The 121,371-nt window shown below is 38.7% G+C and overlaps 12 protein-coding genes, 1 non-coding gene and 1 pseudogene across 22 annotated transcripts; 9 read left to right on the top strand and 5 right to left on the bottom strand.

Moving 5' to 3' along the window:
- Positions 1-15,774: 15,774 nt before the first annotated feature.
- On the bottom strand, positions 15,775-18,012 carry LOC121765815 (cyclin-P3-1-like). The gene is made up of 4 exons (XM_042162063.1): positions 17,846-18,012; positions 17,668-17,734; positions 16,488-16,957; positions 15,775-16,393 (listed from the first exon to the last, which is right to left on the bottom strand). The coding sequence occupies exons 3-4, from the start codon at positions 16,913-16,915 to the stop codon at positions 16,141-16,143; spliced, it is 681 nt and encodes a 226-aa protein (XP_042017997.1). The 5' UTR covers positions 16,916-16,957; positions 17,668-17,734; positions 17,846-18,012; the 3' UTR covers positions 15,775-16,140.
- A 7,729-nt stretch (positions 18,013-25,741) lies between these two features.
- Positions 25,742-28,068, top strand: LOC121765944 (RAN GTPase-activating protein 1-like). Its single transcript, XM_042162242.1, has 2 exons — positions 25,742-25,866; positions 26,203-28,068. The coding sequence occupies exon 2, from the start codon at positions 26,214-26,216 to the stop codon at positions 27,816-27,818; it is 1,605 nt and encodes a 534-aa protein (XP_042018176.1). The 5' UTR covers positions 25,742-25,866; positions 26,203-26,213; the 3' UTR covers positions 27,819-28,068.
- A 493-nt stretch (positions 28,069-28,561) lies between these two features.
- On the bottom strand, positions 28,562-30,776 carry LOC121765945 (chloroplast stem-loop binding protein of 41 kDa a, chloroplastic-like). The gene is made up of 6 exons (XM_042162243.1): positions 30,326-30,776; positions 30,117-30,238; positions 29,885-29,987; positions 29,654-29,792; positions 29,224-29,501; positions 28,562-29,007 (listed from the first exon to the last, which is right to left on the bottom strand). The coding sequence occupies exons 1-6, from the start codon at positions 30,707-30,709 to the stop codon at positions 28,825-28,827; spliced, it is 1,209 nt and encodes a 402-aa protein (XP_042018177.1). The 5' UTR covers positions 30,710-30,776; the 3' UTR covers positions 28,562-28,824.
- Positions 30,777-31,595: 819 nt separating this feature from the next.
- LOC121765442 (mitochondrial Rho GTPase 1-like) lies at positions 31,596-39,899 on the bottom strand. The gene is made up of 15 exons (XM_042161609.1): positions 39,602-39,899; positions 39,403-39,535; positions 38,694-38,837; positions 38,416-38,592; positions 38,071-38,322; positions 36,752-36,820; positions 35,406-35,461; positions 34,919-35,000; positions 33,968-34,179; positions 33,804-33,873; positions 33,085-33,197; positions 32,748-32,898; positions 32,432-32,618; positions 32,181-32,269; positions 31,596-31,970 (listed from the first exon to the last, which is right to left on the bottom strand). Exons 1-14 carry the CDS (start codon positions 39,808-39,810, stop codon positions 32,196-32,198), a joined length of 1,929 nt encoding a protein of 642 aa, XP_042017543.1. The 5' UTR covers positions 39,811-39,899; the 3' UTR covers positions 31,596-31,970; positions 32,181-32,195.
- Positions 39,900-43,634: 3,735 nt separating this feature from the next.
- On the top strand, positions 43,635-46,064 carry LOC121765756 (pentatricopeptide repeat-containing protein At4g02820, mitochondrial-like). Its single transcript, XM_042161971.1, has 2 exons — positions 43,635-43,953; positions 44,659-46,064. Exons 1-2 carry the CDS (start codon positions 43,648-43,650, stop codon positions 45,910-45,912), a joined length of 1,560 nt encoding a protein of 519 aa, XP_042017905.1. The 5' UTR covers positions 43,635-43,647; the 3' UTR covers positions 45,913-46,064.
- A 3,791-nt stretch (positions 46,065-49,855) lies between these two features.
- LOC121765022 lies at positions 49,856-53,752 on the top strand. Its single transcript, XM_042161059.1, has 5 exons — positions 49,856-49,999; positions 50,088-50,159; positions 51,633-51,801; positions 53,314-53,403; positions 53,493-53,752. The coding sequence occupies exons 1-5, from the start codon at positions 49,922-49,924 to the stop codon at positions 53,597-53,599; spliced, it is 516 nt and encodes a 171-aa protein (XP_042016993.1). The 5' UTR covers positions 49,856-49,921; the 3' UTR covers positions 53,600-53,752.
- Positions 53,753-54,475: 723 nt separating this feature from the next.
- LOC121763402 (general transcription and DNA repair factor IIH helicase subunit XPD) lies at positions 54,476-59,494 on the top strand. Its single transcript, XM_042159413.1, has 12 exons — positions 54,476-55,147; positions 55,387-55,667; positions 56,318-56,400; positions 56,490-56,893; positions 57,184-57,377; positions 57,493-57,673; positions 57,789-57,913; positions 58,275-58,364; positions 58,599-58,677; positions 58,770-58,846; positions 58,961-59,069; positions 59,172-59,494. Exons 1-12 carry the CDS (start codon positions 54,614-54,616, stop codon positions 59,286-59,288), a joined length of 2,274 nt encoding a protein of 757 aa, XP_042015347.1. The 5' UTR covers positions 54,476-54,613; the 3' UTR covers positions 59,289-59,494.
- An 8,181-nt stretch (positions 59,495-67,675) lies between these two features.
- On the bottom strand, positions 67,676-69,374 carry LOC121763664 (small nuclear ribonucleoprotein SmD1a). The gene is made up of 4 exons (XM_042159727.1): positions 69,258-69,374; positions 69,082-69,158; positions 67,961-68,152; positions 67,676-67,869 (listed from the first exon to the last, which is right to left on the bottom strand). Exons 1-4 carry the CDS (start codon positions 69,269-69,271, stop codon positions 67,808-67,810), a joined length of 345 nt encoding a protein of 114 aa, XP_042015661.1. The 5' UTR covers positions 69,272-69,374; the 3' UTR covers positions 67,676-67,807.
- An 806-nt stretch (positions 69,375-70,180) lies between these two features.
- LOC121764625 (protein WHAT'S THIS FACTOR 1 homolog, chloroplastic-like) lies at positions 70,181-73,009 on the bottom strand. Of its 3 annotated transcripts, XM_042160641.1 has the most exons (4): positions 72,905-73,004; positions 72,616-72,693; positions 70,611-71,986; positions 70,181-70,528 (listed from the first exon to the last, which is right to left on the bottom strand). In XM_042160641.1, the coding sequence occupies exon 3, from the start codon at positions 71,969-71,971 to the stop codon at positions 70,697-70,699; it is 1,275 nt and encodes a 424-aa protein (XP_042016575.1). In that variant the 5' UTR covers positions 71,972-71,986; positions 72,616-72,693; positions 72,905-73,004; the 3' UTR covers positions 70,181-70,528; positions 70,611-70,696. The 3 variants fall into 3 exon arrangements, with proteins under 3 accessions (XP_042016575.1, XP_042016577.1, XP_042016576.1); XM_042160643.1 differs by lacking the exon at positions 72,616-72,693 and having other exon boundaries at positions 72,905-73,009; XM_042160642.1 differs by lacking the exon at positions 72,905-73,004 and having other exon boundaries at positions 72,616-72,882.
- A 5,727-nt stretch (positions 73,010-78,736) lies between these two features.
- Positions 78,737-78,843, top strand: LOC121766220. Its single transcript, XR_006042949.1, has one exon. It is a non-coding gene; the product is annotated as a small nucleolar RNA R71 (small nucleolar RNA).
- Positions 78,844-101,357: 22,514 nt separating this feature from the next.
- On the top strand, positions 101,358-106,377 carry LOC121764085 (annotated as a pseudogene).
- Positions 106,378-110,386: 4,009 nt separating this feature from the next.
- On the top strand, positions 110,387-112,073 carry LOC121764038 (adenylate isopentenyltransferase 3, chloroplastic-like). Its single transcript, XM_042160132.1, has one exon. The coding sequence runs from the start codon at positions 110,872-110,874 to the stop codon at positions 111,826-111,828; it is 957 nt and encodes a 318-aa protein (XP_042016066.1). The 5' UTR covers positions 110,387-110,871; the 3' UTR covers positions 111,829-112,073.
- A 1,419-nt stretch (positions 112,074-113,492) lies between these two features.
- LOC121763871 (DUF21 domain-containing protein At4g14240-like) lies at positions 113,493-115,961 on the top strand. Of its 8 annotated transcripts, XM_042159964.1 has the most exons (9): positions 113,495-114,077; positions 114,251-114,327; positions 114,403-114,524; positions 114,666-114,753; positions 114,844-114,917; positions 115,003-115,336; positions 115,418-115,464; positions 115,556-115,634; positions 115,721-115,961. In XM_042159964.1, the coding sequence occupies exons 3-9, from the start codon at positions 114,457-114,459 to the stop codon at positions 115,739-115,741; spliced, it is 711 nt and encodes a 236-aa protein (XP_042015898.1). In that variant the 5' UTR covers positions 113,495-114,077; positions 114,251-114,327; positions 114,403-114,456; the 3' UTR covers positions 115,742-115,961. The 8 variants fall into 8 exon arrangements, with proteins under 8 accessions (XP_042015900.1, XP_042015898.1, XP_042015899.1 ...); XM_042159966.1 differs by having other exon boundaries at positions 113,493-114,077; positions 114,251-114,524; positions 115,060-115,336; XM_042159965.1 differs by lacking the exon at positions 114,251-114,327 and having other exon boundaries at positions 113,496-114,077; positions 114,377-114,524.
- A 1,897-nt stretch (positions 115,962-117,858) lies between these two features.
- Positions 117,859-120,332, top strand: LOC121764037 (kinesin-related protein 4-like). The gene is made up of 7 exons (XM_042160131.1): positions 117,859-117,920; positions 118,144-118,590; positions 118,706-118,879; positions 118,963-119,079; positions 119,180-119,359; positions 119,526-119,572; positions 119,847-120,332. The coding sequence occupies exons 1-7, from the start codon at positions 117,873-117,875 to the stop codon at positions 120,169-120,171; spliced, it is 1,338 nt and encodes a 445-aa protein (XP_042016065.1). The 5' UTR covers positions 117,859-117,872; the 3' UTR covers positions 120,172-120,332.
- Positions 120,333-121,371: the final 1,039 nt, after the last annotated feature.

Raw genomic sequence — 121,371 nt, 5'->3', positions numbered from 1 at the left:
GGCTGAAGCAGGACGAAGTGATTACGTTCTCGGATGCTGATCCCGTCCCGGCCATCTCTCCTCACCAAGACGCCATTGTCATCCAAGCCGGAGTGGCAAACAAACTGATCCACAGGGTGTTTGTGGATACAGGAGCGTCAGTCAGCATTCTTTTTAAAGAGTGCTTCGACAAACTAGAAGTGGACCCAGCTCGGCTCAGTCCGGCTCCGCTTCCCCTGAAGAGCTTCGCCCAGGAGGACACCCGCCCTGAAGGTATTATCAGCCTTCCGATCACGGTGGGGAAAGCGCCTACTAGCTCCAGTACGATGATTGAGTTTTTCGTGGTGAAAGCTCGGTCCCCGTACAACGTCATCCTGGGAAGAGACTGGCTCAACACAGTTCGGGCCATTTGCTCCACTTATCACCTCACCATCAAGATCCCTACTAAAGGAGGGATAGCGGTCATCCGAGGTGACCAAAAGAGAGCAAAGGAATGTCTGCAAATTGCGCTTAGAAGTGCCGAGCAGTCAGATCGGCACCACCAAGCATAGCAATCACAGCAGCCGGAGTCAGAGGCAATGACCGAAGTCATACCGGAGCCGAATTCGATGACAGTTCAGCTGTACGAAGACGATCCATCCAGAACGGTTAAGATCGGCTTCGCGGGAACGCCTCTACTTCGGGAAAAAAACCATCCAGCTCCTCAAGGAGTATAAAGACGTCTTTGCATGGTCTCCGTTGGACATGACCGGAGTGCCCCCCGAGGTAATCACTCATCGGTTAAATATTGATCCTTCGGTCCGGCCGATAAAACAGAAGCAAAGACTCTTTGCGGCAGAACGAAGTCAAGTCATCCATGACGAAGTCCGTCAATTATTGAAGGCGGATGTGTTATTCGAAGTGAAGTATCCTTCATGGGTGGCCAATCCTGTCATGATCAAGAAAAAGGAAGGAGGATGGCGGATGTGCATAGATTTCACCGATCTAAATAAGCACTGTCCCAAAGATTGCTATCCCCTTCCGAACATAGATAAAAAAGTAGAAGCTTTGATAGGCTTTGAAATTTTTTGTTTTCTTGATCTGTACAAAGGATACCATCAAGTTTTAATGGATGAGATTGACGCTTCAAAAACGGCCTTCATTACTGATTTCGGCATTTTCGCTTATAAAAAGATGCCATTCGGTTTAAAGAATGCCGGAGCCACTTATCAAAGGATGGTAGACAAGCTTTTTCGGCACCTGATTGGAAAGGAGGTCGAAGTGTATGTTGACGATATAGTCGTCAAAAGCAAAAGCACTTCGGAGTACGAGCACAACCTCAAGTCCACTCTCAACGTGCTCAAGAAAGCCAACTTCAAACTTAATCCCCAAAAGTGTACCTTTTTGGTAGATTCGGGAAAGTTTCTGGGTTGTTGGGTTTCAAAGGACGGACTCAAGGCAAACCCCTCAAAAGTTCAAGTCGTTCAGAACATGGCAATGCCGAAGTCCATACATGACGTGCAAAGGCTAACCGGATGTCTAGCCGCACTGAATCGATTCCTTTCCCAAGCAGCCGAAAAGCAACTGCCGTTCTTCAAGGTGTTGAAAAAGGCACCAAAGTTCGAGTGGGGAGCCGAGCAGAAAAAGGCCTTTGACGAGCTCAAAAGTTATCTAGCCGAGCTTCCTATTCTCTCTGCTCCAACCGAAGCCGAAGTAATATTCTTATACTTAGCGGCATCGGATCAAACCATCAGCGCGGTGCTTGTACGAGAAGAAGGCCTAAAGCAGCTTCCCATCTATTTTACAAGCCGAGCATTAAGAGGTCCAGAAACCAGGTATCAACCTCTGGAAAAGATTGCTCTAGCATTAGTAAATGCAGCAAGGAGACTGCGGCCATACTTCTATGCTCACAAGGTATGCGTCTTAACTGATCTGCCACTTCGGCAAGTGTTGACCAAACCAGAAGCATCAGGCAGAATCGCCAAGTGGGCTATAGAGTTGGGAGAGCACACAATTGAATATCTACCTCGGAAAGCCATCAAGGGACAAGCCTTGGCAGATTTTCTTGCAGAAGCAAAGTTCGATCAAGCAATTCCTGTTATTGCCGAACAGAAGAATTCTGCCAATGCCGAACTAGCACAGCCCTTGGAATCCGAAGTAGAGCCGCCGGACTGCTGGAGCGGATTCGTAGATGGAGCTTCAAACAAGATGGGAAGTGGAGCTGGTATTCTACTTGTCGCTCCCGACGGACACGAGGTAACCTACTCACTTCGGTTCCTATTCCCCACTACTAATAATGAAGCCGAGTACGAAGCCCTCCTGGCCGGACTCCAGTTAGCGCAAAGTCTGCTCGTCAAATCTCTCAAAGTCCATTGTGATTCACAAGTCATAGTAAATCACATGTTGGGTACAAGTGAAGCTCGTGACGAGAGAATGAAGAAGTATTTGGACAAAGCGCAAAGCATCAGCCGAAATTTCTCCTATTTTCGGATAATCCGCATTCCCAGAGCGGAAAATAGCCGAGCAGATACCTTAAGTAAGTTGGCCTCAGATCCGAGCTCAAAGGCGGAAGAATTAATGCATCGAAGCATTGATGAAGCCGAGGTACATTCAGTATCCAGCTCGCCAAACTGGATGACGCCGATCTTGCAGTATCTGGATCAAGGACAATTGCCCGAGGATAAGAGAGAAGCTCGGAAGATCACGTGCCGAGCACTTCGGTACGAACTTCATGAAGGAGTCCTCTTTAGAAAGTCTTACCTCCAGCCGTTATTGCGGTGCGTAGGACCAGAAGAGACGGACTACATCCTCAGAGAAGTTCATGAAGGATCGTGCGGTAGCCACATCGGAGCCAGAGCTTTAGCTAAAAAAGTTCTGAGATGGGGATATTATTGGCCAACCATGGTACAAGAGGCAGTGCAGCTCGTCAAGAAGTGTACGAAGTGCCAAATTCATGCAAATGTCCCAAGGATGCCGCAGACCGATCTATACACTATGCAAAGCCCTTGGCCTTTCATGCAATGGGGCATAGACATAGTGGGACCACTTCCTCAAGCTCCTCGGCAAATGAAATTCCTTATCGTTGCCGTGGACTACTTCACGAAGTGGGTGGAGGCTGAACCATTAGCTACGATAACGAGCTCAAAGGCATTGGACTTCGTCTGGAAGAACATAGTGTGCCGATTTGGCATACCCCACATCCTCATCTCGGATAATGGGACTCAGTTCACCGACAAGACGTTCAAGAATTGGTGCCAAGAGCTGAACATTCAACAGCGGTTCACTTCGGTCTCCCATCCCCAAGCAAACGGACAAACGGAAGTAACGAACCGGATTCTGGTGAAAGGGTTAAAAGCTCGGTTAGAACAAGCCAAAGGACAATGGGTAGAAAATCTCCCTCAAGTCCTATGGTCCTACCGAACTACACCCAAAACCTCCAACGGTGAAACTCCGTATAGTCTGGTGTACGGCACTGAAGCCGTAATTCCGGTGGAGATCGGCGTACCCAGTCCCCGAACTCTAAATTTCTCCTCAGAAATGAATGACGACGGACTGAGAGCAGAACTAGATCTCGCCGAAGAAAGAAGAGAATTGGCGTGCATAAAAGCAGCCAAGTATAAGGAGCAAGTAGCCCGGTATTATAACCAAAGGGTGAAAAAGCTTCAATTTCAAGTGGGAGATCTCGTCTTGAGAAACAACGAAGTAAGCCGAGCAGAAAAGCTGGGCAAACTCGAACCCACATGGGAGGGTCCATATCGGGTGTCAGAAGTCCTCGGCAAAGGGTCTTATAAATTGACTCACATGTCAGGAGAACAAGTACCCCGAACATGGCACGTCTCCAACCTCAAGAAGTTCCACTTGTAAGAGACAAAAGTCCGGTCAGTCCGTCTCGTGTCTAGTTCGGTCATAGGGGTATATGTTTTTATTTGTTTGTTTCTTACTTGTACCTTTTACTTGTCGTTTTTTAAAAAAAAAGTTTAAAGTTTTTTTTCTTTCATCTTTTTCATTTTTTCTCTATGTGTTTTGTCTCTATGTGCTTGTCGTCTCTTACAAATGGTACCAAGGTATATCGTTCTTTAAAGACTGATCCCCTTTTTAGATCGATTATTAAAGACTATTGTGAGTCCAAGCTTCTAAGGAGGATACAAGACCACAATTCAGCTTAACAAGCAGTCCGTCTGAAACGAACTGCAACAAGCCAACGACTGTGAGTCCAAGCTTCCAAGGAGGATACAAGACCACAATTCAGCTTAACAAGCACTTCGTCTGAAACGAACTGCAATAAGCCAACGATTGTGAGTCCAAGCTTCTCAGGAAGATACAAGACCACAATTCGGCTTAAGAAATAAGCACTTCGTCTGAAACGAACTGCAATAAGGGAAAGTCCGATCCACGCGATAAACCTCGCCGAATTAGGACGACCAAGTTCGGTCAAAGAAGTTTACCTCATAAGACCGAGGACGACCATGTCTAGTCAAAGAGGTTTACTGCATAAGACCACTTCGGTTAACTGGGAAAGTCCGATCCACGCGATAAAACTCGCCGAATTAGGACAAGGGAAAGTTCGATCCCGGCGACAAAAATCGCCAAATTAGAACACAAACCAAGTCCGGTCAAAGAAGTTTCCTTCATAAGATCAAAGACGAGTCCGGTCAAAGAAGCTTACTTCAAAGTCCAAATACGAGTCCGATCAAAGAAGCTCACTTCATAAGACCGATGACGAGCACGATGAAATTGTTTCGCAGAGCTGTAAGTAAGCAGTGATAAAAGCGAAAGGAAAAAATTTCATTTATTAAATCTCGTTCGGCTGACAATTCAGCTCCCCTACGAGAAGGCATTACGCCATTACAAAGGACTATTCTACTGTCCTCGGTTGCTAAAGTTAAGCCACCTATCTGCAAAATCCTCTGGAAGCCGAGTTCGGTTGTTCCGAGCAGATGAAGAATAAGCAGGTCGACGAGATGCTATCCTCGACCCAACACCTCTTCCGCGAGCCCCAGAAGCTCTAACCCCTCGGCGATGAAGAGTCTCTGCAATAAGCATCTGCTGATCTTGCTCGCTCATAGTCACAACTCCTCGGCGAATTTCAGTCCGTCCCTGTCTTGACGATTCCGGTTGCTCCTGAGCCCGTTCTCGTCTTGACGTTTCCGGCTGTTCCGGAGTTCGTTGTTGACTGGGAGTAGGATTTTGAACAAGGGAACCAGAGGCTTGATCTGGAGTGCGAGCATCTGTTGGCGGGAAATGCCTAAGGAATCTCCCGATTGAGGGACGCCGGGAAAGAATGATGTCGTACCGAGAAGCCCAGCGCCGCAATGATTTCACAACTTGTTGGCAAGCCGAGCTCTCCAGCGCATTGTTCCTCCGGAGTACATGATATTCCTCCCACAGTTCGTCAACTCGACTCTGAACATCTGATATGGTCACTCCCCCGCGCACACGGATGTAATCCTCGTACGCAGTCCTCTCAGCAATGGTCGTATTCAGCTCGGCCTCCAGATCCTTCTTATCGGACTCTAAGTCCTTATTATCGGCCTCCAGCTTCACTAAACGAGCCAGAAGCTCGTCATTCTTCGTCTGATCGGCTATAGCTCTTTTCTCAGCTTCGTCTAAAGCCGAAGAGTACAGCCGTTTCCAGTGAAGTATCTCCATCTCCTTGAGTACAAAGCAGCTATATTAGTTCGGCAGCTGTACCGAGCAGATAGTAAAATACAACAGGAATAAAGGCGAGTACGAAAAGCTATACGAAGACAAGTGTAGAGAATTTTTCATTCACAAGGAAAATTTTTTACACTAGGAGGGCTTCAAGGCCATTTTACAAGGAAGAAACTAGACTAAGAGAAGGGAGACGAAATCATACTCCGCCAGCTTCGTCTCCGGCTCCTCGGTCTGGTTCAGCTTCTTTCTCCTGAGCTACCTCAGCCTCGGCCTCGCATCCTGCCGGCCTCGCCTCCGCCTCCTGATCGGCTTCCTTCTCCGGATGCCCGGCCCGCTCGACTTCGGCCTCCAGCTCCAGCGGCTCGGCCTCACCCTCTCCGTTGTAAGTCGAAGCGGGTGAAACGGGTCCCACGGAGGCAAAGATAGCCTCCAGGTTCTCGTCCCGATCAGCTCGACAACTCCGGACTCGGTCTGCAGAAAGCAGGACCGAGGATGAAGCGAGCTCCTCAAGGAGCGGCAGATTCTGAAGCCGAGCTGCTATCTCTCGGCTGTACAGAGGCAGCACGACGTCGGCCCCCTGCTCGCCCTTATCGGTAATTAGCCTTACCAGACTACCGACAAAGGCCGAGAACTGGCTGCTCAAAAAGAGTTTCTCCGTGTAAACACGGAGAGCCTCCCCCTGGGCAGCCACGGCGGCAGCCTCCTTCTGAGCCTCCCGGTGCTTCGTCTGCTCTTGCAGGATGATGAGCTGGTTTTTGGCTGACCGGGCTTCATCCTGAGCCGAGATCCTAGCAGCTCGGGCCCTCTCAAATTTGGCCTCAGCCTGTTCGGCCAGACTACGAGCAAGATGCAACTTCTTCTGCATCTCCTCGTAGTCGTGGGATGCTTTGGAGAGCTCCACGGAGACGAGCTTGGCTCTCTGAAGATGAACAAGGAAAAAACTCAACAGAATGGCCATCAAAAAATGTGGAAAAGAAGCCAAGTCAGAAAGCTTACCTCCACAAAATTCGTCGGCCATTGAAAAGGCTCAGGGACGTGTTCCGGGATGTCTGCAACCACCTCGGAGATGACCAGGTCTTTCCCCGGCACTCTTGGGGACTCATGAAATTTCCCCTTCCCTTTAGCCGAACACGACTCCGGCACTTTCGGATCCGAAGAAGAGGTTTTTTGCCTCTTCGGATTCTTCTCGGCTTCAGACGCCGAGCGAGGGGCTCTCTGCCTCTCCGGCTCCACAAGCTCGGAGGACTTTCGGATAGCCTTATTCAGCAAGTTCACTGTCAAAAAACAAAAAAAAAAAAAAAACAACAAAGTCAGATTTTCTTCGTTAAAGCAGTAGAGCATAAAGATAAAGAGAAATCCTCACCCTCGGCCTCTTCGTCCGAAGACGAGATGTCGAACACGACGTCGCCCTTGACGAGCTCAGACTCCGTGTATTGTTTCCTAACTATGGGAATCTTGTTGAGCTCGCCATCGAGCTCGTCCAACGGTTCAGGCCGAGGATGACGGATAACGGACTTCGGCCCTCTCCAGGGAAAACTAGGAGCCGCGGTCCTATCATAGTAGAAGAAGCGGTTTTGCCACTTCGGCCACTTCGTTTTACAAAAGGCCCTAAAGGGCTGTACAGGGATCAAGTAAAACCAAGACCCCTTCCTCTTAAATTGAAAGAATTTAAGGATCGCCTTCAAAGACAAATCCCTTCCTAAATTACGGAGTTCGGCAGCGAAGGCCGACAAGTGCCTCCAAGAGTTCGGAGTCACCTGGCCTAAAGGAAGCTGAAAAAAATCTAGTAAATCTATAAAGGCAGAAGGGAGGGGGAAACGAAGCCCGCATTCTAAGCAGGCCTCGTACACGGTGGCGTAACCCTCCGGCGGGGAGTCAGCCCTATGATCACCGTCAGGTACCACCGCCTTCCCCCCAGGAAAAAAGTATTTTTCGGGTAGGGATATCACAGTATCCATACTCAAAATACTATGGAAATACTCTACGGTCTTCTCCCCGGACTCTTTCCGGCCAGAAGACCCCTTACCGCCTCTCCTACCGCTACCCGACTCCGAAGAAGAAGAAGAAGACATTTTTCTTACTTTTTGAAGGTGAAGAAAGTCTGAAGAAATTCTTGAAAGCGGAGAGAGAATTTTCGCAAAAAAGAGAGAGTGCAGAAGAAGCAGTCGCAAAAGTGCTTCAATGATGAAGAAAGGAGGTATTTATCAGATTCGGCGAAAATTTCAAAATCGTCGCACCGTTTCGAATCCCACCTTTTCAGGATTCAACGGCCGGATTTTACTGTCGCATTTAATGCAAGGCACGTCCCCTGACATCAGCCTCCCCCTTGCCTTTATCCAGAATGCCGAAGTGACTCACTTTGCCGAAGTGATTCACTTCGCCCTTCGGGGGGGTAGTGATGGGGTGCGTACTAAACAAGCCCAACAGCAATGACGGCCCATCAGCCCAAAGCCCAAGGAAGAGTATGAGTTCGGCATTACCAAAGAGTTCGGCCTCAGCCTACAGCTCGGTAAAAGCCAACCAATCAAGCTCTGCTCTCAGGTCGGCATCAAGCTCTACTCTCAGATCGGCAACCAAAGCAGTTCGGTCTCAGTATTCGACCGAACAAGGAGTTAGTGGACCCATACAGGATTTCCACAACTTCCAACACACCCACTACCACGTGGTGTCAACTCAGGCCACGATCGTAGGCCATGACCTACGCTACATCCACGATCTTAGGCCATGACCTCCACGACATCCACAACCATCATTAGTGGTGATGCAAGCCACGATCTTAGTTCAATGTATAAATAGAACTTAGATCAGATAGAAAAAGGTTAAGCTCTCTAGAGATAAAATATCATATAGCAAGTCTGTGTTGTAAGCTGTAATCCCAGATCAAGCAATACAATCTTGCCCTCCCTTCTTCCCGTGGACGTAGATTTACTTCAGTAAATCGAACCACGTAAATTCTTTGTGTCGTAGTCTTTATTCTCTACCAGCATTTACTAACATCAGAAATTCGCGGATCCATCATCTAGTTCTGGAGATTTCTGAGGGGATCCTGCAGAGACTGGCTAAGGTGGGTGAGGCAGCGCTCGTCGTTGGGATCGGCAGAGGCAGCGGAGAGGAGGAGGAGGGCGGCGGCAATCCAGCCCCAAATGATGCCCATCATTCTAATCTTAACACACAAAGAAGAGAAGATGCACGCCAACTGTTTGTTGAAATGCCAGTGGGGGATTAGAGATAATGGTGATAGTGTTTTGAGGAGTAATCAAATGTAATTAGTTGTTGTCATATATACTTCATAGTCATTAGTTATTAATTACATCACCATTTGTAAGATAACCCAACTTTTGATGTGCTTCATGGATATGAGAAAAATAGATTACTATAACCAAATATCACAGACACATCACTCTAACCGTGGAATACATCACTCTAAGCATGTTTCTACTTCACTGATGTTAACAAAATAGATCACTATAAGAAAATATCACAGAAACATCACTCTAACCGTGGAACACATCACTCTAATCATGTTTTTACTTCACTGGTGTTAACAAAATAGATCACTATAACAAAATATCACAGAAACATCACTCTAACATTGGAACACATCACTCTAAGCATGTTTTTACTTCACTGATATGAAGAAAATAGATCACTATACGCATATATCACAGAAACATCACTTAACCGTAGAACACATCGCTCTAAGCATGTTTTTACTTCACTGGTGTGAACAAAATAGATCACTATACGCATATATCACAGAAACATCACTTAACCGTAGAACACATCACTCTAAGCATGTTTTTACTTCACTGATCTTTGCTTATAGTGATCTATTTTTTCATATCAGTGAAGTAAAAACATGCTTATAGTGATGTATTCCATGGTTAGAGTGAAGTGTCTATAATCCTTGCTTATAGTGATCTATTTTCTTCATATCAGTAAAGTAAAAACATGCTTAGAGTGATGTTCCATGGCTACACTTGTCAATCCCACAATGTGAAGTGCATTATTACATTTGCTAAAAATCAAATTCTCAGATTTTCAAAGTAAAGGAAGAGTTTGAAGCAACCAGACAAGTAGCAGTGCTTAAAGATTGTTACGAAATCTACATTTGATGTTGTGTTAAAATTGATATCCTCCCATCCCATTAATGTCGTCCTAGTTGTATGAGCATTGAAGGAGCCAAAATGTGTAATACTACTATATTGTATTAATATACATTTATGTCTGATGGATAATAATGGCACAAAATACATGAATAACAAATACGATGAGACCAACCTTAAAATAGCTACTATTCTAAACCTATCTCTCATTCTCCGCTACTGATTTGCTAGTTGAAAAAGGTAATGGACTATTATCAACCAAAATTAGGCCATCAGAGATGGAGCCGAAATTAGAAAAGGGAAAATAGAGAAGCATGTGACTTCACTGATGTGAAAAACATGTAACTTCACATTAAGCATGTTTTTACTTCACTGATGTGAACAAAATAGATCACTATAACTAAATATCACAGACACGTCACTCTAACCGTGGAATACATCACTCTAAGCATGTTTTTACTTCACTAATGTGAACGAAATAGATCACTATAAGAAAATATCACAGAAACATCACTCTAACCGTGGAACACATCACTCTAAGCATGTTTTTATTTCACTGATGTGAACAAAATAGATCACTATAAGAAAATATCACAGAAACATCACTCTAACCTTGGAATACATCACTCCATTAATATCACGAATTATTGTATATATTGAGAAACAATCAAGAAATGGTAGTAGTAATAAGTTGAGCAACAATCAAGAAATGACGCAAGTAATAAGTTGTGCAAAAACTAAGAAAGAGCAGTAGTAATATGTTGAGCAACAAATAATGAACTCATTGTGACATTTCATCAAACACATACTGTGCCCATATTAATATACATCTATTCTTCTTTATCTTATAATGAATCTAACCAAAAGATTTACAGAAAACAAAAAAACAATAACAAAATTTATAGATAATCAAAAACAATTTCACGAAAAACATTTTAGAAATCCATCGAAATTTTCCAACAGCTGCAACGATCACCAGAAACTTCTCCTCCATCACCGGCGGTTCCGCCTTAGAAGCTCTATCTCCTCCTCCATCGGCCTCGAGGTCCCTCTCGGCGTCTTCGGAGAGCTTCCAGTAGGAGCAGGCGAGGATCAAAAGAGCGAAAGCGATGAGCCTCAGCATCGCCGCAAGTCCGCCGAACAGGTACGGCACCGGCGAGTGCCACGGCGACCGCGGAACTGGCGACGGCGCTGCTGCTGATGATGCATCAAAATCCACAACTCCTCATCCACCCTCTCCTCTCCCTCCAGGATGCTCCGGAGCTCCCTCTCTAGCTCCATGTTCCTCCGCCGAAGCGCCTCCGACGCATCACGGTGGCGGCCAGAGATCAGCACACAGGGTGAGAGAGAGAGAGAATGATAATAGAAATAGAGAGAGATAATGTGTGAATGGAATGTGTATGTGAGAATATGGGAATGAAGTTTATTTCCAAAAATACCCCTATACTATTTTTATTAACTAATAATGTGTACTTTTATTAACCATTGGATTAAGATAATATGTGGCTAAGATTTGTTCTCTAGTTATATACTTAAAATTAGTTAGACCTTGATCACTCCTATATATATATAGAGGGATGTATTCATTTCCTTTTTACATATTTTGTTCTAATGTCCTTCTTAATCTCGTCCATTCAATTTCAAGATCTGATGGCCCAAAATAATGCCACATGAATTTAATTTAATTGATTAAAAAAATCAAAAAGTTCAAAACTTGGATACACAAATGAGTTTGTTATGGTAAGTAGCTTGATTTTCTCCCTCAAAAGATTGCAGCGGTTTTCTTCTGCAGATGCACGATTCTGTATTTTCTCTCTCCAAATTTCATTCTCTCTGAAGATTGCAGCGTTGAAGATTGCAGCGTTGAACCACTTCCAGATTCATGACATCTACGTTGAGCAATACGAAGGTATACGTTCCATATACGTGTATGTGTGTATCATTATACGGTCGGTGCGATTTTAGTGACAATTTGCGCAGTTTACATTTCACTTGCCCCAGAAATTTGGATATCGTTTTCAGGAAAAAGACAATTGTGATTTGTGAACTTGAATGCCGTGACTGTCAATTCACTCTGTTTATTTTTGGAGTTTACCAAACGGTTATTTGTTTGGGGTCGGGGTGGGGGCAAGTTTAACTAAAAACTGAGATGGAACAATTATTAGGCTAACGAAATTAGCATATACTTCTGGAAAAGAGAGATTCTGTTTTTTGACTAAATCATATTGTTGAGAATTTAGTTGGAATTTTGATTTGACGCTAAAGCTTCTAGGTTTTCTGAATTTTATTTTGGTTGATTTTATGCTCTGCTTGAAACGATCTATGAAAAGAATATAACCATCATATCATGCAAGGATTAATGGCAATAATTTGTGACAGACTGATCAGTGTAGAACTAATGTTAATGTGATTTAGAAAGCTGGTTTGTAATGAACTTGAGTTTTGTTGTGGATCCTTGTATGTGTTCAAACTTTCATGGTTTAGTTTAAGATTTATAAAACCGTCGCAAAGTCCACAAGTTTCAATCATTCATCTAGGGTTTAGATATCATCTCGGCTAAGGAGTAATTTTTACTGATACACATAATGTACATATATTACACTGTAATGGTTTTTTTATTTTCAGTAATGGACGATTTATGATCTGTAATGTAAATGTTTGCTGAGCAGTTTAGTTTAAGATTGGCCGTGTTTGATTGTTCGCCGTACGTTTCATGTATTCCCCAAGGGTTTAGCAATACTTGGGACTAGGGTGTAGTATGTACTAAGTAACAAAACCGTCGCCAAAGTCCACAAGTTTCAGCCATTCACCTAGGGTTTAGATATCATCTCGGCTAGGGAGTAGTTTTTACTGATACACATAATGCACATATATTACTCTGTAATGGTTTTTTTATTTTCAGTAATGGACGATTTATGATCTGTAATGTAAATGTTTGTTGAGCCGTTTTTTTTGCGATTTTATACAGTGGTGGTAGTTATACTTGGTAATTCTCTTCACCCATTCACCTATGTACACAACCGTCAAATAATGCATAATATTTGATACATAATGTATACTACTAGTTTAATAATGTACATATTCAATCAAATAATGCACTAAGGAATATTATATTAGCAGATTCGAGAGTTCTCGTTTTCACCCATTCAGTCATGTACACAACAGTCACATAATGTCTTACACTTGATAAATAATGTATAATACTTGATAACTAGTGTACAGAAGCAATCAAATAATGCACAAAGGAATATGACTTTCACCATTCACCTATGTACACAAGCAGTCACATAATGCCTATTACTTTATAAATAATGTAAACTACTAGGTACATAATGTACAGATTCAATCAAAAAATGCATTGCATTCACCCAATCACCCACGTCCCTCACAAAGTAGTCAAGTAATGCCTAATAATTGATAAATAATGTATACTACTATATAAACAATGTACATATTCAATCAAATAATGCCCACATGTATACTACACTGACTAAATCTCCCGTGTACACAAGCAGTCAAATAATGGATACTACATGATAAATAATGCGCACATGTATACTCCGCTGTTGGTTTTGATACGCACAAACAAGGGATGAGGAAGACGGGCAATGTTACAACCTGGTATTATGTTGTATGCAATAGGGAAGGCAAGAAGAAGTCGAACGAGGATGACCAATTGAATGCACGAGTTTCACTCATTTATCTAGGGTTCAAATATTATCTCGGCTAGGGAGTAGTTTTTAACGATACACATAATGTACATATATTACTCTGTAATGGATTTTTTATTTTCAGTAATGGATGATTTATGATCTGTAATGTAAATGTTTACTGAACACGTTTCATGTATTCCCCAAGGGTTTAGCAATCCTTGGGGCTAGGGTGTAGTATGTATTAAGTTACAAAACTGCCGCCAAAGTCCACGTGTTTCAGTCATTCATCTAGGGTTTAGATATCATCTCGGGTAGGGAGTAGTTTTTACTGATACACATAATGTACATATATTACTCTATAATGGTTATTTTAGTTTCTGTAATGGACCATTTATGATGTGTAATGTAAATGTTGGCTGAGACGTTTTTTTGGTGATTTTATACGGTGGTGGTTGTACCCATGTACACAAGCAATCAATTAATGCATAATACTTGGGAAATAATGTATAATACTTGATAAATAGTGTACAGAAGCAATGAAATAATGCACAAAGAAATATGACTTTCACCCATTCACCTATGTACACAGCAGTCAAATAATGCATAATATTTGATACATAATGTATACTACTAGTTTAATAATGTACAGATTCGTCTTCATCCATCTGCTTTCACAGTATTTATCTGGCTTTTTTTTCACTTCATTGTTCCTGAATCTCAGCTGCTTCGCCGTTGTCCAACATACAACATCAGAACATTATTTAAATGGGAAGCTATCAATATCATTTTCATTAAATAATGCATCATTCACTCATGTACACAAGCAGTCAATTAATGCATAATACTTGGTAAATAATGTATAATACTTGATAAATAGTGTACAGAAGCAATTAAATAATGCACCAAGAAATATGACTTTCACCCATTCACCTATGTACACAGCAGTCAAATAATGCATAATATTTGATACATAATGTATACTACTAGTTTAATAATGTACAGATTCAATCAATGCACTAAGGAATATTATATTAGCAGATTCGGGAGTTCTCGTTTTCACCCATTCACTCATGTACACAACAGTCACATAATGCCTTATACTTGATAACTAGTATACAGAAGCAATCAAATAATGCACAAAGGAATATGACTTCCGATGAAATTTTGTTGCAAAAACAGCCCAGCTATTAGAAGCAGCAATTTGATCCACCTCAGCCAAAATGCTGGTCCATCTAATTTTTTTTCAACCGGTACATTCCGCTACAAGAGTTCAATTTTGACAGTGAATCCGACGAAAAACGATCAATTTCTGGAGATACCCGGTTGCTTCCAGTGGCGGCTAGGGATTGGAGAGTGGGTGTAATTTGGGGAGACGATTTGCAGAGACTTGAATTGAGGAATAGACGTTTGGAGTGAGAGAGAGTGAGTAGATGAAAGGTTGTATCAAAATCCCGCATAAATCTCGCTCCTTCCGTTTTGGGAGGTTTTCAATCTTGATGTTTTACTAGTTTACCCTTATAATGTACAGAATCACCCCTATAATGCAATATGGGATAAAAAAAGGGATTTCATCCAGTCCTCCATCAACCTAATCTAACCCTCCAAATTAAGAAGAAACTTAAATCTAAGGGAGTAATAGGAGATTAATGTTCCCCTACATATATTTATATAGAAATGTGTATATATATTATTTCTCCCTCCTATCTTCTCTCCTTTTCTCTCATTTTTTTTCCTCATTTATTTAATATCTCATCTCTCTCCATTCTTCATTTGTTTCTCAATTTCATATATTTTAAAAATAAATATCAATGCACACAAATTATAACAATAGTTTTAATTGATATATACTCCTTATTTTAAAAAATAAATTTACACTAAAAATTATAAATACTAAGTATAATAAATATGTTTAAGACTTTTTTAATCTAAGCTAGTATTATTCATAGTATAATTTTTGTTTGTATTAAAAAGAGGAGTGTACATCTTCATATAAATCAAAATCTTATAAAAAACACAATAAACTATATATAGTGGTGATTGAACAGAATAACATTTTTCTACGATACATAAAAGGTTTAATTTCTGGATGTTTTTGAAAATTTACAACCTTGTTACTTTATAGAAAAATTAAATGTAAATCCCAATAATGTACTGCATATATTTTGTTAATATTACATTATTGCCCTTAATAAAATATGTGAAGATGATAAAACAAGCAAAGCAAATCTTTTAAGAAATTGAAACTATAACATCATCTTTAGTTATTTAAACCTAAATAGAAGGTTACCAGCTGATTGCAACTTGTGACCAAATTCCACATTTTCTGGTTAGATGGAAACATCAGTAAACAACAATCATTATCAAACAAGTCCATTTAACAATATGTTAGTTCAAACACTAGGTTAGGCCAACATAATTTATTCTCTCAATCTATGATCATCAATTTCAACATATTCCAGTGCACAAAATACTCAAGAATTTAAACATACAGTAAAGAAAAGTATATCAACAAACACCACAAAAATATTACCCTCACTCCAAGCTTCATACTATCAAGGCCAATGTACTGGCTATCAAAGTGGGAGAAGTGAAATGTCAGAAAACAACTCTACACACTTTCACAAGACATGAAATGCAAGTTAAAAATTCTGCACACATATGACTTACCTACTTAACCACTAGATTCCGGCCATCCCAAGATACGAAAAATGTCGAAATTCTTCATGTTGCACGGGGTATATGGTCGGATAGCAGCGTTTTTTAGCAGATCATCTAGCAACTGGTCGAGCACAGGTGGACTCTTCCTTGCTCGTCCAGCTCTCTTCAACCCCGCATGACTGGATGGGGTGCTCAACGAGGGCGCCTTTTGCTTCTCTTTTAAGGATGGAACAATATTTACCAAACGTCTGCACATTGACGTGAAGCCGGAAATCTAGAGAAAACAAGAACTTCATCTCCAATTTGTTGATCTCCGTTGTGCTCACGCCTCCCACTCGAGCATAATATGCATTATTGTAAAAACTGGAAAGTTATCAAATCAAATTTCATTAGAAGGGAATCAATCAACAAAGCAAAGTAATTAAGTAGTCGAAAGAAGAAATAGTATCTAACGTACGCGTCATCCATGAATTTTGCAGCAAGCATTACACTGGTGATTGTGAGCCGGTGAATGTTCAGGGAAGTAAGCAATGATTTTGTTTGCTCGATGAATCTATCCATGTATATGTACGCCACAACAAAGCACGAAGAGCTGCAGCACGAATACTTAAAAATCCGATCTATGTATTGTTGAATGCTAAGAGAAGGCGCTCTTAAACCGTGGAATACTGTGATGAAGTCTTTGGTTTGTAAGGTTTCTAGTCTCCTTTCATTTTTCTGTACGGACCTCTCTAGCAATGTCGATAAAAGTGACAGAATCTGGGGCTTTTCTATGCTGTCTATTCTGAAGTCCTTCAGCCCCAACACTACATAGTCATTAGAGCACACATCACCATTGGTTTCGAGGGCCAAAGTTCCCATTTTTTTGCATACCCTTTGGAGCATATACGTCTCTATCTAGAGGCAAACTGTTTAATACGGGCGATGCTGCAAATAATGGATATGATTTAGTCTCAGAATCCAATTTTCTAAACCGGAGACTACCTAAGTACTTAACTCTGATGAACAATAAGATTTGGCAATCATATAAATAGCTAAACATGGATTAGATTTCTTATTTTAAGTTTTCGAACATATGAGTACAACATGAAGAACCATCCTTGCCAGTTGCCACCATAGAATTCAAGCATAATCCATCTTTGAATTAACAAAAGAGGGATCTAAAGAAGTGAATCCTAAAATTATTATCTCTACTTTTTTCTACCATATCAGCACATTCAAAACATTAGTTAAGTCGGATTTCAACATAACATCTTGCATATTTTGAACAGTTCTTGATAAATCAGACCAAAATTCTATCAAATAAAAATATGGATGTTGATTCTGAATCTTGCTAGCCTAATTTGATTTGTATCCAATTTATACCTCTTAACTTCAGTGCAAGAGCTAGCTTCAAATCTCAGAGCCATGTTCATGGACTAACAGACAATACCCACAAATCATTTCAAGAAAACCCAAACAAAAAAGCCCTAAAACAAAACGAACAATGAAAAAAAAGAGCAAAAAAATATACTAATAATTCACATCCTCTCTACCAAGATTCAACATCAAGAAACACTCAGAAATAACAATAAAGATAGAAACAGTGAAATCAAATAAACTCGGAAAGAAGAAAGAGAATAAAGAAATAAACTGACACAGAGATCTGATGGTCCAAGCTTCTACATTTGCGAGAGTTCAGCAGCTCTGTTTCTCAATATCTTTCTGAAAATGGGGCATTCACTAAAGTAGATTTAGTGAATGAATGGTGAAGCAAGAAAGAGATGCTTGTTCCTTACTACTACAAAATTAGGGTAATCGTTTAGGTTACTTCACCTGGAAAGCAAAATGCATTCTCGCTCAGACAGCATAATCCTGCTCCACACCAATTTCACTTTTTTTGGCACTAACCATTCATTGCACTTTCATTTTTAATTATACTACATTTTCAATACATACAAACTATTTATGCATCTTAATTTATGAATTTGAATTAATCTCAATGAAATTTAATTTTAATCAAATGGATTACAAAATTGAGATAACTTATACTACTAACTGAGAGAGATTCTAAGGTGAGACTAAATACGATCGCCGCCGATATTAGAGCATTATAGCATCCACAACTGTGCTTTTGCCAGCTGCACGGTTGTGGGCCCGACCCCACTTTTTCTGTCTGCTCTTTGGCAAGAGCACAACACCCACAGCTGTACTCTTCCGCAAGCACGAGCACACTTAATTTAAAATTCAATTAAACAATAACATTACCATAATAATAAAATTCATTAAAAAACCTAAATAAAATTACAAATGACAAATAAAATAAAAACGACATAATTAAAAGCCTAAAAATTAAAAATTACATAATTAAAATACTAAAAATTAAAAAAAATCACTACTCGTTGCCGAATTTCATCCACATGTGGTTGATCTAGTTCGTTGAGGAGGAGGAGCGGGGGTATTCGCCGCGACATATGCTTCGTAAGCGGCACGATATTGTTCGTAGTATTCTTGTTCTTCGCGCTCCGCTTCCGCCATAATATGGGTGAAATCCATTTGAGGTTTTGAGTGAGGGATGAATGTGTTGATAGTTTGTATGAGAATTATGAATGAGAGATGAATGAGAGATGATTTGATGTGATAAATGGATGATGAATGTGTGTATTTATAGATGATTTTGGGGGGAAAAAATAAAAAAAAAATCAGAAAAACGGGCAAAAAAATGGCCATATTTTTGGGATTTGGAAAATAATTTTTTTTTATTTTTTATCATTATTTAAAATTAATTAACGAATTTTAAAAAAAATATATTCAAAGGCAACGGCTATGCCGTTGCCCAATCGTGTGCCGCCACGTCGACTGCTCGCTGGCACGGCGCTGCTCGATGCATCGAGCAGCGCGAGCGCAGCGGCGGCGAGCCTCGTCCTCGCCGCTGGCACGGACGGCGGCCTTCTTCCCCACCACCGTTGCGGATGCTCTTAGCAATGGGGCGCTCTTAGGCGCGCCCTATGCACCGCCACGTCATCGTTTTCATCCTCCTACCCTCCAACATGCAATGGGGCGCCCTAAAGCGCGTCCTATGCATTTTCTTTTATTTGAATATTTAAAAAACTACAAAAATTGGGAAAAAAACTTCATTTCATTTATAAAAATTAATACATTACAATACGAATTAAAAAATACGCAAACTCAGCGACGGCGGTTATGGGCCAACACTTTTTCAATCATGTCGTTCATGAGCTGAGCATGGTCTTGTTGGTTGCGCATTGAGGCCTCTAGATAGAACCTCATTGAAGCTCGTCGGTAATCCTCTAGCGGTGGCGCGGTCGCCGTGCCAGACGAGCTAGATGCATCTTCATCCGGGCGAGATATTCGTATGAACAAGTGAATGAGAAACGAGGTTTAAATAGACAAGATTCGGAAAAAAAAATTCAAAAACGCGTGCCATCCTTCGTGTCTATCGTCCGCGGAGCCCACGATGGTGCCCAATGGCGCGGACGATGGCCTATCGTCCGGGCTGTTTCCGCGCCCGAAGCTTAGGGTGTGGGCGTAGGGCGTGCCATCGTCCGGGCACCCACAATGGAGCCATCGGGCGCTCCCGAGGACGATGGCACATATCGGGCGCCCCATTGTGGGTGCTCTTATATGCAATCTCTAATCTATACTAGATATGAGGATGACCATGATAGGTCTTGTCATTCCAGATAGAGCAAGCTTGTGCTCGTCTCCCGAGCGATCTCATTGAAGTTAGTCTTTTTAATTAGCATACTTTATCATAATTTTATGAATAGATTAATTATTAAAAATAAATAATTATCAGAGTAGAGGTATAAGTTGTAGTTTGACAAAAAAAATAATAGAACAAATTATAAATATGTCAGAATACGGGGCATAATAGAATTAGAATATACTTACTTTTGGTAAGATTGATAACTCGTTTTGTTAGGAGTTTTGTGATGATAACAAGCACCAAGCTCGGCAAGTTCGTCAAGTTCGGCAAGTTCATCAAGCTCGGCAAGTTCGTCAAGTTCGGCAAGTTCGGCAAGCTCGGCAGCTCGGCAGCTCGGCAGCTCGGCTGTTATGACAACTCGTTTCCGGCAGCCGTTAGATCTGTTTTGTTGGTCAAGTTTTAATCCTAGCCGTAGGATTGAGGGTGCATCGGAACCGAGCGTGGAGTGTGCGACACGTGATCAAGAAGTTTGAGTTCAAAATTCTGTTATGCAACGGCTATTAGAGAAGAGCAGTTTGAGTTCACTTGCACGGCAGTTTCAACTGCATAGTTGATTCCTATAAGAACAGTTGCAGCTCCATATCAGAGATTCGAGAAGAACCGAGAGAGAAAACTCAGCTGAGAGATCATAACAACAATCAATAGCTAGAGTGAGAGATACACACTATCTTTGTGAGGAACTAGCTTGTATAGTCTTCGGTGTGATATGAGTTCATATGCGAAGAGGGAGTAGCTTGTTCTTGAGTGTGTGATCTTGTTGTATGATTGTAGTTCTTGATCGTGATTGAAGTAAATCGATTCGTTATTCTCCCGTGGACGTAGGCTTACACCGAACCACGTATATCCTCGTGTTCTTGTTGTTCCATTTCGTTTTTGCTCCGATCTCGATTTCCAACAAGTGGCGCCGTCTGTGGGAACGAGGAGAATCGTTGGAAGAAGTCGGAGATCAGTTCGAAAAGGGATGCGCAGCGGTCTTGGAGAAGCCCGATCCCGAGAGCAAAGGGAAGGCACCTGTTCTGAATGAGAAGGCACAGGCGAAGCTGGCTGAGATGCAGCTCAAGGCCTATCGTGCGGTGATCTTGAACCTTGGTGATAAGGTTTTGAGACAAATTCAGGAACAGAAGACTGCTGCTGAGATTCTTGAAAGGATCATCGCGGTGGAGGCAAAGGCGGAGGATCCCGTGAACCTCGCTGCGATGGAGGCGGTGGTTACGGACGTTGTGAAAGCACTGATGGATGAGATGTCGGAGATTGTGAAGATGATGCGGCAGAGAGTGCCAATCCAGGATCGCATAAAGAAGATAAAATTCGTCAAGAATTGCTTCTCCGACGCGGAGCTCGTGGAGGAGCTCATCCACCGATTGGATTGCGGCCGGAAGTATCATTCTTGCTTTTACAAACTATCATTCTTGGTTCTACAAACTATCATTCTTGGAGCTACGTGCTGAGCTGGGTTCAAAGGTTGAAATGCATGTTCAACATGCAGAGGCGGAGAAAAAGCGTTTGAGTTTACTAGAAGCCGAGAAGGAAGAAGCAACACACCCATTTGGGAGGTGAGGATTTCTATCAGAGGTTTCGTGACGAAAGCCGTAGGAGCTATGTGTAACCAGGAGATATTTGAGGGATGCGAAGAAGCATGAGAGCAGTGTCGACGACGCGTGCTCGTTAGCGGTCCAGGCATCGATCCTAAGCGATGAAAATGGCATAATCTTGACAGAAATTCGGTTATCACTTATGAGAGATGTGTGATATCTCTAGGGATCAGCAACTCCAATTCTGAACAGGGAAGATTCAGATTAGGTGGAGGTTTTATCGTCCGGTGGAGGCGATCGTCCAGTGGGGGCGTTGTGGCTGATCAAGGAAGTGATAAAGGAGGATCTGGGGATGATTCTCGGAGTCAGGATACTGACAAGAAAAGTCAAGATTGGCGCTACTCGGACATGAGATTGACAAAGAACAAGGTGATCGAAAGAAGTGTTGTATCATCTCAAAAGGTGGAGGATTGTTAGGAGTTTTGTGATGATAACAAGCACCAAGCTCGGCAAGTTCGTCAAGTTCGGCAAGTTCATCAAGCTCGGCAAGTTCGTCAAGTTCGGCAAGTTCGGCAAGCTCGGCAGCTCGGCAGCTCGGCAGCTCGGCTGTTATGACAACTCGTTTCCGGCAGCCGTTAGATCTGTTTTGTTAGTCAAGTTTTAATCCTAGCCGTAGGATTGAGGGTGCATCGGAACCGAGCGTGGAGTGTGCGACACGTGATCAAGAAGTTTGAGTTCAAAATTCTGTTATGCAACGGCTATTAGAGAAGAGCAGTTTGAGTTCACTTGCACGGCAGTTTCAACTGCATAGTTGATTCCTATAAGAACAGTTGCAGCTCCATATCAGAGATTCGAGAAGAACCGAGAGAGAAAACTCAGCTGAGAGATCATAACAACAATCAATAGCTAGAGTGAGAGATACACACTATCTTTGTGAGGAACTAGCTTGTATAGTCTTCGGTGTGATATGAGTTCATATGCGAAGAGGGAGTAGCTTGTTCTTGAGTGTGTGATCTTGTTGTATGATTGTAGTTCTTGATCGTGATTGAAGTAAATCGATTCGTTATTCTCCCGTGGACGTAGGCTTACGCCGAACCACGTATATCCTCGTGTTCTTGTTGTTCCATTTCGTTTTTGCTCCGATCTCGATTTCCAACACGTTTATATTTAAAATTCTTGGCCTTTTGAAATAGAGTGAACTACGCAAATGGTCCCTGAACTATGCATTTTGCAGACCAATGGTCCCTGAACTTTAAAAATATCGTGGGTAGTCCCTGAACTAAGGTGTAATCACATTTATGGTACTTTTTCACTATTCATCACAATTTTACACCCAAAATGCCCGAAGCATTTTGGGACTTTCATATCTAGGTATTGAATTTGATATTTTCTTTATCTAGTACTAAATATGATATTTTCTTATAGTTTGAGTACCTAAAATGATATTATTCACTTCAAGTACCTAAAATGATATTATTCACTTCACTTTTTCAACATTTCTTCTTTCTCTCTTTCTCTAAAAATAAAAATAAAAAATAGTACTATGAAATTATTAAATATATTAATTATAAAAATCAAAATTATAAATTTAATTATAAAATAATTTTTACAAAATTTAATTTTGATTGTGATTTGATTATTTTTTTTAATTAAAACTAAGCATTAATTTTTGAAAAATTCTTAATTTTTTGCGAAAATTCTTAATTTTTGCGAAAATTCTTAATTTTTGATGATATATTCTCTTGATCTATTATTGTTCACTCACATGAAGATTGATTGTTGTCAGTTGGGTGTGGAGGGAAAACTCTTGTAATTCACAAAGTATTTGATGTTTTGAGAAATTATGGAAGTTTTATTTTTGGCCAAGAATCTATGATTGTAACTGTTTTTTTACCATGGGAATTGGGATATAGTCATAACTTAATAACCTTGCTGATTGATGAGCCTTGTATATGCATTCGTACTCAAGCGTCAAAATTTTCTTTTACCATGTATGTAGGGATGGCTACAACGACTTCAACACATTTTACATGCAAGTAAGCTTATTAATTTTTTACTTCCTAAAAATTAATTTTGCGAAAATTCTTAATTTTTTCGAAAATTAATGCTTAGTTTTAATTAAAAAATTTAATTAAGAGAATATATCATCAAAACTTATAATAGATCAAGAGAATATATCATCAAAAATTAAGAATTTTCACAAAAATTAAGAATTTTCGAAAATTAATGCTTAGTTTTAATTAAAAAAATTAATTTTTAATATTAAAAAATTAATCAAATCACAATCAAAATTAAATTTTGCGAAAATTATTTTATAATTAAATTTATAATTTTGATTTTTATAATTAATATATTTAATAATTTCATAGTACTAATTTTTTTTTAGAGAAAGAGAGAAAGAAGAAATGTTGAAAAAGTTAAGTGAATAATATCATTTTAGGTACTTGAAGTGAATAATATCATTTTAGGTACTCAAACTATAAGAAAATATCATATTTAGTACTAGATAAAGAAAATATCAAATTCAATACTTAGATATGAAAGTCTCAAAATGCCCTTCATGTGTTGGGGGCATTTTGGGTGTAAAATTGTGATGGATAGTGAAAAGTACCATAAATGTGATTACACCTTAGTTCAGGGACTACCCACGATATTTTTAAAGTTCAGGGACCATTGGTGTGCAAAAGGCATAGTTCATGAACCATTTGCGTAGTTCACTCCTTGAAATATACGGTCATGAATATTCTCCGATCACATCGGTCATCACATCTAATGCAGGTCATAACTCATACGTCGAACCTACCTCTCTAGCTATCAAATATGCAAGTTGTTTATATATTATCGTTTTATAAAAATAAAATAATATCATTTCTTAATTTTAAACACTATAAAATCGAAACATTGCATTACAAATTTCGATGACAGAAAAAAGAATCATCTCGTTGGATTAATGGGTAAACTATGTGTGGATATTATTTATAGTACCAGGCCCGGTCCTGAGTTTTTATTGGCCCGGGGCGGAACTAAAAGAGGGGCCCCATAATAATACTATAAACTAATAGTAACAATAACAACAGTAGTAATACATGTATATACTCATGTATGTATTTGGATTTTGGAGGCCCCAACGTTTTGGGGGCCCGGGGCGGGGGCACTGCTCGACCCCCCAGGGCCGGGCCTGTATAGTACCCACGTCAAAACAACATGATTTTGTAATTAATAATTATCAAGTTGATTATCATGCAGTCACCAAATTTAGCTGTGGGGTGTAGCTTGAACTTTTTTCAATGTTGGAGGATTTTTTAAAGTGAAAATGTGAATTGATATTTTCTCTAAAATTTTCAAAAAGTCGGAAGTAAAGTACAAAGCATGAATTTGATTAAGCCAAATAAAAATATAAAGCCTCATAAATTATTTGACAGTCCAACAACATATTGAATAAGCATCCAATGATAGTATTAGTAGCGATCGATAAAAATTTGTCTTAAATTCACCTATTGGTAAACCATCATAATTACAAAATAATGAATGGATAACAACGATGCGTCACTAGATATGTAGAAAATGAGAGAACGCATAATGGGGTGATTAGATTCACACAATTTTTGAGGTGATTGACCTCTAATACTAATAGTGGCATGTCCACTAAATTGTTTGCATAATATTAATATTTGGATGAAAAACTCTCTCATCACTTTTATTAATTCTACTATGTAATCAATTGGAACAGTCCACTCAGTTTTGTCAATTATCAAATTCGACCTCAAATTTTATTTGTTGAATACCATGAAACTCATGAACATATTCGGATTTAATTTTTTTTTAAAAATAAATCATTTTATTAACAGTAACATAATGATTTTATTACGTTAAGAGACTTATATATAACTAGAAATATAATTAATATTTAATTAATGGTTTTATATTAATAAATTTTAGACAAAAAATTTAATGCGTTTATTCCCACCATGCATGCATCTCAGTGAATGCCACCCTGTACCCCCCTTGAGCCTCCTCCACCGCCTCCTCATCCCTCCAATCCTTCCCCACCATCTTTGCCACCGCTTGCGATGTAATCTTTCTATCTCATAAAAAAAATGAAATGTTTTTTTTGGGATATCCCATTGAAAATAAAATATTTCATAAATTGAAAATAACACGGTCCCTACGTTTTCATCTTTCTTACTGCATCCTCTTTTTTCTGACTTGTAATACAATATAACACAACACCACATAAAACTCCGTGACAAAAACAAATGTTTTTATATTTAATGGGAGTCGGGGCGGAGGGAGTAATTGATTCTGTGTAAACTATAAGAGAGCTATATATATAATCTTAGTAAGCCCAAATGCACATAATTTTTATGGGCCTCAAAATGACCGTTGATTTGGGCCATGAGTAAATCTCAACTAGATCTTATGAATCTGTAAATATATGTCCATAGCGGGAGATTTTACAGCTCTCTTTCTCTCTCTAAATTCAAATTTACGCTCCTCTGTAGACAATAAATTTATTGCTCTCGCATTTTCAATTTCCACTACTTTGGATCTCTCGCTCCTCTTTGCTCGCCGCATTTCTCCCTTCTTGTCAATCGGTAATTTCCCCCTTTTCATGTTTTATTTTCATTTTAATTTTGATTCACAGATTGATTTTTTTGTTTTTCTAAACCCCTCCTGCATTTTTTGTATATCTGAATTCGTACGTTGCGCTACAAGAACACTAGTGCTTACTGTTAATTGAGTTTTATCTATGATTTTCGAAGTCCGATTTGTTTGCTTTTCTTTTGTTGCATTTATCATTTTGAGTTGAATTTACTTTTAGGGTTCAGGGATAGTTATAAGTTTTAACTGCGTGTTGGAGTTTGTGTGCAATTTCACCTTCTTAATTTTATGTATAGGTCAGAGTCTTAACATCATTGGATTTCATATAGGTTGTTTTGCTATGGAAGTTCCCACATTGTCTGTGAAAATGTGGCCCATAAGCCAAAGTACAAGACTGAAACTTGTCGAGCGAATGACAAAGAATCTTGTGACTCCCTCCATTTGGTCTAGAAAGTATGGTCTTCTGAGTCAAGAAGAGGCTGAAGAGGATGCCAAGCGTATTGAAACTGCAGCTTTTGCTACAGCAAACCAACATTTCACGCAGGAACCGGATGGAGATGGAAGTTCAGCAGTGCAGCTATATGCCAAGGAATCCAGTCGCCTCATGATTGACGTTATTAAACGTGGACCGGTTGCGAAAGCAGATGCAGAGCTTGGTATATTGGCCAAAATAAAAGAATGTGATGGGACTACTTTTGATATATCAGGAGATCCAAGAAAAGTAATTGATGGTGATGAAGCTGAGAAACTGTTGAAACTCTTGACGGAGCCTGGAAGAAGATATACTAAGATATGTTTTAGTAACACAAGTTTTGGGCGGGAGGCAGCACTAATTGCTCAACCAATATTATCATCCATGAAGGATCATTTGATTGAAGTAGACCTATCAGATATTGTTGCTGGAAGGCCTGAGGAGGAAGCTCTTGAAGTCATGGAAATGTTTTCATCAGCGCTTGAAGGTTCTAAACTTCGCTCTCTTAACTTGTCCTACAATGCGTTGGGTGAGAAGGGTATCAGGGCTTTTGGTGCACTTTTAAAGTCCCAGCATAATCTGGAGGAGCTTTATCTGATTAATGATGGCATCTCCGAGGAGGCTGCAATGGCAGTTCATGAGTTACTTCCTTCCACTGAAAAACTAAAGTTCCTTCATTTTCATAACAACATGACTGGAGATGAAGGGGCAATAGCTATAGCTAAGATAGCGAGTAAATCCCCCCTTCTGGAGGATTTTCGATGTTCATCTACTAGGGTTGAATCTGAGGGAGGTATTGCCCTATCTACAGCTCTTGGATCATGTACTCACTTAAAGAAGCTTGATCTGCGAGACAATATGTTTGGCGTTGATGCTGGGTTGGCTTTAAGCAAGGTGTTATCTGAATTTTCAAATCTATCTGAAATTTACCTCAGCTATCTGAATTTAGAGGATGAGGGTTCTATTGCTATTTGGAATGCTCTGAAGGAGTCTGCCCCATCTCTAGAAGTCTTGGATATGGCAGGAAATGAAATCACTGCTAGAGCTGCTCCAGTTATTGCTTCCCTTATAGCTTCCAAACAGTTTCTTACCAAACTAAACTTGGCTGAGAATGAATTGAAGGATGAGGGTGCTGTCTTGATTGCCAAAGCACTAGAGGAGGGTCATGGTCAATTATGTGAAGTAGATATGAATACCAATATGATAAGAAGGGCTGGTGCCAGGTGCTTGGCCCTGGCTGTTGTAAGTAAGCCCAGCCTTAAGTTGCTAAACATCAATGGCAATTACATATCTGATGAAGGGATTGATGAGGTGAAAGATACATTCAAGAATTGCCTTACAGTTTTGGGTCCTTTGGATGAGAATGATCCAGATGGAGAGGATTATGATGAAGAAGAGGAAGAACAAGATGGTGATATTGAACATGACCTGGAATCCAGACTTAAGGGCCTTGAAATCAAACATGAAGACTGAGATGCATGCTGTACTGATCAGCTTAGTTTTGGTGTCTTTCAGGATGTTAGTGTTCTTTGTATGATTATTGGTGAACATATCATTTGTGTCGCTTAGAAACGAATGTCACCCTTTTCCTAACAAAAACTATCTCTTTTTGTTTCCTAAAATTTTGCATCTAGTCTACAGATGCTGTTTCTAATTTTCTTGGAGTTTGGTGAAGTTTGATCATTCTATGGCTTTGTGCAGAATGAATCGGTGTTTATTGCAACCAAGATTGCAACCTTTGAATTTCCAAGTTTTATCAACTGCTACTATTTTTTTTCTACTTGATTCCATGTTATTTCCTTCTTATATATAGCACTTTGTATTTTGTTATCAGTCTGCTCCGTTGTTTAGGCTGAGTATGTATCAGGTTCTTTTCTAACAAAGGATTTTCTCCAAGGGATTCTATATTCATAGTTATCGGGCTTTTTTTTTATTCGTGGAATGTTCTTGGTACAATTGTACTATCAGTCGGTATCCAATTCTTGGTTGTTTATTTCTGTGCCTGTGACAAAAAATAAAGGACAGTAATGAAAACTCTAAAAAGGGTTTGGTTTGGCAAAACTGCTGTTTTTAACTTTCAAATTTGAGTTTAACAGTTTCATTTTGGTTATTTTTTGTCATATTTCAGTTTATGTGTTCCCCTTTTTACGGCTGTTGTGTGTTATGCTTCTTATGCGGACATATTAGTGAGTGAATTCAGTGGAGCCGCCTTTCACTTCGTATCAGAATGTCTGAATCATTTAATTGAATCTCTACCCCCACCGGGTTGGCAAGAAATAGAGAGCAAGGAATATTCAAGTACAGTGATACTGAATCAAGTATTCAGATTGAGAGGCGAAGTTCCTAACGGAGATAAAAGTTCATTTTTGCACAAAAATATCCAAAGATTAGAGCATTGTACTTATTCCGAAAAAATGGCTCTTGCTTCCCCAAATTAACAGGCATGCTGTTTATTTACCAGTTGCTTGGGAAAGAGCTATCATACTGTGACAGGTACTTTGAGTGCTGCTAGAATCTTGTCATCTAACTCAAATTTAATCTCTTTCTTGTCTCTTCCAATCTTAACATACTCTTCGTATCGCTCCTTCAAGTCCTCTGGAAGGTTTGATGTGCCACTCCATCCAAGAATCGCCTTTGCAGCTCGTGGCTCCGCGTAGAAATGCTGCGGTGAGTGTACAATACTCATTAATGCAAAATATCAAATTTGTCAGCAGGTTAATAGCCTTTCTTAAATATAAATTTCACTGTCGCCAATAGCATAATTCATTTCTTGATCTATGTGAAATGCCTAACTTAAGGATAGCTTATTTCCATTGATTTGCAGTTTGTATATGCTGTGTTTAGTAACTTCAGGTGTTATAACAGTTCAACAACATACCATGTTTCGGAATGGAAACGCTTTCTTTGCATCAACACCCACTGCTTTCGGATCATAATGCACTATCTCCACGGGTAGTCCTGCAGCTTTAGCGCATAGCTTTGCCATTCCGTCAAGTGTCACGGCGCGGTCACTCACACAGTTGAAGATGTTACCCTTTGCAGCATCCGGCTTTTCAACAGCCGTAGTGAGCATAGATGACAGGTCTCTCACGTGAGAGATATTGCTCAACTGCATCCCAGAGCCAGGGATCAGTACAGGTCTGCCTCTAACAATGCCTGTCAAGAATCAAGCGCAAGACCTTCAAAACACAGCCTAAATAGCAGAATATAAGCAGGTATGCATCATTTCTTCATCTCCTGTTCATGTCAGAAATGTGGAAAATATGATGCAAGAGCTATGCATATGTATAATAAGATTGTATGCTTACGGTCGAAGAACCATTCCTCGCAATCCTTGTTGTTTCCAGAGCCAATCATGTACTGTGGGCGGAACGATGCCCAGTTATCGAAAGTCTCTGAGAGGTAGTTCTCAACTCCAACATGACCAGCATCACCTTTCACAGCATCCTATTTAGGAAAAAAAATGAACTTTTATGCTTAGAAATTCTCACTTATATCAGGTGTAACCGTGTAAGTGTGTGATTAAAAAGGAAACATACCCCTTCAATATGAGGAGGTTCATCTGTTTGCTTGTAAATCCCAGCACTGCTAATGAACAGGAATTGCTTTACCCCAATGCTCTTGCTCCAATCTATTACAGGCCTATATATTAACAGGTAATGATATTTATTAGATTTATATATTTCTTGGAAATGGAAAATCAAGAATGACAATAGAGTTCATTTACATATAATCAAGAAGTGCATGAATGTTGAGTGATGAGATGCAAACCTCACTGCATCCAAATCCTTGCCATTGTTATCCAAAACCACATCAAATGCAGCGCCTTCTAGAACCTTCCCGATGTCTGCCGGATCCCCCCACACTGTCTTGCCACCACCACTCACAATCTCCTGCACACACCATTTATGTTACATAACATAGTACTATTATTTTTCCTCATGAAGCTTATGAAATGAGATGTTGGTTGTTTTCTGAACTGAGAATCTATTGAACGGCGGCTTCTTCATCTTGTCAGAGGCCTCCTCGCCCACAGTAAGGACCGTGACACTGTGTCCGGAAGCAAGAAGCTCCTTGGCGAAGTAGAAGCCGATGACTGCATGGCCGCCACTGTTGGTGTTGACAATGAGCACGTTCTTCTCTGCCTCGATGGTGAATGATAATGAAGAAGCAGCTGTTTTGGGAGTTTTTGAGGAAAGTGGAAGGAAAGATGGAGAAATGGAGAGAGATGATGAGAGAGAGTGACGTGGACTGGATGAGAGGGAGAGACGGATGAGAGGTGAGAGAGAGGAAGATGAAGGTGAAGATGAGAGAGAGGAGAAGGAGAGGAGAGAGGATGAGGTTGAAGCTACTGCAGTAGCCATTGAGCAGCTCTGCACACTGGTTTTTTCTTTGGTTTTTTTATGATTGCTGTTGTGAGAACCAGAGCTGTTCTGTTTCAATTTATAGTTACTAAATTAAATGGAATTTGGGATTTGATTTGATTTGATTTGATGGTTGAAAAATCTATTTTGTTTGTGGTCTTTTTCTCATTCATGATGGAAGGTGGGATATATGTGGTCTATATCGAATTCAATAACTTTATCAATATTTTTGTCATTTTTTGTTCAATAAAAACTATAATCACTATTTCTAGTTCATGTCCAACATTTGATTGCTGCTTTAGACCCTATTGACACTTCTATGTTTTAAACAAATTTTTCATTTCTTAATCGAAATCTTCGTATTAGAATTGTAGAAGATAGTTTTTGTCACTTTTAGTACCCCTACTACATAAATATTAATCTTTTGTTTTATCTCTCTTTTCATATTAGCTCAAATCAACATATAATTTGTTTTAGTATACTAATTACTCATATCGTTTGGGTGTATTTGGTTAACAAGTTGTTAAAATATCTCCAAAAACTTACAACCAAACTTACATTATTATGTCATTTTTTTCTAACTTACACGATTCCCTATATTCAATTTACAATTATTCTCTAAATTATAAGCTTAATATCTAACTTAACATTTCACAAATTATTAAAAGACTAAAGTCCAAATTAAGTCTCTACATTTGCTTTAAAAAAAATTTGGTCCTATATTAAGTGTGTTACCATTTGGTCCCAAAGTAATATGTTTTGGTCCACAATTGATTGAGGATATCCTCTGTTGATTTCAGTTGTAATACTCTAGGTTCTACCTTCAACTTTTATATTTAAATGCAAAAGTATTTGTATTTAAATTTGCTCCGTATAAAACATCACGTAGCACCAAAAGCTTATTTGACAGAAAGGAAATACATAATTTTATATCTTTGTACAATAATTGATATTGCAAAAGCTTACGTGACAGAGCTATGTAAAAGCATGTGCTTTCCCAAAATAAACACTTATCCTAGAGGATTCGCACATTGTAGAAAACCATTAACATATCAGTGATGCCCCAAATAGAGACCAAAATTATTAGGAAAACACACTTAAATATCGGAGTATTAAAAATATTTAGGATCGAGACTACAAGCCTGCTAAACAAGGACCATGCTGTAAGTTGGGCTCGAGCCGATGTGCCTACCGTTCCAACGCAATTCCAGTTTTCCTCTTTTTCCGATTCGAAGCCCTCATCTTCCTTACATTCAGACTCCTGCATCAACACATAATTCTCAACTTCAGCTATTCCCAAGCAACCCACTAATTCAAGAATCCTATTTAATAGCAGATTCAGCACAAGCATAAAAATAAATTTGAACTGCCTAGTGTGAAGATAAAATTCCTAAAGGCAAGAATAATATTCTTCAGTTCAGAATCTAAAAAATTTAAGAATGTAACAAGCTAACTGATTTAATTAAATTACCAAAGAATTGCCAATCTAACTTGACGTGTTCTTCCTTGCAGCATAGGTCCGGTATGCAACCAACCCGACAAAGGTAGCTGCAGCTCCAACTGTAATTTTAACGTAGTCAAGCCAGAACAAAATGTTAGACAAACAGCAAGAAACACATTTTAAGCCTTATTCTGCGATGCAATTACACACCTAACTTGTTCAGCTTCAAGGGCTATGACTAACATGATATGTTATTAGCACATACTCATATAAGGGAGTACCTGAAAGACACATGAGAGCATTATTAACAAGCTTCTTGTATCGCTTTTGGCTGCGCCCTTGATCAGTTTCGGGAACATTGAGATGGGGCTGCTGAGCTGCATTCACAATTCTGGAAAAGACATCATTTATGTCTCTTTCTTTCACACTTACAGGAATAGGTGCGTCGATCCCCATATCCACACAAATCTAGAACAAGAAGCCATGAGGGTAAATTCTAGTTAGAACCCGAATCACACTAATATATCGGTTTGTTAGTCATTCTCTTAATACAAGTTTCAAAAGTGAGGAAATAGCGCCAAAGAGAGATCAAAGTACCTTGGCTGAATCCCTGTTTGACGTTGAACTTGTGTCTAAATCATTTTTTGCTGCAATCAGGAGACAAGGCATCCCAAAACCACTCTCTTCCCCCTGCCTTGCGACATAAGATAGCAATTCTACTGCTCCATTAAGAGAAGATTCGCTTGAGCTAGGAGAAAAAAATTTAATAATAACAAATCAGTGAGACCATGACAGGAGGAGCCACTATATTCAATCAATATATTGCCTCATTAAAAGCAAAACAAATACAAACAATAAATTAATCATGGTATGATTTTACAACTTGAGAAAATTCCTGGTAAATTGCTAGCACTAGTGTGCAAAGTATCTTAACCTGTCATATACGAAAACAGCTACATCACAAGCAGCCAAAGATTCTTTTTTAGATAAAAGTTTCTTAACACCATCTTCTGGTATCTCCTGGAGGATCAATGTCTTCTTATTACCCTGCAATTAAAACAAGCAAAATAGAAATAATCAATCAAATTTTCTCTAAGCCTATTATAGAGGTTCTTAGAATCTCTAGAAACCTCTCTAGGGTCAAGCTAACAGGTAGAAACTAGAAACTCATATGATGCTAGAGAGTCCAAGACTCTATAACGTAACTATGTAAGAAGCTTCTAAAACGTTTTAACAATAATACAATGGTTCCCAAAACATGAACAAGGAATAGGAGAAATCTAGAAGGTAGATTCTGGAGTGTTCGAAAAGGTTGCAAAGAATCTTAACTCTGTAGAAGAACCTCATCTCTTTCACGACTTTTGTCATTGACCTTAGAGATAGCTAAGCTAACCTGGATTTAAAGCAATCCAATGAATGCAAGACGGATAAATGCAAATAAAGAGGCCTCTTATTCAACCTAATTTCGATCTCCTCAACTGAAATCATGTTATTCTTCGCAATAAGCTAGATACTTTCTCCAAAGACTCACTTTACTGCATCCAAAGGCCACATTCAACCATCTTTTGTGCAAAGTACTGAGTTGGACAACTTGGTTTAATATTTCAATGATATAAGTTATTATAGCAAACTGACTTTACAATCAATACTCACAGCGTGTTGCTGAACAATATTCACAGCATATCTTTCACTAGTTGTCGGAGTATAATTTTCAGAAAATGGCCTGTAGTTGGAAGAGCATATTCTTATTAATAATAAGAATGAATACAGATACTACGACCATTCATGGCTATATAAAATATAGTTTAAGACGCCACCTTCCAAGCAATGATGTCAGCAAAGCAGATTTTCCAGCTTTTTTAGGTCCAAAAACAAAGCACTGGAAGACATTTCGCTCTGTTTGTTGTTTCTTCTTATCTAGTAATCTACTCCTAGTGATGTGTAGGCCTGATGCTGCATCACAGTTGAGGCCAACATATATCAAGTTGGCTATAGTTTGAGCAGGATCCAGCAATGTCATAAGAGCCCACTGCACCAAAAATTAGACATGAAAGTAAAAGAACAAAAACATAATTTCATGAAGTAAGGGAAACAAATACACTTTGAGTTAACCACTTGATTTCATGGAAAAATATAGAACAAACAAGCAATAAGATCCGTAATAAAAGTGTGAGCTATGCTTTAACTCTATAAAAAAAGCAGAAGGAAATTATTTACGTTAACGATAGCTCAACATAAGATTGTACCATGAAAGTGACATTAAAGTCCACATTTTTAAGTTAATCATATAACTGTACATTTCTAATTGGATTAATACTTAATATCATCAACGCCTGTGAATTTAAATAAATGATTCTGCAATTATAACACAAATTTTCACTTGTGGCATTAAATACTTCACCTTAATTAATTTATTTATACTTGTAAGTGCAATCACAATCTGTTTTCTTAGTGCCTAAATGCTGGTGTGTCAATATATCTGTTGCTAAAATTAGAACTTTTTTTGAAATTACATATTCAATTGTAATTTTAAAGACCTTGGCCTTATAAGTTCGGAAAGATTGAAACTTAACGAAAACTATATTGATCAACCCCCATTCAAACATATTTGTTCTTATAAATAACAATATTAATAATTACATGGATACTTCAGGTGATGCGAGAATAATCTTCTACCATTTTGCAGAAACTCTGGTCTTATATAATGGACAACCAATTCATTTGTTAGAATAAGAACAAATTCAAGAATAGCTTTCAGGAAAACACACCTGAGATAGAAATCCAGAAAGAGACAACCCCCGCAGTGGAGTTTTATCAACTGCATCCTTATAAGGAGCTTCATCCCAAGGACTGAATTTGAAAAATAAAAACTATGTCAGGAATATCAGAAAGACAAAGGAAAGAAATTACTACTCCCTCCGTTCCATAGTAGTGGGGGCGTTTCTTTTCGGCACGCGATTTAAAAAAAATGTGTTAAGTGAGTTAAGTAAAGAAAGAATAAAGTAGGAAATGAAAAAGGTAGAGAGATGAAGAGAGAATAAAGTAAGAGAGAGTAAGGTAAGTGAGAAGAAATGTGTTGAATTTTACTAAAAAGGGAAATGACTCCACTACTATGGAACGTACCAAAATGGCAAAAGGACTCCACTACTATGGAACAAAGGGAGTAAAATTTATGATGCCCTTAAAATATAATTGATGTCTGAAGAGAAGGAGGGAGAAAAATAACAACCAAAAAAAAATTTAGATTATGTTTACCTTTCTGGTGCAGTTGAAAATAGATCTTCAAGCTCATTTTCCCGAAGAACTCCATCCTATAAAAGCACAAAGGCAGTAGACGCAATAAGCATAGGCAAATAATACTCCATCAAAACATCAATAGCACAGACAATATAAGCAATAGGCATAAAGATAGCAATACCGCAAGTACGATTATCTTAGGAAGGAGCCAACTACTGAGCATTGCCTATGAGGTAAGAGGCTTAAAGAATATCAACCTAATCAACCAATGAATGTAAACGAGTTTGGCTATGCAAAACCTGGAACTCTGGAGAGCATTTAGTTCTTTTTTTTTAGTTACAAACTCGAACGCCCAGCCTATTGGTAAGAGGGGAAGCGTCTTACCAATGCTTTGACGTCAGTATAATTCATATCCATGTACAAACAATCAAACATCACCAAAAATTTGAAACAAAACCAATTTCACGTGTGTAGCTTGCTATTTTGACCTCATGATTATAGATAAGAAATCTAATGAGTCAAGTTATTCAGAAATCATCAATTGCTTTCTCACTTATACATATTTCAAATTATGTGTTACTGAATGCAGTCTTATATGCAGTTGACAGCTCTTATGAATGCAAAAGGTCCAACTCCAAAAGCAATGCATAAACCTCCATAATATAATTCCATAGATCAATTTTTGGTTCATGCACTCAAAAGATGATATTTAGCCAATTAATTTAGCCTAAGAATTTATAACCAATAGCATTCAGGACTAAAGGATTTGAGGAATGAATATGAGAACTTACTACAGTATAGTTATTGTAAATTAGCAACTAATTGGTCACTGATGCATCTGAAAAAAGGTACTACTAAAGAGGCATCACCATTGCAGAAGTACTTTTCTGCTACTTATTTCATAAATAAACTGAAATAAATTGGTTTTACAAAATTTTAATTAACAGGATAACATATACAATGTGTTCCACCATGATGTCTGTGCTTGTAAGCCTTATAACTAGTTTTGCTAGTGGATAGAAAGAACTTGAGTTTCAAACTATACAGGCATCGATGTGCCGTAAGCAAAATTATCTTCACGAAATATGCTGTTCAACTTGTCCTTTTGTGATTCTTTTTTCCTCTTTCAGTAGATGGGTAACTTAGTTTGATTAATGGCCGATCGAAAACATAGTCAAAATAAGTTCATACAGCTAAGTTTAAATGTAATGAATCTCAAAGAAATGGTGTATATAGGACTCAAACATCAAAACAAGCCAAACAATCACATAATAAGTTATAGTATACAGAGAGACAAATTGGTCAATGCAGTAAATCTGCCCCGTTCTAAAAGAACTAGTAAGACAGTAACGACAATGACATACTTTATCATCATCAAATGTGCTGAAGATTCCCTTTAAAAACTCCACTGCTTCACTAGTTAATTCAACACTCTGCAAGGACACAAGCATAAAAGAAGAACAAGGTAAATGCTTTCAGAGAAAAGTATTAGAAAGATAATGGAATAATATACCAGTACATCAACTCAAAACAAATACCATGTCAAATAATTTTAACTAATAACTAGTCATGACTGTATACAGACTTCAATGATAGAAGGCTCAATATAACGGAACATATATCATCCACATAAGGATAACAATTCTCTTTGTGGCAAAGGAGACTTTACTAGAAATCATTAGAAGCGACTATCGTAGGATCCAGTTGAAGAATCAGAAATGTTTTTACAGTGTGTTATAAGCCTCAAGGCGTTTTCCAATGGCCTCACCAGACTCAAGCCTGGAAGCGGTCGAGCCGTAAGCGCTGAGGCACAAATCATAAAAACGCATGAAAATCATAAATTCATGACTAATAGACTGAACACGTAACCATAGCAAATATATGAAAACAAACAAAATCATAAGTTCATTAACTAATCATAACTCTTTAAAATCCCATATTAAAGTACATGTGAGAGGAGAGTGACAGCGAAGTTGAGAGGAGTGGAACTCTTGAAAAGAATCAGAACATAGGGTTTCTTTGGGTTTCACTTTTTCCACTTTTCATCTTTAATCATCCTAATTAGGATTGTTTTTACACGACCCACTTCAAATTGGGGCTTAAACATTAACGCCAATTCACTTTCACGCCTCAAGAAGCCAGAAAAAACTGGAAAAGTAGAAACTTCAACCCTAAACATGAGGCTATTGCCGCCTCAGATGCAATTTCTAGGTGCGCCTCACAAACGCCTCTTTAAGCCAGGAATGGAGAATCAGTAACTAGTTAATTACACAATTTCATATCCATACATGACATCTTAAACTTTGTTATAAAAGCAAATATCATATCCAAAATCATGAAATGTGTTACAAATATGGAAAACCAAATCATTTTCTATGGTGGTTCTCATTTTGCTAACAATGAGAAAAATTATTCCTTTTCCATGACTGTTTGGAAAAATCAAATAGGAGTAAATGTGAGTGTCAGTGTTCATACATAACTTCTATACCTATACAACACATATTACTTCCCCTAATAAATTGTGATACCCCACCGAACAATTTAAACAATTATCCATATCTTCAATCCAAAAATCATTTTAAAAAATTAAAACTAAGCTTTGATGATCTTTCACCATTTTTTGGTGATTTGAAGAAATATTATCAGTCATTGTTCAGTGAATAGAAACATAGCTGGCAATCACCTGATCTGGAGCCCTTTTTTTGGAAAAGGATAAATAATCATCACCAAGTTTTAGCTCATCATTATACCCAAACTTTCTCAGCACAGTCCATGTGGTTTCAATTCGCCCTTTCTCAATAAAAAGAGCATGAAGAAAAAGAAATCCTGTCAAGGTAAGACCAAGTTCATTCACCCCTTCAGGCAACTTTTCCCGAACAACACTCTTAACACCCACTACTTCAGCAGGTTGCAAAGGAGAATTGAAGCATTTCACCTAAGTATAAGCAATTAGACAAAGTTAAAAGAACTGTAGAGGGCATGAGAAAAGTTATCATCAATATATCGATAAGAAGAAAATTAAAAGTACCTGAAATTCATTTAGCTCGTCATCATTGAGAGCACCATCCATATCAAGGTCACAAAGAATAAATATCCTTTTCAACGCTCTCATGCATCGTGGTCTTAAAGCTTGGGTTTCTTGATCAAACAGAGGAGCTGTTGGGTGTAGGACAGCCTTTTGAGCAAAGTAAAAAACTTCTTGGATCTAAAACGATTCATAGAGACTTCAGTTATCGGAAGAAAATTCTAAATTCTTATTAGAAGTTAAAATGAAAGTCATAAAACAGGTCGAACATTATCTCAAACCTGGAGCATATTAGCTGCCGAACATTCTATGCAAGTCTCAATCTCCCGAAACTGCTGCATAAGCGGCATCATTTCAACACTCAAATTGTACTCTTCATCTCGCCTATCGAGCTTGCAACCAGCCACAATTACCGGTGCTCTGATCTAAACATTCCCAATTGACAAGCCATATTTGAGTTCACGTAAAAACAATGGCAGACACCAATACAACACAAAACAGATCAATTTCATCAGAAAATATCAGTTGCAAATGCAAAATAAACATCTGTCAGCTGCATGTGCATCTCAACTACCATGCCAATTAAGCTTTTAAGGGAGTGGACGCTGGACAACTTAACTAAGAAAATAGGCAGTTTCTATAATATTTGTTCAGCTCAAACTCTTGATTTTTGAAACCAAACTCGAACAAATTCTCTTATCAGCTAATTTTAAAAGAATGTGCTGCTAAGGAAAATCAGCAGGATGATCGAGCTCACTCATTTCCCAGTTATATATGCAGAGATCAGCTGTTCAATCAATTGACTAGCTCATACAAAAGAGCATATTTTCTTCACCTTCTAGTTTAATTAATTGTGGTGGAAAAGGAAAAATGAAAAAAGAGCTCATAACAGACTTCCCATTACAAAAAGTCTAAACCAACGACTACATCCAATAACAGCACAGTATCATCGTAGTATCACCAGAAGAAAAACATCCAAACAAATCGAACCTCTAATCTTCGAAGCTCGTGGAGCCAGAATGTACTGAGGCGATTGAGCGTGAGAGGCTGATCGCATGCATAGGTCAAGACTACAGCATCGGCGCGCTTCAATTCCTCAGCAAGCTTCCCTCTATACTCCAAACTGCATCCATAGATGACCGAATCAATCAATCAACTACGAGAAAACGAGACGAAAACATGTGCGTACCTGCTGGAGGTGTCGATAATGACGATGGGGACGTTATCGGGATAATAATCGGACGGTAGGCGAGTGGGAGGGAGGACAGGAGGAACTTCAGGGCGAAAGGACTCGGCGGCGGAGGCGGCGATGAGGCTGGATTTGCCGGTGCCGCGGTCGCCGATGACGGCGATTCGGACGCTCGTCCGGTTGCCGGAGGTTACACCGCCACCTGGCATCGATTTGGCAGTTGTTTATGGGTTGATTTTGCTGATTAGGTTAGATTTGTGCGCTTCATTTTTCACCAAATAATTTCATTTACGGAAGTAGTATTATATTAATGCATAGCCGAAAGGTGAAAATTATTGATTTAGAGTATCAACACTGGCGCGGAATTCCCGACGAAATTTAAAAAACTCCTCCTGCAACGTCATACGGACTTCTCACTGCACTGCCACGTCATAATGACTTCTCACTGTACAGTGGCAGATATCCCCAAGGACTTCCCACAATTAAAAAAATTTAATGCAATAAACAGGAATTCCGCGCGGACGTCCGTTCGAGTCAACGCAATGGCGGACTTTTGCACGCCCGTCGCGACGGAATTCCGTGTAACGCCGCGGAACTGCGGTGTCCTCGGCGGAATTCCGTATCTGTGCATACCATGCACAATGGCGGACGTCCGCCGCGGAATTCCGGCACCCCGGTCGGAATTCCCCCGGGACAGGCGCCATTGCTAATGCTCTTAGGGCATCCACTATCGCGCCCGCCGGCCTATAGTGCAGGACGCGCCGGGCACACCTCGCCGCGCCTATAGGCGCCCCCCCCCCACCGGAATTTTTTTTTCGAAAATTGTATTATAAATATCACTCCTCCACCACCCATTTCAAACTCTCTCCATTAATTCACTCTCTAAAAATGCACAGTGGAGACGACGAATCACCCAACATTGACGAATCGGGATATGATTACAAGCTCATGTGTCGGATCCAGAATCAACTGGGGTTGTCTGAGGATGCGGCAGGGGGCAGCGAGCGGCAGCGGAGAAGAGGAGGGGGAATCCGATTCCGCCACCGAGTAGACGGTGGCGGTGTTTTTATTTGTATTTTTTTTAAATGTTCGTTGTATAATTTTCCCGGTTCCATAATACAACGAATATTTGGTCCCAATACTTTTTTTTACATTTTAGTATTACCTCGGTTTCTAATTATTTACATTCCGATAATTTTAATTACAATTGATTTAAAATAAACGAAAAATGAAATAAAATGAAAAGTGACTAAAAAATGGCGGGCCTATTAGAAGTGTCCGGCTTATAGCTGCGGACACTTTTTTTTAGCGCGGACAAATAAACTGGGGATGTGGAAAAAAAAAAGTGGCAGAGCTATTGGAAGTGTCCGGCTTATATGGACACCCGTATGATATGCTAAGAATAATACAATCATGCATGATATTCTCTAATTTTTTACAAACATTTTATATTAAGTAATTCAGTAATTAAATAAAAGTCTGATGGAATCATATGCTATTAGCTAAAATTGGTAAAACTGGTGGTCCAATCCCGATAACGGAATAGTTGGTTTAAGTGGCTGAGCCAAAATTAAGGGTCAATTGTCAAGAATCATTGCATTTTAGCTAATATTTTCGATATTAATAGACTAATAAATTGTGACAGTGTAAACCATGTAAATGCAAACCGGTCGACTTCACAAGTAGAACTCTTGTTGTTATTAAACTCTCCTGCCTTAAAAAAAGACAAACATATTAATTACACAGAAAAGTCAATGATACTTCTGACCGCGAACAAATGGAGTAAAAAATAGAAAAAAATTTATGGAATAGGTGTTAATAGATTATAAGATTTATATTATAAATGATGTATGGGATTATCATTTATTGAAAACTTTCTATATGTAGGCTTGATCTTATTTCAGGGAACAACCCAAAAATGGTCTATTTATAATAAAATGGGAAAATATTTATGATTTAGTTTTCTAAAAAATATAGTAGATTCTTTGCTTTTTTATGTTTGTCACTAAAATTTTTAACTTTTTCTACTTCTCTCTTACTTTATCCATTTTTTTCTCTTCAATTCTTTTACTTTATCAATTTTACATTATAACACATTCGTATCCAAAACTTTATTTTTAGGAAAGAAAGGGAAAATAGTATATGAATGGGGGACAACCCAAGATGGTCAAACAAAACCCTAAGGCCATGTTTGGTTGGCGGGAATGTAAAGTTGGCAGGGAAAATGATTCCTGAGAAAATGAATCCCGAGAATATGATTCCCAATAACTTTATTTTCCTGTGTTGGAAAATATCAAGATTTTAAATTTTATATTTGATTGAAACATCAAACTGAAAATATACTTATTATATTTTATTTACAAAGAACAATAATAATAAAATTTTAATAAACTATTAATTACAAATAATAATAGTTATTATATTATTATATTTATTATTACGATGTATAATTTAAATATGGATCATCCATCACAATATATAATAATACAATTATAATTATAGTTACACGGAGTATTATAATAATAAATATTATATTATTATTATTATTATTGTTATTGTTGTTATTATTATTATTATTATACTTACAAATATTATAATTAAATAAATTTTATAATATAAAATTTTACTACGATTTTATTAATTAATTATTAATTTGTAAAATAGTAATTAGTATTTATTACTATTATATAGTATTTTATATTATATAATTATATTTTAATTATTTAATAAATTATTAATTATTATTATGATAATAACAATTATATATAAATATTATAATAACATGGTTATAATTATGATAGTTTTAATTATAGTTATTTATTATATGGAAATTAAGTATGATTTATAATTTTAAATTATTTTTAAAATATTGTAATTAATAATAATAATAATAATATATTGCATTAAATATGTAAGAATCCTAAAATTGGGAAAAAGAATACCTAAGAAAAGTTGGGATTCAGAATTCTAGAAAATTGTACTAACTTTCCTTGTTCTCAGAATTCTGATTACTTTCCCAGTTTGATTAAAAATCGAAACAAACACAGGAATTTAAAATTTAAAGAATCAAATTACTTTCCCAGACAAAATCCTGGCAACCAAATATCGCATAACTACTCTACAACTTAACTACTACTCCTCTGTTTCATAGTTGTTGAATCATTTTTTTTTATTTTGGGCGTTCTATAGTAGTACAGTTATTTTCGTTTTATGAAAAGTAACATATTTTTCCACTTTTACTCTTACTTTTACATATCTTTTACTTTATAAATATATTTCTACTTTTTCCTCTCTCCTACTTTATTACCTTTTTATTTAACATTTCCTCCTTTGCATAGTAGAGCCGTAGGAGAGTCATTTTGCCATTTCTGTACATTTCATAGCGGTAGAGTCATTTCAAATTTTAGTACTCCATCCGTCCCCAAAGAATATCCACTTTGGGGTTGACATGAGTTTTAATGTAAAATTGGTGAAGTAGGAGATAGGTAGAGAGAAAAAGTAAATAAAGTATTGGTAGTGGAGAACGAGTCTCACCTCATTAAAGAGAAAATACTTTCCAAAATTAGAAAGTGCACATTATTGTGAGACGGACTAAAAAGGAAAGAGTGCATATTTTTAAGGGACGGATGGAGTATAAGTTAGTAACATTTTTTTTCTCACTTACTCTCTCTTACTTTTATTGTCTCTACCTTTTCCATTTATACTTTATTTTCATTTACTTAACTTACTTAACCCAATATATCCACTACTTAAGAACGGCGGAAGTATAAATTATAAAATGCCGTTTCCAAAGTAAAAAAATTATTTTCCCCAAAAGACCAGCACCAACCAATTTCCAATAAATTTGCATCAGCCACTCTCCAAAACATCTACAGAAAACCAATAATGTCGCGGGAAGATAGAGAAATCGTGAGGGGTGCTTAAGCCCATTGTGAAAAGAAAAAAGAAAATTTAGTTCAGCCCATTATGATACTGGGCCGACCCATGAAAATGAAAAGAGTAGTTAGTCTCTGCAGTCTGCACACTGATTTCCTGTATTTCTAAAAATGTTGCGCCGTATCGTCCGAACGTCCGTCGCCCCCGCGCAGCGCTTCTCGACGAAGGCCGCCGTCTTGTCGGCGCCGGCGCAGGAGACTCAATCGACAGAGCGTATAGATGGCGCCTCGAATAGAGTGAAAGGCGGCGGCAGGGACACGCTTGGGCGACGGATGTTTGCTCTGGTGTATTCGAAGCGGAGCGCCGTCGCGGCGATAAGAAAGTGGAAGGAAGAGGGGCACCTGGTGCAAAAATACGAGCTCAATCGGATTGTTCGCGAGCTCCGAAGCCTTAAGCGTTATAAACATGCCCTCGAGGTTCTCAATCTGCATATTTTCCTAATTAGTAGTAATTCTTTGTTGCTGCTTAGTTAATTTATAGTAGAGTGTTTGATTTGCTCTGTCACGTTTGTCTCTGTTTATCTCAAATTCTCAATTGAGCAGAAGTTTTAGTGCGAGCAAAATGTCCAAGTTAAGATGGCTGTATTTGCATTTTTCCCCCCTAATTTTAATTCAGAAAATGTGTCAAACCTCAAAGTAATTGTGGAATTTAGCAGTGAAGCAAATGGAATTATATCTTTGTTGATGGTTACCTATCGCATCGAAGTGTTGAACAATTCAAATTTGGGACCAGTGTTTTATTAGAGCCTGCCATTAAGAAGCTTTTAACATTTCTCAAGTCTCAACTCATGTTTTAGTCATCAGAGGATATTTAATGTTCAACATTCAGTAAAATGCTTTCTTTTATAGGATTGTCTTAATCCTTGATTCTGCGAAGACATTGTGTCCTTTGCTAGTTTGCTACATGTTGTCATTTTATTTTCATGTTGTTTGTTTATTCGAAAATTCTTAACTCTATGAGTGATAAAAGTGGATTACAGGCTAATTAATTATGTTCTTATCATGAGTTTCTTGATTGACTAGTTTAGGTGGGTTTAACAACGTATTAGAAACAATAGTCAGTTAACCGTTGGTCTGAATTTATGATCTAAAATTTACAGTGGTATTTGGTCTTGTTTGTAGGTTTGTGAATGGATGAGAACACAAGAAGATATGAAGCTGATGTCTGGGGATTTTGCAATTCACTTGGATTTAGTTGCAAAAGTTCGGGGTTTAAACAGTGCAGAGAAGTTTTTCGTAGACCTCCCTGAAAACATGATTGATCCTATAACGTGTAGTGCCCTTCTCCACACCTATGTCCATTGCAAGGAATCGGAAAAGGCTGAGGCACTGATGAAAAAGATGACAGAAAACGATTACTTGAAATCTCCGGTTCCCTATAACCATATGCTATCTCTATACGTTTCCACAGGACAACTGGAGAAGATTCCAAAACTTATTAAAGAGGTGAAGAAGGTTACATCTCCAGATATAGTCACATATAACCTTTGGCTGGCTGCATGCGCCTCTCAGGATGCTGTTGAAACGGCCAGAAAGGTATTCCGTGAGCTAAGTGAGGCCAAAATTGAACCAGACTGGGTGACGCACAGCACAATGGCGAGCATGTACATCAAGAACTCATTCCGGGAAGAAGCAGTGTCTGCCCTCAAGGATATGGAGAATAAGGTCTCCCGAAAAGTTAGAGTGGCGTATGCGTCACTAATCAGTTTACATACAGCTCTGGAAAACAAGAATGATGTTCGTGGAATATGGAAAAAGATGCAGTCGACTTTCCGCAAGCTGAATGATGTGGAGTACACTTGCATGATCACTTCCTTACTGAAGCTTAAACAATTCCAAGAGGCTGAGAAGCTGTACGATGAATGGGAGTCCGTTTCTCCAACCAAGGATTCGAGGGTCCCAAATTTGCTGCTTGCAGCCTACATCAACAACGAACAAATGGACAAGGCCAAAACCTTTTACAGTCGTATGGTGGACAGCAAGATAGTGCCGGGCTACACCACTTGGGAGCTTCTCACTTGGGGCTACTTGAAACAAAGGCAGGTTGAAGAAGCTGTTGATTGCTTCAAGAGAGCCATTCGCAGTGTGAGACAATGGGATCCGGATGAGAAGCTAGTGCAACAAGTCCTTGCACTCGTGGAAGAGACTGGTGATGTTGACGTTGCAGAGAAGTTGCTTTCAGCACTTGGTCGCGTTGGTTATGTGAATACGGAGATCTACAACTCTCTTCTGCGAACCTATGCAAATGCGGGTAAGATGCCGCTTATTGTAGCAGAAAGGATGAAGAAGGACGGTGTAGAAATGAATGAGGAAACGAAGAGATTAGTGCAGCTAACAAGCAAGATGTGTGTTGCTGAAATTCCAATCAATGTTTGAGAACGTATAAGGCGACAATTGTCGCAGTGAAACTGTGTAAGTGTGTGATTTTGCGTTCAGACTAGGGAATATAGGCATTTGCTACTGAGGTCTGAGAATGGGGAATCTTGTACTCCATAATATTGTTTGAGAATGAGTACTAAATTCCACTATCAAGCACAACAAATTTACTGATGGAAATTGGACTATGAAAATTCCGTAGGTAATCTATCAAATCCGTCACTAACACTATTTTCCCTTAATAATTACGGAGGTATTGGCCACAGCCGGTCGTCGGTAATCTATCAAATCCATCAGTAGAGCATGCGCAGCCGCTGGCACGGACGCCATCCGCCGCCGCTGCGCTCGAGCCGCTGGCACGGCGCTGCTCGATGTACCGAGCACGTCCGTGCCAGCAGACGCACACGTGCCGCCAGACATGCCCACCGGTTCCGGTTCCGGCGGTTAACCGCCGAACCGGAACCGTGCCCTTTTTCCCGAACCGGAACCGTCGGAATTCAGGTCGCGGTCCGGTTCCGGTTCAAGATATTTCGATCCGGAACCGTCACCGAACCGGCGGTTCCGGACGGTTCGGAACCGGCGGTTAACCGGCCGAACCGCCGGTTCGGGCGCGTTTTTCAAGGCATGTGGATGGGGCAGACCGGCGGCAGCTTTTCAGCTGAAAAACCGGCCGGTTCAGGCGGTTTTTGGGTCGTGAACCGCCGGTTAACTGGCGGTTAACCGTGAAAACCGGCGGTTAACCGCCGGTTCAGGGGGTTCCGGATGCGGCGCGAGAAACGAGGCGATATGACGCAGCTTTTGCAGACGGTTTCGTTGACCGAACCGGCGGTTTCGTCCCGGAAACCGGCGGTTTTGCCCGGAAACCGGCGGTTCCGGCGGTTTTCCGCCAAAAACCACCGGTTTTGCCGATTTTTCAATTTTTTTTTTTCAAATTTCAAATTCGAATTCTTCCATTCCCCCCCCCCCCCCATTTTTATCTATAAATACCCCCCTCTATCCTCATTTACATTCACCCCACTCTTGTGTTAATAAGAGTTTCTCTCTTCAATCTCCCAATTCTCTCTCTTTGTCTCCAATTTCTCATTTGTGCTATTGTGCTTCCATTTAATTACGCAAGTGCTACTCTTATTACGCTTTACGCATTGTTATACACTTATACTTGTTCGAAAACCGGAACCGCCAAAACCGCCGGAAAACCGGCGGTTCCGAACCGGAACCAGAACCGGAACCGGAACCGTGAAATAGCCTCACGGTTTGGTTCCGGTTCCGCCAACCGCCGAACCGGAACCGGCGGTTCCGAACCGGAACCGCCGGTTCGTGAACCGTGGGCATGTCTACGTGGCGCGCTCCCATTCGTCAACGGATCGACCGTTGCATTTAAACATTTTTTTATTTTTATTTTTTTAAAAATCGGTTTTTTATTAAAAAACCGATAAAAAAAAAATTTCACTTCCCCAAAAAAATATATCCGTTTATAATCGTTTTTTACACCTTTTTAAATTTTTTTTCATTTTTTTTTACCCCAAAAATATACACTTTCATCTATAAATACTCCCAATTTCACCCCAAAAATTCACATCGAACTACACAACTCTCATCATAATTCTCCAATATCCATTCTCATCTCCATTCTCTCATATCCATTTTCATCTCCATTCTCTCATACCCTACAACATCACTATGTCCGGCCAAGACGATAATCCTTCGGGCTCCCACGGTTGGAACCCCGAATGGTTCGGTTCACAACCGTTTCCTAGTCCGGAAACGGAATATTCGGCCCCTCCTCAAACCCAAGATTCGCCCGTTCCGGGTGGCTACCGTCCATACCCAATCGACGACCAAGGTGCCTCCGAAGGGCGCTACGGGTGGACACCGGAGCCTAGGCCTCGCGACCCTTCCCAAATGCCGATTCCTCCATCTCGCGCCGGTGTCCGCACACCGTACTCACCGGCGGAGATGGAAAGATTGTTCAAGGCGTACTTGGAAATCTCCGAAGATGCGGTGGTTGGAACGAACCAATCCGGCGATCACTTTTGGTGGCGCGTCTCTAGCCGGTACAATGCAAACCGGCCGCCCGGAACGATCAAGCGCTACGAGAGTATGGTGCGCAACTGCATCGGCCGAGCCAACGAAGAAATTGGCAAGTTCAACGGCTATTTCATCCAGGAGTCCCGGAATGCCGGGAGCGGCCGAAGCGAGGTCGACATCATCACCGCCGCGCTGAGCACCTACCAATCCATGAACGGTAAGTCGTTCAAATATCTTAACGTTTGGCAGGAGACGCGGACGCACCCGAAGTATAAGGGAGGCATAACATCCTCCTCTAGCGGCTCCTCCAAATGATCAAGGTCGGTAGCCCTATCCGACTCCGGCTCGGAAGAAGTGGCTAGCCAACTCGCCGGAGCTAACTTGGGTAGCCCCGACGCCGGACCGAGCGGTTCCCAACGCCGCCCCCAAGGAAGGAAGAAGGCGGCGGCCAACCGTCGTCGCGGCTCAACTCCCGAAGCCACTCCCGAAGCCGCTCCCGCTCCCTATGTGCCACCTCCACCCCCGAACAACTCGCTGTGGATGCTCTTAAGCCAACTCAATATGGCCGATAGGTCATCTATGACCCCCACGCAACTTGAAACACACGAGACCATGATAAAAGGTCTCCAAAAACAATTGGGGTTGATCCCGCCGGATGCGTAGTCCTATTAGGAGTTTAATTATGTAATTTTTAATTTTTAGGATTTTAATTATGTAATTTTTAATTTTAAGGAGTTTAATTATGTAATTTTTAATTTTTATGATTTTAATTATGTATTTTTTAATTTTATTTGTAATTTGTAATATTTATTATGGTTTTTAAATGGATTTTAATATTATGGAAATGTTATTGTTTAATTGAATTTTATATTATTTGTGCTCGTCTTTGCGGAAGAGCACATTTGTGGATGTTGTGCTCTTGCCAGAGAGCAGGCATGAATAGTACCGCCCGGGCCTATAACCGTGTCGCTGGCAAGAGCACGGTTGTGGATGCTCACTATTTTCTGTTTTTGATTATTGAGGGATTGACCACAGCTAGTAATTCAATTTTTTAGTTAAACTTTATAGTACTAGTTCTACTTTATCATTTGAGATTTAATTATTATTTTTAATTTATTTTATTCTACATAATCATTAAAATACCACATAAACCTATTTTTGTAATCTATTTACTCATCTTTCTATATTCAAAATAAAGTAAATAAGAAAAATAAATTATACTATACATTAAATACTAACCAAATTCTCTGGATACCACACTGCATTCGTCAACCTTCTTACACAAACAACTTCTAATGTAATTGATTCACCTCTAAGAGAAGTAGAGCCGTAGAGACAAACTAATATGCAAGAGATTTTTTTAAAATAGTAAAATTTAAGTTACGTAAATTACTAGCAAATAGTTTTAATGACTAACAGTTTATGTATATGAGTAAATTATTCGTATAAGTCATAATCAGAAAAGTTGTAAAACAAAAATGCAGAATATTGATTGTCACATGAGATCAAATTAAGAAAATAATTGAATTAGAACTTAAATAAATAAAGTATAAATTAAGAACTCATTTTGAACAATTTAAAATTTAGTAGTAGTAGTAGTATATTTTAGTAACTATTTATGAATTCATATGAACGTTATATTTATTCCAATAATTAACCAAATTACAAAAAACAAGCAATTAGAAAATAATAAATATGGTCGCCCTAGTAATTAAGTCAATTAACAAGGGCATGAGTAATACTCCTAATATTGGCAAATACACATTTAACGCTTTAAATATAACATAATCACCCCAACCACCCCACCCCACCCACCCCACCCCTTCATGTTCAGGTAGTATATATATAATATATATATAAGTAGTTATATTGTAGGTTTGAAGTTGAACTGTACATCTTCTCCCTCAAAATTCAGTTTGCTCAACAACAAATTACTCACCCTCACTTTCTCTCTCTAGATTCCCCAGTTATCTGGTGCAGCATGGCGCACAATCATTCCGATGTTCTCGAAAATGGAGCACATCCTTGGCTGCTTGCCCACGATCACAGACACGCTAAGGTTGGTAGAGGGTTGTTCCCCGTGCATTACTGTTTGTACATTACAGAATAAACGTACAACTCCTTAATGCGTGTCGCTCTTGTCGCAGGAGCAATCTCCTGGATTCGAAGCATACGGGATAAAATCTCAGTCTTTTTTTGTGACGAAACCGGCGCCGGTGGTAAGTCATTCTTTTACTCCTTCGGTCCTCTATTAATTGTTTACTTTTATTATTTTTGTTCGTCCCTTATTAATTGTGCACTTCCACCTTTTTTATCATAAATAATAATTAGGATCCCGCATTTTATTAACTCTGAGTCAAAATGGACAATTATTGGAGAGAGTAGTATTACTTCTTTTTTTTTGCCGTGATATAAAAAATGTTAATAGAGATGTGGTTTTAGTGGTTTGGATACGGTGTTTTTTTAATACTTTTTTTCTCTCTTTCTTAATAAATGTGTTGGTTTTTTTATATGAAGCGCTTGCAATAAATTTACAATATACAGATTAGAAGATTTTGAGAATGTCATGCGAATTTTGGAATTTAATTAATTAATTTTGCAAGATATTATTATTCGGCGTGTAATAGCATTGAATGAAGGATCTTTTGGGCGAAAGATAAAAGAAGAATCTAATTAGGTTTGTAACTAAATCTAGTCAAATTATTATTTTGTTTCCGTATTTGTGTTTGAATACAATTCAAATTGAATATATAATTATATATGTGGTATACAAATAGTAATATTATGCTTTGAATGTCGAATTGAATACGAATTGTTTGATTAACTTAGTATTTCTAATGGCGAGGGGCTGCAAGAATGATTTCACTCTGAAATTTGGTTTAATAATAAGTCTTATTCTAATATTTTAACTCTTTTACATATAAATATATTGTTTACTTTATTTATTAGTATAATATTTACGAATAATTTAGCAATATTATTTGATTAATTTGCACCCAGGCCTATTTCTAAGAAATGTCATGTTAGGGTTTGAATTAGTGCAATGGAAATGTGGATTTTTAAGCCATTGGCCACTCTAGGAATAACTATGTGAAAACTTACATACATACTACTTTATTTTAATTTGTTCTTAATGACTCTTCTGTCTCAAATTTAATATGCCAGCGCTTTATGTTTATATTAAACCTAATCATTGCCATGTTATTTTGTGGTTACTATGATTTACTAGTAACTATGAAGATGCCACATCTCATGATGATTGTTTTAACTGATCAACAGATCATGTTCGATGAAATTTCAGTTCATCAACATATTCTCTGGTTGATAAATATTAACGGATTTACTATTAGAGCGATCTAGGGAAACCACTGCTTAAATGCATAACTAGATAATACGAATTTAGTTCACTATAAGAGTGATTTAGTTCACTACACGAAGGAGTGAACCAAAACGCCATTACAGTGAACTAAATCCTTGATGAAGTAAATACTTCAATATAAAAAGTATTTTGGTCCACTCCTTATTTTTAAATTTATGTTGTGAACTAAAACGACCATATAGTGAACTAGATCGTTTTGATCTAATGACTGAGATTTATTCTCTAGTTATGCACTTAATATTAGATATACTTTGATAATTTCTTTACTACTGTTTGCATCAAATGAATGGTTAATTTATCCTCTTTAATATAGATTCAAGGACCACCGAGAACGGGGCAAAAAAATCATTTGAATTGGGCCAAAAATGGGCCCCGCATGCAGGCTATATTTTTGGGCCCGAAGAGGAAATCTTGTGGCACTGGAGTTTTCATTCCGCGTGGGCAATCCACAGGCACTGACCCTCAAGTCACATATAAGCCAGGTATGCTACTTAATTATAATACACAATTTGTCCCATAAAAAATGCGTACACTTTCCATTTTCGTTCGTCCCATAAAAATATGATCATTTCTATTTACAAAAAGTTGTCATTTATTTAAAGCTTATATCACGATCACTCAACATTACAACTCATTAAACATTAATAATAATGTTGGTCTCACAATCCACAAACATTACTTTAGTTATATTTCTGTGTCATTTCAATTGCTCATATATTTTAGAGACAGAGACCATATATACATAACTATTTTATTAGTAAAATCTTTCTATAAGTCGAAATTCACACCGTGACATATTTTATGAATTATATTTTATCTATACTAATCTAAAGTGCAAGTTTGATGAAAAGTCCTTAATATCCTTTTTGGAGGGAAAATGGAAAGATGAGGTGTCTTCTATTCAAAAATAATTTTTTAAGGCAATAACAATTGGACAAATAATAGCCCAATAAAATGCTAACTTCTTGAAGAAGTGTTAAAACACATTTAAATAGTGCACTACCATTAAATTTTTTTATAATTAAGTTATTAAATTTATATATTAATTAGCCTTATATTTGAGTTAAATTGGAATTGTGCTAGAGAGTTTAGTTTGCCTTCCATTTATTTAGGTTAAAATTGAGATTTAATCATTTATTGCAATACTTTTTAATATAAAGAGTAGTGTAAATTATCACATTATTCAAAACAAACAAGATGTATAAAATATTATCGTTATTTTAAGTGATAGTAGTAATTTACTTTTTATACGTATATGTGGCGGGAAGTAAGAAATATATTCTTTTCAATATAAAAAATTCATTTAGTCCTTGGAAATGTATATCAAGTTATGCTATAGTCTGAAATTAAAAGATAGAAATAAACAGTCAACTAAAATGTGATTATTGGATAATACAAATTTTCTAACTTGACTTCTCAAAGAAGTTTTAAATTTATATGATTTAAATTATTCATATATTTAATGTGGATATGTTTAATATTCCATATATTTTTTTCAAATTAATTTTTATAAATTAAGCTATTAAATTTATATACTAATTTACCTTTTATTTGGATTAATGACTTGCATAGCACTTTCAATAAACATCTTTACTCACACATATTTTCTTTATTTGTATATCTTATTCTAATTAATTCATACTCTTTGATCATTAGTCACACATCTTATTTTTGTCATTAATTTTATTGTTTTTACTTCACTTAGATTATAAATTAAAATTGCATAAATGTTTCCTTCACTGGGGAGTAGTAAATTCTTCTTTTTGAGTGAGACCGGATAAATACATTTCTGTTTTTTTAAATCTCCATATTTCTTTCAATTCTTATTTTCTATGTATTTATTATATTTTATATTCATTATTTGAAACTCTTATGTCCCGTGCATAGATCGGGTGTTAATACTAGTTATTAAATAATTAATAGTATATGAAAAATTTCCACCGATTATGTGGATGAAATCATTACTAAAATAATTTTTATTGGCTTCTTAACAGCTTTCTCTCCAGTTCTGTTACCTTCTCGAGTGATTCAAGCACTAAACCTTAACGTCCACGAACTTGGGCAAGAAATAAAACCCCATTCAGGTTATTCAATTGTATTATGCTTTATTTTCTATTTTATTGTTATAAGTACAATAATAGTGACAAAATTGGTTTATTTTTCCTCCACGCAGAGCAAAGTCAGAAAACCAAGAACGTTGATGAAAATTTGGAGAAACAAAAGGAAGACTATATTTCTTTTTCACCAGAAATTATTCTTCCTGAAGAATGGACGTATTAGCAGCCCACAAATCATTTCTCTGCTTCTGATATTTAATTCATTTAGGTCTATGATATAAGAGAGAATAAAGCTTCATTCAAATGGACGATTCAATATCTTCAAGAGATAATAATAATAATAGAATTCTGGATAATACAAAATGAATAAGTTCAGTCCCTGTGGTTTGTTTCTTTTATTATGTATTGCAATTTATATTTTTTTCATTAATATAAAGACTGTCATGACTTTTTCAATTTGTGTAGTACTACATGGGAAACAGTCACATAGAGACTTTGTTGCTTCAATCAGAGATGATGCCGTTCCATAATAGAAGTCACTCTTATTATGGACACCGTTTTTTAGAAATGTAAAGAATAATGGGTTGAAAAAGTTCGTGAAATATGTGACTCACTTTTTATATTGATTTCATAATAAAATATGAGTGAAGTGAGTTACTTGAATATAAGACTTACTTACCATTTATGGTAAAAATAACGTGTGACTCTTATTATGGGACGAACCAAAATGACAAAGCGTGACTCTTATTGTGGGACGGAGGGAGCAATGCACAATTTGAACTCTTTTGTTCAATTTATTAAAAAAAATATAATGAAAATTGTTTATTCTTATCCTAATAAAATGTTACAAATAAGAGAGAATAATGTAGATAAAACTATTCTCTTCATTATTCTATTTTTTACTTTACTTTATTTCCATTTTAACTATTTATTATTATTATTTTTGCAAAACGAATGCGAAAATGGAAGTGGGACAAACTATCTTTAGCCGGAAGGAGTACAAAAGATGTGCACAAAAGAGTGTCGCATATATAAGGTTTAAATAAAGGAAATTTATACTACTACTATTCATTTTTGAAAAATGGAATAAATAAAAGGAGAATGAGTAGTAGGTCTATTAAACGACGTCGCTCTCTGAAAAACAGCTAATACCTCTGCTCCCCAAATCATCAGCGCTGGCGATCACTACCGACGGCTATTTCGCTCTCCGCCGCAAGCTGTCGCTGCCGGCGTGAAGATGAAGTTCCAAATCGAAGACGTAACCGTATACTTCCCGTACGACAACATCTACCCGGAACAGTACTCATACATGGTGGAGCTCAAGCGCGCCCTCGATGCCAAGGGCCACTGCCTCCTCGAAATGCCGACCGGCACCGGGAAAACCATCGCGCTTCTCTCTCTAATCACGAGCTACGTTCTCGCCAAACCCTCCAATCCGGTGAAGCTCCTCTACTGCACCCGCACAGTGCACGAGATGGAGAAAACCCTAGCCGAGTTGAGGTTTCTGCACGACTACCAGGTCAAGGAATTGGGGCCATCGGCGAGGATTCTGGCGCTGGGGCTCTCGTCGAGGAAGAATTTGTGCGTCAATCCCCGCGTTGTCTCGGCGAAGGGTCGTGATTCGGTGGATGCTGCTTGTAGGAAGCTCACGGCGAGCTGGGTTAGGGCAGTGGCGATTGAGAATCCTGATATTCCGACGTGTGACTTTTTTGAGAACTACGACAAGGCTGCATCTGACGCCGTGTTGCCTCCTGGAGTTTATACGTTGCAGGTTTTTTGTTTGTTTTTTTTCCCTCTATTTTCCGATTCTCAGTCTAATTGTATATATCTGATCTTTTTTAGTTTGACTGGAATTGAATTTATGATTTAGTAATTGATTGCTCTTGAATTGAACTGATGGAAATGCGTTTCAAATTTGTAGTTTGCAACCTGATTATCTGTTAAATTGTTAAAATGGAAACTGGAAAAATACTATCTTGACTTTTTTTTTTGTTTTTATTGCTGCTGAAGGACTTGAGGGCATTTGGGAAGCAAAAAGGGTGGTGCCCGTACTTTCTAGCACGGCGTATGGTTCAATTTGCAAATGTAGTGGTATATAGCTATCAGTACCTGCTTGATCCTAAAGTTGCTGGAGTTATATCGAAGGAGATGCAGAGGGAGACCGTTGTGGTGTTTGATGAGGCCCATAATATTGATAATGTGTGCATCGAGGCACTTAGTGTTAATGTGAGGACACAAACACTTGATGGGGCGTCAAGGAATCTGAGTAGGATGTCCCAGGAGATTGAGAGGTATGTGCTTTCATTTGTCTGTATATACTCAAGGTTGTAATGCCTCTGGCACTTTTATTTAGTTATATTCTCTCCTTTGAAGTGTTCTTTTCTATCTCCTCTCCTATATATATGTAATCGCTCTGTTCGTGTTTCTAATGTATTTCAAATCCGGATGTTGTCTTTGTGGCTGGAAAGTCCATAAAAAGCAGTGATACTTAAAAGATTCTACAGTCTTTAAAATTATGGTATACTAAAAGATTTTGTTTGGACTAGTTCATCATAAAGGTTTATCATTAAGACATTAACATAAAAAACTAATAATGTTTGGTTGCATACTGTTTATATGGTGCATACTGATAGGGATTAAGTTTTGATTTCTGTGTACTATTAATGTTTGGCCCTAGATTTCACATAGGTGGTTCGGACAGCTAACTTCATGTTCGAAATAAAGACCTACTGAAATCATCAGTTTACATATTAGAAAGTCTCCGTGTGCTGTATGGCTTTTGAACTTTGCCTTTCTGGCAAGGTTTCTGCACAAGAATTTTGGTATTATTCCTCCTGAAAGTGTGTTGACTGTTGACCACTTTTTCCCTATGAGGAAAAACAAAAAAACTTATACTTTTGAATGTTCTTTCATCTTAACTTTATTCTACCATGGTAGGAAGGTTAAAGGCCACTGATGCTGGTCGACTGCGTGCAGAGTACAACAGGCTTGTTGATGGTTTGGCACAAAGGGGGGACCTTCCTAGTATGTTGAGTAAATTTGTGTTCAACTAATTTTGGCATGAAGTCTTTCCATGATTTATTCTGACATCAATTTCTTTCTTCTCCTTTTAGCTGGTGACACATGGCTAGCAAATCCTGCCTTGCCTGATGACATACTAAAGGAAGCAGTACCTGGAAATATAAGACGCGCAGAGCACTTTTTGTCTGTTTTGCGTAGGTTTGTACAATATCTTAAAGGGAGATTGCAGGCGGAAAGTGTTGAGAAGGAGGGGCCTGTTACATTTGTTGCATCAGTCAATTCACAAGTTGGAATTGACCAGAAAATGCTGAAGTTTTGTTATGATCGACTTCACTCTCTTATGTTAACCTTGGAGATCACCGACACCGATGAATTTCTCCACATCCAAACAATCTGTGATCTGGCAACTCTTGTGGGGACCTACACTCGAGGATTTTCTATTATAATTGAACCTTTTGATGAAAGGATGCCGCACATACCCGATCCTGTTCTTCAGGTATTTAGCTTTTATAGCATGTTGCGGAAGAAACATAGTTACTGATATTATAATAGCCTCCTTTTGTTGGTTGGGGAAGGTTTTACCTCTTAGTGGTAGCAGTTTTGAGATCTTTGTGTGTAATGATTTATTCTTGGAGAGCTTTCCAAATCCACTAACGTTCAGATGTTGTGCTAGGCATCTTTAAACTGTATTATCCTATTTCTGTACATTTTTGTGCTTGACAACTACGTACTTGTTCTGCCTAGTGATTTTCAGCATTGCTTCTCACGAATCATATTGGTTTTCAGCTTTGTTGTCATGATGCTTCTCTAGCCATAAAGCCCGTATTTGAGCGATTTCAGTCAGTTGTTATTACATCTGGGACACTGAGCCCCATTGATCTCTATCCTCTTCTTCTAAATTTCAATCCTGTGGTGAGCCGAAGCTTTACAATGTCCTTAACTAGGGATTGCATCTGCCCGATGGTTCTCACTCGTGGAAGGTAACTAGTTAAAGGAGGTTCTATGCTATCGAATCTCTAAAAAAAATTTATCCAACACCAAAATGTGCTTTGGCTGTTGTTTTAATCACTCTTCCTCTTTTGCCATGTATTTCAGTGACCAGCTTCCAGTGAGCACAAAATATGATCTTAGAAGTGACCCTGGTGTAGAGAAAAATTATGGCAAACTTTTGCTAGAAATGGTCTCTGTTGTTCCAGATGGAGTCGTGTGCTTTTTTGTCAGTTATTCTTACATGGATGGAATTGTTAATAGTTGGCACGAATCAGGCATTCTGAAGGTAATCGTTCTTGTAGAACAATTCTCTGGAAATTCCAGTATAAACTTTGAAGTTAGTTGACGCTACCTGCCTTGAGGCTTTGTTTTACAAAGGTTTCACTTTGAATGCGGTGCAGGAAATTATGCAACGTAAACTTGTTTTCATAGAGACTCAGGATGTCGTTGAAACCACACTCGCACTCGACAATTATCGTAGAGCTTGTGATTGTGGAAGAGGCGCCGTCTTTTTCTCAGTAGCCAGGTATTGTTTTTTATATTGTGCTTTATAGCACCTGCAGCCTGCAGGAAATGTTGCCAGAATTTTTTTTCCTTATTCAGACAATTGTTGAATTCCAACAGCAGTGTTATTACCAATAAACTTTAATAGTAAAAGATACTATTCTTGCCTGACATTGCCAATAAGTTTAGGATAATATGTACGTAGTGGTAGTTTATATTTACTTGAGTGATTAGACATTGTGGCCGAATGCCCTTTAGTTTGCATCTTATTCAAACATGCGAAACTGTAATGGACTGGCTAGTGTTGAGATTACATTCTGCTTATGTAAAGATTATGAATTTAACATAATTTTCTCACAAGTCATTGCCTAATTTGATTGCAGGGGAAAAGTGGCGGAAGGTATCGATTTTGATAGACATTATGGCCGACTTGTTATCATGTTTGGCATCCCATTTCAGTATACATTAAGCAGGTTGGTTTGCTCCTACTACCTTTTTTCTGTCAAGTCGTAAATTTAAATTGTTTTGCAACCATTTTAGTCCTTGATTGTGTACACAATGGTCATTGTTTTCTGTTAGTATTTTCTGTAACCAGAATGATTAGTGCGTAGCGTTCTTGAACAGACCCACACTTGCTGTGTTTGAAAATAATATACTGTTTTGCATAGTGAGATCCTGCCATATGCTAAATTCTTCAAATGTTGCAGAATATTACTAGCAAGATTGGAGTATTTGCGGGAGACTTTCCAGATAAAGGAGGGTGATTTTTTGACATTCGATGCTTTGGTACATTCAGCAACTCATTATTTCCAAATTCCAAGTATATAATCTGGATCTGTGCTTGTACATGATCGAACATTATTCATGTACATATGCAGAGGCAAGCTGCCCAATGTGTCGGACGAGTTATTAGGTCAAAGGCGGATTATGGGATGATGATTTTCGCTGACAAGAGGTTCGTTAGCTTAATTCTTGTTTCTGCCTCCACAGATAATTTCTCCACCTGGAGAAAATATTTGATAATTTACATAAGGTTTGATGTGTGTTTAATGGTTGCTTGTGCTCTTAGATATAGTCGTCATGACAAGCGCTCGAAGCTGCCTAGTTGGATACTGTCACATCTACGCGATGCTCACCTGAACTTGAGTACGGACATGGCTGTGCATATCGCAAGAGAGGTACGTTTGAACCTTAACTGAATGGTGATTTGCTCTGTATTTTCTTATGCTTTTCACCACACAATATAAAACGAGTAAAATTTCACCACATGGTATGTGTAGTTCTTGAAGAAGATGGCTCAGCCGTACGATAAGAGTGGAGCAATGGGTAAAAAAACCCTTCTTTCTCAAGAAGATTTGGAGAAGATGGTCAATGGAGTTGGAGATATGGTGTTTTGATCAAATTGAAAATTTGACTTTTTTTTTGTAGAGAAATGATCCCTCATTTTTTTACCTTTATCTTGTTTTTAAAATTTTATATATTCTACATAGGCATGATGTCATTTTAGGAAAATTAATATACAGTACAATTTTTTCCAAGTACACTTTGATCACGTTGTTCCTTCTATTACTATGATTTTATGATATTGATCTGTTTTGAATTATTTGCTTTAACATCGTTTCAACCTCCGTGATGCTCGGTCTCCAGCCGTTTGAACTCTTCATTAAGAGCATCCACAATAGTGGACGAGCCGGCGGACGAGTGACCGGCGAGCTGCTCGTCCACTACTGAGACCGGGGTTCCGCTCACGGACGAGCCAGACGGACGAGCGATCGTCCGTCGTATAATGCGCTCGGCCGTCGCGGTGTTCGTCGGCTCGTCCGCTATTGTGGGCTTCCGACGGACGAGCAATTTTTTTATTTTTTATTTAAAAAAACTATGTATGCGGCTTGTTTCGGTTCATTTTCATTTGCACCACTTGTATTAACGAGTTTTTCTCTCTCTACTATCATTTCTATTCAAGATAAATGGAGCACCACGACAGCGACTCTCCAGTCACTAGTGAAACGCAAACTACCACGTTCCCTGTTGGAAGTGGAACGGGCGTGATGCCCCAGATGCCGGTGATGCCACAATACTACAACATGTACTCTTGGCCCCAGATGGCAGGGATGATGCCCCAAATGGTCGGCATGAGTGCCGACACGACCTAGACGAGTGGGATGATGCCCCAGATGATGCCCCAAATGATGACCCTGATGAGCGGGATGATGCAGCAGGGGTCGCCCGGGGACAATGTCTATCGCCCCACTATTGATTTTTTTACGGGAGCTTCCCAGACCTGTACTCCACTGGAGTTTCAGTACACTGCTACTGAGACTTTCTCACTGGAAGAGTTGGGTCTATCTCCGATTAGGGTGCCTCCCACTCAGAGTCCACCGGCTGCAGGACGTCGGGGTGGTTCGAAGAAGAAGGGCAGGGGCAGGGGCCGCGGCAAGGGCAAGGGGGTGGCGAGTGAGTCCTCGCAGGCGAGGGCTAGGGCGGAGGAGGCAGATGACGATGAGGAGGAGAGACGACGGACCGTCTGTAGTGAGGAGGAGTGTGTGACTTTGTCGAAAGCTTGGATTAATGTCTGCGATGATCCCATTCGCTCGAGCAACCAGAGAATCGACAACATGTGGAACTGCTCTCTCTAGCCTACTGTGCGTTTAAACCAGCGGGTGCAAGGTTTCACACGGCTGAAGAGTACTGGAAGACATGAGACCGACTGAAGACCGATGTCTCTCGATTTGCCGACCTATACGAGAACAACGGCCGCATGCTTACCAGCTGCCAGACCATGGAGGATGCTAAGAGGATGGCGATGCAAGAGTTCCCCGAGCGTGGCAAACACGACACGTTTAACCACTGGGACTCCTATATGGTGCTGATGGAGTCGGCAAAGTTTCGGGCGAGTGTTGCCGCTGGCTGGCCGTAGCGGTAGAAGATCAACATCAGCGGCGACTACAGCAGCAGTGCCGGTTCCACTGACCTCCCCGACGATGCCGAAGATATCCTGACCCCTCTATCGTTTAATCGCCGCCGTCGCCCAATTGAGCAAAAGATGGCAGGGGAGGCGCCAACCGCGGGTCTCTGGAGGCCCAATCGGCAACCCCTACAGCAGTCCAGCCGACCCCCGAGTTGTCCCGTATAACGAATATCCAACATCATACGAACATGATAGAAACCATAAAGGAGTGGAGAGCGACCGATGACCCCATACATAAGGAGATGTTGCAGGGGGTCATCGACTTGATGAGGCGTGATATGGGGCTCCCACCCATCGGCGGTGGGGGAGCATCTGGGGACTCCGATGCCGCCACGACTGGCCTAGGGGACGATGAGGAGTGAGAGGGGTGAGGGGGCGTGTGTCGAAGCTTTGGAATGATTTTTCTTTCTCTTTGAACTATGTATTTTTTTTAATTATGTATTTTTATTTATTTATTAAATATTCGCATTTTCTCCGTATTCGTGTCGAAATTTTAATTCCGTAATTAAATTCCATATATAAAATGTGAATTTGTTTGTTGGGAAGTCCTAGTGCTAGTGCACTATTGTGCAGTGGGAAGTCCTAGTGATGTGGCAGTGGGGTGGGAAGTCCTAGTGACGTGGCAGAAGGTGTTTTTGGAAAGTCTTAGTGCTAGTACGTGGGGAAGTCCTTCCTATTGTAGATGCTCTATGAATACTGATTAATTTTCATATAGATAATTAGATATAATCTTTGTATGTATACTAAAATTCAACTAAACTATGGAGAAACTTGAAATTTTGACTGCAAAAGTGGAAGAATTAGGCGAGATTGCAAATTTTAAAACATCCCCATCCGTGCTCTTGCCAACGAGCACGGATGTGGGCCCGGACTCACTTTTACTCTCTGTCCTTAGGCAAGAGCACAACACTCACAGTTGTGCTCTTCCGCAAGGACGAGCACAAGGATCCCACCATTCTATTATTCAATTTAAATAAAAACATTTCAATAATATTAAAATTCATTAAAAAATTGAAATAATATTACAAATTACAAATAAAATAAAAATTACATAATTAAAATCCTAAAAAATAAAAATTATATAATTAAAATCCTAAAAATTAAAAATTACATACTTAAACTCCTAAAAATTAAAAATTACATAATTAAACTCCTAAAAATTAAAAATTACATAGTTAAAGGCTAAAAATACCCCCGTGGAAGACTATTTATCCGGCGGCACTACCCCCAATTGTTTTTGGAGACCCAATATCATGGCCTCATGCGATCTAAGTTGCGCGGGGTTATAGTTAACCTATCGGCCATATTGAGTTGGGCCAAAATCGCCCACAACGAGTTGGTGGGGGTGGAGGTGGCGCATAGGGAACAGGTTCTGGAGAATCGCCGGATGGAGTCGCAGCGTGACGGCGGTTGGCCGCCGCCTTCTTCCTTCCTTGCGGTCGGCGTTGGGAACCGCTCGGGCCGGCGTCGGGGCTACCCAAGTTAGCTCCGGCAAGTTGGCTAGCCACACCTTCAGAGCCGGTGTCGGATAGGGATACCGACCTTGACCGTTTGGAGGAGCCGCTAGAGGATGATGTTACACCTCCCCTATACTTCGGATGCGACCGCGTCTCCTGCCAAATGTTGAGGTACTTGAACGGCTTGCAGTTCATGGATTGGTAGGTCGACAAGGCGGAACTGATGATGTCGACCTCGCTCCAGCCGCTCCCCGCCGACCGCTCTTCCTGGAGGTAATACCCCTGAAACTTTTGAATTTCTTCGTTGGCTCTGTATATGGCGTTGCGCACCATACTCTCGTTGCGCTCGATTGTTCCCGCTGGCTGGTTTTCATTGTAACGGCGACAGATGCGCCACCAATAATGATCGCCGGATTGGTTAGTGCCAACCTCTGGATCTTCGGAGATTGACAAGAACGCCTTGAGCAATTTCTCCATCTTCGCCGGAGTGTACGGTGTGCGGACACCGCGAGTAGGAGGAGTCGGAGTTTGGGAGGGGCCGCTCGACCTCGCTCTAGGCTCGGGTGTCCACCCGTATTCCCCTTCGGGGTCATCTTGGTCGTCGATCGGGTAAGGCCGGTAGCCACCCGAAACTCCCAAACTTTGGGTTTGAGGAGGGGCCAAATATTCCATTTCCGGACTAGGAAAGGGTTGTGAACCGAACCAATCGGGGTTCCAACCGTGGGTGCCCGGGGGGTGATCGCCGTGGCCGGATATTGTTATGTTGTAGGAGTGGAAGAAAGATTGAGAATGAACATGAGAGAATGTAGATGAGAATGAAAATGAGAGAATGTAGATGAGAATTGTGTAGTGTGTTGTGAATTTTTGGGAGTGAAAGTGGGGGTATTTATAGATGAAAATGTGTATTTTTGGGGGAAAAATGAAAAAAAATTAAAAGTGGGTAGAAAACGGATATATTTTTTTTGGGAAGTGGGAATATATATATTTTTTTAATTGGTTTTTTAATTAAAAACTTATTTTTTTAATAAATTCAAAATCAAAATTGCCAACGGCTAAGCCGTTGGCCAATCCGCGCCTGCCACGTCACCTGCTCGCTGGCACGGACGTGCTCGATGCATCGAGCAGCGCCGTGCCAGCGACGGACAGCGTCTCCGTGCCGCTGGCACGGACGGACGGACGCCGTCCTGCTCACCGTTGTGCATGCTCTAAATGTTCGTAGATAAATTAAATTTTGTATAAGTATTATTTTGTTAGATTATATATCCATTTTCAGCAGGGAATTGTAGAAAGTGTCTTTTAGTAATTAAATAAATACAAAATAAAGTAATAGAGAAAAATAATATAGATTGAATAGAGTAAGAAAAAAAATGTTGGTTTTTGCCAAAATTAAAGGAATGCATCATTTTAATTGAGACAATTCAAAAATGAATACGGATCACTTGATATAAGACTAGAGAGTTTAAAATATAAATATTGTGTAATTTTATTATATTATACCCCTTTCATTCCCTAAAAATAGAGACTTTAAGGGCGGTTTTAATGCGAAATTAGTAAAATATGAGGAATAGAAAAAAAATGATTTAAATATTGTTAGTGGAGAATTAGATAAGTCTTGTGGGACAAACCAAAATAGAAAAAAAAGAAAAAAGAGACTATTATTTGTAGATGAGTAAAATGTATCATATTTATTACTCTAAAACTTGTATATATAAATAAAACATACTCTCTATTAAGTAAATGAGTTAGTAAAATGTAGAATGAAAATTTAAAATGAATATATCAAAAGTTTATAATTTCTTGGAATGTAGAATAAGAACTTTGAAATGTAAAATGTCAAGGTTGTATCTAAATTAATTTTCATTTTCTCATGTTGGTTATCTCCTAAAATTAATCTATTTTTATTTTTTTTAAAAATTTCATCATACATTATGGAGTACTAGTATTAATGATATAGTTTCGCTATCCATTAATACAATCCAAGTTTTCTTTTTGATCTTCTAATTTATATAATTGCATTAAAATTCACACTCTTCTTTTCTTGCTAAAAAATGCATTTCTGAATTAATGAAAATAAGATTCTACATTAGTTAAGTGAGAGATAAAGGAAAATAAGAGAAAAAAATATAAAGAAAAAGGTAAAAAGAGAATGTCAAAAAAGAAATAACATAACATACTTATCTCGAGGAGACATCCAACAAAAAATACGAATCAAGTGATATTATTTTATTAATTAACCAATAAAACTAGTAACTTAGCAAATCGTAATACAAAAAATGTTTATTTAAAAGTGTACAATACTATCGGAGTATTAATAGGTCAGTTGTGCAAAATATCTTCTGCATTGTTGGGTCCCGAATTAATTGTCTTGGATATGGATACAGGATATTGTAGTACACTCACTCTTTGACAAAATTTAGAGTATGAAACTTAAAAACAATCGAATTGAGATTCGAATAGATACACTGCTAAGAGATGCGACCCCACGACGACTTTTTATTATAATAAACATTAATTGCATGTCTCAACACTAAATTCTTGAGCTATTGTGTTACAAGTTATAATCTCTCCGTCTACAATGAATATGCTCGTGCGCATCCAACCATATTTTCAACTATAGAATAGAATATCGAGAAGAATTAAACGTTAACTAATCAGAAATTTCGTATTATCAGTAAGAGCTTAAAACTACATGACCTAAACAGTCTATTTCTCAAATCAATTCAATACAATCAAATTCAAATTGAAATTTATTCACCGTGAAAACAAGTTACTAACAAACCTTAGAGCATCTCTAGTAACGGCGTCAAAATCGCGACGCCGATTTTTCGCCGACGCCGGTTCTGACGCCGAACCATTGGAACCGGCGTCGGCGAAATCGGCGTCAAAATCGGCGTGGCCATGCCGATTCGCGCGATGACGCCGGTTCCGACGCCGATCCTCACGGCGCCATTGTGGGTCCCGGATCGGCGTCAAACCGGCGTCAGATTTTATTTTTTATTTTTTTTTCTTTTGAAAACACTATATATACGCGCTTTGAACGTCATTTTCATTCGCACCACTTGTTTTAACGAGTACTCTCTCTACCTTACTTTCTGTTCAAGATCAATAACGAGCAATGGAGAACAACTACGAAGGTACTCCAGTGACTCCCGGGGGATGGTCTCAGACTCCCCCACCTCCCGGTGTAGGGTCTCAGACGGCCCCGACTCCCGGGGTAGGGTCCCATACTTCCCCGGCTCCTGGGGGAGGTGGTTGGCCTCCGATGACCGGGTACTACAACATGTACCCGTGGCAGCAGATGATGCCGGGGTGGGCACCCGGCATGCAGCCCCCTATGCAGATGATGCCGGGGTGGGCACCCGGGATGCAGCCACCGGCGCAGCAGATGATTCCCCCGGCGCATGGGACGCACGGGGGGGACAACGCCTATCGGCCGACTTTTGATTTTTCCACCGGTTCTTCGCACACATCGACCCCAACGGATGCATAGTATACAGAGACCTTCTCCTTAGCGGACTTGGGTTTTGATATGAACGAGGTTCCGGAAACTCTCATTCAAAGCCAGGGAGTAGGGCGGGGTAAGAAGAAGGGCAAGGCCAAGAAGGTCGGCGAGTCGTCGCAGCCGGAGGCGGAAATCCGGGGTCGGAGGAAGTGGACGGACGCGGAGAACGTTGCGGTTGCCAAGGCGTGGGTGAGTGTCTGCGACGATCCTCTCGTTTCGAACAACCAGAGGATCGTCAACTTGTGGGCCAAGGTAGCCGCAGCCTACAGGACATTTTGCCCTGAAGGGAGACCGTGCACCGGGGAGGAGGTCCGGAAGTGCTGGGACCGAATCAGGTCAGACGTCTCTCGATTTTCGGGTTTGTACGCCAACGCCCTCCGCATGCAGACCAGTGGCCAAACAGAGGAAGACTGCAGGAGGATTGCGGAGAGAGCCTACCCCGATCCGCAGAAGAAGTACTATGAGTTCACCTACTGGAACTGCTACGTTGTGCTCAACGAGTCGGAGAAATTCCGGGCAGGCGGAAGAGGCAGAAACTGAACTATACCTGAGATTATAGCGGTAGCAGCGGTGGTTCGACAGACCTCCCCGAGACGGCCCAGGAGGTCCCGACTCCTCGTTCGTTCGGTCGCCGACCTAGCCCGGTTGGCCAAAGGCGGGCGCAACAGGTTGCGAGGGGGGGCACCCCGAGTTCCCAGGGGTCCATTCGACATCCCCCCTCGGCAGGTCTACCGAGGAGCTCAAATTCTTCGCGCGCCAACAAACGCGCGCTCAAATGGTGAAGACCTTAGCCGACTTCCAAGCGGCGGTGGACCCCGAGGTGAAAGATTTTCTTCGTGTATTGCTCCAGAGCCAGCGTGAAGAATTGGAGGCGATGAGGAGGGACACCGGCGGGAATAGCCGCGGCGTAGGTGGCGACGGAGGCGGCGGTGACGACGGTGAAGAAGCGCTGGGCGACGACGGAGACGAGGACGGCAGCGAGGAGTGATTTTGTTTTACTTTTTTAAATTAATGCACTTTTTAATTTTTGTACTTTTTTAAATTATTGTACTTTTTTTTAAAATTAATGTACTTTTTAAGTTTTAATATTATTATTCGAATTTTCCGTATTTGTCTCGTAAATTAAATTCCGTATGTTGATACGAGTGTAAATTAAATTATATAATTGTTATTAGTGATGTGGATAGGTAGTGTGAAGGCTATATGATAGCTATTTGATGTCTAGTTGATGTGGCAAGCTGATGTGGCAGGAGAATTGTAGTGCTGATGATGTGGCAGTGTGAAGGCTATGTGATGACTATTTGACGTCCAGTCTTACTGGAGATGCTCTTATTGCAGCATCTCCTGTTCTCGTGTCATTCATACATACAGATCATTTATTAAGAAGATAAGTATCTAATTGCAAGTTGGTCACGGGAAACACGCACAAATAACATTTATGGCGAGATGGCACCATTTTGATATCGAAACAAACAAATATACTCTTTACCAAACAAAATATCATCATATAATTGACTTTACACATACAACCAATTCTTGGTCACATCTTACAGATCACCTACTTTACACCTCCCTCAAAAATCATCTTCATCCAAATCTCCATATGAATGCAAATTAAGAGCTAGATATCATGTTAACATATACTTAAGTAGCATATGTTTCACAAACATCTTATGAAAAAGAAATGCCACCGGCAACCAGTAGTTTAAGGAAGAAGGGGGTATAGACACTCAGGATGTTGTGGAATTTAAATGATTCTTGGACAAGTACACATGAAAATATAATAAAGATATGGTAGACATCAAACCATCAGAACAGGAGTCATGAAAAAGAGAAAACACATACATGATATCTCAATTAAGATTGAAATGATCTTTTTACCTGGAAACACCGCACAGATCATATTCAAGTCATTTGGCTAGTTCAGTTCTTAATACAGATGTTTACACGACAAACGGACAGCAAAAAATTAGATGATGGGAAACATACTTAGCGGCCTCTACCACGCCCGCGCCCACGGCCACGGCCCCTGCCACGTCCCACAGCTCTTCCTGAAATCACAATATATTGAAGAATGAATACACTTTTAGAACAGATGGCAAACTACAGTTGCAAAGAGAGATTCCGTGAGTATTTTCATACCTGCAGTGGGCTTCTTAGGTTTGACCCGAGGTGTCTCTTCCACAAGCAAAGTCTCGAGATTCAAGCTATCAGGAAGGATGTAATAGCGGATATTATTCCCCCTCACACTCAGGTGATCCATAGTCACAGGATTTTTTCCCTTCAAAGTTAGCTTTACTGTCTTTAAGTGAGTATTCATACTGATATCAACACCTATAAAACAGAAATTGCATTTAGATTTTTGTTTCTAAACCAGTAGAGCAAAACTGTATTATGATAAAAAAATCATTTTCATCTAGTAAGGTTCTGTTACAGCGCAGACTAGTCTCATACTGATACAATGTCTCACTTCATAGAGGAATATTATCTGAATACGACTAATGAAGAGTTAAGTAATGCATAAATATACGAGTAACTTAGATCATCAAAGGCAATAGATATGTGAAAAATAATTAAAAGGTGGAACAGCACTTCTCATATTGGAAACTGAAGATATTTCCACATAAAATATGAGAGTTGCTTCAGTAATTTAAAACTGAAGATATAGATTAAAAGCATTCAACAGGAATGCAAGAAAGAAAGTACGCCTACTTGAAATGCTCCGGCATTTTCTTAGTATTTATTTTGGTTTAAGTAAGCATATTATAGTACTCCACTAAACACAATTTACTTAGACAAACCAAACTATGGCTCAGACACACAAGTACTGACTACAAAACAACCAGATAGGTGTAAACACAATTTATGTTCTTGCCTTTCAGCTTCTCAGAAACAAAATCACTATAAATTTTACATATAAGACCTACAATTCATTATTGACATCTTGACACCGAATTGCAAGAAAGAAAGAAGGGCCTACTTGAAATGCTCGACACTGTGATGAGCCAAATCTGTCTCTTTCTTCCTTCTAATTAGGCATTTTCTCTATATTTATTTTGATTTGAGTATGCATACCTAGAATTCATTATTGACATCTTCACACCGAAAGCTAGCAAGTTCACTTGAATGAATGAAATGCTGAAAGCTCAAGCAGTATTATACTACTATAGCGGAAGAAACAATCCAGTTGCAGGAAAAGTAACTAAAAATTAAGGAACAAACGTGAATTTATAAACCAAATAGTCACAGAGAAAATGACGAACCGATTATGGTGCCGTGTACGACGGTGCCATTTTTAAGCTCAATCGACACGGTCTCGTTGTTTAATTTCATCAAAAACCTGCTCGAATTACAACAATAAGTCAGACATTAATCATAACTCGACCGTAAAACAAACAAATCAAAGCATCTTCGCAGAGTATGAGGAAGAAAAAGTCACCTGACGAGCTTCATCGTCGCCGGAGATTTAGGGTTTTGTTCAAAAAGAAATGTGAGCGCCTTCTGCAGAAGGGGGAGGGTTTTGGTTGTGGAACGTGGAAACTATACTAAAATCAGTGATCTGTAGAGAGTTGTATTTGGGCCTGCCTTTTGTAGGGTAAATGGGCCTTCACTAACATATTGGCCCGATCCCACTTAAACGTTCGATATTCGACCAGTCCAAAATTATTCTCTATCATCATCATCTCAAATTATAATGAAATCAAATAATCATCAACCTCATTTTGCACATTCGGAATTTGTCCTATTTGTCACAATCTAATCTCCAGATGTGAGTGAGGTAGCCTAGGTAATGCACATGTATTTAAAGTTGTTGAAACCTCGTTCTTTGTAGGGTGACTGAAATGACAATAACATGTAACATATAAAATTCCTTCAAATTCAGCAAACTATACATACTGCTGAGTTTGGTATGAATTCAGTCAATTCTACAATACATATCAAACTAGCACACATATGACATCGGCAATACGTTGCTCGTTTCGTATGCATATTGCCGACTATATAAAGAAACACACCGATGTATGTATGATGGACTAGTTTCAATAATGATTGTTTAGTTTGACGTACAATGTTTAATGAGCATCAATTTGTTATAGGAGCATATCTTTTTTTCAGCAAATAGATTGTTCATCATATATATATATCATTTTAATATATATTGAGCTTGAGCTTTAGTAATTAACTCTTTATGTAAAAGTAACATTTAGCTATGATTTAATCAATGGGAATGCACTCAAGTTTGTCGAAAAAGTAAATGCAATAACAAAAGACTTGCATGCATAGAAGATTGTAGTATGATGTTTATATAAAAGAGAGTCACCATGTGATTTTTCAAGTGTAGGTTTTACCAATTCACAGGCCTAAATCCAAATGTGTTACTATAATATTTCAAAACAAATAATATTTTAAGCATCGTAATCAAATATAACAACAGACTGGTCCTGAATGATCAAACTCGTCTATGTGAAGAAATATAACATTTCTATAGAACAAACCTATCTAGCTTTGGGTGAGTGAGCAATTATAACACTTACATGGAACATTTCCAAATCTAATGTACAAGCTGGTAGTAGTTTTTATAGTACAATTACGCAGATAACCTTATCTTGGGGAGCTCTGACGCCGACGACTGCCTCTTCTTTATCATGGTCGTCTTCTGGGTGTGTAACCTTCTGACCGGGCAACCGTGGTCGATATGAGGTTTTAAAACTGCAGAAAAGCATTCGTGTGAGGTCGATTTCTAAACAAATAATCAGAACCGTACGCAACTGGATGCGCAGGCAAACATTACCTTCGGTCGCAATCAACAGGCCACAAATAAAGAACAAGTGTCTGTTCTGGACGCAAGCGAACACGTCCCTCCAGCGGTAGATTTTCCTACTCAGCTAATTTCTCCAGACTCCATAATTCTGTGTTCCGCTCATCACATTTGAGTTCTTTATTCCTAGCGGCCAAGATTTCCATATCCTTCCCAACACTTCCTCTGCGCATTCTCAATTTCTCAGCCCTCTCCCGCCACCCCACTTCCAGCATTTCAACAAACTTGTTCTTTATCTCACACAGAGGATCGAGATCGACCAGCTCCTCACCCTTATACGCTTCCCTCAACATTGCTGTCTGAATCCCACCTTTCAAAGACATATAGAAAATCCCCGAATGTCTCGTAAATACACTCGTGAAGCCATTAGAATACCTAAAATCCTCACAAAACTTGCCTAGGATCGGCACTGGCACTCTCTTATAAATTGACAAAGAGAGCAGCTCATGGAAAACCCCCACCATCCTCTTCTCCATTTCAGGTGAAGCAGGATCCAAATGTGACACGTCCTCATATGGAGAAATGTAAGGCAGCTCCATCCAGTCCCTAACCCACTCCCTCATCTCCTTCTTGAAAAAGAACCCCGGTGGAAGCTTCCACTCGAATGCAGGCCTCACATTGATCCCCATCAACCTCGACTCCTCCTCTGCTCGCCTCTCAATAACAGACTTACAAAACTCCTCATTACTAGAAACCAATTCAAGGTACGACTGCCCCTGTCCGGGTAATCCATGCAACCTAAAATACTCTGGATGTGCAGACACTATTCTCACTAGAAAATCATTGGGGAAACCAAATTCCCTTTTCACCTCAACCAATTTCTCAACACTAACTACTCTATTCTTCGCCATCATGAGCAATTTACACAATTTCGCTACTATAAACGGCTCATTATTGCTGTGAATCGATTTCTCATCCTCCAGAAACTGATTCAATCTATCGCTGGGACGGACAAACGGAACTAGGTCAGATTTGGGCCTAATCCTGTCCTTAAATATATCAAACAAACCCGGATTTTGGGAAAGAAATTCTTCAAGTTTAATGGGCAAACGAAGCCGCTCGCGGCGTTTAGCTAAGTACCGGAGCGGGATTACCTGACCCGGTTCATTTAGGACTTCGCGGACGACCCGGTAGCAGAGTCTCCATTTCTTGTCGTTCTCGATTGCTTGATCGAGCTTCGGATCCTTTCGCCATACCACTTTTAGGTTTGACATTGAGGCATTGAATTGGAGGATGTGGTAGAGAGAAGGAACATTCGGATTGTGGGCTCGAAACATGGGTAGTTGTCTTGATTTTGATAGCATTTTAGGGGTAATCTTTAAGAGAGTATTCATACTGATATCTGACACCTATAAAAAGGAAATAGAGATGTGAACAAAATTAGCAGGGCCAGGCGGAACAGAAACTGCAGTTAGATTTTTGTATTTTCTAAACCAGCAGAGAAAAATCAAATTATGATGAAAAATATTTTCATCTCAATAATCTTCTGTTACAGCACACACTACTCTCATACTGATATAATGTCTTGCTTCAGAGAATATGCATCTCAATACGGCTCAAGAGTTCAGCAATGTGTGTCATTTTTCCTTATATTATACACAATTTAATTTGATGAATCAAACCATGACTCAGACACCAAGTACTGACTACAAACCATCGGATAGCTGTAACCTCATTCTAGCAATCTTTCCTTTTTGCAAGTCAGAAACTATAGTTACTTCAAATCTTACATATAAGACCTACAAATGATTATTGATATCTTGACACCAAAAGCTAGCAGGTTCACTTGAATTAATGAAAGTGTGAACGCCCAAATAGTACTCACTAAAAGCAGTCACATCTTATATTCGACTACTCTCACACTTTACCCACTTGAAGGGATATATTTAAAGAAACAATCCAGTTGAAGGAAAATTAACCAAAATCCAGAGACAAAAGTAAATTTATAATTAAAAAAGACACAGAGAAAATGACGAACCGACTAGAGTGCCGTGCACAACGGTGCCATTTATTTAGCTCAATCGACACGATATCGTTGTTTAATTACATCAAATACCTGCTCGAATTACAGAAATAAGCCATTCGTTAACCGTAACTCGACCGTAGAGGGCAACTCCAATCATACTGGAAAACCCATTTTTCCAGTTAAAAACAGCCCCAACCATACACCAAAACGCATCTCAAATCCCCCATTTTTACATTTTTTGAACAGTAGCTACTTGTGAAAAATTGCAAAATGTATGTATTTATTGGGGGAAGAAACATACCTGTGGCCTGATGAAGAGGAGATGGCGGAAACAAGAACCGTAGATAGATAGGCGACGGGTTCTCTTCAATAAAGAAGACGATAGTCGTGGGCCTCTATTATGATCATGGGCCTCAATTATATATTTAATTACTATAATCAACTAAATAATTAGTAAAAGATTAAGATATTTAATTGTTAATTGTATTGATATTTGGTTATGTTTAGTAGTACTAATTAACTATGTAAACACTACACGAATTTAGAATTTTGAGTTTGTGTAAGTAGGATTTGTTTAAATATATTTGAATTTTAGATTTATATTTAAGTATTTATTCAAGGTTAAGTATTTGTAGTATTTAGTTTAAGTTTAATTAGTCTTTCATCTATTATTTAGTCAAAAACTCAATTAACATTCATTTATTTTATATAAAGTATTAGTATTAATTAATTATTTTCTATAATTTGTGATATTATAGATAATATTATATTTAAATTTAAGACTATAAGAAAATAAATTACAAATATAATATTTAATTTATAATAAAATATTAATAAATTATAATGAGGTTAATGTGCAATTTAAATAAATATGTAGATAAGATTGAAAAAGTAAAATGAAGTAGGTGAATATGGAATATTCCTTTAGGTGTTTTAGTGTAAATGGTTGAAGTAGAATTACCATTTAATATGACAGAACTGAAAAAATGAGTTTGAATTTGGTATAAATGGTTGGAGATGGTCTCAAAGCGTTATTGCAGTACTGGAAAACACAAAATTGAGGGAAGAATCATCTCCAACCATGCTCTAAAACCCATCGCAAATCCCCCAATTTTTGCGTTTTTGAACAGTGATACACGTCGGTACTGTTCACATATGCATATTTTGTAAGAAAACGTGCATCAATTTGAAAAGGCTAGGCCTTTGGCCTTTCATCTTGTGGTAACCTCCAAAATGTTTATGAGGTACCTTATTGCAAAGACTCTTCAAATAGGCACTCCTATCCTATAAATAGGTGGAGTCTTTAGAGTTGAGAACACACCACAACTTACACTATCTACTTTATCTAGTTTAAGCGTTCTAGTTCGCATTGCATAGCTCGGTTCTCGCCTCCAATTCAAGTTCGCCGGTGCCTACGAGTTTGAGGTGCTTCAACTCGATAGGAGGAAAGTCGTTTCATCTTTGGGGACATTACGCCAATCCGTGAGCACTGATGTGGTATTTTAGAGTTCTCAAACAATGTATAAAGATTATCAAGTTCAATTATTGAAACTCTAATAATACTACACTACTGCAAGAATACAGTATCGTAGCAGTATTTCAAGTGTCGATCCACAGGGAGGCGAGATTGCTTACACTTAATAAGACTACACAAAGCATGTAAAGATTTTGTTTTGATTTTGAGAAGGTTAACTAACTTAAGCTACTAAAGTGAGGTTTTTAACACGTGAAGACAAGTCACTCCAAGTTGCTCTCTAAGCTTGCGTTGTTACACACCATTACAACGAACCATACGACGGGATTAAAATTATCAACCTAATCGCGTGCACTGAACATGTCTACGACGTATAGTTCACAGTCAGCTGAACACTTGTTCCATGAACCAGCTTTCAACGACATTTAATTCCTGCAGATGCGCGAGAACAAACGTCGTCTACTATAATTACTTACCTACTCCACTATCAATTTATCCCCTGAACAGTTCTAAATCGATAGCATACCAACAAACGATCAATCCTAAGCTATGTTAAAGAGACGATAGTTAAGATTTAACAACACTACATCATTAGCCAAAAACGTAGCATTTTAATTATCAAATACATTGTTGGTATCGACATACGATTCAAGGTGCTGAAACAAATGCACAAGCCTAGATTACAACTCGGAGCAACGAAGAGAGCCTAGCCTACACACATAGTAGAATGTAGAAATAAAACCATAGGTGTGATGCTCTCGTCGAGTGGAGTCGGGATTCGGGAATGGATGGTCGGAATAATGGCCGAAATGCCTTCACTCTCTTCTTCCTCTCCTCTTTTCTCCCTGTCTTTTATCTATGTCTCCTGTCCCCCCCTCTCTGATTCTTTTTCCCCCTTTTTACTCCTCAACTGCCGTCTAAACTGCCAAATCGCAGTTGCGCGACTAAAACGCCCGACCGGGCGAATTCAAAGGGTAGAAACGCCCGACCGGGCGAAGTGCTACTGGAGGTATCGTGGGGAAACGCCCGACCGGGCGTTTTGTGTCGTCAATAATCGCCCGACCGGGCGAACTTTCTGGAATCCTCATGCGTAACGCCCGACCGGGCGTTTTGAAGCTCAGAATCGCCCGACCAGGCGAATTCCTTATCTCTGCATGCTTTGCCCATTTCACTTGCGAACTTCCAGCTTCCAACTCTCCCAAACTTCCCTACAAATACACTTTGATGAGTTACAAGTACATGGAAAGTGTGTAGTTTAGGGGGAAAAGTATAAGAAATATGCTTCACATCAAATACCCCCAAACTTAAGCTCTTGCTCGCCCCGAGCAAGGTACATTTTTAGCACATAAACTCAACCAAAGCTAACCCGCAAAAAGAGTTTCATCAACAAGAAGCATGTAGGGACGTGAGTGACAAAATCCAAACCCCCAACATTTCCAATCGAGATTTCCCACTCTCAAGAACAATCACTCATCCCCCTAGAACGTCAAGTTAAGGTGCACTTCAAAATAAGTCCAAGCATGCGATCAAACAACTCAAACCGTCATCATTGACTCATCAAGCAATACTAACCACATAGACTCACAGATTTCAAATCGAACTTCTTTAACTTTACCAAGTTCTTTACACAACATCCACAAGCGTCAACGATAAGGTCCAAGGTCTTATTTCAAAGTTGTAATGGGGCTAGGGACGAGGTAGGATACATATGGATAGTGAGCTCGAAGGCTACACAATTGAGTGCCAAATTCTTCCCTCCTACAACTTCCTTCCAAAGAACAAACAACAAAATATTACAACCAAACTCGAACCCCCCCCCAAACTTGAGATCTATTCTAGACAAGATTACATCAAACAAATATAGAAGCTCTATCTTTATTCCATCAAACTTTTTCTTTTTCTTTCTTTCTTTTTTTTTTATAAAGACCTCGACTTTTGCAAATTTGGAGGTCGTCTTTTTTTCTTTTTTCTTTCCTTTCTAAGAACTTCATTCTTTTCACATTACATCAAGTCTAGATATGTCTACTCTTTACAATTCACCACCCACACTCAAACTCAAACCACAAAGCTCAACTTGTATTTAGCACCCAAATAGTAGCAAGGTCTATCGATGAGGCTAAAATTAGGCTTATTTCAGTGGCTAAGTGTTTGGCTAAGTGTTTACACAAAGAATAAGAAATTAAGCTCAAGGTGGCTTCTAGGGGATCATTTGATGGACTAGGCATGTGATCATTTGGCCATGGAGTTCATCCTAGTGCCTTATCCTCCCATATCATTAACACAAACGAACGCAAGCACTTCACTCGATAAAGCAAATCAATCCAAGATAATTTCCACAAGTCATGTGATTTTCATACTCTCCTCAACTCAAGAAATCGGTTGTAATCACAACATGCTCTTTCAATTAGATTCATGCACCCATTCCAATTAAGTAAGATTTCCTAACCAGAAAGCCGAAGATAAAGCATGCACCCGTCAACTACATAGATTCAAAACATCTTTATCACGCAAAACACCCAAAAACATACATCACAAATCATTCATAACCCCCCCAAACTTGAATGCATCATTGTCCTCAATGCAAGCAAAGAAGACAAATAAAGTAAAGGGAAAGGAAACTCCCCCAAACTTGGCATGACGACCATAGTGCATTCGGGTGGGAGGGTGGGTGTAAAAATCCTTTGCAGGTGTGCTTCCTCCTAAGCTCCAATCCTAACTCCCAGTTGCTCCTACAAAAAGAACAAAAACTACAAAAAGAAACACTCAATTCAAAATAAATGTTAGAGGAAAGAATTGAGCAAACAAAACCTCCAACATATGAAATCAAAAATAAAAACAAAAAAACTTGGGTTGCCTCCCAATCAGCGCCTTTGTTTATAGTCGTTGGCTCGACCTTCTTCATCCTTGTCTACCTCTATCTAGGCTCCAATAGGCGCTTCCCCGCCTTCTCTTGCTTGATCACCACATTCTCTCCATCTACTCGAAACATGACCGTATTTGTCTTGGTCTCTATCACAACATCACCGGTTGCTAAAAATGGCCTACCAAATAGGATAGGCATATCCTTGTCCTCTTCCATCTCTAGGACAATGAAGTCAACCGGGAGTACAAATCTATCAACCTTCACCAAGACATCCTCGATGATACCTTTTGGTTTCACAATTGAATGATCCGCCAATTGTAGGTCAATGTCGATTGGTTCAATCCTCGCTTCTAGACCGATTGACCGTGCGGTTTTCAGAGCCATCAATGATATTCCCGAGCCTTGATCAAGTAGGCACTTTGGGAACTTCTTATCTCCCATCTCACATGGGATCACACAGCTTCCAGGGTCTCTTCTCTTTGCCGGCATCTTTCCCTTCACAAATTGTGAGCAAAATGAGCTCAATATCACCACACCATCGTCTTGTATCTTCTCCTTTTTCGCAATAAGATCCTTAAAAAACTTGGAGAATTTAGGAAAGTGTAGGAACAAATCCACCAGGGACACATCTACATTAACTTTCCTGATAATGTTCATCATCCAATCGAGTCCTTTCTCTTGAATTATTTTCCTACCCTTCTTCTTATTCTCGACTGGGAAAGGTGGTGGCGGGATAAAATCTGGAAAATTAAATGGACACTTCGGGTCCATTGCCGGACTTAGTGGATTCTTCTTGTGGATATTACTCATGGTTGACTCTTCTTTTTCTTGTTGACCTTCCCTAGCTTCGGTAGTAGCCCACTCAATCCCCTCGTCCGTCCCTGCGTGCGAGGTTTGTGAGCCAAACAACTTGTCCGCCCCTGCGTGCAAGATGTTCGAGCCATTTTGTGCATCTAGCATGATTGGAGACTCAAGATCCTTTCCACTTCTTAACTTAACTGCCTTGCACTGTTCAAAACCTTTAGGATTGGGCACCGTATCACTCGGGATAGCATTAGGAATTCTTGTGTGAGATGCTGTAGCAATCTGCCCAATTTGAGTCTCAAGATTCCTCATTGTAGCTTCTAACTGCCCAAATTTTCCACGGTCTTTTCTTTAAAGTAGTCATTCTCCTTTTGACTCTTAGTCATAAACGAGAGAATCTGTCCCAATTGATCCTCGACTGATGGCTTCTTCTCATAACCCGGAGGTTGAGTGTTGTACCTCCATTGAGTCCCCGAAGTGTTGCTAGGACCAGCTTGATTCCAGGTTGCTTGTTGAGGCCTTCAATTCTGCTGATTGTTGTATTGGTTGCTTTGGTTGAAACCTTGATGATGGTTACCAATGTAGTTCACATCCTCCACTGGTGGCCCTTGAAGACTTGGACATTGATCAGTGTGATGTCCACCTTGACACAACCCACACTTCATAACGGTCACTGCTTGAGGTTGAGGAGTTAGTTGAAGAGATTTCACTGCTTTCGTCATTGAAGACATCTGGGTACTAATGTCCGCCAATTGAGCCTCAATGGCTGTCACTCTTTCCGCATCTTTGGTAGCACCAAACGTATCTCTACCTTCTCAGCCGCTCTTCTTGGATTATGCCAATTCCTTTGATTGTTGGCCAACCTTTGGAACAAGGCTCTCACCTCATCATGCGTCAAATCATCCAAGTTCCCATTAGAGCCTGCAGTCACCAAGCCCGTGCCTTCATTATTGAGTCCCTTGTAGAACTTGAGTAGCTCCTGCCCTGGAGCAAGACCATGGCTCGGGCATTTCCTAAGCAATTCAGTGAACCTCTTCCACGCTTCCGCAAAAGACTCATCATATTTCTGTCGGAAGGTAGTGATCTCCTCTCTCAACTTCTCAATCTTCATCGAAGAGTTATATTCCAAGAGGAACAACATCTTCAACTCTTGGAATGTGGCTATGTTGTATCCCGGAATAGAATCATACCACGCCCGTGCTTTATCCCTCAGTGAGAAAGGGAATAAGGCCCTCTTAATCTGATGATGGTCCACATTCGGGGGTCGATGAGAGTTCGTCAATTCATAGAACGCGTTGAGGTGGCTCATTGGATCCTCATCGTCTCGCCCATGGAAGAGATTTCCCCCGTTCACCAAGCTAATGTAATGAGGAGGAATGTTCACGTTGCCATTCGCGTAAGCGAATTCTCCTAGAAAGTCGACTCCCGACCTAAGAGTGTCACCGAACCTTCCTCCAGGTGGTGGGACAGCGTTGTTGTTATTATTGTCGGCCATCGACTCAGCTTCTAGATCACTGTCACTACTCTCAAACAATGGGTTATCTCTGATTGAACTCGGCGAATCCTGTTGAATTTCAAACCCGGCTGAACTTCCTGACCCTTTCCTTCTTTGATAACAGAGTAATCCGAAAGGTGGTGTACCCTGAGATCTCGTGTGCATTCACGACTTCCTCTTTTTTTTATTTTTTTTTGTATTTTACCTACACAACAGAAAATACACCAAGCACAAGCACAATATAATTCCTATAACCGAAAGCGAGACCTCTCGACAACTTCGGGGTAAGTCCTATAAATCGTGTGTGCTAGTGTGCAAACAAAACTACCTAAAACTAAACTAAGAGTTAGCTAAATATTACCTAAAATAATACACTCCTTCGTCTTCAAGTCCGGACGTGGTAGATGGCTATCACACCGTAGAACACGAACAATGTACCTATAAAACTCAAAAAGAAAAATCAAACAAAACAAAATAAAAACTAAAACAATTAAGCATAAACAAGCTATTGCCTCCCCGGCAGCGGCGCCAAAACTTGATGTGGTATTTTAGAGTTCTCAAACAATGTATAAAGATTATCAAGTTCAATTATTGAAACTCTAATAATACTACACTACTGCAAGAATACAGTATCGTAGCAGTATTTCAAGTGTCGATCCACAGGGAGGCTAGATTGCTTACACTTAATAAGACTACACAAAGCATGTAAAGATTTTGTTTTGATTTTGAGAAGGTTAACTAACTTAAGCTACTAAAGTGAGGTTTTTAACACGTGAAGACAAGTCACTCCAAGTTGCTCTCTAAGCTTGCGTTGTTACACACTGAAGAGGTAACGTGGTGCGTAGGTGTCGTTCAAGTGAGGATATATCCTACTGGCAGGATAAAGATCCTAACTAAGCCTAGACCTCGTCTTCAAAGATTCCTCAACCCACTTCTACTGATCAGTATAGTGGAGGTAAGGGTCGAATCCCACAGAGATGGTGCGTTTAAACTACTGCGGTGATGTTTTGGAGGGTTGGTTAGCTACCACGCTCGGGTTGAGTTTCTACCTAGGCGAGTAATTAAAGGGTGGCGTCCTACTGACTAGGATGGGGGAGCAGATCATGGAATGCAACTGTGTACGTGGAAATGAGGGGACATGATGTAACAGAAATTGTTTGGAAAGGACGGTATTTCTATTTTTGGCTAAACAGAATATTCAGAGTGTAGTGGAGGTAGTGGTGACTAGGCTGACAGATCTGCAGGTACAACCAGAGGTGAAGGACAAAAGAAAGCAAAAGTAAATAAAAGTAAGGTGGTCCCCAATCTGGATGTAGACATCATCTTCTCCAACAACACAAATTAAACTCAGATAACAATTCCAGATCCAACCCGGCAAACGCAGATTAACAACTCGCGAACACAGATCTAAAACTAAGAAATCAAATCTGAAATCAAACGCTGAAACTGGACTTCTGCATGCTGGTCAACATGAAAGATCGATTCAGAAAATAAAACGAAGCCTTGCATGCAACGATCTACTTCCAGATCAAATAGTACTTGTTTACCTATCCTAAAGAAATTTGTTACGTAACAGAATTTAGAGATTTAGCACTTAAAACACCGAGAAATCTTAGATCTAAGCTAACTAGACAAGGAAAGAAAAGAACACTACAATGAACGAAACGGAAATCAACTTCATAGCATTAACACGTTCGGATATCCAAAGCAAGCATTTCAAAACAACAAAATCCCAAAATGTAACAGAAATCCAACGTAAAGACGGAGAACTAATTAAACTACGAAAGCAATTTAAAGATTGTTTGCCACTCCGGGCGATAAAATCTCTGACTGGAACTACGATCTAGCTAACTGGAACGGACGATGACTGGAACTCGGGAACATTCTGAACGTCAGGTGATCATGGCTCGGCGAGGCAAGAAGTGGGACACGGCTGAAAGACTGAAATTACCGAGAGAACTCTCTAACTAAAGATGATGGTGAATTGAAGTCTCTCCCAAGGCTCCTTCTCTCTCCAACTTGGCTACCTTTTATAGGGAGGCTACCCTTGATTTTAGGGTAAATCCTCGCTGCAATTTGACTTCTTTGCCCTTAATTGTGGGTAATCCGTCCCAGCTATCCGTCTTCTTCATCTCAAGCCGTTTTAGCACGTATACGGATCAGTATGAGACCATGCTGGCGCTTTTTCTACCCGAACACTCCGGAACTTCCCTACTGGCCAGAACACTTATCCTGCACACTTTGAGCAACTGCTTTGCAAATATAATCATTTAAACCTGTCATACTGACCAGTAACCGAGGCCTAGAATACGACTTATCACACACCATTACAACGAACCATACGACGGGATTAAAATTATCAACCTAATCGCGTGCACTGAACATGTCTACGACGTATAGTTCACAGTCAGCTTAACACTTGTTCCATGAACCAGCTTTCAACGACATTTAGTTCCTGCAGATGCGCGGGAACAAACGTCGTCTACTATAATTACTTACCTACTCCACTATCAATTTATCCCCCGAACAGTTCTAAATCGATAGCATACCAACAAACGATCAATCCTAAGCTATGTTAAAGAGACGATAGTTAAGATTTAACAACACTACATCATTAGCAAAAAACGTAGCATTTTAATTATCAAATACATTGTTGGTATCGACATACGATTCAAGGTGTTGAAACAAATGCACAAGCCTAGATTACAACTCGGAGCAACGAAGAGAGCCTAGCCTACACACATAGTAGAATGTAGAAATAAAACCATAGGTGTGATGCTCTCGTCGAGTGGAGTCGGGATTCGGGAATGGATGGTCGGAATAATGGCCGAAATGCCTTCACTCTCTTCTTCCTCTCCTCTTTTCTCCCTGTCTTTTCTCTATGTCTCCTGTCCCCCCCTCTCTGATTCTTTTTCCCCCTTTTTACTCCTCAACTGCCGTCTAAACTGCCAAATCGCAGTTGCGCGACTAAAACGCCCGACCGGGCGAATTCAAAGGGTAGAAACGCCCGACCGGGCGAAGTGCTACTGGAGGTATCGTGGGGAAACGCCCGACCGGGCGTTTTGTGTCGTCAATAATCGCCCGACCGGGCGAACTTTCTGGAATCCTCATGCGTAACGCCCGACCGGGCGTTTTGAAGCTCAGAATCGCCCGACCGGGCGAATTCCTTATCTATGCATGCTTTGCCCATTTCACCTGCGAACTTCCAGCTTCCAACTCTCCCAAACTTCCCTACAAATACACTTTGATGAGTTACAAGTACATGGAAAGTGTGTAGTTTAGGGGGAAAAGTATAAGAAATATGCTTCGCATCAAGCACTAGCCGGGGCGTATTTCGTCTTGCGGAGAGAGGGTCACCTCGACTCGACTTGAAGAATACTATAGTTTGCATCTCTTTACTTTCGTTGTAATTTTTATTATTATATTTATCTTCCAGTTTTGTTCTTTTGTAATAGCAAGAGTTTTCCCGTGTAAAGGCTACAATATTTCCAACAAGAGCTTCCGCCAATGACTTTGGTTCGTCATCCAACATAAAAGTTATGAAGTCGGGACCAAATGTTTTAGCAACTTTAACTCTTTTACCACGTCTTGGTTCAACATCCTCAGGACTTGACCTCGTCTTTTTTGGAGGATTATAACTAGTGGATTCATCCATCATTCTTTCACTAGAACGATCCTCTTGCCTCTTGCAAGGGTAAACATTCTCAAAGAATATAGCATTCCTTGACTCAATCGTTGTTCCTTCAGCCACGCCAGGCACAGCTGACCTATGGACTAGGAAACGATAGGCACTACTATTAAGTGCATGGCCAATAAAGATGCAATCGACTGTTTTAGGGCATATTGCAATTTAATTTGTTGGGGTTTCCTAATTTAATTGGAGACATAAAGTGGGGGAAATAATTAAGTTTTGGGGCTTTTAAATAAATCTTTGGGCCGATAATTAATAGTGTCGAATTATCTAATTAATTTCGGAATATTTCAACGAACGAATAATTATATCCTAAGTCCGAAATAAATATAGTTCGAGGGGAAAATGCTTGCGATAATTTAATTTTGGGAATTTTATTTCGATATCGTGGAGAAAAATACGATGAGCTAACGGAGGAATTAAGGGTGTAAGCGGCCGCCGAATAACCAAAAACCGAGATAAATAACTTCGCTTAGGATGCATGCATTTTATTTATTTAAATGGAAAGTATGTTGATATATGTATTATTTAAATTCTAAAGGTGAGACTTCGCAAGGGAATCGAGATACCAAAGGGAAGGAAGTGTAGAGAATTAATCAATTGAGGTGGACTTTCTTTTAAACAAGGACAACGTCCTAAATATTTTGTCGATGGAAGTGAAACTGTATTTATCATGCTATGATTTGATTTTTACGTGCCTATCTGATGTGGCTTTATGCCATTATTATATAAATCGAATTCGGGTCCTTGTAGGGCCGCAAACCCTACTTGGGCTAGTGTACACCTATGGTAGATCGTGTGCTAGCGTACGGGCTGGCCGGTCTAGTGGCTTGGTTTGTGGCCACATTCCAAGTCATGTATTGGCAGATATGGCGAACGTCTATGGGAAAATGACTGATCAGTCGATGTTTGAAATGGAAATGATTTTGAGTGCCTCGGGCATTTCTAAAGCTAAACCCCGATGGTTACTTGTGAATGGCATGATAAATTACTCTTTATTGAAAATGTTTTCGGCATGAGCCCATTGAGTATTTTTATAGTACTCAGCCCTGCATGTGTTTTTCCTTATGTGCAGGTTGAGTGGCGACGAGAGTACGGTGGTGTTGAGCAAGTAAATTGGTAAATGGACTGTTGTTTTTGAATTATGGGTGTCGTTGTGTCTTCACACATGACGTCACTCTTACTCTTGGTCGTTTCCGCTGTGACATTTCTTTCACTTATCGTTTATTGGGCTTGCAACCTAAATTACTTGGATATTGAATATTTGGGATTTTACTAATTTATGTCAAATTCTTGGTCGTTTTATTTGAATATTAATTGTGGGTCAAGCTCGTTATTAAAACCCTAGTCCTTTTCGTCTTTTTATTAAATTCTCTTAATCACGATCGCCCATATTTATTAACCCTAAAGGGCGGTCGTGACAAAAACACTATTTGAACTTTGAAGAGTAGAAATAAATTCTCAAATCCTTAACACCCAAATAGGAGTACATGTTACCGAGATAATGAAACACCACTCGTTTGGTAATGAAACACAATTTTCCCAACTTCATTCCAACAAATAAATAATGTATTTGAGTCATCGACGAAGAACTATTATTAATCGAAAAAATTACTATTATTAATCGAAAATTTTTTCCTCCCATCCCTTAAAAATATGAAACATTTTCATTTTAATCTCTCCCTTAAAATTATGCATTTTTTATTTAGATTTTTTTGTTTAATATAGTAAAAATACTTCAACAATTTTTTCATTCTGTCTCTTTCGTATTTTACCAAGTATGCATTAGAACTCGTGCCTTCAGAAGTTTATACTTTTAAGGAACGACATGTGTTATTCATACTTTCTTTTTAAACCATAAAAAGACTTCCATCGCCACGACGGCTCTGATGCCACTTTTTGGCAATATGTCTAAACAATGGTGGTGTTCGGTTTTCAAGATAAATAATAATCTTAGGATTGAGTTGTGAGATTATTTTAGTCATATGAGGGTAGCTATGACTAATTATCCCATGATCATCCATCTAGGATTGAGTTGTGAGAATGAATCTCATGAACCAAACACACTACAACTTTAATCCCGAGATACAATCATATTAGTTCGGTGAAGAGTGGGTAGAGTTTTTCGGATGCGTGGGGCACTTTACTACTATAATAACGAAAATGTACCCACTTTGTTATTTCTTCCATCTATGGGGAAAACGCCATCCTCATCAGCGTCTTATTAAGTAAAAACGCCTACGTGGTTAGCGTTTTACATTTTACATTTTCTTTTTGAATTTGTGATAATATAGCATTTATTGTAACACGCCTATTCCGTTGGCGTGTTCTAAGAAGACAATGCCTACCTTGTTGGCATTTTAAAGCAAATATCGAAAAAAATAAATCATATTTATAATTGATACACGTTGACCTCATTGGCGTGTTTACAAGATTTTCTTTAAAAAAATTTCAATTAGAAACGCCAGTGACATCGGCGTTTCTTAAAATAATTTTTAAAATAAAATACAAATTGTAAAACGCCAATGTCGATGACTGATATCTGTGTCCACGATAACACGCCAATGACATTGGCGTGTTATCGTGGACACAGATATCAGTCCAGTCTCTCCCCAAAATGACGAACCCTAATGCTTTACCCATCCCAAATGCGAAAAACCTTCAAGCTGCGCGAAACCCTTGCCCGGGTCGACACAACCGGTGATTTGAGAGAGAAGATTTTGATTTTGGCCTATTCTTCCACTCATTAGTCCTCCTATTCGGTTAGTATACATAATTTTTTACCAATATTTGATGGATTGTTATGATAGTATACATTGTAGTGTAATTAATTATAAAAATATTGATGATATATAAAGTTTCTTCTACATAATGATGAATGTAAAAATAATACATATTTACTTATGTGCTACAGTATTGCAGATAGTATGACGTGGTGTGTCAATTTATATTGGGGTGAAAAGATAATTTCCGGACCAGTTATTTCATATGATCCTCCTTTCTCATCAGGATTCATTATGTTGGATGAAAGTATTTCCTACGATAAGCTTGTGGGTGCAATTTGTGAAAGGATGGGTATAAGCATATTTGAAAACAAAGTTCAAATAATATGGAAACGTACCATATACGTTGGATCCGCAGTCACGTTTATAGGTACTCTACTAAAAGAAGTATGCATGCCACTAATGTTCAGTGAGAGTATGGCTACAGGAGGTCAAATTGAATTATTTGTTGAGTATTCACTGATTACTCAACAAAATAGTCATCATGTCATAAGTTATGATGTTGGTACGTCTACGAGAGCCCAAGAACCAAGTTTCGCTGGAACATATAGACTTGCAACACAAGATTTTGATGTTGGAGGCGTGCGTTTAGGGGACAGTGACAATCCTCATGTGGTTGATGACATTATAGGTCCTGATAAAGCCGACTTTATTGATCCACAATCACCTTATGATTCAGAAGATGTAAACATTGTTAGTACAGACTCAGATGGTGATCCGTCTGATGAAAAACAATTTGTTAATTCAAGGCCATCCATTCCAGTTGGAGAAACAACAGTTGAAGAAACAATGGTTGGAGAAACAACAGTTGGATGAAGAGTATTTTCACAGTTCCCATAGCGTAGAATGGACTATTTTCGCACCTTACCAGGTGCATATAATAGTTTTGATCCAAAGAACTTTGAGGCTGCTGATCCTAGTGTGCATTATTGGAGTGAAAAAGATCCTAGCAATGTCTGCTTGCATACTAAATTTGGAACGAAGTTGGAATTGAAGACGGCCATGACTTTTTGGCATTTGGAAAAAATCCGACAATATACAGTTGCTGAAAGTAAAGGAAAGAGATGACATGTGGTTTGTAAGTGGCCACAAGGAAATCCGAAGGATACCTCATTACCGAAATTAGAGTGTGGAGCACTGCTCATACTTGTATGGGGGATCGCAATTATGATGGGCACGCTAATCTTTCGTCGTCCATGATATCATTGAGTGTTCGACATCAGATAGAAAACGATCCTGCCTACAAGGTAAAGACTATTGCGGCGGATATTGAAAATAGATTTCATGTGAAAATTAGTTATAAGAAAGCATGGTATGCTTGGATGACAGCTATTGAGCTTGTATATGGTGGATGGGAGTGGTCGTTCAAAGTTTTACCGTCTTATTTGAATGAAATGCAAAGACAAAATCCTGGTACAATTGTCGAATGGTTGCATGATGACAGATTAAGCTGCGGTATGAACAAGGTATTAAGTACATATTTTGGGCTTTTGGACCAGCTGTGAAGGCTTTTCAACTATGCAAGCCAGTTTTAACAGTTGATGGAACTCATCTACGTGGATGATATCGATGTAAAATTCTTAGAAGAACATTTGGAGCCTCAAGACATTTGCTTCCTTGCTGTCACCAATTTTTTAAACCCAAATTTAACACCCAAACCCAATATCAAATAATGTAACACCTAAACCCACAAATAATGCAACACCAATTTAAAACCCACTTAAACTCAATCAAGTTGCCCAATTTTTAAGCTAGAACAACACTACCTAGCTTAATTTTTAATCAAATTTATACCATAACTAAACACCAATATCTCCACTATTAATCAACAATAATGTCATTCAAACAAGTCACTAAGCTAAATAATAATGCAACACAAAATTTCAACTCAATTTACGACCCATTACAAACCCTAAATAACTACCAAACAATTACTCTAGTATTGTAAAAAAAATAACCATACTAACCGAAAAATATATCAAATAGGCGGAAGAATGGCACCGATTCACTCCTTGTTGATGCAATTGATGGAGGGAGGGCGAAATCACCGAGAAACCGCCGAGCGCTGTGTGTGTTGTGTGTGGGTTTCGCGATTTAGGAGAGGAGAATACAATATTATACATTCTGTCAAAACACGCCAATGGTATGGGCGTTTCTAATTTTAGTTTTATTTTTTTAATTAAATCTTTTAAAAACGCCAACATGATCGGTATGTACAAATTATAAATATTGATTTATTTTATCCAATATTCGCATAAAAAATGCCATCGGAGTTGACGTTTTTTAATTAAACACACCAACGGAATAGGCGTGTTACAATAAATACTGTATTATCACAAATTCAAAAAGAAAATGTAAAACACCAACCACGTAGGCATTTTTACTTAATAAGACGCCGATAAGGATGACGTTTTTCCCATAGATGGAAAAAATAACAAAGTGAGTACATTTTCGTTATTGTAGTAGTAAAGTGCCCCACACATCCCAAAAAAATGGGTATTATGCGAGTGAATGTTTAGTGACAGAGAGATTCTATTTAGCTGATTGGTACACAATGAAATCCCCAAGATCAAATGTAACACAAACAACAAACTAACAAATATAGACAATATTGCAGAATGAAATCAAGTGAAGTACACAAATACATTATCAGTGGCTGGTCCTGAATGCTCGAACCCAGTCGGCCGACTATGTGAAGAAATGAGACATTTCTGCACAACAAACCTTACTAGCTAAGGGTGAGTGAGCAATTATTACAACAGTTAAATAAATGTAGGATATCAATGTACAAGCTAATTTTTATAGTACAGTTGCACATATACAAAGGATCACCAGAACCCTTCTTTTGCCATTTTCAGGAAGTTGCATAGTGTTATCTTAGGGAGGAGCTCCGATGACGCCGACTGCTTTTTCTTTATCTTGGTAGTCTTCGTGGGCGTGCCGCCTTTTGACTGGGCAACCGTGGTCGAGACAAGGTTGTAAAACTGCACGAAAGCATTTGTGTTGGTATCTGAAATCTGCAGTTTCAAATTGGAAGCAAAATGTGCAATTTCTACTAAAAAAGCCTTGTGTTAGACCGTCTCATGTGTCAAGATTAGTCACAAGAGTCAAATATTCGGATTCAAGTACGTATCCAATGACCTCTCTTACACGAGACTCTCTATCTTATTTGGCTTAAGATAATTTGTCGAAATGTCATGCTCGCACACAAGTATATGAGCCTTGGTTATCCATTGGAAACCACGGAGAAGGGGAATCAAGCCGCGGAAACGAAATACTGTGGGAGAAAATACCTCACAAACACCATGCAGTAGTAACCGGTGGAAAGGATCTTGAACGTGCATGACTAGAACATTTTTGTTCCTGCTGTCATTGACAAACGAACGTACGCATTCCTGAAACAACATATTTCGGTGTTTCCATGGGAAACGTGTCAGAAATCATGAGCACGAAACGGAACAAGAGGATGTATACAATGGTCAAATAAAATACTACCACCAATAAATTATGAGAAGATACTGTGATCAATGCAGTCACCAAATAGCACGGGGGATGGAGATTGAAAAGTCGGGAGAAAATTACATTTCATAAAACAAATATTTACCTCGTATCCACTGACCAAGTCTGTAAGATAACAGCGACGAAGTGCCTCCCTAGTCCTACCATCTACACGGTGCCAGGCAGTCAGTACAGCAACTTTGTCAGCATCTTGACGATCTCTCCGCTTCGATGACGACTTTTCGACCGATTCCATGATAGATGCCTAGAAGAAGGGAAAACTAGAATGATTTGGATGCGTGTCGCAGATAAAATCACCACACCCTTCAACACACAAAAACACAAGCGAGCGAGCGGAGAGAATGAGAGGCAGACAGAAAACTCTCCATTTCTCCCTCTCAATGTCAAAAAGATATCCAAGTATATGGAATCCACATTTCCTAAAAAAAAGGGAAGTAATGCATCGTAGAGATCGTAGTAAAAATAGCAAAATATTTGCTTTGCGTGTAAATCCTTGCTAAGAAAGGCTCTGTTGTGACTCTATCTGCACACATATAATCAGTAAATTCCTAGAAGAAAGCGTTGCAAAAGAGAAAATAATTTTATAGAAATACTAGTTGTTACTATTTGGTAATCTGAAATCTGAATATGTAATGACCAGGCTATCTCTGTCCTGATGACTAGAAGACTAGTTTGAATTTTGTGTCATAATAGTACATCAATAACAAAACAAAAAAATTGAACCCTGCTCCACTATGTGATTCAAAAATTGGTAAGTCCTAACTCAACTTAAAATTAATAAGCCAATGAAAGCAGTTTAAAAAAAATTGATACGCAGTAAAATCAAGGCTGACCGATACTTTCTTACAATCTGACAAGCATGCAGATAATCCATGGTTTCAATTTATTTTTAATCTAGAGTAATTTATTTTCAATTCACAAGTAATGAACATGTAAGAACCTCCTTATCCATGTCTATGTTTCTGAAGCTATCCCACTCCCCCACTTTTGTCATGCAAAATGCCGAAGGAGGCCCTTCCTCACCTGAACAACAGATTTGCAGAATATGAGACTTTATGTAGAGATCCAAGATGCTCGGGTATTCAGTTGTTCAAGGCACACCGCACACGCATAAAGGAAGCACGGCGAATAGAAATGACTTATAAGATAAATCTTGTGATATACATCTCATGTCTTCGTCACGAATTCCCTTCTTAAACCATTATTGCATTCTTGACAATAACTTATGCACTTACCCCACGGTGGCGGGGCAAACAATCCTCTAATTTCCTCAGCATTCAAGCGAGGAACGAGCTCCATTAACAAGCGATCATTTAACCATCTGCGAGATCTCCGGTTCCTAACCTTCAAAACACAAAGTAGCTTCTCATCTACTAGTTCTTGCAAAGTGAGATTTGAAATAAGTATCAAGTGAGAGTTGCCATATTTGCAAATTGCAATGTCTTGAATGGTGTATCAGGCATAGTTTGGGAATAGAGAAAGCATAAAAGAGGATGAAAAGGGAGTATAAGATCGGTAATTGAGACTTTGTGATTGATGATTATTACAGTATAGAATACCCTATTATATAGGGTTGATACATTTGTAACTATGGTAAAGTATCAATCAAAGATCAATTTCCCTATTCTATTCTTGGAGTATAATTGATTGGAATATTTTTCCTTATTGTTTGGAATATTCTCCCAATGTCAACTTTTCCTTTCTCAACACTCCCCCTCAAGTTGAGCGGTGGGATCCCCAAAGCTCAACTTGCCAAGTACGTTCATGAGGCTTCTTGAATTGACAGCTTTGGTGAGGATATCAGCCAACTGTTCTTCGGACCGGACAAATGGTAGTTCTACAGCTCCACTTTCCAGTTTTTCTTTGATGAAGTGTCTGTCGACTTCAACGTGCTTTGTTCGATCATGCTGTACTGGATTCTCGGATATGCAGATTGATGCCTTGTTGTCGCAGTATAGTTGACTTTTGTCTTGTGTGAGCCCAATCTCATCCATCAACCTCCTAAGCCATAAGATCTCCATCAACCCACTTCTTATTCCTCGGAACTCAGCTTCCGCGCTCGATAATGCCACTACTTTCTGTTTCTTGCTCCTCCATGTTACCAGATTTCCTTCTACAAACGTGAAGTATCCTGCGGTTGACTTCCGATCGATTGGATTACTGGCCCAATCAGCATCAGTAAACCCATAAATTCCTCGGTGTTCATTCTTTCTGAACATTATTCCATGTCCAACTGTTCCTTTGAGGTACCTCACGATCCTCAATGCAGCTTCATAGTGGTCTTTTTGTGGTTGGTGCATGAATTGGCTTATCACTCCTACTGCATAGGCAATGTCTGGTCTAGTGTGAGAGAGATAAATGAGTTTCCCAACCAGACGCTGGTACTTTCCTTGGTCTGCTAATTCCGCTTTATCAGAGATCTGCAGCCCGTGGTTCACTACGATTGGTGTATCGGCTGGTTTGCAATCAATCAAGCCTGTCTCCGCTAGAATGTCCAAGATGTATTTCTTCTGTCGCAGGAAGATTCCTCCTTCAGACCGCAGTACTTCTATTCCCAAGAAGTATTTAAGGTTTCCCAAGTCTTTCATTTCGAATTCTTGGAATAAGCTTCCCTTTAGCCTCTCTATCTCTTCTGTATCATCTCCCGTGATAATCATATCATCTACATAGATAATCAGGCATGTGATCTTGTCATCTCGCCTCTTCAAGAACAAAGTATGATCGGAGTTGCTCTGCCGAAATCCGTACTTGGTCATTGCTTCTTTGAATCTTCCAAACCAAACCCTCGGAGATTGTTTGAGCCCATAGAGTGTTTTCTTTAGGCGGCATCCTTCCCCTTTTGCAAATCCTTCCGAGAACCCCGGGGGTGCTTCCATGTACACTTCTCTTTTCAGCTCCCCATGTAGAAATGCGTTTGTTACATCAAATTGGTGAAGTGGCCAGTTCCTGTTGGCAGCAACTGAGAGTAGTACTCGAATGGTATTCATTTTTGCTACAGGTGAGAAAGTCTCATCGTAGTCAACTCCGTAAGTCTGCGTGTAGCCTTTGGCGACTAATCGCGCTTTGTATCTCTCTATAGAACCATCTGGCCTTCGTTTGATAGTGAACACCCACTTGCATCCAACTGCCTTTTTTCCGTCTGGGATTTTGCATTTCTCCCATGTACCGTTTCTTTCCAAGGCTCCCATCTCTTTCATCATTGCCTCTCGCCAGTGTTTGTGTCTCCAAGCCTCTTCCACCGTACACGGGATTTCCTCTTCCTCATATAGGGCGGCCTCGAATGCGTGTGCCATCTCTGAGAGGTGTCCCTTCACCAGGTTTACAACGGAGTATTTGGTTTTCTTGCCGATGAATTCAGGGCTATAACGTTTTGGCGGGATTCCTCTATTGGCTCTTGGTGGAAGTTTGTATCCCCCAAGTTCTTCGCTAATCTGTTCTTCCAACAAATCACAAATTTCTGGATCATCTTGCGAATCTGTTTCGGGCCCATTATCTGTCTCTGGGTCATTTTCACCAAGTGTAGTCAAATCATCAATACTAGGAGGAGTTTCAGAGACACTTACAGGAGATACCAGTAGGGGATCGTCTTGGATAGTGTCACTGATCGGTGCGGGCTGTATTTCTTCTTCATCTTCTGCTGGGCTTTGTTTGAGACGGCCTGTTGGGATGTCAGAAGTTGGTGGCTGGCTTAGTGGATCACTATGGCTCTCCCCCTGACCACTAAACTGGCCAAAGAAATAGTCGGTTTCAAGGAAATCGCAATTCATGGTAGTGAATAAGCGATTAGTTTTAGGGTCGAAGCACCTATATCCCTTTTGTGAGCTCCCATATCCCACGAAGACGCATTTGATAGCACATGGAGAGAGTTTATTTCGCTCATGTTTGGGGATGTGCACAAAAACTGAGCATCCGAATACTCGAGGCTTTAAGGTTAAAGGTAATGGTATGTGGGCTAGGGTCGAGAGGACTTCCAGTGGGGTTTGGAGGTCAAGAGTCCTGGAGGGTAGGCGATTTGTTAGATAGACAGATGCGGCTATAGCTTCGGGCCAGAAGTGTCTGGGGGTTTTAGACTCAATGAGCATGGCGCGAGCCATTTCTAAGAGGGTACGGTTCTTTCTTTCTGATACGCCGTTTTGTTCTGGAGTGTATGGGCATGTGGTTTGGTGGACAAGACCATTTTTGTGACAAAAGGTTTTCATATTCGAATTGACAAATTCTCCCCCATTGTCGGAACGAAGGACTTTTATGTTTTTCTGGAATTGGGTTTGAACTAGTGCATGAAAGTGTCTAAAATGTTCAAAAACCTCATTCTTTTGTTTCATAAAGTAGACCCAGGTCATACGAGTGCAATCATCTATAAAGAGGAGAAAATATTTGAATCCTTGTCCCCCCACAGTTGGAGAGGGACCCCACACATCAGAATGAACTAGTGAAAAAAGGGAATCAACCCGGGTATTGTTTGATTTATATGAATGTCTATGGCTCTTGGCCAATGCACAGGTTTCACAATACATATCTTGACTAAATTTAGGAAAGAGGATTTTTAGATAACCCGTAGAAGGATGTCCCAAGCGTCGATGCCAAAGCCAAGCCTCTCTATCAGTAGTCCCGAGGTTTAGTAGAGCAGTTCCTCGTTGTGTGATCTCGTCCACGTAATACAGCCCGTCCCGTTCAGTGCCACGTCCAATAATTTCCCCTGTCCTGATATCCTGTAACAGACAGAAGGTCGGTTGCATCAGTAACGTACAATTTAATTCTTTTGTTACATGACTGATTGACAACAGTTTATGTGACATGGACGGAACATATAAGCAATTAGATAACGTCAGAGTGGATGAAACAGTGACTGTTCCTGCTCCTTCAACAGGTGTAAACTCGCCACTAGCTGTTTGGATATGACTCTTTGGTGCCCTATGCATATTAGATATATCAGATATGTCATAAGTAATAGTATCAGTGGCTCCGCAGTCAAAAATCCACTTATCATTTTTCTTTTCCGAGGAGACGTTTAAGGCATAAGATTCGGGTAAATTGTCAAGTATTTGGAACTGATTTTTACAAAGTATAGGGACTGTTTTGGAATTTTCAACAATTTTGGGGGTTTTATTTGAGGATTTCTGAAGTAGGGTGGCTATATTGCAATTTCTGGGATCTTTGGGGTTTCCTTGCAAATTTCGGGGTCTAATCTGCAATATTCCTGGACCTGGGGGGTCAGGATAAGAATTAAGGAAAGGGTAAGGGTTTGAGAATAAATTCTCAAACCCTAATTTACCATCTAATTGAGAGTCCGCCTCTTTCTCGGCCATTCCCGATTTTGCACCGCCTCCTCTGGCGACGGTTGCTACTCCGGTCGTCATCTCCTCTGTTTCCGGGTTGCCGCCTCGGTTGTAAGCGGCTCCTGAGTTGCTCCCGATGGTGACGCCTGGTTCAGTTTTGCCTATCGCCGTCGCTGCTCGGCCAGCTCCCTTGAATGGGGCTGGTGGCGGTGGTTTGGTCTTCTTTTCTTGCCACCATTCTGGGTAGCCGTGAATTTCAAAGCATGTTTCCCGGCTGTGCTTCTTCTTCCCGCAGTGTGAACATACGAGCCTCGATTTGTCTTCTTCAGGCCGTTTGTTCCACCCACCACCACTACCGCCGCCGCTCCGTTGAGGATGGCTTCGATGCTGCCATTGATGGGTCACGGCCAGGCCAGCCCCGACCCCTTGCGTGCTGGAGTCCTCTGTCTGGAGAATGCTCGACCGGACGTCTTCTCGTCGGAGGATGGCGTAGGCCGCCTCGGCTGAGGGAAGTGGCTCTGTCCTGAGAATCTCCTTCTTGGTGTTCTCGTATTTGCTGTTTAAGGATACTAATAATTGAAACAGCCTCTGTTCTTGTTTTTCTGTGTTGTATATGTCAATGTCCTCTGCATATTTCATTGGATTTGGATGTCGCCGATCTATGGAGATCCATATGTCGTTTAGTCTGGTCCAGATCTCCTCCAGTGATTCCTCCCTCTGCTTTAACGTGATTGCCTTTGCATACAGGTCATATACTTGGATTTTGTCGCTCCCGCTGGCGTAGGTGACTTCGATGCTTACCCATATATCTCTGGCCGTCGGGTATTGAGTCAATCGACTCACCAATCTTGGTTCAACGTTCTGGGTTAACCATGTGAACACACAGTGGTCGGCTTGTTGCCATTTCTCGAATGCTTGGTCGGTTTTGGCCGGGGGGGGTGGGACTCCGGTGATGTGAGACATCATCCCCCTTCCGCCAATCGCTGCTTTCATGAGGATAGACCATTGGGGGTAATTATCCCCATTTAGTTTCTCTGCAATGACCAGTGGTGAGGAATCGATTCTGTAGATTTCTGGTGTTGATTCTGGAGGTTTGGTGGGTATTATTTGGTTCTGACTTTGTGCGATACTTGCACGCATAAATTCGGCAAACATTCGAGCGAATTGCTCTGTTTCCGTTGGTTTTGGTGGTTCGTCGTTATCTGACATGTTTTGTCTTTGCAGGATCTGCCGGGTTTTAGCTAAAAGGTTTGAGATTGGTCCGAGACAGTGATGAAACTATTCTGAGTCTCATCCCCGCTCTGATACCATCTTGAATGGTGTATCAGGCATAGTTTGGGAATAGAGAAAGCATAAAAGAGGATGAAAAGGGAGTATAAGATCGGTAATTGAGACTTTGTGATTGATGATTATTACAGTATAGAATACCCTATTATATAGGGTTGATACATTTGTAACTATGGTAAAGTATCAATCAAAGATCAATTTCCCTATTCTATTCTTGGAGTATAATTGATTGGAATATTTTTCCTTATTGTTTGGAATATTCTCCCAATGTCAACTTTTCCTTTCTCAACACAATGTTCAATTCCCTTCATGAAGTTTCACTTTAATATCTTATTAGATTCTTTTCATTTTCAGTATGAATTTAACCAATTTTAATTAAATTAACAAATCTCAATACTGTTCAATTTATTTTAATCTCATAACTCCAGCTATAGTTCAATAACCTAATCCTCCATATTCAGATTAAGTAACAGAGATAGAGGAAATTACCATAGAGGAAACATAAATTGCAGTTGACCATAAACAAATAAATGAACAGAATCAGAAAATTTACATTTCCAGCCAAGCTCTCAAGATACTCAATCTTCTTCTCGATTTCCACACCTCGAGGTCTCACATTTTCATCTGAAGCCATATTGAACACAGATATGACCGTCATTCCGAATACACAAAATTAGAAAAACTTGAAGTAAATAAATCACCTAAAATCGATCCAATAAAAAAGCAAAAATCGAACCTTTGGGAAAGAGGGAAGAGTACATAAGAACATCCTGCTCCGTCTGCAAAATTTGAGGGGTCGCCATGATTGCTTTTCGATCTCTTTCCAGAGGGAATTCTTAATTGTTGAGGATTGGAGTTTTTGGAAGAGAGATTGTATGCAGGTGTAAATTTGTTGTTGTGTGGAATTCGATGTTCTGAAGGCGATTGCCAAACACGGTCTTATGCGTGGACGGAAAAGATTGGGAATATGCTTTTATGCATTTTATATTCAGTGACATCAATTATCCAAAACTGATTTAAGTGTAGAGCACGAATGTGCTTGTTTTTCTTTCTTTTTCCTCTAATTTTTCAACATATGGAGGCCTAGGGATGGGAAAATATACCGAAATACTGAAATACCGCACTTACCGTATCGAAAAAATATCGAAAATATCGAATTTTTGGTATACCGTACTTTTCAGTACGGTATCATACCGTACCGACAATTTTAGGTACGGTAAAGGTATGCATTTTGTATATGCCGCGATATACCGCGTTATACCGCATCATACTGCAACTGCGGTATATACCGGAAATCACTGTATACCGAAATCACGGTACGGTATACCGACAAAAGCGGTACGGTAACGATATCTAAATTTTGGTATACCGACAAAAGCGGTACGGTAAATGTATGGTTTTTTGTCATACCGCACGGTACGGTATGGTAGGCGGTATGGTCATTTCGGCGCGGTATACCGTACCGTTTCAACCCTATGGAGGCCGTATTTGTTGTGTATTCATAAATTATAAATTAATTTTAGAAATTTGAGAGACATTTAGGTTTGAAGTATAAGTTCTGTTTGTTTAATTCAAATGTTGGAAGAAAAAACTTAAAAGAAATGAAATGTAAAGTCCAAAGGAAATGTGGTAAAAATGTCATAACTAGAGATATCAATCAGGTCAGCCCAGCGGGATTCAGGTCAATCCTATTAGGTTGCGTGTTAATCGGTACGACTATTGTGTTAGCCTAACGGACTTATCAGACTTTTATCAATAAAATTAATATGTGATCAATGCAATGCATAATAATGAAAATTAGTCATAAAACATGATAATTTTGAGATATATGTTTAAACTCGTATTCCATGATTGAGGATTGTTATGCTAGGCGCCCCTATGTGGGCGCTTGGTGAGCGACTGATGACGTGACAATCGTCATCAGCAATTTCCTCCTTTCTTCTTTAATTTCCTCTCTCCTCTCCCCTCTTTCATCGTTTCTCCCTCATTCTCTATCCTCCTCTCTCAGTACTGACCAAGCAAAACCAAGATTATTCTCAAAATCTATTTTTCGAATTTCATGTATACTCAATTATAGCAATCCCTATTTTTTCATTCAACCGACTTCTCAATCATCTCATTCCTATCTATAATTTTTAAATAGTAGTAAAATTTTTGAACCATGGCTTCATTCTCTCTCGTCTGTAATTTTCTCTTTCTCACCAAATTTTCCAACCTTATCAAAGAGCTTTTCACCATAGAATCAATACTTATAACTATTTAATGTATACAAATCGTTCCTACAATTCCCATGGACTTATTTTTGCATTTGTCAAAAAATTTATGCACTTAATGTTTTCATCAAAATGAGTTTCTTCAAATTTTTCCTCAGATTTTGTGAAATCAGGTATACAAGCTTTTACATATGCTTTCATTTAATAGATATCTGTAAGGAAAAAAATTATTGCTCTGCATTTAAACTCGTATTGATATATTTTCTTTCACTACTACACGGAAATTAGATTTTGCAATTACATCCACTATAATAGTAATCCCTTTTCGATCCAAGCTAAAGACTGAGAAATTGTTTTCAAGATCCAAAAAAAAAAGTTGCAAATAGAAAAAGTAAGTTACAGGAAGGAATAGGGGAATAGGGAAGACGACGGCGAGATTTTGTCGGAATGATAAAGCATGTCAAATGAAGGAATTTACACATGACTCTAAAATTGCACAACAAAATTGATGGCAGATCACAGATCAGAAATGAAGATGGGCACGGAGGAGAGAAGGGGCGAGGAAGAGAGAGATAAGGAGGAGATACAGGAGAGAGGGAATTAAAAATGAAGAGAGAAAATTGATAATGACGTTTGCACGACCTGGTCGCTCACGAAGCGCTTATATTGTGTTGCCCAGCAGATCAATCCTCCTCCATGATTATATACTAATTTAAAATTTGTATATAATTAAATTAAAATATATAAACATATTTTGAGAAATTTTAGAACATGTTTTAGAAATTTAAAATATTTCTTAAAGTGAATATTAAATTTACGTTTTTTGTTAGTTGTTTATATTATAAAAATTATCAATGAAGTGTAGAATTAGGGTTCACACAGGCGGAATAATAGACAGTAGATGAATCTAGTTCCAACCGACCGAACTAGTCCATCAGGTTTCGGTTCGGATAAGTTCTAGTCGAGTTGCATGCTAATCCGCTTCTAAATTATTGGGCTAAAAATTCACTTATAATTTATTGGGCTAAATTTTTTACCTATAATTTAGAAGACTATTTGGATAAGGCCATATGTGTTAATCATTGCTTATACCTATAAGCGCGGACACGATTCTATGCTTCTTTTTCCAATGGAAGCTATAACTGAAAGTATATTTTAGGTGGTCATATGTATAGTATTATTTGAATCGAACATTAAAAGTTTTAATATACATAAGTTGAGAATTGAGATACTAGTAGTCGAATCCAAATTCAAATTTTGAATAACGGCTAGACAAAGTTAGATCTAAAAAATGCAGTAATAAAATTTGATGCTGCTCATGACCCTTTTCGACTATTTCAGACACCATGTATATTCATCTTGTTGGGCTTGGGCCATAGATTTGATCCAATTCCTAACATTAAAAATCCATTGCTACTAGTTGTGTTCTCTCGGGGGTATTTTCGACCATTGAGCTGATCCACCTGCAACTGCTATATAGAAATTTCGGAAAAATGGTTCAATTTGCATGCCTTTCGAAATTTGTTGTTAAATACGTTGACATTTCGAAATATGGGATCGTGACGTGCGAATTTTTCAGAATATGGGAATTTCGAATTTTCTTGTATTTTTACTTCTTTTTTCACATTATTTCTTTCACTACATTTAACAACGGACCAAATTATCCCTAATATTTTTTAACACAATTTTTTATTTATTTTATTTCATCAGCCACCTTTCCGCAATCACCATCTCCAGCTCCAAACCCTCCCACGCTCTCATGGCGGAAAACGGCCATTTCAATTCCTCCGCCCACCAAGGCCAAATTCCTTCACAATTGCATAAACCATTTGCTAATCTAACTGTCCTAACGGTAAAGGTCCCACCATCCAATTCCAATTCTTTTTCATGTATTTGCATTCATGTAATCTGCAAATTAAATCAAACCTTAAAGAACACAGAATTGAATTAAGAATTTAATTGGGAAAGATGAGGCAGCCCCTGGAATGGCACCAGGCAGTAGTTGTAATATACGGCTGCTGGAGGCAGCGTCAACTTGCGACGGCGGCGGTTTGACTACTGCGGACAGCAGTAGCAGCTGCCCTCGGAGGACAACAGGCAACCCGTAACGAAAAGAAGAGGCGCCGAGATCTTCTTTTGAGAGAGGAGATCGAAAGGGAAAAGAGAGGAGGTCGAGAATCTAGTGTGCCGGACAGAGGACGCAATTATTTTAAAACGAAGGAGGAATTTGAGTTTTTCTCATTGAATTTCTTTTAGATGGATCATATGGGAGAGAAAGGGTGGACGACAACGAAGGGGAGGAGGAGAATGAGGGTGGAGGCGGCAGTGGTAATTTATAAAATTGGAGATATAAAAATTTAAATTATACTCTAAATATTAGGTGTAATTTGGTTAATTTGTAAATATTATAATAGAAATAATAAGTGAAAATACATGAAAATTCAAAAATCTAGTATCCCGAAAAATTCGCACGCCATGATCCCATATTTCGAAATGTCAACGAATTTAACAACAAATTTCGAAAGGTCTGCGAATTGAGCCCCCTTTTCCGAAATCTCTGGTACCGTACCCAGCACGAAATGCACTCAGCTCATTTTAGCAACAACCAGCTCATCACCATTGTCACCTTCTTACCTCTTCAACAAAAAATCTGGAGATTAATCAGTAAGAATTCGTTTCTCTCATTTTCGAATACTGTCCTATGTAAAGTGTTTTTCACTCGGACGCTTGATCTTCTCTGTGCTGATTGACTATGTAAAAATTCGTTTCTCTCATTTAGAGTGTAGCAGAGAGCTAGAGAGAAGGTTATGTGTGTGCGTGCTTCCTTTTCATTGATTGATTCAATGATGTGTTAATGCATTTGTGTTCCATTCTAGCAAGTATAATGTAAACTGCAGAGAGAGAAAAAGCGGGCGGGAGAGAATTTTCATAGAAATTTTGTATACGGAAAGGAAGTATAGAATCAGGCTTGTTTTCTGGTGAATATGAATGAACACGATCATGACTCGTAGCTACTTGCATTTGTCAAAAGAATTCTTAATCAAAATAATCTGAACTCTTTTGTATTGGTCTACTTAATTTTTTCCTTTAAACTCGGTTTATGGTCTATTGTTATAATGTTTAGTGCCGATCTTCACCGCTACTGACTTTCTCTTAAACATTCAATTGGTTAAACCTTGGTCAGATTTCACCATTTCTGTCACTATCTAATAAGTATCTTTTTTGAGTGAACATTGATCTCTGGAGTTATTCAAACAACCGAGAGTCTTCGTCTGATACATAGTTTATTGGAGATTCGTAACATTTTGGGTTAACAAAATATTATGGTGGAAATTTCAGAGCCTGGATCATGGAAGAACAAAATCACAAAAAATATTTGCCGTTTCGGGCACTGGCATTGGACTGGCTAGCAAGTAATGCATCTGGTTCACTTAGTAGTAACTTTGACTCCGACCAGTACTATATCATGGCTGCAGGGAGTGGGGCCTGTCAGTGGATGCATTCCCAGCCAACACCTCAGAATTATATTCCGTTTCTTTCAGAGACAGGGCACACTGAAATCCAGAAACAAATGGAATATGATGTTACTGCACAATGTCCTGCTATGCGATTACAAAACCCTTCTCAATTGGTAACGAACCATTCTGCATTCTGCATACAGATATAATTCTTCCAGTGTGGAACTAAGATTTCAAGAGCAAAGTGATATTTAAACTTCATTAAAAGTCATGCCCTTCTTTCTGCTTAAAGCCTTGGACAACTAGGCGAGCTTTGTACTTATCTATAGTACCATCGGACTTATATTTCCTTTTCAGAATCTACTTGCACCCTAAAGCCTTACAGCCTTCAGGCAAGTCTACTAACACCCAAGTGTTATTTCTCATGATGGATTCAATTTCACTATTGATAGCTTCTTGCCACCACGCTGTGTCTGGGCCAGACAGAGCTTCCGCCAATGACTTTGGTTCGTCATCCAACATAAAAGTTATGAAGTCGGGACCAAATGTTTTAGCAACTTTAACTCTTTTACCACGTCTTGGTTCAACATTCTCAAGACTTGACCTCGTCCTTTTTGGAGGATTAGAACTAGTGGATTCATCCATCATTCTTTCACTAGAACGATCCTCTTGCCTCTTGCAAGGGTAAACATTCTCAAAGAATATAACATTCCTTGACTCAATCGTTGTTCCTTCAGCCACACCAGGCACAACTGATCTATGGACTAGAAAACGATAGGCACTACTATTAAGTGCATGGCCAATAAAGATGCAATCGACTGTTTTAGGGCCTATTGCAACTTGTTTCGGAGGTGCACAACTCATAAGAAGCCACATCCCTATTTTTTAGTGAAATTTTATTCAGGATATGATTCGCTGTTAACATAGCCTCCCCCCACATGTTCTGGGGTAATCCTGAATTAATCAACAAGACATTTATCATCTCTTTTAGTGTTCGATTTTTGCGTTCAGCAACACCATTTGATTGAGGAGAATATGGAGCTGTGGTTTGGTGAATTATACCACTTGCATGACATAATTCTGCAAACGGAGCTACATACTCACCACCTCTATCACTTCGAACACACTTAATTCGACAATTAAGTTGATTTTCGGCTTCTTTTTTGAAGTCTTTAAACGCTTCAATTGCCTCATCTTTACTTCTTAATAAGTAAAGGTAACAATACCTTGTGCAATCATCTATAAATGTGATGAAGTACTTTTTACCACTTCTTGTTTGCACAAATTTCAAATCACATACGTCTGTATGGATCAATTCAAGAGGTTTTGTGCTTCGCTCTACCGAATGGAACGACAGTTTAGCCATTTTGGCTTCAACACACACTTCACATCTTTCTTGTGAGTTAAACTTATCTACTTTTAGTAAATTAAGATTTATTAGTCTTTTTATAGCATTTAGATTTACATGTCCCAATCTATTATGCCATAAATCAGAGCTCTCAAGCAAATAAGAGAACGTGTCATCTTCCTTATTGCTTATTCCTTTTCCACGGTGAATGACCGTAACATTCAGCTCAAAAAGTCCATTTACTAGGTGGCCTTCACCTATGAACTTTCCATACTTGGTCAATAAAACCTTTTCACACTCGAATTCTAGTGAAAATCCATGATTTACTAGAAGTGAGTCTGACACCAAATTATTTCGGATGTCTGGGACATGCAGTACATCCTTAAGGGTAAGAACTTTTCCAGATCCTAATTTTAGGAACACATTACCCACACCAACCACCTTAGAAGAGGCTTGGTTTCCCATACGTACTTTTCTACCTCCAACAGATTTGTAGGTAGAAAAACGCTTCTCTCGGAGCACACATGACATGTGGCACCCGTATCAACAAACCATTCATTTGGATTGTTACCATGGTTCACGTCGAAGACCATTGCGACCACCTCGTGATCATTGTTGTTTATAACAACACGTTCAAATAATTTGCACAATATCGTCTCCAACAATAAGTACACAATTATATCGAACCATATGTGCATTGGTATATTCAACACCACAAGCATCCCAATTATTACTACAAAGTCAAAATTGTTCTTGCTTGTCAAATGACAAACGATAAACACAATTCTCAAGAGAGTAGATCTCAAGGAATTAACCATTTCGTCGCCCATGAACATTGGTACTGTTCGTTTCTTCATTCCAGCTTTGGAGTTCATGTTTCCTCCAACTTCAATTGGTATAATCCTGTCTTAGAAGAGTACACTAATTTGTCTTACGATTGTTAGAAATAATGGGAAGAAATTCTCAAGCCGTGTACAGGCAGTACTCTAACTATTACAATCGAAAGGAAACTTTACAACAAAAAGAGGAATGAAAATTACAATGGAAATAAAGCAAACCAAATTTATAAGTCGAGTCGAGGAAAGCCCTCTTTCCGCAAGACAAAGTACGCCCCGGCTAGTGCTCACGGAATGACGTATTGCCCCCAAAGATAAAACGACTTCCTCCTAGCATGTAGAAGCACCTCAAACCCGCTAGGCACCGGCGAACTTGATGGAGTTCCGAGAATCGAGCTAGACAATGCTCCTAAAAAGCTAACTAGAGTGCTTGAGAGCTAGAGAGAAGATAGAATGTTTTGTTTGTGTGTACACATCTCTCAAATCCACATGCCTTATATAGGCACAAAAGAGGACATGGGAGGTCTTGATCATAATCCACCATTAAGCAAACCATTATGCAAAAGGTGGTTACAAGAGATGGAAAGCCTAAGGATTGGCCATATCAAAAGTTTCCATTAAATTTACACGTTTTTTTTCCAACATATAATTCTTCCAGTGTGGAACTAAGATTTCAAGAGCAAAGTGATATTTAAACTTCATTTGATTAATTCGCATATTACCATTTATGTATGTTTGAAGATTCTCATAGCAAATAATATGGTATGTGATACTTGTACTTTGCTTGCAATAGGAAGAGTACATGAGGCTGCATAACTGCGGAGATTTTGTGACCTCGGTGACTGGCTTGGAAGAACTTGTAGAGGTCCATACCTGTCTGTAGCTGTTTGTACTGTAAAACAAAGTTAGGGATTTGCCCTGCCCAATTGTGCTTCCTAAAACTGACAATGCAGGAACCGAAGTTGAATGAAGAGTTTAGTCATGCTTTTGAAACTTATTCACGTGCTGCTGCATCCAAAGATCCTTCTAAACTCAACAGGAAAAGATCAAGATAGAGATCTTATGCCACTGATCGTGTAATGCATCTTAAGATTTAATGTTATTCTTGACTGCCAAAAAATCATAAATAGACCTGCATGGATTGATCTTTGACTGAACTTGGGTAGCATTGGCACTGTACGTCCGTACCTACATTCTACATGCTTCTGTATATGATCGTCCAGTTCTTTCTTTCAGATTCGCAAATTGAGGATATCACATTGGCTAGATGCTTTACAAGAATTGGTTCCGTCGCCCGAAGGGGTAATGTAGCATTGTAGCTGATATATATATCCACATCATGCAACAATAAGTTCTTCCTATTTTTTCATATTTTCCTTTACACTACCATTCTGTCAATGGAAAGAAATCCAGTGGCGTTGTCAACAGATATAGAGTAACTTCTGGATTTGTGTTCTTCTTTGCGGGTTTGTGGTGGGGGATGTTTACTGAGATTCAATATGCAGATCTGTAGATGGTTTAGATTTATATAACGTGATGCCCACCTGCTAATAAAAGTGTTTTGGTTCAAGAAGTCCAGTTTGCTCATGAATTAATTGTATGTTCTATTTATTTATCAATTTTATCTATATTCTATTATTTGTCCAATATTCAGCTGTTTAGACATTGTGTGGCGCTACAGGTTGGTCAAGCAGCGTTGCTAGATGGGGTGGTTGACCATATCGAGTATTTGCAGTATCAAATGAAGGTAATTTTAGTGTTTTAAGCTTTTCATGACAATCAAAAAATGTTTTCAGGATCTAGGAATAGACCTTTTGCAAGTTTCTTAGTTCGAGAAAAATGCTTTCGCAAATGACCTCTACTGGTCGGATCAGGCATGCATGTTGCAGATCTTTGTTTCATTTGAAAGTCTTCATGCTTTATCACATGTTGCAGAAGCTTATTATGCTACTTGCTGCATTTAGTAACAAGTAGTACTTGAATTTTGTAACCATGACTAAGAGTACTGCTATTTAGCTGGTAAGTTATAGATACATATACTCTAGATATTAACCTCTTAAAGAATTTGAAACTTTCAAAGATTATAGGAAGTTTGTTCCTTTTTTCTTAGATAGATCCCAGAACATCACTTGATTCAAGTGTCTCCTTACTGCTGTATAGATTACTTCCCATAATTTCTACCTTTTTTTTATTCATAGAGACCATTGAATTCAGTTGTGCACATACCTCAGTTTCTTTTTCTACTGTTGTCTAACTTCATTGATTTTACACAAGCTCATTCCTTTCATGAATGCTTCACCATGCAGGATCTATGTCGGAACCGATTGGGAGGTGGATCAACTTCTAAATCTGTTATTTTCCTTGAGGAACTAAATTACCAGATAGATTATGAGAATATCAAGATAGTTATTTGTATTTAACATAACTCCCTTGTCATATGTAATTTGGATGTGATAAATGTAACATTATTGTTTCAGGGACATGGGCATTACTTTCTTGAGGATCAGATGCTCGATGGTCCTCTGGAAGAGATGATAGGGAAGTTGATAAAGGGTTATCCTTCAGCAGCTGCCGAACTGCTGCAGAGTAGAGGTCTTATCGTGTTGCCTATGACTTTTGCAGAATGATTAGTTGAATCTATGGGCATGCTGGATATGCAAGGTAGATTCTCAATTTTTAACCTCAGACATCGGGGTTTTTTCTTTTTTTGTTCTAGACAACAGATAACATTCCTCGAGTGTACTGAATTTTTTTTTTATTCCGCCTTTGGGAGAGACGCATGACCCTCATGCGTCTTTTATAGAGACGCATGAGGGACATGCGTCGTTAAATTTTTATTTTTTTTTTCTTTATTTTTTTTAGAGACGCATAAGCGTCATGCGTCACAGGCAAAGACGCATAAGCATCATGCGTCTTTTATTTTTTATTTATTTTATTTTATTTATTTTTAATAGTAAAATAAAATAAAAATAAAAATAAAAAATGAAAGACGCATGACGCTTATGCGTCTTTGCCTGTGACGCATGACGCTTATGCGTCTTTCAAAAAAAATAAAGAAAAAAAATAAAAATTTAACGACGCATGTCCCTCATGCGTCTCTATAAAAAACGCATCTCCGTCATGCGTTTCATTAAAAGGAGACGCATGAGGGTCATGCGTCTCTCCCAAAGGCGGAATAAAAAAAAATCCAGTACAAACCCGGAATCTAAGTTCTATTCTAGAACAAAAAAAGAAAAAACCCCAGACATCGTGATTGATTTTCTTTTCTACCTGTAATTTTTATAACATGCGAGTTAAAGTTGTGCCATCTAATAATCAAATGCATCAAATTCTCAAGGTGATATCCTATTACCTAATATTCTAGGGCTCGTGCAGTAAATCAAAATCTCATATTGGGAGATCTCTGACTCTTGTCATTCATTCAGGGGTTTCTTTTTTCATGTCTCATTATTTTATTACACTTTATGCCTTCATGTTACTTTATTGAACTATTTTATACTTTGTTCTGTGAAAATATTATACATCAGCTGCCCTGCATAATATGTTCTCCTTAGCTTCCAGTTTAAGTGTGAGGCCCTAGATGAAATTCGATGCAACGTATCCTCTACTTAAATTACAACATTGAATTGAAATCTCAAGGATGTATTTTTTTCTCCAAGTTGGCACTTAAAAAACATTCTGCTAAGGTGCACAGTTTTTTCAGACTCTTGCTTGTAATAGATATGTACTCCCTTTGTCCCCAAAAGTACTCTCCTTTTGCCATTTTGGTCCGTTCCCAAAAATAGTCTAATTTATATATTTGGAAACTTTTTCACCATACATTACACTAGTAATGGATATGAGTCTCACTATCCATTAATGCTACTTCAAGTATTTTCTATTTATCTCTCATAATTTACCACTTTCATATTAAATGCGAATATTGTTGGCCATTGAACAAGTACCTAAAATGATGAAGGCAGGAGATATTTCAATACTTGAGCCAACTTTCTGTGATCAAATCTGGTCATGGATTACCTTTAAACTTTTTGATCTGCGTTGACGAATTCGGGGTTGTTGCTGGCATCCAAACATGCCAGCAAGAGCAACAACGGCCGTATAACATCAAACAGTATTGTTCTCAGTACACAATAAAGGTCAAGTAACCATGTGTGATCCTTAACACAAAGCTACATTGCTGGTTATGGTTGTCTAGGAATCGGTTTGCAATTTGCTTTGCAACTTCAACGGGATCACCGTGAGAAGGAAATCGATAATATTGGTTTATTGCCAGCCTTTTCTTCCCATATTATGGTGAAAAAAATCATGTTTTTACTGTGTGTATATCTGTTATAAGAACGCAACATGCATACTTTAGGGGCAGGAGATATGATTAAATTGTGATAGCTGAAAGTTTAATCATGAACATCTAATCATACCATAAAGAAGTGTGACTACTATTTGATTCTAAATTTACTTGATTATTGGCGAATTGCTATTGTCTAGTGCATTTTTGCTAAGCTGAGTGATGGTTCTAATTGACATAAATACAAGTCTTTAATGGCTTATGGGAAGGCATGATAGATATGATGGATGGTAGTGCACATTTAATGATTAGACATCACTTCTCTAATGCGTGGATTTATGGAGGTACATGAATTCATTTTGAGAATAGTTTAGTTTAATTTCTGTATTCTGGAGTTGAATACTACCTCCATTATCAATTCAGTCTTTATTTCACTAACTAAAATCTCAAAATTGAATATGATCTCTTACTTAAATGATGAAGTGACAATAGTGAGTGATGAGAGCATGCAGAAAATCAGAATTAGATCCATTGCTATGATAGATAAACTAATATAAAAAGAGAGGGAACTTGTGCTGAAAGCACGCTTAATAGATTTTTCTAAAATTCTGTCTTGTTTTTTTTTATCATGACATGGCTTGAATTGCTGGGTGATTCCTATTCGTATTTCTAGCTAATTATGATGGCAGTTATTGGTTTAATTATTAGCTAGATCATGATGATATACTTCTTGATAATCATTGATAGTGAGACATCTCGAATTCATAATTACATTTCAGAATTGTTAGTTTATGCACAATGTTTTATTTTTCTTGTCATGATTAATAAGTGGGCTACGGATATGGTAGTACGCATGATCTGTTATTCCACCTCACGACTGTTCATGCATTTTATGGTACCATGATACATTGGCTCAACATGTGTACATTGTATCGTGAAAAAAGTAGTCCACATATATGTACTTAGGTATAAGATAGCCACTTTTTTTTATTTAGACATCACCAAAGGAAAATGAGTTAAATTGAGAATATTTTTTTTCTTGAAAGGAGGATCGACGATGTTTCCCCATCTGCCTAACGGTCGGAGGTGGAGCGTCTTACCACCGAGACGCGCTTCGTTGTCGGGATGGGAAGGAACGAGTCAGCCAACCTTTCCCCAAGCACGGGTCCAGACCAGTTAACCTATCAACCCAATCAAGGGGACGTCGTTAACCTATCTCCCCCAGCGCCTGGGTCAAGGCCAGGACTCAAGAACCCCCCAGGGGAAATTAATCCCCAAGATGCACCTCCCAGGGGTCGAACTCGTGACCTCTAGGATGGCGCGGTATCCTTACCTCCCTCCTCAACCACTTGAGCTAAGGGGCTTGGATGAGTCTAGAGATTAAAATATTTTAGTGGTGGTGGTAGGTGGAGTAGTGGAATTTTCAGCTTGTGAAGTTGTGATTGTGCATATTAATGATTTTTTTCATTGTGATTAAGTTATCTAAGGGGTAATTTAGATATTCGTTGTGGGATTATGGGAATAATCATTTCATCTTTTTTGTAGTGATTATCTTTTGTCAACTTTTAAGGTTGAGAGCATCGTGGATTCCATTTCAATATCAGTAATTACTGATGATTCCATTTCGGCAGTTTAACAATGCTTACTGATCATTGTTAAACTTTCTTTTACAAAATGCCAAAATTAATAGTAACAGTCAGAATTCAAGATTCCAAATTATATAAACTTATTAGTCTTGGAATAATTGTGGTAGTCAAGGAAATTCAATTTGGCTTTTCACAACGAGTATATATGGGACGTGAAGAACAAATCCACCATCTATTTCTGAATAAAATGTTGAGAAGAAAATCATTTTATACATTATCTTTTTCAATAAGCTCATAAGTGATTCGTCACATTTTTCCATTTCCGTCTGTCCTATAAAATTTGTCATATTTCAATTTTTACTATTTTTTGTAATGGACCACATATTCCATTAACTCATTCTAACCCATATTTTATTACAAAACTAATACTCCATATAAAAGTAGGATCTATTATCCATTAACTTTTTCAACTCATTTTCTGTTACATTTTTTAAATCCGTGCCCGTTTAAAGTGTGACAAAATTTAAGGGAAAAGGGACTATAAGAAATCATATTATTCTACTTCCATTAATTGTATTCCCCCAACCACAATACAAGAACAAGAATGTCAAAGTATATTTATTCTCTCAAGATTCAGCACCTTACATTTCTTATGCATATGTTCAAATCTTGTAATAATAAAAATAGTACAAAATGTAACTCACCTATATTGTCCTCCTTTAGTGGAGTGAAAAAGATGTTGACTTACTAATTTGTTTTGTGCTCGGAAATTGATACGAATCATTCAGGCTTTGATTTAGAATATCTTTAATTTCTTAATTAAAGAGGATAATTATAAAATAATTAAAGAGTTAGTACATACTACTAGTGTTCGAAGTTCAAAGTTTCGACGTGATTTAAAAAAAGAAGAAAATGCAGGGGTGGAGAATCTTTTCTAGAAAATCTTGAAAGCATCTTGTAGCTAACTTGACTATGGTCATAAGGAAGGCCAATTAATCAAATGTGTTGTTCTGTTCAAGTGTTAGTTGCCTCCTTCCATAAATACAGACTCCATTATCCCACAATTTCTTCACAATATACCTTCAACTCGACCAGTCAACTAAAATTCAACCCAACTTCTCCTCCTTTTTTTCACATCTTATTTTATTTTTTGTCTCCTTCCTCTGAAAATTGTACAGAAATAGAAAAACCAACACATTCGAGTCGCCGCGTCTCAATATTTTACTCCATTTCAAACGAAACCAAAGTAAGACTCTCTCCTCGTACAAACCATACACCGCCAGTCTATTGTAGAATTACGTCCAGGGGCTCTTTCGTCATTTCAAATAAGTTCGTATATATTGGAAAAAAATGAAACTGTCACTCTCTGCTTCCCAACAAATTCGGCCGTCGCTACACATACCTAGCACGAGCAGTCAGCTCCTCCGCCATGGCCAGCCGAAGGAGAAGGTGGTGGTGGTACTCGGCGTCACCGGCGCCGGTAAATCGCGCCTCTCGATCGACCTCGCCACTCGATTCTCCGCGGAGATCATCAATTCCGACAAAATGCAGGTCTACCAAGGCCTCGAAATCGCCACCAACAAAATCACCGACGAGGAGCGGCGCGGTGTGCCGCACCACCTCCTCGGCGTCGCCGATCCCGAATCCGACTTCTCCACCGCCGAATTCCGGGCAATGGCGTCGATCTCGCTGCGGTCGATCCTCCGCCGCCGGAACCTTCCGATCATCGTCGGAGGCTCAAATTCGTTCGTTGAGGCGCTCGTCGACGCGAACTTCCGATCGCGCTACGATTGCTGCTTCCTGTGGGTGGACGCCGCGATGCCTGTGCTGGCCTCGTTCGTGTCGGATCGCGTCGACAGGATGGTGGAGAGAGGGATGATCGAAGAAGTTAGGGCTTTTTTCCGGTCCAACGCCGATTACTCGCGGGGGATCCGGCGCGCGATCGGCGTGCCCGAGTTGGACGAGTATTTCCGAGTCGAATCGGAGTGCGACGAGGAGACTCGCGCTAGGGCTCTGGCGGAGGCGATCGACGCGGTCAAGGTAAACACGAGCAGGTTGGCGTGCCGGCAGCTGGAGAAGATCCACCGGCTGAGGAACATCAGAGACTGGCAGATGCTCCACCTCGACGCGACGGAGGTGTTCAGGAAGCGCGGCGGGGAGGCAGAGGCGGTGTGGAATAGCGTGGTGGCTGGGACTGCGGAGGCGGTAGTGAGTAGGTTTTTGTACGATTCGGAGCCTGTGGTTTACGGTGGGGTGATGTCGATGAGGAGCGGCGCTCGGCCGCTATTGGAGGCGACGGCGTCTTAATTGGGCGGCAAATTTTCCCCGCATTATAAACTTACCGATATTATATTTATTAATAATAATGGGAATTACCCGTACGAGAATAAACTCAAACTACATCAAATATTGATTTTATTCCGACCATTTATACAAAACTTAAACTTAAAACAATATTCTCTATATTATACCTTTTTTATTCATAAAATCCAAAAAAAATTTAGGTTTGAGTTTAGTGTAAACCTAATAATAAATATTTTTTTTTTCCAAAACACCAAAAATGAGATTGGTCTTGGAGGACTATTGGAGCTTAATTACCTATCCATTTTAGGTTTTAGCTAATTTCAACACTAATAATTTAATAATCATATTCGATTTCAGACTATGTTAACTTTTGTAATGTGAATTTGTTTAGGTTTTAGCTAATTTCAAACACTAATAATTCAATACTCATATTCGATTTCAGACTATGTTAACTTTTGTAATGAGAATCTGTTTCGGTTTTAGCTAATTTCAAACACTAATAATTCAATACTCATAATCGATTTCAGACTATGTTAACTTTTGTAATGAGAATTTGATGAGATGATGATTAACGTAGAATGTTCAGATATTTTTAAGTTTTGAATTTAAAATTCGATATTACAGTACCTAATTACTTTCAGGAAGAAAGATACATACTCCTAATTAATGAATTCAAGAATTCAATTAAAAAATTTAAGTTTCAAACTTCAAATCCGTCAACCAAGTTTTTCAACCAAACATAACTATATAGTATATGTAGGGGTGTTTGGTTTACAAGATTTTATTCCGAGACTAAATATGTACTGTATTTGGTTACTGTGTCCGACTGCTGATGTTCTAGAAATAGTATTAGCATTCTACATAGTTAAAATTGTGGAGAAGAACGGATGACGATATGGATGCTCTTGAATTAGTTTCCACGTAGATGAAATTTATGCCAAAAATTTTAGTGTGAAACTCTGCACAATTTGAAAATTGATGATTTTTAAAACCGCTTTAAAAGATTTAAGAATTTCGTGAAAATTCCTGTTTTTTCTGACTAATTTCCTTTAAAGATTAGCAAAGAATAGTGATTTGGACACACAAATAACTGCGTACTAATCATCTCCAATAATATTCGAAAATTCAAAGTAAAATAGCTTCAATATTACTGCAAAATTCATCCTATTTTGAGTTTTTTGAATAACAATCTAATTTTGAGTTGATAATGAACAACTTAAAATCACTTTTTAAATTTTATGAATTTAAAAAAATTATTCTATTCGTCCGCCGTTAGTTGTCACTGGTTTCCTTTTTGATCCGTCAGCCAATACTTATCACACTTACTTTCTACAAAACACTACTATCCTTAGTAGTGTATCTCATATTCTACTAACTCAATCTCACCCATTCTGCGAATTTTTTCAATTGACATTTTATTATATTTCTTAAAATTTATTCGGATCATATTTAATGACGGACAAAGGGAGCAATAGATAGACAATATTTCTTTTAAATTTAAATTTAATATAAATAGTTAAAATAAATCATTACTCCTATTTGATAGTAATATATTTGAAAATAACTGTAAAGTTATAAAAGAAATTAAATTACATGCATTATGTCTATACATGTAAAAATGAATTCAAAAAAATGAAGTAAAAGCTTTGACGGTTTGACCAGCAGGTGGCGCCCTCCGGCCGCCACCGCGCCGCTGGCGGTGATCGGTTTCAATATTCCACAACAGTGCAACGTACACGTCAAAACTCGACACGTGGCATCACAAAACAACAAAACTGCAACTCCCTAGATACATATACAGTGCGTCACCTCTCACTTGCTCGCTGTGACCGATTCATTATTTATGCGGTTTTGTTTGCAATTTGTGAAGAAACGTATGGCGCTGTTGGAATAAAAAACATCTATGAATTTCCTAATCTGTCGCTCTCAACTTTTTTGTTTTCAATTTCTAGAGTCGTAGAAAAACAGGGAGTTAAAAACGAAGCAGCTTTCCTTTTCGATTTTTTTTTCTGCTGTTGCGGCGGAGGTGATGGCTTGGTCGCTTAATGCGGCAGCGATGGTATCGCCCTTCGCCGATTCCAACGACATCGAATTTGGGAATCCATGGTGGTTTGTCTACGCCGGCGTCTCCTGCTTCCTCGTTCTCTTCGCCGGAATCATGTCCGGTTTGACTCTAGGATTGATGTCTCTCGGAATCGTTGAGCTCGAGATACTGCAGCGGAGCGGCACCTCCACGGAGAAGAAGCAAGCTGGTAGTATCTCTGTGTGTATATGTGTGTGTCTAGTTAATCCTGTTGCTCTCTCCCTCTCTATTGATGTTTTATTGAAGAAATATGAATTTTGTTATTGGAATTGTTGTGATTTTGTTTTGATGTGGCAAGTTGAGATAGTTTGTTTAGTGATGATTTTGAGCAATTATTTTCAGCTGTTATTTTTCCGGTTGTTCAGAAGCAGCACCAACTTCTTGTAACCCTACTACTGTGCAATGCTGCTGCGATGGAGGTTAGTTGATGATTTTCACTAACTTTCTGTAGAATTGATGGAAACACAGACGATGAAGAAACATATTCAAAACAGCAAGCATACGGCAAAGATTGAACCGAAGAATTAGCTGATATTGAGTATTCAATCATGCATTTTAGCTCAATGACACCCATTGAATCAACATTTTCCCTTGATGCAAACACCAAACTGAATTGGTGAGTATGATCCTACCTATGAGGGATTGATTTTACCTAAGCATACCCTTGTTCAACCTTCTCTCTATCACACACACACACACACACAGTTCCTAAGCACAAAAGAAACATGTTTATGTTCTTTCATGCTCTATTCTGCAGGGAAACTATTGGAAAAATCCTTTCACGGGGTCATAGTCGTATTCCTGTGTACTCAGGGAACCCAAAGAACATTATCGGACTTCTGCTGGTGTGCTGAAATTCCCTCATTATTGAGCGCGTTTTGGATAAGCCTTTTTTCCTAGATAATCATCATTTGCTTATTCATCTTTTGAGCTAGGTAAAAAATCTCCTCACTGTAAGAGCTGAAGTGGAGGCTCCAGTTAGCTCGGTTTCAATCAGAAGAATGCCTAGGTGTGCGCATCTCTCTGAATATTATCATATTTTTAGCACGAGTGAGTGACGTATTTGACTCATAAAACAATTTACTATGCTACAGAGTACCGGCAGATATGCCCTTGTATGATATTCTTAATGAGTTTCAAACGGTTGGCAGCCACATAGCAGCTGTAGTAAAGGTGAGAGAGAAGGAGAAGAAGCTTATTTCCTCTAATGTGATGGTTGGAGAGAAAATTTCAACCAAAGGTGATTCGCAATTGAAAATCCCATTACTTGACAAGTATGGTGGAGAAGCAAATACTGTTGTGGTCAACATCGAGAAGCCTGAGCAAAAGGGTTTCGTGACATACAACTCGAATGCTGTAGAGGATGTTGAAGATGGAGAAGTTATCGGCATAATCACCTTGGAAGACGTATTTGAAGAACTTCTGCAGGTAATTTTTAGTATTAGTTATTGGCACCTAAATCTACAGTTGTAGATTATTATTTACGAATATGCTCTTTATGTCGTACAGGAGGAAATTGTTGATGAGACAGATGTTTACATAGATGTGCATAAAAGGTTATTCCATTGTTTTTGTTGAAGTTATTTGCTCTTTACCACCTTATGTCTTACTAACATAGTATTGGACAATGGACGATGACTATAGCAGAATACGTGTAGCTGCTGCTGCTGCAGCTTCTTCAGTTGCTCGAGCTCCTTCAACTCGTAGGCTTCAAAAGCCATCCGCAGTATGTCATGCAGCACTTGTCTTTGCTCATTTTTCCGTCTTCCATTGTCGCATCTGCTGTTTGTTGATTGTGCTCATGTATTACAGGTCGGCCCGGGCAAGCAATGACCGTATGTGAAGAAGATGACATGGTAACGACACAGACGTGTGAAAATGATTCAGAGTGTTTGTATGTTGTACAGTGGACTGAGTTCTATGTCTAAATGGACAATTGTTAAAGGACAAGTGAGATGTTTGTAAAAGTAGCCAATACTCATGAGTCGATATAGCCTCCTTTTTGTAGAATGAGAACTCTCAAGCCAATGGTAGTTTCTATTTAAAAAAAGAATGACTAGTGTGAAATATGACAAAACTGAGTTGTACTTCAGTTTTTATTTGGGGATGTCAATCAGGCATCCTAGCAGATTTCGAGTCAATCCTACTCGGATTGTGGAGTAATCATATTGTAATTAATCAAGTTGTTCTTGATGAAATTAACATGTGCGTTATCCAATAGATAATAATGAAACTTAATCATATTTATACATGAAAATTTTAATATATATGCTTGATCTCAAATATGATTAAACACTAATTTAAGACTTATACAATCAAAATAAAATAAATGGAGTAACATCGAGAAATTTTAAAATACGTTTTAGAATTCAAAAGATCTCCTATACTGAATTTGAATTTTTTAACTCATTTATTTTTTATTATATTAATATAATAAAATTTTAATATAAGTATAAAATAGAAGATCAATTTTTTATAATTATTTTATCTATTTTTATTAAAAGCACCAATGAAATGTTAAATTAGTTGTCAACTAAAGACGAAACAATAATAGATAATAGTTGCACATAGGTCTAACCCATTGGGCAAGCCCATCGTGTTCTAAGCTAGCCCGACTCGGGTTAGGACTTATTGAGTTGTAAATATAGCTATAATTTCCAACCTTAACCTTATATTTTTAGCGAGTTATTTGGGTCATCACAGGTTTCGGGCTGCACTGATATTCCAATTTTATTTAGTCCAAATGGAGTTTTATGATTTAATCATTTCATAGTTTGATTTCAAGTTTTTTTTTTTTATTTTTTTGTGTTATTCTTTCACAGTTTTTTTTGTTAAATCCATGAGGTATAAATATTCAATGCAGTAACAATGAATTCATTTATCTTAATATATGGAAAAAATGAAAAATTTAAGCATTTTTCTTATTGAATTGGAATTACATAATAAAAATAATATAGTTCCAAAATTAAATATTGTTGTAGTGAATTGGACATTTGACCTAAAAACACTAGTGATATTTTATAAAGAGAAAGTATTAATTTTATACCTTTATAAAACCGACTAGTTGAAAACATATGACTATTTTTTTTTATTGAGGTTCAATATAATATTTCAAAAATTAATGGATAAAGTAGGAGAAAGAAATAAAAAAAGTTGTGAAGTTTCAATAGTAACTAATTTAAGTGGACAGACAAAAAGAACATCATTGAAAGAGGAAGTATTAAAAATTATTAATGCATTCAAAATTTGAACATTTTAAATTATTTGTTACATTATCTTTTCATTTTTAACAAAAGATAAGTGATAAACTTTTTCATATGGAGTACATGTTATTCTTGTATTTTTGAAGCGCATTACAAAAAATTTAAGTAAATTGCGTTAAAAAAGTTATAAAGGTGTGGGTCGAATCCATATATTTTATTTAATTCATATCTTCCATAATAATCCATCCTTATTTAAGACCGTGATTATATACACCTAAATCATAATCGATTTAAAAGATGTAGACTTATAAAGGTATACATACAATGATACATAATATAAATTTAATAAAAAAATATAATGTAATATTAGTATTTAAATTTAAATCCCTGTAATACCATAATATGAAAAAGTCATTCTCATTATACAAAATAACTAAATTATCGTGATTATGTATAATACAAAATTATCCGCAAATTTTTTTAAAAGAAAACGTATATATATGAATGATGATACGTATCATGCATTAGATTCGATTACCATTATACACACACGCTTAAATCGATTTCGCGATTATCAACATTGACCTCTAACACTACTTATAAATAGGTGCATCACTCCATAATCCTTTTTCTGCTCACTGCTGCATTTTGTTTAGGTTTTTCTTTCAATGATTGTTAGAATTTTGTATTACAAATATTCTGAATTTTAGTCTGACTCTAATTTTTGTGTTATTGTCTTCATTTTTGTAGGATATACGGATATGACTTTCCAGAGAGTCTACGACTCACTGCGAGATCTTTTTCCGATGGTAATTTCATCGATTCAATTTTATCTCATGAATGAAAGAGAAATAGGCTGATTGAGTTTTATGATTCTGATTATTTTAAATGCAGACAATTTATTACTATATATATACATTTAATGATAAATATTCTGACTCTTTATCAGTGTGTGTGTTAGTAGTATTTCTTAATTTGCTCTGGTTGTTTTTCAATTTTCCCCTACTTAGTAGTTTCTTTATTTGTTGACAGGTTAATGACCAAGCTCTTAGAGCTGTTGCCATCGAGCATGTCAACGATGTTGATGCGGCTATTGAAGCAGTTTCTTTATTACCACTTGAGAATTTATATGAATATGCTGAGAATGATTTAGATGAATATGATGAGGATGAAGATGAATATGATGAGAATGATTTAGATGAATATAATGAGAATGATTTAGATGAATATGATGAGAGTGATTTAGATGAATCAAATTTATCCTCGACTACTACTGACAGTACGTCCAGTGAGGAACACTTGATTGTTTTAGATGAATCAGATATATCCTCGTCTACTGACAGTGCTTCCCGTGGGAAAAACATGAGCAATCCTCTTGGAGCGGAGGATGAAACAGCCTTGAATTCCTCCATGTGTAGTCAAAATTGTACTAATATTGATCACTTGGAGGAAATCATCGGCGATGCAAGAAATAATAAGGTATCAGCATTACAACATTCTCATACATCCTAAACATTTAGATGTCTTTGATTAACCTTCTCAACTTGTTTTTTGATTTGATGTGATTTAGATATTTGATGCATACATTTTTCAGAAAACATTGTTCATGGAAATGGAGTCTGTCATCAACTTGATGAAGCAAGTGGAGGTGAAGGAGCATGCTGCAGAACAGGCCAAAACGGAAGCTGCAAGAGTGGAGATGGACGCGCAGAATGAGATTAAGGAGCTGAAAATAACGATCAAACATGCGAAGGAGGCGAATGACATGGTTTTAAATTTTAATCCTTTTATTGGCTTGTATAGCATAGTTTTAAATGTATCCATAGTTTAACTTTTCTTATTAACTCTCAGCATGCTGGGGATGTTTGTGGTGAGAAAGTCATCTTGACAACGGAGCTGAGAGACCTCCATTCTCGCTTGGTTTCCCTCTCCAATGACAGGGATAAATCACTTGCAGATCTTGATGAGGCGAGTTTCGATACTTCTGTACAAATATTTCCTGTGAATTTCAATGTTTGTTTTTGATGAAATAGTTCACTAAGTAATATTTTCCGAAAATTTGGTGCAGATGCGTCAATGTTTAGAGGTTCGACTAGCTGCTGCTGAGAATGAAATAAGATCTGCAGAGGCGAAAAAATTTGTGAATGAACAATGTGGAAAGCAATCCATCATTGAACAGAAATTAATTATAGCACAAGTGGTACAAGAATCAAAGAACTTGAGACAACAGGCTGAGGATAATGCTAAGGTAGTACTGATATTTCTCTTTACTTGGTTTGAAGTCTTCATTAGAATTGAAAATTGGATATGATTATGTGTTATGTGAGTGTGGATTGGGAGTTTCTGTCAAGATTCTCAAAGGCTATATTTGTTATGGGTTTCATGTTGTTAATTCTGTGACTGCTGCATCACAGTTACATGCGTTTCTCGTGGATCGTGGGCAACTTGTAGATACATTACAGTAAGCTGCTTCTTTTCGGTTATCGTCTTGAATCCTTGTTTTCCAAGAGTAGTTTTTCATTTCTACATCAATATCATTTCTTCATACGACATTGGTAGTCATGATAGATCTTTAACGCGACCAAATCACTCGACCGCCATTTTAGAATACATTTAAAACCTGTAATGCTTGGATAAGTTAATATGATTGTTGCTAATATCATCATCTAGACTATCAACTTCATCATTTATCACATTTGATGGCTTTGTTTTCCTTGTATTGTGTCTGTCTACAGGGGAGAAATAGCTGTTATATGTCAGGATGTGAAGCAGCTAAAGGAGAAATTTGACCAGCGTCTTCCGCTTAGCAGATCACTTTTCTCCACTCAGACGAGCTTCCTCTTAGCTTCTTCGAAATCATCCTTGAAAAGCTCGGTTCCAGATCAAGTGGAGGCCGTAGCAGTCAGAGATGGTGACCGTATGGAGACTGGAGATCACGAAAAGGTCCCTGAAGACGAACTAGCTGGTGTAGACAGCAAGGCGCTTGCAGAAGACGATGATGGATGGGTACTTTTTGAAAGCAGCAACGTGAACGCGTGTGCATCTTCGGATGATGAATAGAGAGAATAACTTCCATTCTCTCTATATGTTTTGGTAGAACCTTGGTTCTTTTAAAACCATCTTATTTAAAATCTTTCTAGCTACTTTTTATTTTTGGTTTAGGATTTTGGAATTTTGGCTTCTTACAAAGTGAATTATCTCTGCTTTTCTTTTGTTCTACATATCCAAATCCAATTGATATTGCAAAGTCATATCAATCAGAACTCAGTAAATAGTTAATTTTAATAAGGTGAAGTAAACATTGTAATTGTAACTCAAAACTCTAAATTGTAACCAAAATAAGGTGCCCTTTTCTTTTACATTGATACATATGTATGTCCTAGCCATTTGGATTACACATCCTACATAACTCAAGAAAGTAGCAACACAATCTTGGTGTTGCTAATTTGATGCTCAAAACTAGTGTTACTTTATGAAAATCAAGACCACAAAGATGAGCCTTGAGATAAAAAAGAAACAAATAAAAAATTAGTCATATGATCTAAAGTCTAAACCTATTGTGTGTTGTGTATATTTGCAAGAACACAAACTCTTCATTCATGCCAACACAATAGAAGCACTGTGCATCTCCATATGATGTAAAGACGAGCCTTGTGTTCCCTCATTTGCTTCGAACAACGCTGGACCGATCTCTGCTTCAAGTTTCTTGATGGGAAGACTGAGTATGCAGCCATGCTTTTGTCTGGAAAAAAAAAGCTTTGGATGAAGAAGTAAGAAGGTGAAGATTCTTGAAGTTTTTTGTGATGAGTTTGATGAGATGCTTGTAGTGGCTACACATATATATATGAATAGAGGAAGAGTGGAGAGAGAAGATATGAAAATTAGAACTTGTGGTGTGTGTGAAGTAGTGGGCCTTGTTGTAGGGTTGAGGGGTTTGGGTGCATTCACTTCATGGAGAAAAAAACATTAAGATGACAAACCAAACCTTGTGGAATTTGTCTCCTTGCATGCCCTACTAGAAAATGACCTATTATCAACCTCTACTTGTTGAGGGACATATTGTTCCCCTTTTTTATGGATATATGTCCTTGAATAAAGGCAAAATTTATTTGGAAATAAATTAGATGTATCTTATTGAATATGCCAATCTATTTAATTTGTTTGGAGTTAATGAGGGATTGCAATTATGTACTTGCCTAGAAATTTAGATTTTTCCTCTCGAGATTGCAAGTATTTCATTGATTTGAAGTCTTCGTTCTG

This window comes from Salvia splendens, chromosome 14 (genome assembly GCF_004379255.2).
Source record: "Salvia splendens isolate huo1 chromosome 14, SspV2, whole genome shotgun sequence".
In the NCBI taxonomy this organism is placed as follows: Eukaryota; Viridiplantae; Streptophyta; class Magnoliopsida; order Lamiales; family Lamiaceae; genus Salvia; species Salvia splendens.
This window is presented reverse-complemented; position numbering and strand designations above follow the sequence as displayed.

Excerpts from the sequence above, each read along its gene's own strand:
- LOC121765815 (XM_042162063.1), bottom strand. The coding sequence starts at position 16,915 with ATGCTCCAAAGGGTATGCAAAAAAATGGGAACTTTGGCCCTCGAAACC. Across the intron at positions 16,394-16,487 it reads GCAAAATTCATGGATGACGC|TTTTTACAATAATGCATATT; the intron begins GTACGTTAGATA and ends ATAACTTTCCAG.
- LOC121765944 (XM_042162242.1), top strand. The coding sequence starts at position 26,214 with ATGGAAGTTCCCACATTGTCTGTGAAAATGTGGCCCATAAGCCAAAGT.
- LOC121765945 (XM_042162243.1), bottom strand. The coding sequence starts at position 30,709 with ATGGCTACTGCAGTAGCTTCAACCTCATCCTCTCTCCTCTCCTTCTCC. Across the intron at positions 29,502-29,653 it reads CGAGGAATGGTTCTTCGACC|GCATTGTTAGAGGCAGACCT; the intron begins GTAAGCATACAA and ends GATTCTTGACAG. Across the intron at positions 29,008-29,223 it reads CGTTTCCATTCCGAAACATG|CATTTCTACGCGGAGCCACG; the intron begins GTATGTTGTTGA and ends CACTCACCGCAG.
- LOC121765442 (XM_042161609.1), bottom strand. The coding sequence starts at position 39,810 with ATGCCAGGTGGCGGTGTAACCTCCGGCAACCGGACGAGCGTCCGAATC. Across the intron at positions 38,838-39,402 it reads ACGAGCTTCGAAGATTAGAG|ATCAGAGCACCGGTAATTGT; the intron begins GTTCGATTTGTT and ends GGGAATGTTTAG. Across the intron at positions 38,323-38,415 it reads ACGAGCTAAATGAATTTCAG|GTGAAATGCTTCAATTCTCC; the intron begins GTACTTTTAATT and ends GCTTATACTTAG.
- LOC121765756 (XM_042161971.1), top strand. The coding sequence starts at position 43,648 with ATGTTGCGCCGTATCGTCCGAACGTCCGTCGCCCCCGCGCAGCGCTTC. Across the intron at positions 43,954-44,658 it reads GTTATAAACATGCCCTCGAG|GTTTGTGAATGGATGAGAAC; the intron begins GTTCTCAATCTG and ends TCTTGTTTGTAG.
- LOC121765022 (XM_042161059.1), top strand. The coding sequence starts at position 49,922 with ATGGCGCACAATCATTCCGATGTTCTCGAAAATGGAGCACATCCTTGG. Across the intron at positions 50,000-50,087 it reads ACGATCACAGACACGCTAAG|GAGCAATCTCCTGGATTCGA; the intron begins GTTGGTAGAGGG and ends CTCTTGTCGCAG. Across the intron at positions 50,160-51,632 it reads TGACGAAACCGGCGCCGGTG|ATTCAAGGACCACCGAGAAC; the intron begins GTAAGTCATTCT and ends TCTTTAATATAG.
- LOC121763402 (XM_042159413.1), top strand. The coding sequence starts at position 54,614 with ATGAAGTTCCAAATCGAAGACGTAACCGTATACTTCCCGTACGACAAC. Across the intron at positions 55,148-55,386 it reads CTGGAGTTTATACGTTGCAG|GACTTGAGGGCATTTGGGAA; the intron begins GTTTTTTGTTTG and ends TTGCTGCTGAAG. Across the intron at positions 58,365-58,598 it reads TTTCAGTATACATTAAGCAG|AATATTACTAGCAAGATTGG; the intron begins GTTGGTTTGCTC and ends CAAATGTTGCAG.
- LOC121763664 (XM_042159727.1), bottom strand. Across the intron at positions 68,153-69,081 it reads CGTACACGGCACCATAATCG|GTGTTGATATCAGTATGAAT; the intron begins GTTCGTCATTTT and ends TCTGTTTTATAG. Across the intron at positions 67,870-67,960 it reads ACCTAAGAAGCCCACTGCAG|GAAGAGCTGTGGGACGTGGC; the intron begins GTATGAAAATAC and ends TTGTGATTTCAG.
- LOC121764625 (XM_042160643.1), bottom strand. The coding sequence starts at position 71,971 with ATGAATACTCTCTTAAAGATTACCCCTAAAATGCTATCAAAATCAAGA.
- LOC121764038 (XM_042160132.1), top strand. The coding sequence starts at position 110,872 with ATGAAACTGTCACTCTCTGCTTCCCAACAAATTCGGCCGTCGCTACAC.
- LOC121763871 (XM_042159964.1), top strand. The coding sequence starts at position 114,457 with ATGCATTTTAGCTCAATGACACCCATTGAATCAACATTTTCCCTTGAT. Across the intron at positions 114,525-114,665 it reads GCAAACACCAAACTGAATTG|GGAAACTATTGGAAAAATCC; the intron begins GTGAGTATGATC and ends TCTATTCTGCAG. Across the intron at positions 114,918-115,002 it reads TCAATCAGAAGAATGCCTAG|AGTACCGGCAGATATGCCCT; the intron begins GTGTGCGCATCT and ends ACTATGCTACAG.
- LOC121764037 (XM_042160131.1), top strand. The coding sequence starts at position 117,873 with ATGACTTTCCAGAGAGTCTACGACTCACTGCGAGATCTTTTTCCGATG. Across the intron at positions 117,921-118,143 it reads TGCGAGATCTTTTTCCGATG|GTTAATGACCAAGCTCTTAG; the intron begins GTAATTTCATCG and ends ATTTGTTGACAG. Across the intron at positions 119,360-119,525 it reads AGGCTGAGGATAATGCTAAG|TTACATGCGTTTCTCGTGGA; the intron begins GTAGTACTGATA and ends GCTGCATCACAG.